Raw genomic sequence first — 122,703 nt, 5'->3', positions numbered from 1 at the left:
ATGACAATCACATTCAGGGACTGCCTTGAAAGACAGTGGGAAGCAAAGAAAAGCAAGGGGAAATCTTCCCAATGAGCAGAGCTGCAAACGGTACACCTGGTTATGGAAAGAGGGTTATATACAGGAGACTACATGTACATTCCTTAGCAGTGGCCAATGGTCTAGCTGGCTAGTCAGGGGACTGGAAGAAAAACATCAAGAAGACTGGAGACAAGAAGGTCTGGGGAATAGGCATGTGGCTGGACATTTAGGAGTAGGCACAAAGTATGAAGATTTTTGTATCACACGTCAGTACACACCAGAGAGTATCTACCACCAAAAAGAACAACTGAGTAGATTAAATGACTCAGCCACTTTGTCATTGGCCATCCTGGAACTGGCACAACAGGCATATGAATGGAGTTGGTTATAGTGGCAGAGATGGAGGTCACACATAGGCGCAACAGCACAGACTCCCACGTTCCAAAACTAATCTAGCTACTGCTGTCTCTGCATGTCCAATCTGTCAGCAAAAGAGACCAATGCTCAGCCCAGATACATCACTATTCCTTGAGGAAACCAGCCAGCCACTTGTTGGTAAATCAACTACATCAGGCCCCTTCCATTCTGGGAGGGCCAGCAGTTCCTCTTCACAGGGATAGAGATATATTCTGGGACTAGGTTTGCTTTTTCTGTCCATAGAATCTCAGCCAGCACCGATATCCAAAAGCTTAGAGAATACCTAATCCTCAGGTACGGAATTCCATCCAGCATAGCATCCGACCAGCATACTCATTAGACAGTAAAGGAAGTTAGGGAGTGGGCCATAGCATTAAGTCATATATACCATACAGGTCATATAATACACTGCACCATCCAGATTCTGTCAATCTCAAAGAGAGCTGGAAGGGCCTATTGAAGGCACAAGTGAAGCAGTGGCTTCGATCATCTGAGGCAATAATCTGTAAGAATGGGGTGCCATCTTTCAGAATCTAGTATTTGCATTATATCAGAGACTTTTATGTGGGGCTAAGTCCCTAAGGAAGAATACTCAAGTCTAGGAACCAAGAGGCAGAAAAAAGAGTGACCACACTTACCATTACTTCCGAGGACTCACTGAAGGACATTGTGTCTTGTATATCTGCAAGTTACATATAAGTTCTGCAAAGATGGAAGTACTGGTCCCCAGAGGAGTCACAATCTTGTCAGGGGACACAGAGCTACATTCTGTAGGTCCCAGTGCATTGAACCACAAGTGTCAGCTGCCACCATGGTACTTCGGACTTCTTGCAGCAGAAGACAAGAGTCACCATCTTGGCAGAAACCATTGGGTCTGAACAACAGGAGGTGGCAGGGCTGCCTTTATACATTGGGGATGGGTAAAATACATGTGAAACCCAGAGAAATTGCTTCATAAATAACTGATTTGAATCCTGGGACAGAAAATGTACAAGATGAGCCTAGGTCATCTTGAAATTTCAGAAAGCAACTGCCAAAGTCATGTCAACCAACTCAGAAGGCAATTTGAAGAGGCTCCCAACAGGCAAAACAGGACAATAAAGATAGTAAGTGCAATGGAATGAAACCCATGAAATACACTTAAGTCTGTGAGTTCACAACATTATTTTTAAAAATAGCCACCTTCTGGGGCACCTGGGTGGCTCAGTTAGTTAAGCATCTGACTTTGGCTCAGGTCATGATCTTGCAGTTCAGGAGTTCGAGCCCCACATGGGGCTCTGCACTGGTGGTGCAGAGCCTGCTTGGGATTCTCTCTCTCTCCCCTCTCTCTTCCTGCCCCTTCCCACTTGTGCTCTCTCTCTCAAAATAAATAAATAAACTTAAAAAAAAAAGTCACCTTCCAGGGTGCCTGGTGGCTCAGTCAGTGAAGCGCCCAACTCTTGATTTTAGCTCAGGTCATGATCTCATGGTTCATGGGATTGAGTCCTGTGTTGGGTGCTGCACTGACAGCATGGAGCCCGCTTGGGATTCTTTGTCTCTCTCCCTCTCTGCCCCTCCCCTGCTTGTTCTCTCTCTCTCAAAAGAAATAAACTTTTTTAAAAAACCCTAAAAAATAATAATTAAAAACATAGCCACCTTCTGATGATAGCAGGGGACCAATCCACTACATTATCTTAAAAGTTAATAAAAAGAAAGAATTAAGTAAGTAAGCACTTACCCCGCCTTTCCTATACACTCTACTGAGAAATCAAATACATGAAGGGCAGCATCTCCTTATAAAATTATTCCACCTAATAAATGAAACAAAATGATAGATTAGAATATCCCCATATTGCAACCCCCCAGGGAATTACTTACAGGATGACAACTGCTAATATCAAAAAAAGGGAACACTGGGGCACCTCGGTGGCTCAGTCAGTTGAGCATCTGATTCTTGATTTCAGCTCAGATCATGATCCCAAGGTAGTGGGATCGAGTCCAGGGCTCCACAGTGAGCATGGAGCCTGCTTAAGATCCTCTCTCTCCCCTTCTGCCCCTCTCCCTGGCTCATACCCTCATTCTTTCTCTCTAAAATAAAATAAGAAAATAAGAAGATATTTAAAAAGTGGACACCAGATATGACATGCTTTCTGATGAATGAGTATACCACCACCTATAGGGTCTCATCAAAGGGATCAAACCTGAGGCAAATCAGGTCCCTGGATCTAGCTGCTGATTCACAGGAAATGCAGAGAATGAAGGAGCACATTGAACTGCACCACCAGCATGAAATTAGCAAAATTCAAGCTGTGGGACTACATATCAAATAGCCCAGGTTCTTCCAGAGACAAACTGTAAGGAAAATAAAGGGGTAGAGGGGAGCCCTTCGATTAAAAGAGACTTTAAAGATGTATCAAGTTAAAAACCGGTATGACTGCTATAGCATGTAGGGGTGTACACTTGAGTTACACAACAATAAACTTGAGGAAGTGGTTATTATAAAGGTCAAGAAGTTGGAAGGAAGGAGTGAGCTGAGACTGGGAACAAGGAGGACTCCGGGAAGGCTGATAAAGCTCTATTCTTGACCTGGGTGGTGGTTACAAGGGTGCTCATTCTGCAATAATTCACTGAGCTCATTTGTGTGCTTGTTTATTTATCAGTCTCTAAAATCTTAGAATCTGAGAAGCATTGAATTAGAGCAGGTGCAAATGCCGAAGCAGGCAGCACTTGAACTGAATGCATTGATCTACCCAGAGCTACTGGAGAGGCAATTGACTCAAGCATCCTTGAAATACTGAGCTACTGAACACGTCTGCTCTCTTCAATCACACATCATTTCAAAAAGGATTTGCAGATTATAAAACAAAATGCAGTAGAAAGTGAGACATTCACAGCAGAATCAGCTGTTAGAAGGAATAGAGAGATAGATGGTCCCAGAAGAGTCTTGATTATAAAACATGATTCACACTCACTCTCTCAGCAATGACTGCTGGAAAAGGTGTTGCTCCTGCACTGTTTTGGCTGCCTGAGGCCACTAGCACCCTCCACTAAAGCACATATCCAAGTGCTGGGTGCTGTACAGCCACCATACAGAACCATGAATGACTGGATAGTTCTATAAGTTAGACTCATCCCCACATACAGTGTCATCTACCTTTGACTGGCATGAGCACCTAAAAGCTGGAAGACAAAGAAGTACTCCTAGGTTGCCTAAAAGAGACCCCCTCCCCTTATCCCCTAAGATGCAGGGACCTATTGTGGGTGAGTCTGTTGTGTGTTGTAATTTTTCAGGTCACACACTGCACCGGAGATACACAGTTGCCATGCCTCAACCCAGCAGTTGTGCTCTGACCACAGGTTTCCTCACGTCACACAGGAGGGCCCAAAGCGGCAGAAATATTCTTCACAGGTGGAAGTGTGCACTGGGAATGCCACATGCAGGTGACATGGCTCTGGTTTTTGGGTCGGCAGCATGTGGTCTTTCATTCAGCCCACATCTACTGAGCACAAGCAAAGTTCAAGGCTGTGGGATACCGTCAGCCTTTTCCTTGTCTCCTACTCTGTGGGTGTGGAGCCCCCAGATCTGCTCCCCTCCCCATCTCAGACTTGACTCTAGCACTAGACTTCCCCAAACTTCTTAATCGCCATGCCTTTGCTCACACTGTTCTGTCAATATTCAACATCCACTCCTTCTGACAATCCCCTACCCTGAGCACAACTCATCATGGTCAATACCCTCCCTGGTGTCATACTCCCCCACAGCACTTGCCTCTGAGTTCCTTTAGGACAGGGGGGCTGGGTCTCAGGAACGACAACAGGGTTTGATACAATAGGGTAGTAAGAACAACCAATATTCATCTAGCACTTACTACACATTTGACCCTGTTCCAGACATATGTATAGTCAACTAGTAACCACAACAACTCTAGTAGATGCAGGCACTATTATTATCATCATTCCCATTTTACAGATGGGAGTAAATGGAAGTTCAGGAATTAAGTAGCTTGTTCTAGGACACATTAGCAGTGCAGGGATTTAACTGAAGGACTTTTGGCTCCATAGTCTGTCATCTTAACCACAGATTTATTCCACAGATACTTACTGGGTACTTACTATGTGCCAGTTGCTACTTTGTGTCCTTCCCTCATAAAACTAACATTAGAATTAGCAAATAATTAGTACAATGATTGTAGGTGTTCACAAGGAAAATAAAGCAGAATAAGGGGATAAAAGTGACTGATGGGATCTGTTAGTATTTTAGAGTGGTCAGGATGGGTCTCTCTGAGGACATCTGAGCAGAGACCTGAATCAAGCAAAGTAGTTGTCAGTGGAAAAGCCACAAGCTTGGAGACATTTCTGGTAACTGCAAACTATTTATTGGATGTGTGGCCTTGGGCAAGTAAGTATACTTCTCTGACACTCAATTTCCTCACTTATAAACCAGCAATAATCTATACTTGCCTTACAGAGTTGTGAGGAAAAGGGGTAAGTCTGTGTGTAAAGCACCTAGCTTAAGGTCATCTCTGGCCTAGGCCCACAACAGACATACATTCAGTGAGTTCCATGCTGCCCCTCTTGTCCAGCCAGGAATCTCCCTTCCCACTCCAGAAATGCTGCCTACCTCCCCAACTTCCAAAACACTGGACTCCCATGGCCCGTTCACACCACCTGCTGGCAGGATATTGCACTGCAGCTGTCCTCAAAACCAGTCCCTTTCCTCATCTCTTTAAAGGCCTTAGGTAGGCACTCACCACCACCAGCCAGTCACCAGGGAGGGAGATGAAGGACAGACTTTCTCTGGCCCCTCCAGGAGCTCACAGCCTAGGGAGGTAGGCCCAACATGAAAGCAGCAATGATAATCCAGATAGGAGGTGCCAGCATCTAAGCAACTACAGGAACACAATGACGGAATGATTAACTGCACCCAGGGAAGATTAGGGAAGGCTTCAAAGTGGGTGACTCCTAAAGTGACCTTGAACAATGAACAGGAAGTAGGCACCACGGGAGGCATTCCAGGCAGAGAGAATAGTACAGGCAAAATCACGGAAGCATAAAAGAGGATATGAACTGGTTTGAGCCCGCTACCTACCTGACCATGCTACATTTCTGGAACTTCCTGCAAAAGCAGCTTGGTTGAAGAATAAAACTGAAGGAAGCTGGTTTCCAGGACCCTCATAAAGCTCCTACCACCTATCATCCTGGGAAAAACAAATCCTTCTCTCAAGAAAAACCTTTTTTTTCCCCCTGAGGGCAGATACGGTCTCATGTGCCTTATGTTTCCACCCCTGGTCTTCCTTACCCTTCAAGAAATACCCACTCTTGTCTCAGTCAAGTGACAACCTTTGAAACCTTGGCCAGGTCTTTCCCCCTCTGTGCCTCAGCCTCCTCCTCTGTGGAGTGGGAAAATAACCCTTATTTGCATCCTTCTCAAACAGCCATTTGAGTTGACAACTATGAAAGCTCATGGTGCTGCAGTGGGAAGGACCCAGACCCAGGAGACGCCAGGTCCTGAGGGGCACCCTGGGCAGCTGCAGAGGGAGGAGCTCGCACTGGTCCTCTCACACAGACCAAACCGTAGCCCCCCACCACCCATTGCTCACAAACCCCCATTAAAGTCAGGGATCCATGCAGTTTTGTTTCAGGTGTTTTATTAAGTGGGCCATACTGTAGCTGGTTTCTAGGTTGCAAAACAACATAAATTTAACAATAATAACATAGCCAGTTAGACTGTGACAAGCTTTTTCCTTCTTTAAAAAAAGAAAAAAGAAAAGGAAAAGAGACTTAAAACACACAATGGAGGGTTAAATAAATAATAGGAAAAAAAAGAAAAAGAAACCCTGTTAAGACATGCTTATGTTTACTTCTGTGCAGCTGTGTGCCAAGAGGAAGCATGATCTTCTGCATGATGGTGCATCCCGGCATGTCTCCGTTCCAAATAATACTGACAGAAACAGAAAAGATGTGGGACTGACTCATCAGTGCTTACAGAGGCACTACTAAAAATCCCTTTGATTGGAGCTTGGGGCTTCCCACCCAGCACACCTGTGTGTGGCCGGTGAAAGCCAAATATCCGTAACAATGTTAATCTAGAAAACATTAGTTTAAAAACAATGTGGAATGGCCTCATGACCAGCGCAGTGAGGAAGCAGAACTGCCTCGCCCGCGACGCAGGCTCAGTCTGGGGAGGCCGCAGGCTCCCAGCAGCGGCCACGGCGAGGGAGGGCACCAGCTTCAAAATAAGCGGCACCAACCTCGTCTCCCTCTCCCTATCACTCTTTCACATGAAAGTGTGTAAAAAGCAAATCAGCAAATAAACTCTAAAATAGATTATTTATTCCAAAAATCCTCTACTTTTCTTTTTACAGTGAGTGTACATCTCCTCTCCGTCTCCTGCTCAACTCGCTTAAATCCCTTTGGGTAGAAGGGTCAGAGCTGCAGGGTGAGTCTCTCTCAGTCCTACTGCTAGCTGGTGCTGGGAGGTCAGATGTCGATGCCCTTGACAAGGGACGTCTCCAGCGTGATGTTGAACTCCTGCAATGTCTGCAGCACGCGGATCAAGGAATTGACAAGTGTGTGGTCTTTGATGAGCGCCACATCTTCATACATGTGTGCGGTGATGGGACAGTCGGCCAGCAGGGCAATCCAGTGGTGTAGGAGGTGATCTCTGGCAGAGAAGGGTCAGTCCAGGTGGGTCAGAAGGGAAGTGGAAGGGAGACAGTTAGTACAAGACCAAGGAGGAAACTTGCTCCATCACTCCTTGAACAAAGTCTAAAGCTGGAGAAGTGGATAGCTTCCTCAACCCCCTTTCCCTCCCCTAATAGCTCTTGGCAAAGAGGCCTTACATCGCTTTAAAAGGCTCCTATTAGGGACTACTCAGTCCCAGGGACACCAACCCAATCTGAGCCAAATCAACCCAGTTACCTGCCACAAGGCCCACACCTCCTCTCCTGTCTCCCCCTGCCTCCCTAGACCAGCCCACCACCAACCAGACTCCAGGACCAATCAACACCACCTCCTCCATCTCAACAGCCCATCTGTCCCAGAGCACTACTCCTCCCCAGAGCTATCACCACCAGGAATAATCCTAAGAGCTCACATCCACATAGCATTTGGCATGTGCCAGACAATGTTTTAAGAGATTTAACCTTCATAACAACCCTGTGATATGAGGCAGGTGCTATTAGTGCTATTACTAGCCCCACTTTATAGATGAAGAAATTGACAAAGGTTAAGTAGCTTGTCCAAGATCATATGGCTAGGAAATGGCTGATCTGAGAATATGAACCTAGTGAATCTGGTTCCAGAGTCCGTTTTTAAGTACAACGCCAACTCCCTCTCTTCCCTGGCCCAAATAAACTACCGCCTTAAATTTATTTGGCTTTCACACCCTCATGTCACCCACTGGAATAGTCCCTCACAATCTTATCTACTCTGATGAATACCACCCATGGTATCAAATTCATATCATTTCAGTCGCCTGTTTAAACAACTCTGTTCTAATATGGAAGGGTTCCCTGTCCCAGCTCCCCAAGGCCCCCATCCTTTCAACTGTTTCCTACAACCGCCCTTCCCAAGTTTACCTATTATTTCCTAACCCCACACTCTTTGCTTCCTTTAGGGCCTCTCTGCTAGTTCTGTCTGCTTCAAACTCTCTCCCCACTTCTACCCTTCAATTAAGGCTCAACTCAAATACCACCTCCTCCCCTCTCTGATCTTTCTCCTCTACAGTTTCAGCATACCTTATGAATGCTCCTTTTGGGACTCTCACAACCTTCTGCCTTATACTGTACTTAATTAGGACAAGTAAGCTTCTAAATGGTAGGGACCATGTTTTATTCAGCTCATTCCCACTGTCTTCCATCAGGCCTGAAACATTTGAATGGTTGTTGGAAGGAATGACTAGATATACTCTACTTCAAATTTCACCAGTGGGATGGTTTTACTCCTTCCCATCAAAATGGGCCTCCACCCAGTTACACACACCCTCATTGCCACCCCTACACATCCCCACACATAGGCTTGGTACATGAAGGAAATTAAGGGTTTCCAAGGTCTCACCTGCTGGGCGGCATCTGGTCATTAGCCGCTCCCACCCCCTGCACCACACTAGGCTCCCAGCACCACCTCCAAGGTGGCGCCGTGCACTCTGGGCCATGAGGCTGCAGTACCTGGCTCCCAAGCACACCAGCATCTGAAACTTGCCGTCCTTGCCAATGTTCCGGGGAGTATTATTGATTGCAGTGACAAATCGGCAGAAGTTCCGGGCCCTTGTATGCCAGTTTTCCTCAGGGACAAGTTCGTTCTGCTCCAAAGTCTCATAATAGGTTTGTGCTTTTTCTGTGAAGAGCAGAAAAGTTTGCAAGTGACAAAGGCTCTCAAAACCAACCCATCCATGACTGCCCTGCAGGCCACTAGCCATGGGCCTCTCCATGTTGATGCTAGGTAACTTAATGTGAATAACATGAACATTTTGACATCATTGGTCACATTTCAAAATGTAAAGTCCCTGTTCTTAGGTTTTAAATTTCTTTATGTGGCCCTTGATAGAAAATGGTCCTTTCTCTACTCTGAAGATAAAAAAGGAAAAAAAAAGAAAAAAGAAACCCTTAAGGGAGAAACTTCTTGTATAAAAATTCTTCAAGTGGGTACAACACAGTGTTTGGGCTCCAAATGCTATCAACTGGCCTTTTGGACCTACAAGGAGAAAGTGTGAGGACTGAGTAACTTCAAGAAAAGTCAAGGCAAACAAACAACAGATCTAATTCGAGAGTCACCTGGTTGGACTTCTGCCTCTCAGATTCCAGTGTTCAGCACCCACATTATGTTGGTGAGTTCCCACGTCTCTGCATGCTTTCCCACCCTCAGACCCTGGTCCAACTCACCCAAGAAATCCCAAATGAAGACATTTTTGAAGAGCCGGGGGGATTTAAATCCATGTTGGAAAGCCTGTTCCAGGGCCGAGACAAGGCCACATTCTCCACAGAGCAACAGCGTCAGACTGCCTCGCTATGGAAGGAAACAGGAGAGAGTGCCAGGCTTGCCTCAGCCAAACTGCTTTCCCACCACTGCTTCCCCAAACCCATAGCCCACAGCTGGGAGGGCAGCAAAAGATAGGCTGGATCTTGTCTATTTCCCCAGTACCCGGCACAGTGAATGACACAGAGCAGCTGTCAGTGAATAGCTAATGAACAGATGATGGATCTGGGTCCTCAGAAGTGGGACAAAGTCAGAGTGACCTCCGTTCAGCGAGGCTCAGACAAATCCAGAAGAAGACAGGAACACACACTGTTCATTAGGGGCCCAGGGACTCTGTTGGGTCATCAGTGTATAGTGAAAACAGGGTAACCTAAGGCAGAGGCCCCTGAGGAAACAATCTGCTCAATGTCAAACTGAGACACACACTCTAGACTCCGCGTTGCCCATAGTACATGGCCCTGGAAAAAGATCATTCTCTGTTATTCAATATAAAGCCCAGGTTTGGAGGGCAGAAAGGCTCACCTCTTTCTCAGGCTTATGGAAGTGCTTCACAATTCCATTGACTGCCTCCCCGATGGACTCCTGGATCTGCCCAGTGTTCAGCTCTGATAAAAAGAAGACATCCCTAACCAATCTCAGAGGCTAATAGTGCTTAGCTGACTGAGCACAAGACTGAGGACATAGGAAGGGCTCATGGGAGAAGCAGGACACTGGGAAGCTGGACCCTGGAAACAGTGGCTCTTGCCTATACAACTTTGCTAAGCTAGCCCTTCCTAAAATCTTGGGGGGGAAGCAAAAGCTAATACCTTAGAGTTCCGTCTCTAAAAGATACAGGTAAAGTTTATTTCCCATTTCACCCTGGAATCTTTGGCAACCAAAAGAGGTCCACAACTTGGCTGCGAGGCCCAGGAATCATGAAGGACAAGGCCAGAAAGTAGATCCCTCTCCTTTCTAGAATCATAAACAAAATGGTACAGAGGACCAGGGCAGGCTGTATGAACTCTCCCTTCTCCTTCCAGACCTCTAAGGAGTGTGACACCCCCTCAGCCTGGCACACACACACTGATTCTTGAGAGGAAGGTGACAAATGCCTAAGGCTACTTTGCTAGAACAGCTGGTTCCTGAGGCAGCTGCATAGGCTGGGATCTGGACACCCATATTAGGGCTTCCAGAGATGTGCCCACATCCCCCACCTGGGTAGCACAAGGGCCCAGCCCTCCTCCCACTTACTGGGCTTGTTGTTGGGTGAGATGGTAACGAGCCTCCGGATGACACTAGGGGACTGCTGCAGGGGCGGGGTCCGGCACGGTCTCTCATCCACCTCAGGCTGGGACGTGAGCAGCTCCCCAACCAGGACCCGCTCCAGGCTCCCGTCGTCTATGCCCTTTCCCAACCACCGGCCACATGGGAACCTAAAGGTCAGGCAATGGCCTGTCAGAGCTGCCAGTTCCTCCAGTGTCCCTTCTCCTTGCTGCTCAGCAAAAGCCATCAAAAAGCCAAACCTTGGAGACAGGCTCTGAAACCAGGCCAGGGATCCCTCAAGACCCTGCCCATTCATCCCACTGTGCATCATCGAGAAGCCACCTGAATGATGGGTGGCCTGGAACCTGTGTACAGCAACACCATATATCTTTGCTTGGAAATCTCTCCTAATTCTTTTCAGGCACATAAGACAGGGCCAAACAGGAAGTTACCTCAGTCCACCACAACCTAAAGAGTCTTCTTGAGAACTCCACATACCCACAGATCAAACACAGCCCCTGGCACCTGGCAGTACACCTTGCCCCACTATCTTAGATATCTTAGCCGAGGGAACACTTACTTGTAGGTATGTCCTGTGATCTCATTCCTGACCATCACATATTCCACCAACCATTTGGCATACAGTCCAGAGTTGTCATGGCCTATCTGTACCGTAGTAAGCTTCCCCAAGTTCTGGCACTGTGAAAGAACAGTCAGATAAAGAAGGCGCGCAGATCAAGAAAATAAGAGAAAAGAAAGGCATTGCTCAGAGGCACAGATCTGACTGGTTGCCTGCAATCTGGCCCCTCAGCATCTGCAGAGGAAGAACTCATGGCTCCACCTACCACTAAGGCTGGTAGTACAGTACTGTCTCATGAGGGGGAAATGACTGAGAAAGAAGGTGCTACTACCTAGAGGAAGAATAGGGCCTAAGAGCAGAAGCAGTCTGAGATTCTGAGCTGTCTGTGACACAGGCTCAGCAGCTGAAAGAATTCTTGGGGATTTCTCAATACACCGTGGGCAGGGAGACACACAAGTCCAGATGAGTAAGTGCCTTCCAGCCAGAGACCACTTAGACAGGGTGGGCTCCCTCGTTCTTGGGCCAATCCTTGACTCCGGCCTCTGATCATCTCAGGACAGGTCAACTGTGTTGATGCATAATACTATAAGGGCAAGACCACCATAAAACCCTGCAGAAAACTTCTGTAGGCAGCTATTACAAACTCAGATCCCCACTGAGCCTAGGGTTGTGGTCCCTGGATAACACATACCTCAAAAGTCATCTCTAACACGTTCCTGGGAATCTGCAGGATCTGTGTTTCACCCAGTTCTCCAGAGATGCAGATCCATGGGTTGGCGGTGAACATGGAGCCCCCCAGCTTCTTGCTCGGTACAATCAGGATATGGTACGGGATCACTGTTTTGGGGAAGCCACAAAGGCATTGAGAAGGATCAGGAATCCCTCCCATACCTGAAAGGGCCCTGACCTGTCCGGGTGTGCTGGCATGACTGTGGCCCCTATTGTACTGGCCCCAGCAGAGCTGGGAGCAGCAGGTCCCAGGACCTAATCTCTGGCTGGCTTAGAATCTTAGCCAATCCTACCCTCAGTCTCACTCCTCTTAGGGTTACTACCCAAACATCAAAGATCCAAACCCATCTTCAGGCCCAGAGCTAAGTGAACTTGTTCCCTAAATAGTATCACCAACTCCATGTTGTACTGAATTGCTTTGGAGAGCACTTTTCAGTCTATAACCTCATGAACTCTAATAACAATCTCCAGAGAGGCCATACCGGTCTTACAATGCCTTTTCTGAGGTACCGAGAGGGAAATCGTTCCCCTGAATCTCCTAAGCTCCAGTACAGTGCTGTTTCTCCTGTAGCCTCTAAACCCTCATCTCTGAGAGGGAGGATGGGTGTCATGTAGAAACAAGATTCCACACTGCTGAAGCTGCGGAGTCACTGGCCACACAATGAGCCATGGGGCAAATTCAGAGACTACCTCCTACCGAACAGGGCATCCTGGCACCAAAGAAAGGTAAGGCTTCAAGGCCCTTCCTTAGACCATACTGAACCCTCTTCCTCACTCTGTAAACAGAGACTTAGGCCCACAGCAGAGATCGACTCTGCTCACAGAAATATAGTGAGTTAGGACACAGCAAGGCCTGGACCCAAATCTCCCACCACAACCTAGATTTTTTTTCTGCTACTTCAGGAAGAGTTGTCTTTCCCTGTGGGCTGGTCTGAAACCCAGGATGCTGAATGATTCCCTCAGCCCAAAACAAAAGGGAGATTTCTTTACAGGTGTACAAACAGGGCAGTGAACTTCACCAACCGCCCGACTCCACTCCACCTTCATTGCCTTAGGTCCCCAGAACAGTACTAGGACAACAGTAACAACACGATGGCCAAAAAGACTGAACTTCCCAGTTAAGAACAAGAATAAGAAGCTTTGGAGAAAAAACAACCTCCAAGGAGGGCTAATGCACCTCTCTGCCACAGAAGCAAAAGGTAAGTAGAAAGTGCAAGTGGCAATCTTCTTTCTTTAAAAAGGGGACAGCGAGTTAGCCTCCAGCAAGCTCATGAAGATTGGCATTGAGAAGGCTAGTTGGGGAACACAGGGTTACTCACGGATAGTTGTGAAGACATTGGTGAAGCAAAAGTAATCAACGGCATTGAAAGAGAGGAGGTGATAGAGGAACTGCTCCTTCTCGTCGTCACAGCGCAGGAAGGCATAGCGCTTGTACAACTTTCTGTCGGAGAGGAGGCAATACATCAGTCCCCCAGCCAAAAGGAGGGGAAAGAGACTAGAATTACTCAGTTCTGGAAGGAGACAGCTAAGGGAAGAGTAAGATGTCAAACTTCAAGTTCCTTAGAGCCACCTAAAAAATGGAACAAAGCCGGCTTCTCCATTGAAATGAGGGCTAGAGGGAAAGTGGCTGAAACTACAGCAGGAACAATAAAAACCAAACTCTACCTGTGTCTAAGGGTTGATGCTACTATGATGCGGTGTCAGAGGTCATGGGACCTCCTTTCCTAAACTGGGGGCTGGAACTATCACCCCTCAGGGATGACACAGGCCTTCTCAGGCTTAAAGCTAAGGCATCACTAGCTAGTGTGTGCTGTGGGAATAGCAATGGCAGAAGGTCTGTGACTGCCATTCATTACCAGAGCCAGCCTCACACCCTCAGCAGACCTAAGACCCCTGAGTCAGAAAACTGTTCTGAATGTGAATGTAAGCACAGGACAGTTTCAGAGCTAATAAAGGGAATGACCCAGGTCACAGGCAAGGAAGAGCTGCACACATCATGTCCTTCCCCTCTTTTCAAATTTTCTCCTATCCCCATCCCCATCCTCACTTATTTATCAAAGGCCAACTCCTTTGCCTGACATTGTAGACACTTTGCAACAGTAATGATACCTTCCCCAAATAGAGGGGACATAAATAGCCATGTGCACAGGCCTTCAGCACAGAGAAACACACAGAGAATCCAAGAAGGTAACCATCTTGGCTGCCAAGACTGCAATCACCATGGCCAAAGAGGTAGAGATTTAGTAAACCTGTGAGGTTCTATTTATAAGGCACACCCAAGAGATTAATTCACCAGCCAGGGCCTACTATATGCAGGTGCTGGAGACAGAAACACCTATCCTCAAATACAGTAATTAGGTAAAGGCCATGGTATAACACTGCCCATAATGAGGTGCAAATGAAAGGCTCTCTCTGGGAATTTAAAGAGCAATAAGCTTCAGTGGTCCTAGAAAAGGAGAGGCCTAAAGGACAGCATGAATTTAGACAGGTGTTGCAGAAGAAAGAGGACGGGGTGTGAAAACCAGTTTGGCTGGAGTTGAGGACCCAGGGAGGTGATAAGTTAGCAATGAGGCTGAAAGGTTAGGCCACAGTCAAATGAAGAAAGACTCTAAATATTCAGGCTAAAGAGTTTGCAACTTGCCCTACAAGTAGTCAGTTTTGGCAATTTACCTTAGAAGTAGAAAGCCACAACCAGTTTCAGATAATTTCATTTTAGTGTAGCTGAGGGGTGAAAGGGCATACGAGTAAAACTAAGACAGCAGCACCAGATAAGAAAACAGGTGGAGGCAGAAGTTAAGGACCTAAAATGTGCATGTGGAAGGTAAAGCAAAGCAAGGAGTCAAACTAGACCCCAAATTTCAAAGCAGATTCAGAGAGAAGAGTGGTGACATTAACAAAAAAAAATTTGAAAGGTGGTTATGGTGAAGACTCTGTGGAACTTGGTTTTGTTCTCTATGAGCTAAAGGTAAGATATCTGAATGGAAATAAATGCAGGACTGGAGCTCAGAAGAAAAGTCAAAGCTTGAGCTTCAGATGTGGAAGTCACTGGATAGGTAACAGAAGTCATGAGAATAGGTGAGATCACTAAGTGAGAGAAAAAGCGTGAAAAGAATGTGTGTGCATGCAGAGAACTGAGGAATGTGGAAGCCAACACCCTGGAAAGAGTAGGGGGAGAAAAAGAACAGGATGGTATAAGGTCACGGCAGTCATGCAAAGTGAGTGTCAAGGTAGAGCAGCTACCACACAGCATCACTGTAGGGAGGTCAAGGAGAAACCACGTGAGCTCACTGTATAGGAGCTAACTTTTCCCCCTAAACTATACAGCTCCCTTATCCTGCCTCAACCTTACCCCCTTCTCCAAGCTGCCAACAGTGTTGGAGGGTACCTGGAAATCGCAGAGTCAGGACCATTCTATCAAGATACACTCTCCAAGGCTACCTCCTCCTGTCTGTGCAGTTATGCACACATTTTATATGCCCAATTTAATACCTTCTAGGTACTAGGCAGCATGCTCATTCATGCCCTCAATGAAAGCAAACTGTAAGAAGCAGCAAGCAACTAGATAATAATACAGCCCATCAGTGGTGAAGCAGGTTTGAACAAATACTGTGACAAATGCTATGGGTGCCTGGAGGAAGAAGAGACCAAGTCTCTGGAGCATCTAGGCAAACTCTGGCAAAGAAAACTGACCAGGCCCTGAAAGGACTAAAGACATCCTGAGAAGGGTGAGTGGTATGATGTGGCTAAAACTTTAAGTCGACTGAAGAGAAAGATAAGAGAGAACAGGATAGGGAGAAGGAGTAAGCAGGTTTTGATGAAAGGCCCCTTTTTTCTCCCCATACCCCATCCAAAATACAATCTGTGGCAGCAAAACTCATTTTCCATTCACTGGAGCAGCACTGGGGCCAGGATATCAGATGGAAAGTTTCTAGGACTGAGTAACTTCTGAGCTTATTTCCTCTAATAGGGCTATGGTTTAAAGAAACCAAAATTTAAAAAAGAAAGAAAGAAAAAGAAGAGAAAAAGAGAAAAAGAGAAAAGAAGAGAAAAAGAGAAAAGAGAAAAGAAGAGAAAGAGAAAGAAAAATTAGCCTCCTGACCAAGGTCTGTGCCTTACTTGCTATTGCCTAGGCCTTTAAGATCAAACATACCCTAGACCTATACACTGCCCCAGATTTCACAAAGTTCTTATGCTTGACCCCCTCTCAGATGCCTCTCTGTCCTCCTGATGACAACGCCCACACTGGCCAGCAGGAAAGACTTGCTGCCCTGTCCTGCTACACTGATTATTTTCTTTTTTTTTTTAACCACGCACAATTGTCCCCAGAAGCTGGAATTCAAACACGTCCATTCCAAATTCCACACTTACATGTTCACTTGTTCTCTTTTAGTTGTTCTCCCAATCTCCAAATTTTATTCCTAAACCCTTATGTATCTATAGGCAATCAAATTTAAGTGCTTTAATGGGGCGCCTGGGTGGCTCAGTCAGTTAAGCGTCTGACTTCATCTCAGGTCATGATCTCATCGTTCCTGAGTTCAAGCCCCCGCATCAGGCACTATGCTGACAGCTCAGATCCAGGAGCCTGCTTTGGATTCTGTGTCTCCCCTCTCTCTCTGCCCTTCTTCTGCTTGTGTTCTGTCTCCTTCTCTCTCAAAAATAAACATTAAAAAATTTTTTCTTTAATTTTTAAGTTCTGTAAGAATTGCTGCTTTAAAACCTCTCAAGGTAAGCACTCTAACCTATCAAAGTTTTAAACCTAATTCTTGCTTGTTATTTATACACAATAAACAATCTAAAAAATTTTATTTTCACTTTGAACAAAAATAGATGCTGCAGGTTTAATCAACTGGCTACACTAAATTTCACCAAGGTCCACTCCTCTGCTTTATCATCCTTGGAGAAGTCAATAATAAAGGACACCATGAAAAGATGTCTACGGAAATGTTAAACAAAAGTGCCCAACAGGTTTGCCAATGAAGAAAGAGCCAAACATAGAAAAAGGTAGAGAGGTGGTAGTCCAAGAGGCAGAGAAGGACAGCCCTCCTTCCTGCTCCTCCGCTGGTAACTAGGGTACAGAAAGTATACAAGGAATATCAAATCCAGAGAAGGGAACTGTAGGCTAATGGCCCCTGCGAGTGTGAGTGTGATGGAATCTCTCCCCTTCCTCTTTCTAGGTGGAAAGCGTGGAGAGAGAGGGCCTAGGAAGGTTAACTGAAAGCCCTTTTGAGCTCTAGGGAGACTCAGACAGGGTAGAAAGAGAAAGAGCAAGGACTTGGGCTGGCCCTGAGCTCAGGAGAGAACAAAACAGATAAGGGGAGCTCTTAGAAGTTTTCTTTTCATTCTCTAATCCTTTCCTCCCTAGGACAGGAAAGAGACCAAAAAATGCCCTGTGCCTAAGAGGTATACAAATCACCTGGGTGCAGTAAGGAGAAGGGAGCCCCAAAACTCTCAAGTACCCAATAAGGACCCCATCCTTCTCATTATCTCTTTAAGAAAGCTATTTGGGGACATGCAGATTAAAACAGGTAGGAAGAACAAACATAGAATTTTTCCTCTATAGATAAAGAGGGAGAAGAGGAAAAGCTACAAAACCGTCATATGCAATTTGAGTTCAGCTGAATACAACAGAAATGATGTAGTGAATATTCTCTCTTCCCACACAAGAGTTTCCAATCTCTCCTCACCATTCCTGGGAGTTTGGTTCTAATCTAGGTGGAATGGCCTTACTTGGTGAGCTCATGGTCTGAGAGAAGCTGCTTCAGGTGTCTGGAAAGTAACTTTTTTTCCATTGACAATCGCACCCACGCTCTAGCCTTTCCCACATCAGTCTTGATTTCCCCGATGTTCTGGATGTGCCTGAAGGGAGAATAGAAAAAAGGAGATGGGGAGTGGGGTAGAAAATGAACTGACTACTAATACCTCCCCTGTAAAGTCAAGGAAGCCTGGTGAGAGCCCATCTCTCTTGTTCTCTAAATCCTCAGCTTCCATGTAGCTTTGCAGATAGGCTCACTACAATTTGGGGGGCTGAGGGGGAATAACACAGTTCTCAAAAAGCCAAGCTAACCCTGGAACCCTAAGGTCTTGTGATAACTCTGGTATAATTCGCCAAAACTGTCAGGAAACCCAACTGCTTGTATAGCTCTACAAAAGCATCATGAAGCACAAGACCAATAAGGAGGGCTTCCTGGTTAACAGAGAGGCTATAGAAGCCCAAGTCACTGAGACCCTGCTATTTAAAGTAGACACCTGGGGTGCCCGGGTGGCTCAGTCCGACTCCAGCTCAGGTCATGATCTCATTGTTCCTGAGTTTGAGCCCCACATCGGGCTCTGTGCTGACAGCTCAGAGCCTGGAGCCTGTTTTGGATTCTGTGTCTCCCTCTCTCTGTATTCTACCCCCACTCACACTCTGTCTCTCCCTCTCTCAAAAGTAAATAAAGATTTAAAAAAAATTTTTTAATTAAAAAAAATAAAGTAGACACCTAAGGAGTAACTGAAAACAGGCTTTTAGTGGCTTATTATATATGAACCCAGACTGACCTCATATCCTGAATGAGGGAGACTCGCAGGGGAGACATGACTGAGCTGGCATCAGACTTCCTCCGTTCTGAATCAAGAAGTATTCCTAGAACAAAAAAGTTGTTCATGTCTCAAGAGACAGGATTATCCAAAGAGCTGATTACCCAAATTTGTACAGGAAATGGTTACTTTGGTAACACTTAGCATTTCATGAATATTTATTAAGTACCTACTAGGTATCAGATGTTATACTCTTACCCGTATTATCTCATTTAACCCTCTAATGTTAGATAGCCAAGGAAAGTATCACAGAGAAGGGAACTGATTCAGAGAACACTGCTTTGCCTCAGTCACCAAGTGGCAAAATCAGGACTGGAGGGAACACAGATCTTCTAGCTCCTAATCCAGCATGTTCTCATCACTAACCTATGGAAGCACTATTTCCATTTGGAGCTACTACTCATGTACTTGGTCTTGCCTCAAAATGTGCTACAAAAGAGCCAAGCAAATGCATAAAGAACATGTTCCAGAATGCTTAGGATCCCTAGACACAAGCATACCTCATTCTATTATGCTTTGCTTTATTGTGCTTCACAGATACTGTGTTTTTTGCAAATTGAAGGTCTGTGGCAACGCTGTCTCAAGCAAGTCTACTGGCACCATTTTTATTATCATTATTGTTATTTAATGTTTTTATTTATTTTTAAAAGAGAAAGGGAGAGAGCGGGGGAGGGGCAGGAAGAGATGGGGACAGAGGATCCTAAGCGGGCTCTGTGCTGAGAGCAGAGTACCTGATGTGGGGCTCAAACTTGTGAACCATGAGATCATGACCTGAGCCAAAGTCGGGTGCTTAACCGACTGAGCCACCCAGGCACCCCTATTATTATTATTTTAGAGAGAGAGAGAGCACATGAGTGGGAAAGAGGGGCAGAGGGAGAGAGAGAATCCCAAGTAGGCTCCATGCTTAGTGCAGAGCCTGACACAGGGCTCAATCCCACAACCCTGGGATCATGACCTGAGCCAAAATCAAGAGACTCAAGACACTTAACCAACTGAGCCACCCAGGTGCCCTGGCACCATTTTTCTAACAGCATTTGCTCACTTCATGTCTTTGTGTCACACTCTGGTAATTCTCACAATGTGTCAAAAATTTTCATTGTCATTATATTTGTTATGGTGATCTGTGATCCATGACTATGACTTGCTGATAGCTCCAACTGATGGTTAGCATTGTTTTTAGCTATATTTTTAAATCAAGGTATATACATTTTTTAGACATAATGTTATTGCACACTTAACAGACTTCAGTGTAGCATTAATATAACTTTTATATGCAATGGGAAACCAAATAATTCACCTGACTCACTTCCTTATAATATTCAGTTTTTTTGTGGTAGTCTAGAACCAAACCCACGATATTTCTGAGGTATGCTTGTATATTTATATCCATATGTCTGGTCCAATACATAAAACATAGTATCTTCATCATTTAACTGTCGAGAATTTTTGGCTATATAGTCTATCCCTCAGCAGTAACTTCTATAGCCTTCCTGAGAAGAATTTTTGTTCTAACACCCAGAGAATAGATGAAAGAACTCCTCATCAAGCTGCTTAGGAAGCTCTTGTACCTGGTTTCCAGCCAACTATTCTCCCCACTTTCAGTGCTAGCTGAAGTCAATTAGCTCAAGAGGAAAGAAACCACGGAATTCAGGCCTATCTCTTTACTTCCACTTGAACTGATCTTTACCATTAGGATAAGAACACCCAAGAAAAGTAAACAAACTTCCTGGCAGAAAGAAGAAAATGAAGGATGATGCAAAGGGGAGATGCTGCCAAGAAGTAAAGGAAGGAGGAGTATTGTCTTGGAAGGGGCACTACAGAATGAACACCAGACCAGGAGACAAGAGGCCTGGCTCCTAATCTGGCCTCTTCCATGAATGCCCTGTGTGATCCTGAAAAAATTCAATTCCTCCTGGATCCCGGTTTCCTCCTCTTGTAAAATAAAGGGGCTGGACTAGATAATCTCTGGGGTCCCTGCCAACTCTAATATTGTTATTAAATTAGAAATGGAAAAAGAAGTGTTTAAGGGATCATTCACATCAGGCCTTGACTCTGAGGAACTCCAAGGTAGAACACATTGACAAACAGGCTCTCTTAACTGATAGATCATCTCAATGCCCATTTCAGAGAAATAAAACAAAAACCTATGAAGACAACCTATTCCAAACACAGGACACCAGTAACACACAAATTCACTGAAAACCTAAATTCATTTAAACACTTGGGCGCCTGGGTGGCTCAGTCGGTTAAGCGGCCAACTTCGACTCAGGTCATGATCTTGCAGTCCGTGAGTTCTAGCCCCGCGTCGGGCTCTGTGCTGACAGCTCAGAGCCTGAAGCCTGCTTCAGATTCTGTGTCTCCCTCTCTCTGACCCTCCCCTGTTCATGCTCTGTCTCTCCCTGTCTCAAAAATAAATAAACGTTAAAAAAGAAAATTTATAAACACTGGCCTTTTGCTGATATAAGTCACCTATCTCACTCATGAAAAGGGTATAGAGACAGGGACGCCTGGCTGGCTCAATCAGTAGAGCATGCGACTCTCAATCTTAGGGTCACAAGTTTAAGCATCATGTTCGGTGTAGAATTTACTCAAAAAAAAAAAAAAAAGTATAGAAACACATCATGAAAGCAAACCCCATTGCTTTGGCATACTCTGTGGTCAGAGAGCCAAGTTGCTTAATATTTAAAAAAGAAAACATTCCAGACAAAGGCTTCATTGACCTGGAATAGTCTACCGCAGATGATCACTCCAGTGGGAGATGGGAAAATGGATGAAGGGGGCTCTCCCCAATGCTACAGAGACCAACTTACCTGAGGTACTGAGGCTTCCTGATGTGAGTTTTCTCTGCCGGTTTTCCTGATAATGTAACAGGTGGGACCACAAGGCTGATTTCCCCTGGAACCAACACAAGGGAGAAGAAACTCCTGTCAGTTAAAAAAAATTTTCTCTAATATTTATTTATTTTTAAGAGAGAGAGAGAGAGAAAGACAGAGAGCGCATGAGCGGGCGAGGGGCAAAGAGAGGGAGACATAGAATCCAAAGCAGGCTCCAGGCTCTGAGCTCTCAGCACAGAGCCCACGTGGGGCTCGAACCCATGAACTGTGAGACCATGACCCGAACGAAGTTGGGTGCTGAACCGACTGAGCCACCCAGGTGCCCCGAAACTCCTGTCAGTTTAGATTTCAGAGACCAAGGCATCCAGTGAACAGAGTCATAGATAAAACATATAGATATGGGCTTTTAGTAAAAAATATCTGTACTATGTCTTATCTTGATGTACACCTAGTGCAACATATACAAATATATCCCCCTACTAAAATGCAGAGGAAATATAAAGAAGAATGGAAGGGAGAAAAGAGAAGTGGCCCACCACTTGAAACAGGAAGGAGGACATGGCCACACAGAATCTGTGAATGGGCCAGTTTATAAGAAAGAAAAAAGCAAATAACCTATCAACTTCTGAGTTGGTTAAAGGCCAGCTTGGGTAGAGCATGATGGCTTTTGTACATAGGAGCTAATACCCAGTCTATAGGATTCCATGACAACTCCTGAGTTTCCTTAAATATTTAAAGGCATTATTGTCTTTAGGCTGAGGAGAAGCTGTCACTAAGATGAAGATTTACTCTTGAAGGTAAAGTTGAAGAAGGCTGCAGGTACTTAACTACAGTCAGTGTAACAGAACCTTAGCATTTGGAAATGTAAAAGTTGCAGTTTAAACTAAGACATGTAGCAATTTGTCATTTTACCAAGGCAAAGATTTGATTAGCATTTGCAAGCCTGATGTGAGGGAGCAATTTGCCTAGGTGGTGAGTGAGCCCAGCTGGCCATCCAGTAACTGTTTTGTCTTTTTCTAGCCATCCTGCAGTACACAGTGACCCTTGTATGTGACTTAAAAAAAAACTTTATATCAGATTCATGGTAAATGTTTCTATATAGCTGACATAATATAAATGTAGTATTATGTTTGTTTTAGTAGTAGGATTTATTATAATAATTTTATAAATGACTTTAGTTCTGTATTTTAAAGAATAGTAATAATAATAGAAGTTACCATGTCTTGAGGCTTGCTATAAACTAAGTACTACATTAAATGTTCAAAATATATTTTATTCAATGCTCTCAACAATACTACAAGATAGGTAGCTCTATCCTCATTTTCTTTAGACAAGGTCAAATTGGGGATCAAAGATTAAGTAACATGTAAAAGATCACAGAGCTAGTAAGCAGAGTGTTGGGATTCAAGCTTCAATCTATCTAATATCAGAACCACTGCTATCAATAATGATGCTATACAGACTGTCTAAAAGAGATTTAACTTTTGAAGTTATACTTTCTGAAGAAAGTTTTATGCTCTCAAATGAATGCAAAGATTTTAAGGTCTCAAAATTTGTCCCTTGAGAATACTGAGTATTTATTTTGTTTCCATCCACCAACTTGATCTATCTTAGGAGAAAAAAGCAAGCATCTGAATGGAAGAAAAACCCTCATCTATAAATCACCAAGTTGGTGACATAAACTTGCTGTATGTTTGGATATCCTACAAGATTTAACCAGCTTTAAAAAAAAAGAAAAGAAAAAAGATTTAGACAGCTTAAAACAAAACCGAATAATCATCATGGCATTTTTTTAAAAAACACAAGTTAAAACTAGAAACGACTATTTTTTTATTCATCAAAAAAACAAATATTTGGGGGAAAAATAATGTTTAACAACATCAGTGAGACTTACAACCCCTATACACTAACTGGTATATTAATACAATAAATATGAAAGACAATGCAAGAGCTTAAAATACTCACACTCTTTGATTTAATAATTCAACTTCTAGAAATCCATCCACTTATCCACCAAAACCATTAAAGTAGGCTCCTGAAAGGGACTTTGGCTTGTCACTTGTATCTCAGAATCTAGGAAGACCAGGAAGGCAGCCTCCCTTAACAGAATTGTGCGAATGTGACACACACTAAATATAGCTGGTCACCAGAGAGGCAATGATACTGAAGAGCCAAAGGCTAGAGCAACACCAGGCTGCCATGCCAGGAGGATGCCCTGGCTCACAGTGATTTTACTCACGAGGAGGGAGAGCAAAGGCAGGAGTGAGAGAGCAGCAGCTGGGCTGACAGGTCTTTCTAGTTCAGGAGACATGGATTATTCTTTTTCCTCTTTTGAAGAGGCTGATTGAGACTGCAAGGTTCAATTTAGCCTAACTACCCATTTGGGGTAGTTATATAGAGATAGCAAGATCTAAGTAGCACCAGATTCTCCAGGGATGTCATATACATGGAAGGTACGAAACAACCCCTTCTCACTTACCCCAAGGGCAGCAGTTACAAAACCAGTGTGAAAAACCAAACCTCACCTCTTATTGTCAGAAGAATATACTAGAGAAGGATACACATCTCCTTGAAAAATGTCACTGAAAGCCAAAGAGAGCTGTGAAGATAACAGAGCTTAAGAGGACTTGCTGAAGGCAGCCCTGCGTGTAGACAGTTGTATGGCTAATAACAAAATTTAGAAAGCTAGCAGCAAAACCTGCTGTTTGGATTCTCTCTACTTTCTAAGTAGATAAAATAGGTAATTGATCAATAAGGTGCCCTCAGAAGGGGGCAGTAAAATCACCTTCTGAGAGTAAATTTGGTCACTGCATGATCATGCATAATCTGCATGATGGAGACCAGGTAACCAGGTTACAGCTTTTGGATTAGAACATAACCAAAGAATGTCTCAGCAGGAGAGAAACGCTCTACACACAAGCTAGCAAAGTAGAGGCCTAAGGAGGACATGCTGTAGAAACCCAACATAGATAGTCTTGGTCAATCCTCAGCTGAACATCCATGTGTCTTTGAGGGTATAAATGACCTGCCAAAAAAGCACATACCCTTGCTTCCCTCTGGTGACACTGTTAGTGCTTTACTTCTAGCACTCCAAATGCAGACTTCAGAACAAAATGGGACCTCAACTGAAAAGTCCCCATTATTTTGAACTAGTTTCTCACTAAACAAGTAGCCCCTATCCATCCAAACTGAGAAGGGAATCAAATTGGCTCCAAAAGATATTCCTTATACTATGGGAATTTTTGCAGAATATGGCTACAAAGCCTCAGAGGACAGGTTTAGAACATGGTATGGTTATTAGTTCTTAAACTGCAGGAGAAGTCTCACTAATGCTCTAGAAATTTTTATGGCAAATATTAAAAAGTTTTGGTGGCGTATGTTTTACCAAAAAGCTGAAGAGCTCAACTATAGTGCCAGGCTCGCTCAACTTCAAGGAAATTGATAAAATGATTATTTATATTCTATTCAGTTGTTATAAAGAAAAGTAAAGAAACAAATTCTTCATGTAGAACCTAGCATAAGAGCTTTCATATGTTATATACCTACCACACGCCAGGTTATTTGTATTATATCTAATTATCATAACCCTCAAAGGTAGACTTGATTAACTCTGTAGTATTGATAAAAAAAATGAAACTCAAAAATCACAAGTTACTGGAAGTCATCCAGTGGAGCTAAGATTCAAAAATCCCAGGCCTCCTGACTCCAAAGCCCATGGTGTTGCTATTATACTACAGGAATCTCAAAATTATAGGAATTTGGTGATGCACAATTTTTAGCATTTAAAAAATTTTATAATCACATTATTGTTTATAATATTTAAAAATCAGAAATAATCTAAATGGTAATAAAGGATTGATTCAAATATGGAAAATGTATACAGTGGATACGGTAACTAAAACTGAGATCTGAGAAGAGTAATGACCATAAACATTTACAAAGCACCTCCCACATTCCAGGCTCTGAGTTCAGTGCTTCACATGAACTATCTTAAATCCTCACAAGAATCCTATGGAGGTGGGTACTTTAAAAATTCCATCATATATAGGAAGAAACAGAAGCCTGGAAAAGCTACATATCTTGATCAGTCTTATAAAGTTATTAACTGGGAATCAAACCCATGTCTATCTGATTCCTAGTTTGAACTCTTAAACATTACAGTATCACCTAAAAATTAGATAAGGACACAGAAAAAATATTCTGAGGTTAAAAAAAGAAAAAGCAAGTTACAAAACATTATGTACAGTATGATCCCATCTAGATTTTTGTAAAAACAGTTTTACTGAGATATAATTCACGTTACCGTAAAGTTCACACGTATAAAGTTATACAATTTTCTGCAAAAAAAAAAAAAATCCAGTTTTTAGTACATTCACAGAGTTGTGCAACCATCACCACTACCTAATTTTAGAACATTGTCATCACCCAAAAAGAATTATCAGTCACTCCCTATTCCTCCTTCCCTCCTGCCTCTGACATCTCCTAATCTACTTTCTGACTACGAATTTGTCTATTCTGGACATTTTATATAAACAGGATCATACAATATGTGGTCTTTTGTGACTGACTTCTTTCACTTAGTATGTTGAACCATCTATCATCTTTCATTCCTTTTACTACTGAATTAAATTCCATTGTACAGACATACCACATTTAGTGTATCTATTCATCAACTGATGGACATTTGAATTGTTCTACTTCTGGTCTATTAGGAATAAGGCTGCTATGAACATTTGAGTACATGTTTTTATATAGACGTCATATTTCCATTTCTCTTGAGTACACAGCTAGAAGTGAACTTGCTGTATCATATGATAACACCATGTTTAACATTTTGAGGAACTGCCAGACTATGTTCCAAAGTGGCTGCACCATTCTACATTCCCACTAGCAATGTGTGAAGGTTCTAATTTTTCCACATCCTTACTAAACTTGTTTTGTCTGTCTTTTTTTAGTTATCCTAGCGGATGTGAAAAGGTATCTCACTGTAGTTGAATTTTTAAATATACACTGTATATGGGTATATGTGCGTAGAAAAATGTCTTGAAGAACAGATGTAGTAAACTGTCTCTATACCCATAACAATGACAACTCCAGAAGGGCAGAGATCTTGGTCTGTTTTGTTCACTTAGGTATCTCAAGTGCCTACAACAGTGCCGGACACTGTTGGCTCTCAAAAAAATAGTTGCAACATACTTACATATATTTTCTAATTTATCCATATTAAAACTGCTTTTGAAAAGATTTCAAGTTCTTTTCAAATTTAAAAATGTATAAAAATAAAAGTTGTCCATCTTAACCAAATACTCCTTGTAGAGTATTCTGAAATAAGGAAATTCTCTGGTATTCAGCAGTAAAAATCAAACTTAGTGTCATTCAGTCCTTTCTCAAATCTTTAGATAGTTAAGCTATCTGCATATAAAACAAATGTTAATGACAGACCTTTTTCCACTGGGAATGTACAGTGAAGGACCTTTAGAGGACATCTGGTACTTAGGAGCTCCAAGTTCTCTCTTTTGTGTTCCATTTCCAGACTAGGGCCAGATGCCAAAAAGGATCTATCAATTTGGCCTTCAGCTCTATTCACAAAAAGGAAGATGCCACTCTAAAAATGTCTTCACAAACACACAGGTTTATGAAGCAAATTAAAAAAAAAAATAGCTTGGATCATATTTATTTACTTATTAGTTTGTTTAGCTATTTCAAGTCTCACTCTACCATGCCATGTACCATTCTTCAAAGCCAGCCAGCTGGAGAAGTATGGGAAAGCTAGTCAGTGAAAACAGAAAGACAGTTTGCTCAGCAGGGAGAGTCTACACATTCCTTACCTGCTTTACTTGTAGCCCATGACTCCAGATCCTCTCTAGGAGGTCACAAAGGCTGGCAATCAAGGTGTTCTCCTCCACCCCTGTGATGTTCACCTCCCCGTGCCCTAGCTCCACAGCCTCTCGGCCCATTTTCTCCACCAGCATCCTCTTGGTCTACAAGGAATCAGTCAGCAGGATTAGATAACCCAGTGAGCAGGATCATGTGCAACTAGAGAGGGTTGTGGCCACCTGCACAGCACATCTGCTGGGCTGGGAAGGGCAAGATGAACAAGACCAAGAGACACAGTATATTTATTCTCCACCATGTACGTCAGGTTATGGTACATTCTTTAAAAGTTTAGTTATAGGGGCACCTGGGTAGCTCAGCTGGTTAAGCATCCAACTCCTAATTTTGACTCAGGTCATGATCTCACAGTTCAGGAGATCGAGCACCAGGTTGGGCTCTGCACTGACTGACAGCATAGATCTTGCATGGGATTCTCTCTTCCTCTCACAGTAAATAAATAAATATATTTTTTTTTAATTTTTTTTTTTAACGTTTATTTATTTTTGAGACAGAGAGAGGCAGAGCATGAATGGGGGAGGGTCAGAGAGAGAGGGAGACACAGAATTGGAAGCAGGCTCCAGGCTCTGGGCCATCATCAGCCCAGAGCCCGACGCGGGGCTCGAACTCACAGACCGTGAGATCGTGACCTGAGCTGAAGTCGGACGCTTAACCGACTGAGCCACCCAGGCGCCCTTATATTTTTAAAGTTTAGTTTCAAAGATAAGAAAACAGCAATCACTGTATGATCCTGGGCCTACTTCTTCTTTCTGTGATGTCCTCACTCTGGATTAAGTTTTTTCATTTATGAACTGAAAAAAGTTAAATAAAATTGGTCATGCTCACTTCTGAGATTCTCTGATTCTCATTGTTTAACTGATCTTACCAAACAAACCTTCAAGTATTTAATGCTAGAAATACATCTGAAGTACCTGTCAAAGGGATCAAAAATTAAAGACAAATGATTTACTTTTAAGTAAAATTTCCAAATGCTTATTATAAAAAAACCAAAAAACACACACTGTGTAATGATCATTGCAACCTTTATTACTGTGTACCAGGCACTGTATTAAGCACTACAACTCTATGAGTAAGTATTATTATTGTTCCCAATTTACTAATAAGGAAACTGAGGTCAGAGAACTTAAGGAACTTGCCAAAATCACACAGCAAAGAAAGAGAAGATCTGGCCTCTGAATCTAACTCCGCATGAATACTGAGTTCAAGTCCTTAACTAACACTTACTTAGTTATGTTATAAATTTGTGACATACAAAAATCTAAAGAACAGGAAGAAAATCACCCCTAATTCTGCCTTTCAGAAGCAACAATTCTTAATACTTTGGCATATTTCTTTCCGGTGTTGTTATTTTTAATACTTTTTCTGTAAAATATATCTCATATACCTGTATTATGTGTGTATGTATATGTATGCATGTGTATGTGTGTTATATATCACACACACTATTACAACCATCACCCAAATTAAGAAATGAAACACTGCCCATCCATATCTGAAGCGTTCCATGTGTCCTCTCTCATCACCTTCCCACTCTGGAAGTGCCTACTATCCTGACCTACACAACAGAACTATACAGAAAAGCAAAGAAATGCTTATCACCTATATTTGCATTGCTAAACAATGTAGTTTAGTTTTGCCTATATGTTTTCTTTTGTGATCTGCTTTTTCATTAAACTTTGTTTGTAAAATTCACACGCATTGATGGGTATAGCTGTTGTCCATTTCCATCACTGTATAGCATTCCAACATATGAATATACTCACAATTTATTTATTAATTCTCTTACTGATTAGCATTTGGATTGTTTCCTGTTTGGGGATACTACAAAGAATGTTGTAAACTACTTGTACATACCTCCTGGGTTACACTGTTCTCTAGGGAAAAGATCTAGGAGAAGAATACTAGATAATGTTACACCGTTTTCCAAAGTGGTCACACTAATTTATACGTCCAACAGTATGAGAACTCCTGTTGCTCCACATGCTAACCAACATTTGGCACTGCTAGATGAATTATGTACATTTTTCTCTGCATGTTAACATCTCTGAAATTGGGATGTATTTCATAGTCATTGTGGACCAGACAGTGGACATAAGAAAGGTGTCACTGGCTAGGCAGGCACCTCAAAACTTGGGAATAAATGTCCTCAATTTGGAAAACAAAACTCAGAGACAAGAGAAAAGGCTTCTTTCAAGAAAGGTGGCATCACCTATGCTCTTAATAGCAGAGAAGACAACATTGTATGGAAAATAATGGATACCAATGGCTCAGAGTGAGCTGATTGAAGCTGTTTTTTTAAATACCTGAATTCAAAATATCAGTACTGATACATCCATCTAATTTGTGACTGCAATAATGTCTTCTGTAAAAGAAAGTATATTTGATTTCATTCTATAAATGACCGCCATTAACAAACTGAAGATGCAGGAAAATCTTTTTTCTACTGATGAATAAACAAGATGTAGTAGAGACCAAGCTACTTGAATTGTCCTAAAAAGTATGGTACACCGACTTGGTTGAAAGTCTATTTTTATTAGAAACTACATTCATAACTAAAACATTAAAAACTAAGAATGATTATATTTTAATCCAACAATCCTTCTTCTGAGTATATATCCAAAAGAACTGAAATCAGAATCTCAAAGAGGTATCTGTACCTTATGATCATTGCCACATTATTCACAATAGCCAAGATATGGAAACAATTCAAGTGCTCAAGAACGAAATCCTGTCATTTGCAGTAACCTGGATGAACCAGGAGGACATTATGCTAAGTGAAACAGGCCAGTCACAAAAAGACAAATACTACATGATTCTACTTATATGAGGTATCTAAAATAGTCAAACTCACAGAAGCAAACAGAATGGTGGTTGCCAGAGGGGGAAAAGGGGGAAATAGGGAATTGTTGCTCTGTAGGTATAAAATTTCAGTATGTGAGATGAGTAAATTTTAGAGGTCTGCTGTACAACATAGCATCTATTTTTTTTTATTCCAGTATAGTTAACAGTATTATATTAATTTCAGGTGTGCAGTATAGTGATTCAACAATTCTACACATTACTCAGTGCTTGCTCATCATGGTAAGTATACTCTTAATTCACTTCACCTGTTTCACCTGTTCCCCCCACCCACCTTCCCTCTGGTAACCACCAGTTTGTTCTCCATAGTTATGAGTCTGTTTTTTGGTTTGTCTTTTTTCTTTGTTCGTTCCTTTCTTAAGTTCAACATATGAGTGAAATCATATGGTATTTGTCTTTCTCTGACTTCTTTCACTTAGCATTATACCCTCTAGATCCATTCATGTTATTGCAAATGGCAAGATTTCATTCTTTTTTATGGCTGAGTAATATTCTATTGTGTGTGTGTGTGTGTGTGTGTGTGTATACACATACATATATATATATATATATATATATATACACACATACACCATTTCCTTATCCATTCATCTATTAATGAACCTTTGGGTTGCTTCCATAATTTGGCTATTGTAAATAATGCAGCTATGAACATAGAGGTACATATATCTTTTTGAATGAGTATGTTTTGAGTAAATACCCAGTAGTACAATTGCTGGATTATAGGGTAATTCTATTTTTAATTTTTTGAGGAACTTCCGTACTGTTTTCCACAGTGGCTGCACCAGTTTGCATTCCCACCAAGAGGGCATGAGGGTTCCTTTTTTTCCACATCCTTGCCAACACTTGGGTGTTTCTTGAGTTTTTTATTTTAGCCATTCTAACAGGTATGAGGTGATATCTCATTGTGGTTTTGATTTGTATTTCCCTGATGATGAGTGATGTTGAGCATCTTTTCATATGTCTGTTGGCCATCTGTATGTTTTCTTTGGAAAAATGTCTGTTTATGCCTTCTGCCCATTTTTAATTGAATTATTTGTTTTATTGGTGTTGAGTTGTATATGTTCTTTACATATTTTAGCCCTGTATCAGATGTCATTTGCAAATTATCTTCTCCCATTCAGTATGTTGTTACCTTTCAGTTTTGTTAACTGTTTCCTTTATTGTACAGAAGATTTTTATTTTGATGTAGTCCCAATAGTATTTTTGCTTTTGTTTCCCTTGCTTCAAGAAATATATCTAGAAAGATGTTGCTATGGCCAATGCCAGAGAAATTTCTGCCTGTGCTCTCTTTCAGTTTTATGGGTTCAGGTTTCACATTTTGATACTTAATCCATTTTGAGTTTATTTTTGTGTATAGTGTAAGAAAGTAGTCTAGTTTCATTCTTTTGCATATAGCTGTCCAATTTTCCCAATAGCATTTGCTGAAGAGACTTTTTCCCATTCCATATTCATGCCTCCTTTGTCAAAGATTAGTTGACCATATAGTCATGAGTTTATTTCTGGGCTCTCAATTCTGTTCCATTTACCTATGTGTCTATTTTTTTTTAACACAGTACCTATTATTAACAATAGATTATTGGGCACTTCACAATATGTTAAGAGACAGATCTCATGTTAAGTATACTTACCCACAGAAACAAACAAAAACCAAAAAAATAACACAAGGAAATTTTTGGAAATGATAGGTAAGTTTAGCATCTTAACTGTGGTTGATATTATCATGGGTGTATACGTATGTCTAAACTTGTCAAAATGTATACATTAAAATATGTGTGTAATTTTTTTGTGTATCAAGTATACCTCAAAAAAACCTTTAAAAAATTACTGTCTGTAGAATTGAGAAAAATATCCCAACAACACACTTTGGCCTGGCACACAGTAGGCACTCAGTAAATTCTTGTATCTAAATAATGAGACCACTTCTATCAAATTAAAACAGAGAGGCAAAAACATTTTCATGTGTGTAAGACTAATCAGTTGAAGACAATTCAACTATAAGGGTTTTATATAAATAGTATAAGATGTCTAAAATTGAAAACTGTATCTATCTTTCAGTTTTAAAAAATACATGTTAATATCAAGCAAAGTGTGCTTGCTCTCTATTAATGGTATATTTATTTAAAGCAAATACACCTAATTCTAAGTTAACAGAATCTCAACATCAGTAGTATCCCATTATATTAACAATATTTTTAAAGCCAAGAAAGAGTGATCAGGGCCAAGATGTGTCTCCCCGTGGCTGCCAAGGGAAACAACACACACACACACACACACACACACACACACACACACACACACAACCATGGCTCACCTTGTTGCGGCACTCCTTCAGCAGGCCCTCTACAAACTTCCAGTTGGTTTGAGCAATCACTGACGGGGAGAGGTTGGACAATTTGGGCTGGCGGATGGTGCTGCCCATATTTCTGGCTTCCTGGATGTATTTCTACAGCAAACGGAAAAATCAAAAGCTCTTTGTGTTTACGCACACAAACCATGGGTGACCAGTACTAATGAGAGCCTGAAGAGGGCACTATTACCACCTGCACTTTCTTATTGTCTCTTTCCTATGCTCAAAGTTGGGAGTGGCAAGTTTAAAACACAACTCTTGCAGCAAAGAGAAAAACAGACAACATGAGTTCTGTTTTCTTTGATGTAAGGCATCCCATGAGTACTGTAATTACCTTTGCTTTAATGATAGAAGAGGTAAAAAAAAAAAAAACACGGTTAACACAGAGCTAACACATGGCTGCAACATGTATAGTTCAATGTACAAACCCACCCAAATTTCAGAGTACTACTGAGAAAATCATTTTCTCCAACAAGCTGAGAGGACTTTAACTCCTCTGCCCATTTCAAAGGTATCTACCCTTACTATCATAAAGTATAGCCTTGCTAAATTAGAGCCTAGAAAAGAAGACTGCACATTTAATAGAAGACTGCACATTTAAAATAATAACTGCATTTTCCACTTTTCTACAATGTGCTGGTGATTTTCCATATACTATTTTTTTAAGTTTATTTATTTATTTTGAGAGAGAGAGAACAGGGGACGGGCAGAGAGACAGAGGGAGAGAGAGAAAATCCCAAGCAGGCTCTGCGCTGCCAGTGCAGAGCCCAACACGGGGCTCAAACTCACAAATGATGAGATCATGACCTGAGCCGAAATCAAGAGTCCAATCTTAACCAACTGAGCCACCCAGAGGCCCCACTATTTGTTTTAACATAGAACCCCCTGACATCCTCTCAGTATCTCAAGTTCACAACCAATATTTTTACCCCAGACTTTATTCCAGTAGTACAATTGTGTCCATTCTACCTTCTGGTCCCTCAATCTGCTCCTACTACCAACCCCCAAGGTTAGGCTTCAATTCTCTCACCTGGACTACCTGCCTCCTAGTTTGTTACCTACCTCCTGTACCTCCTTACTCCAAAATATTCAGCCTACAGCCTCCATTACAAGACAAATACCAAGTGTTTGATCCTACATTTATTTCTTCCACTTGACTGCTCTTTGTCTCTCAAAACCCTATCATCCTCCCAGACTTAAAGAGATGATGGCTCTATCAGTCTTGTTGAATAATACCCCAGGTAGAACTGACCTCTGCTTTCTCTAATCAGTGATCAAACACTGACTTGCCTCTCATAGGACCCTTCCAAAAGACTATTCTACTAAAGTTATTTGTGTATCTGACTTTGTTCCCTAATAAACTGGTATCCCTGAGGACAAGTCTATCTCCTTCTCATCTTTATATTTCAAAGTGCTTATTACAACGATTGGACCAAGTAAACATGCTCAATAAACACTGTTGAAAGAATATGGAGGTGAGATGGAAGACCCAGGGGACACTTCTAAAATAACACCAATACTCAACACTTCATTTCCACCCTCACACAAACAAAAACTCTAAGCACAAGGATGCCTGCGTGGCTCAGTCGGTTGAGCACCTGACTCTTGATTTTGGCTCAGGTCATGATTTCACAGTTTGTGAGATCCAGCCCTGTGTTGGGCTCTGCACTGCCAGTGCAAAGCCTGCCTGGGTTTCTCTCTCTCCCTCCCCATCTTTTTCTGCCCCTCCCCCCACCCAAAAGAAACCAATAAACATTAAAAAAAAAAAAAACAATGCTAAGCACAATCATATCCTATAAATCAGCAGTTAAAAATTCATAGCCAGGGTTGCCTGGGTGACTCAGTCAGTTAAGCATCCAACACTTGATTTCAGTTCAAAACATAACCTCACAGTTCGTGAGTTCAAGCCCCACATAGGGCTCTGCACTGAGCACAGAGCCTGCTTGGGATTCTGTCTCCCACTCTCTGCCCTCCCCCAACCCCCTTTCTCTCAAAAATAAATAAGCCTTTTTTAAAACTTCATCGCCATACCTCGCAATTCTAATTTATTCCTTTAAAAAACAGCAAAGACAAAATAGTATTTATTTTCCAATTCACTGAGGTGTCAGACTAATATGAAAACAATATGCTTTAATAGGTTTTAAATGTATAAAATGCAAATTGCAGGTTCTTTTCTCAAAGAGAAGTTCCTGAAATAGGTTTCTGAAGGTGAAGCCCCATTTTTACAACTTCTCTGCAACTAAGGCAGGGTCTCCATCCTGAGGTTTAGAAGTAGAAACTTCACTGGGAACGAGTTACAGGAGAGCTGAGAAACTCAGCTGGTAAACTCAGGTCAATTCAGGAATCCCCAATCCCCAGGCACCTAATGATAACATTCTTCTCTTTTGCTTCTCTAAGAAAAAAAGTCAAGATTATTGGTTTTAGGTGTGCCTGGATGGCTCAGTCGGTTAAGCGACCAACTTTGGCTCAGGTCATGATCTTGGTCCGTGAGTTTGAGCCCCCTGTCGTGCTCTATGCTGACAGCTCAGAGCCTGTAGCCTGCTTCAGATTCTGTGCCTCTCTCTCTCTGCCCCCCTCATACGCTTGCTCTCTCTCTCAAAAAATGAATAAACATTTAAAAAAATTTTAAAGAAAAGATTATGTTTTAAATTAATATACACAAAAAATAGAAGAAAAGTCCCCCGTACCCGTTTCAGAAATTCACAGCATTAACCCAAGTTCAGCTTTTCTTCCTTCTCACTTTAATAGAATTAACTTTTTTCTACCATATTACACACACACACACACACAAAGTCTCACAAATTTTAAAAGAATTTCTTCCAAATCTCAGACTCTTATCTTCTGAGTTTTCCTGTCACACTCCCCAGGGAGCATATGCATGACTGAGTACTGAAAGGACAGTGAAAGCCTGGACATTACTCCTGATAGGGCTGCAAACAGGGCCTGGCTCAGGGAGAGGACCTACTAGCGGTCACTTGCAAAACATCATATATCCTAGATTTGTCATAACCAAGGCCCAGTATCAGGTATCGGGAACTAACCCTAGTATTAACCCATCTTTATGGGAGAGATCACTACTAAGACATTTGAATCAGATCAGAGGTCATGAAAATGGGAAAGAGAAGTAGAGTGTAGAATAGTCAAGAGCCACTGTTTGTCACCCTTAAGATGTCTTACCTCTCTCTGGTCATTATCTAAACGCAGGTGTTCTGTGTGCTGCTTCTGCCTATCTTTCCGCCTCCACTGAGCAGGGGCATTCCTTTTTGTCCACCTGACAGAATCCAAGCAGGCAATTATGAACATTGCACTAAGAAAGTAAGGTCAGGTTATGTCTAGGGAATAACGCTGGGCATGGGAAAAATACCTAACAGTCAATAGAGATAGCTCAGAGACCTTGAGGAAAAGTAGCTGAGAGCTCAGTGACTAGGCAAGAAAGAGAAAACTCCCCAGGAGAACATAGACATATCTCTCTTAAAACACATGTAAAAACTTCACATGCAAATCCAAAACTATACTCCTTCTCTGTCTGGGCTTGACACACTCATCTCCAAAAGTAACTAAAAAAGAGCAACCCCACTAAGGTATCTACTTTTGGTTCAGACTCCAATTATTTCAACCACCACTTATTAAAGACACAATGCTAGCTAGCTAGGTGTGGTATGGGATTTAGTTGAGAGATGACTGCAAGCTATCTGTAGTCTGGCTTTTTGTAGCTTCTGGGCATGTGGAGCTATCCCAATTTGCAGAGTAGAGACAGGAGCGAATTATACTTTGTCACCTGTATTCTTGTTCAAACAAAAATGAACAACCTGGATGGTCTGGGTCATCTTCATATTTACTTTACAAAATTCCAGGGATCTTCCACAAGCTCAGGCCCTGATATGGGAGAACCCTCATCACTGTGGTTAGGGAGCTGGATAAGAGAATCCCTGGGGTTGACTCACTTGTTGCTGGCTGGCCCAGTGGAAAGCACATCAGACTGCAACTTAGGGAAAAAGCCTGGCTCATATTTCCCTTGTCCAATCTTCATGTCAAGTAAATGGGGGTGAATCGCAGTATGGTCAATTTTTGCCAGACGCAGTTCAATTGCTTTCTCTGAATGAGAACAACAAAAAATAAGTCAAACATTTTCTAAAATATACCATATTCTGAACCATAAGTTTCGATACATTTAAGATAATTTGAATCATACAATTATGTCCTCTAACCACAATTATCAATAATAGCATCTTGAAACTAAATAGCATGCTTCTATATAACTCATGGGTTAAAAAAGAAACCAAAAGAGAAATAAAGTTTGAAACTGAAGAAATACGAAAACACAAAATATCAGAATACGTAATTAAAATATTACTTGAGAGGAGATTTACAGCAATAAATGTCTATTTTAGAAAAGAAAGTTCTCAAAACTACTGACCTCAGCTTCCACCTTAAGAAACCAGAAAAGGACATGGACATTAAATCCAGAGTAAATACAAGAAAGGAAACAATACATGCCAGAGTAAAGTCAATGAAAGAGAGAGAAAATTAATAAATCCAAACAATGGTTCTTTTAGAAGATCAGTAAAACTAATGTAAAATGTTGGACTAATTAGCATAAAAAGAAAAAGACACAAATTAACAGTGTCAGGAATGAGAGAGGTAACATTGTTACAGATCCTATAGATATTAACAACAGAATATTACAAATAATTTAATGTCAACAAATTTAACAATAGGTTAAATGGAGAAATTCCTAGAAAAACACAAACCACAAAAGCTCACTCAAGAAGAAATAGATAATCTGAATAGCCCTATATATGTTTTAAAAATTGAATTTGCTGCTGCTCGGGATTCTCTCTCTTCCTCTCTCTCTGCCCCTCCTTCTCTATCTCTCTCTCTCAAAATAAATAAATAAACATTTCTTAAAAATCTTGTGGCAACTGGGTGGCTCAATCAGTTGAGCATCCAACTCCTGATTTCAGCTCAGGTCTGATCTCACATTTTGTGAGATTGAGCCCCACACTGGGCTCTGTGCTGACAGTATGGAGCCTGCTTGGGATTCTCTTTCTCCCTCTTTCTGCCCCTCCCCTGCTTGTGCTCTCTCTCCCTGAATGAATAAACAATAAATAAACAAACAAACAAACAAACACAAACAAACAAACAAACAAATAGCTTTATAAAGCCTTCCCACAAAAAAACTCTGGGTCCAGATGACTTCAGTGATGAATTCTACCAAATCTCTAAAGAAGAAATAATCCAAGAAACTGAAGAGAAGAAAAATAATAGTTCCCAACTTATTCTTGGAAGCCAGCATTATCCTGATACAAAATCAGACCAAGACATGTACCAATAGCCCTCATGAACACAGATGCAAAAATTCTATAAACAAATTTTTGGTAAATCTAATCCAATAATATACAAAAAGGATAATATGTCATGACCAAATACAGTTTCTCTCAGGAATGTAAGTTGATTTACATATTCAAAAATCAATGCATATCACTCACCAAATTAAAAAACCAATTCTAATAACCATATAATTACCTCAATAGGTGCACAAAAAGCATCTGACAATATACAACATCCACTTCTGATAAAAACTCTCAGCAAACTAGTAACAGAAGCAAACACCAACCAATAAAAGATATCCCTTGAAAAACTTACAGCTAACATCATACTTAACGGCGAATACTTTCCCCCCAAATCAAGAATAGACAACACTGCCCATTATCACCATATCTGTCTCACACTATAGTAAAGGTTCTAGCCAGTGCAATAAGACAAGATAAACAAATAAAAGGCATCTGGATTGGAAAGGAAAAAGTAAAACTATCATTATTTGCAGGCAATATTATCTATGTATAAAATTGGCTAGATGTACAGAAAGCAATTAGAAAAAAGTATGGTATGGTTGCAAGGCACACATCAACATACAAAACTCTATTGTATTTCTATCTATTTGCAATGAACAATGAGAAATTAAAATTTTACAATACCATTTAAAATAACATCTCAAAAAATGATACACTTAAAAGATAAATCTGACAAAAGATATGCAAAACTTGCACACCGAAAACTATATAACACTCTTGAAAGAAACTAAAGGTCTAAATAAATGGAGAAGTATGCTGTGTTCATGGAACATAAGACTCAGTAATGTTAAGGCATCAATTCTCCCTAAATTCGTCTACAGATTCAAGGCAATTTCAATAGAAAGAAAGAAAGAGAAAGAAAGGAAGGAAGGAAGGAAGGAAGGAAGGAAGGAAGGAAGGAAGGAAGGAAGGAAGGAAGGAAGGAAGATGGAAAGAATGAATTTGGATCCTTAGCTTACACTATCTAAAAAAATTAACTTGAAGTAGATTATAGGGGTGGCTTGGGTGGACCAGTTGGTTAAGTGTTCAACTCTTGATTTTGGCTTGGGTCATGATCTCCCAGTTCATGTGATCAAGCCCCACACTGGGCTCCACGTTGAGAGCTTGGAGCCTGCTTGGGATCATCTCTCGATCTCGGTCTCTGCCCAACCCCTGCTCATGCTCTCTCTCTCAAAATAAATAAACTTAAAACAAAACAAGAAATGGATCATAGACCTAAATATAAAGCCTGAAAATATAAAACTTCTAGAAAGAAATACAGAGGGGGAAAAAAATCTGTGGGGCACCTGGGTAGCTCAGTCAGTTAAGCATCCGACTCTTGGTTTCCATTCAGATCATGATCTCACAGTTTGTGAGATGGAGCCCCGCCCTGGGCTCTGCACTGAGGTCATGAAGCCTGCTTGGGATTCTCTCTCCCTCCCTATTTGACTCTCCCATATGCACATGCGAACATGTACAATCTCTGTCTCTCTCTCAAAATAAACACTAAAAAAAAAAAAAAAAATCTGTGACCTTGGATAGGCAAAAATTTCTTACATATAACAGCAAAAGTATAATCCTTTTTTAAAATGTTTGTTTGAGAGTGAGAGAGAGTGTGTGAGTAGGGAAGGTCAGAGAGAGAGGAAAGAAAGAATCCCAAGCAGGCAACACATTGTCAGTGCAGAGCCCAATGTGAGCCTCGATCTCATGAATCATGAGATTATGACCTGAGCTAAAATCAACAGTTGGATACTTAACCAACTGAGCCACCCAGGGACCCCATTCTTTTTTTTAAGATTTCTCTTAAAGTTTATTTATTTATTTTGAGAGAGACAGAAAGAGTCCGAGTCAGGAAGGGGCAGAGAGAGAGGCAGAATCCCAAGCAGGTTCCATGTAGTCAGTGCACAGTGCCCAACTTAGGGCTTGAACTCATGGAACTATGAGATCATGACCTAAGCCAAAATCAAGAGTCAGAGGCTTAACTGAATGAGCCACCAAGGTGCCCCTAAGATTTTATTTTTAAGTATTCTCTACACACAAGGTGGGGCTTGAACTCATAACCCTGAGATCAAGAGTTACATGCTCTATCAACTGAGCCAACCAGGCATCTCATTTATTTTTTTAAAGATTTGATCCATTTTTTCTTAAAACGATAAATCAGACCTCATCAACATTTTAAAAGCACTGTTTTTCTTAAACACTGCTCTTCAGAAAACAGTTAAGAGAATGAAAAGACAAGCCACAGAGTAGGGGAAATATTTGCAAATTATGTATCTGATAAGGTACTTGTATGAAGAATGTATAAAAAACTTGGAAAATTCAACAATAAGAAAACAACCTCCAAAAAGGGGAGAAATATTTAAATAAGCATTTCACCAGAAAAGATGAATGAATGAATGCCAAATAAGCAGACCAAGAAATGTTCAACATCATTAATCATCAGGAAGACCCAAATCAACACATTCTAATAGGTTTGTAGTGATATCTCATTGTGACACCACAATGAGATATCACTACAAACCTATTAGAAGGGTTAAAATCAAAAAGACTGACCATAAAAAAATGTTAACAACAATGTAGAGGAACTATAATTCTTATGCACTGCTAGCAGGAATATAAAATGTGCTGTGAAAGACAATTTGTCAGTTTCTTTAAAAAAGTCAACATACAGGGGCACCTGGGTGACTCGGTTGAGCGTCCAACTTCAGCTCAGGTCATGATCTCACTGTTCGTGAGTTTGAGCCCCATGTCGGGCTCTGTGCTGACAGCTGCCCCTCCCCCACTGGCACCCTGTCATACATGATCTAGTCACTCCACTCATAGGTATTTATTCAAGGGAAAAGAAAACATGTAAAAAAAAAAAAAAACAAAAACAAAAAAACAAACAAAAAAAACTGTTCATAGCCCAAACGTCCACCAACAGGAAAAGAAATAAATTGCAGTAATATCCATATAATGTAATACTACTCAGCAATAAACAGAATATAAATGAACTTCAAAGTAATTATGCTGAGTAAAAGAAGCAAGACAAAAAAGAAAAGAAAGAAAGAAAACAATGTATGATTCCATTTATATAAAATTCCAGGGGCTCCTGGGTGGCTCAGTCAGTTAAGTGTCCGACTCTTGATTTTGGCTCAGGTCATGATCTCAGGGTTGTGTAGTATTTCAGGGTTGTAAGACCAAGCCCTGCATCAGGCTAAGTGATGGGCGTGGAGCCTGGTTAAGATTCTATCTCTCCCTATCTCTCACTGCCCCTCCCCATTTCTCTCTCAAAAAAAAAAAAAGTGCCAGGTGCTACTCTAGGCCCTGCAGATATAGTGGTGAATCAAAGGAATGTCTTTATCTATAAAATTAGTGGGTGAGTAGAATTGATTGCCATCAAGATCCCCCTATTTTAGTTATTTATTTAATTTAAATCTGACCTAGTTAACATATAGTATAATAATGACTTCAGGAATAGAATTTAGTGATTGATCACTTACATGTAACACCCAGTGCTATCCCAACAAGTGTCCACCTTAATGCCCCTTGCCCATTTAGCCCATCCCCCCACACAACACCCCTCCAGCAACCTTCAGTTTGTTCTCCATATGTAAGAATCTCTTATGGTTTATCTCCCTCTCTGTTTTTATATTATTTTTACTTCCTTTCCCTTATATTCATCTGTTTTATATCTCATATGTGGAATTTATATTATATGATATATATATGTCATATGATATTTGTCTTTCTCTAATTTCTCTTAGATTAATACTTTCTAGTTCCATCCACATTGTTGCAAATGGCAAGATTTCATTCTTTTCGATCGCCAAGTAATATTCCATTATATATATATATATATATATATATATATATATATATATATATATATAAACACACACCACATCTTCTTTATCCATTCATCAGTCAACGGACATGTGGGCTTTTTCCATACTTTGGCTACTGTCAATAGCACTGTTATAAACACTGGGGTGCATGGGCCCCTTCAAAAGAGCACTCTTGTATCCTCTGGATAAATACCTAGTAGTAAAATTGCTGGGTTGTAGGGTAGTTCTATTTTTAATTTTTTGAGGAACCTCCATACTGTTTTCCAGAGTGGCTGCTGCACCAGTTTGCATTCCCACCAGCACTGCAGAAGGGTTCCCCCTTCTCCACATCCTTGCCAACATCTGCCATTGCCTGAGTTGCTAATGTTAGCCATTCTGACAAGTATGGTATCCCATTGTGGTTTTGATATGTATTTCCCTGATGATCAGTGATGTTGAGCATTTTTTCATGTGTCTGTTAGCCATCTGGATATCTTCTTTGGAGAAGTGTCTATTCATGTCTTTTGCTCACTTCTTCACTGGGTCATTTGTTTTTTGGGTGCTGAGTTTGATAAGTTCTTTATAGATCTTGGATACTAACCCTTTACCCTATGTCATTTGCAAATATCTTCTCCTATTCCATCGGTTGCCTTTTAGTTTTGCTGATTGTTTCCTTTGCTGTGCAGAAGCTTTTTCTCTTGATGAGGTCCCAATAGTTCATTTTTGCTTTTGTTTCCCTTACCTCCAGAGACATGTCAAGTAAGAAGTTGCCGAGGCTAAGGTCAAAGAGGGTGTTTCCTGTCTTCTCCCCTAGGATTTTAATGGCTTCCTGTCTTACATTTAGATCTTTCATCCATTTTGAGTTTATTTTTGTGTATGGTGTAAGAAAGTGATCCAGGTTCATTCTTCTGCATGTTGCTGTCCAGTTTTCCCAACACAATTTTTTCCATTGGATATTTTTTCCCGCTTTGTCAAAAATTAGCTGACCGTGTAGTTATGGGATCATTTCTGGGTTCTCTATTCTGTTCCACTGATCGATGTGTCTGTTTTTGTGCCAGCAGCATACTGTCTTGATGATTACAGCTTTGTAATACAGCTTGAAGTCCAGAATTATGATGCCTCCAGCTTTGGTTTTCTTTTTCAGGACTGCTTTGGTTATTCGGGGTCTTTTCTGCTTCCATACAAATTTAGCATTCTTTGTTCTATCTCTGTGAAGAATGCTGGTATTCTGTGAAGAATGCTGGTATTATTTTGATAGAAATTGCATTGAATATGTAGATTGCTTTGGGTAGATTGACATTTTTACAATATTTGTTCTTCCTATTCAGGAGCATGGAATGTTTCTCCTTTTTTGTGTGTCTTCTTCAATTTCTTTCATAAGCTTTCTATAGTTTTCAGTGCATAGATTTTTCACCTTTTTGGTTAAGTTTATTCTATGTATTTTATGGGTTTTGAAGCAATTGTAAATGGACTTGATTCCTTGATTTCTCTTTCTGCTGCTTCATTAATGGTGTATAGAAATGCAACCAATTTCTGTACAGATTTTATTATGCTACAATGTTGCTGAATTCATGGATCAGTTCTAGCAGCTTTTTGGTGGAATCTTTTGGGTCTTCCATATAGAGTATCATGTCATCTGCAAAGAGTGAAAGTTTGACTTCCTCCCTGCCAATTTGGATGCCTTTCATTTCTTTGTGTTTTCTGATTGCTGAGGCTAGGACTTCCAATACTATGTTGAGTAACAGTGGAGAGAGTGGACATCCCTGTCATGTTCCTGACCTTAGGGGGAAAGCTCTCAGTTTTTCTCCAACAAGGATGATATTAATGGTGAGTCTTTTGTATATGGCTTTTATGATCGTGAGTTATGATCCTTCTATCCCTACTTTCTTGAGGGTTTTTATCAAGAAAGGATGCTGTATTTTGTCAAATGCTTTCTCTCCATGTACTAAGAGGATCACGTGGTTCTTATCCTTTCTTTTATTAATGTGATGTATCACATTGATTGATTTGCAAATACTGAACCAGCCCTACATCCCAAGAATAAACCTCACTGATCGCAGTGAACAATTCTTTTAATGCACTGTTGGATCTAATTTGCTAGTATCTGGTTGAGAATTTTTGCATCCATGTTCATCAAGGAAATTGGCTCTGTAGTTCTCCTTTTTAGTGGGGTTTTTGTCTGATCTTAGAATAAAGGTAATGTTGGCCTCGTAGAATGAGTATGGAAGCTTTCCTTCCATTTCTATTTTTTGGAACAGCTTCAAAAGAATAGGTGTTAACTCTTCTTTAAATGTTTGGTAAAATTCCCCTGGAAAACCTTCCGGCCCTGACTTTTGTTTGTTTGGAGATTTTTAATTACTGATTCAATTTCTTTACTGGTTATGGGTCTGTTCAAAATTTCTATTTACTCCTGTTTCAGTTTTGGTAGTATATGTTTCTAGGAATTCGTCCATTTCTTCCAGATTGCCCAATTTATTGGCATATAATTCCTCATAATATTCTCTCATTATTGTTTGTATTTCTGTGGTGTTGGTTATATCTCTCCTCTTTCGTTTGTAATTTTACTTATTTGGGTCCTTTCCTTTTTCTTTTTGACCAATCTGGATAGGGGTTCATCAATTCTGTTAATTCTTTCCAAGAATTAACAAGCTGCTGGTTTCATTGATGTGTTCTATCAGGGTTTTATTTTTTTAATTTCAATATCATTGATTTCTGCTCAAATCTTTATTTCCCTTCTTCTGGTTGTAGGCTTTATTTGCTGTTCTTTTTCTACCTCTTTTAGGTTTAAGGTTAGGTTGTGTATTTGAGACCTTTCTTCCCTCTTTAGGAAGGCCTGGATTGCTATATGCTTCCCTCTTATGACTGTCTTTGCTGCATCCCAGAGGTTTTGGGCTGTCATGTTTTCATTTTCATTGGTTTCCATGTACTTTTTAATTTCCTCTTTAATTTCTTGGTTAACCATTCATTTTTTATAAGGATGTTCTTTAATCTCCAAGTATTCAGGGTCTTTCCAAATTTTTTCCTGTGGTTGATTTTGAGTTTCATAGTGTTGTGGTCTGAAAATATGCAATGTATGATCTCTATCTTTTTGTACTTGTTGAGGGCTGATTTGTGTACCAGTACGTGATCTATTCTGGAGAATGTTCCAAGTGCACTCAAAAAGAATGTGTATTCTGTTGCTTTAGGATGAAATGTTCTGAAAGTGTCTTAAGTCCATCCAGTCCAGTATGTCATTCAAACCCATCGTTTCCTTGTTGATTTTCTGCTTAGATTATCTGTCCATTACTTTAAGTTCGGTGTTGAAGTCCTTACTATTATGGTATTATTATCAATGAGTTTCTTTATGTTTGTGATTAACTGACTTACATATTTGGGTGCTTCCACTTTGGGGGCATAAATGTTTACAATTGTTAAGCCTTCTTCATGGACAGACCCCTTAATTATAATGCCCTTCTTCATCCCTTGTCACAGGCTTTATTTTAAAATCTAGCTTGTCTTGGGGCGCCTGAGTGGCTCAGTCGGTTAAGCGTCCAACTTTGGCTCAGGTCATGATCTCATGGTTTGTGAGTTCAAGCCCTGCATCCGGCTCTGGGCTGACAGCTCAGAGCCTGAAGCCCACTTCAGATTCTGTGTCTCCCTCTGTCCGCCCCTCTGCTGTTTGCATTCTGTCTCTCGCATTGTCTCAAAAATAAATAAACATTAAAAAACATTTTTTTAATAAAAATAAAAAAATAAAATCTAGCTTGTCTGATATAAGTATGGCTACTCTGCCTTTCTTTTGGTGACCATTAGCATGATAGATGGTTTTACATCCCCTTACCTTTTTAAAAAAATTTTTTAATGTTTATTTATTTTTAAGAGAAAGAGAAGGCATGAATGCACAAGGGGCAGAGAGAGAGAGGAAGACCCCAAATCTGAAGCAGGCTCCAGGCTCCAAGCTGTCAGCACAGAGCCAAATGCGAGGCTCGAACTCAGGTATCATGAGATCATGACCTGAGCTGAAGTCGGACGCTTAACCGACTGAGCCACCCAGGCACCCCGTATCCCCTTACTTTCGATCTGCAGGTGCCTTTAAGTCTAAAATGGGTCTCTTGTAAGCAGCATATAGATGGGTTTGGTTTTCTTAACCATTCTGATACCCTATGTCTTTTGACTGGAGCATTTAGTACATTGACATTTAGAGTGAGTACTGAAAGATACAAATTCAGTGCCATTGTGTTGCCTGTAGAGTTGAAGTTTCTGGTGATGTTCTCTGGTCCTTCTAGTCTTTGTTGCTTTTTGGTCTTTTTGGGTTTTTTTGTCTTTTCTCCACTCAGAGAGTCCCCCTTAAAATTCCTTGCAGGGCTGGTTTCATCATCATGAACTCCTTTAGTTTTTGTTTGTCTGGGAAACTCTTTATCGCTCTATTTTGTTTTTTGGGTTTTTTTAAATTTTTTTTTAAATGTTTATTTATTTTTTAGAGAGAGAGACAGAGTGCAAGCCAGGGAGGAGCAGAGAGAGGAAGACACACAATCCGAAACAGGTTCCAGGCTCTGAGCTGTCAGCACAGAGCCTGACACAAGGCTCAAACCCACAGACTGGGAGATCATGACCTGAGCCAAAGTCATACACTCAACTGACTGAGCCACCCAGGCGCCCTTTTATCGCTCTATTTTGAATGACAGCATTGCTGGATAAAGAATTCTTGGCTGTATATTTTTCCAATTCCGCACGTTGAATATATCTTGCCACTCATTTCTGGCCTGCCAAGTTTCTGTGGATAGGTCTGCTGCGAACCTAATCTGTCTTCCCTTATAGGTTAAGGACTTTTGTTTTCCCTTGCTGCTTTCTTAAATTCTTTCCTTGTCTGTGTATTTTGTGAATTTGACTATATGCCTTGCTGATGGCAGGTTTTTGCTGAATCTAATGGGAGTTATCTGTGCTTCCTGGATTTTGACGTCTGTGTCCTTCCCCAGATTAAGAACATTTTCCACTATAATTTGCTCACATAACCTTCTGACCCTTTTTTTCTCTCTTCATCTTCTGGGACTCCTATGATTCAGATGTTATTCCTTTTTAATGTGTCACTGAGTTCTCTAAGTCTTGTATCATGCTCTTTTCCCTTTGTTTCCCTTTTTGTTTCATTATTCTCCATAATTTTGTCTTCTATATTGTTGATTTGCTACTCTGCTTTATCTATCCTTGGCATCATGGCATCCATTTGAGATTGCATCTCACTTATAGCATTTTTAATTTCGTCCTGATGATTTTATTTCTTTTATCTCTGCAGAAAGGGATTCTATGCTTTTTTTCAACCCCAAGTAGTATTCTTATTATCGTGGTTCTAAATTCTAGTTCAGATATATCTGTGTTGAGTAAGCCCCTGGCTGTTATTTCTTCCTGTTCTTTCTTTAGGGGTGAATTCCTTCATTTTATAATTTTAGAGGAAGAAAAAAAATTAAGAAAATTAAAATTAAAAAATTAAAAACAAAACAAAAAAAATCAAATAAAGGAAGCTAGATCCTAGGTGTATTTTGGGCTGCTTGTTGAAGGAAGCTTGACAGAATAGAGAAAAAAGGGAAAGAAACAAAAAAGGTAAGAAAAAATTTCAAAAGTAAATATATATATATATATATAAAATGAAATAGATTAAATGAAATAGAATTTAAAAAATTTAATTAAAAATGTAGTAAAAATTTTTAAATTTTCATTTTCAAAAAAGAAAATAAATTTTTTTCTTTTTCTAAGAAAAAAAAGAAAAATTTAAACAAAGACAGAAGCAAAGAAAAAAACAGCACAAATAAATGAACCAGCAAACTGAATGAAACCCGAATGAAGTTATATCCAGTTTCCTCTAAAACTCAAACTATGAAGCACTCTATAGTCCATACACTAAGCAGGCAGAGAGATTTGTGCTGGTCTTCTAGGGGATGTGCTTAGAGGGTGCAGTTGGGCAGGGCGTGGTGTAATGGCTCCATTCTCCAGTAGATAGCGCTGCTTAGCTTACTGGGATTGATCAGTGTGGCGCACATGCACTTGCATGCACCTGAGAGATGAAAATGGCTTCACCTAGCTCCCTAGTCTCTGGCACAGGAACTCTGCACTCTCACCAACCTGTGATCAAGCACCCTTCCTTTTTCTCAGGCCTCTGTCCACTCCCCACCTTTACCCTGTCCATGTCCAAGCCATCAGCCTGCTAGGCAGCACCTCCCTCCAGAGTTTTACCTCAGATGGGGATGCATTTCAAACCCCTCATTTCAGAGACCCCTACAACTTGGGGAGGGTCTCACTGAGCAATGGCTGGGTGCCAGCTTGCCCCAGAGAATGTTTGTGCAATCACACAGCAGCAAGGTTCAGAGATTATGGCAAATCACAACAAACAGCTGGCACCAGGTTTCACCACACGCTGGTGTCTTTGTCCCAATACCAGCAAATGTGACTGCTCTCCGGGGTCCACTGGGACCTTTGTCTGTGTGGAGGCTGTATGGAGTGAAAGCCAAATGCTCTACATATATGGGAACCGCTTCTTCCATTGTGGCAAATGGACCCCTCGGACCCCACTGCCTGCTCCTGGGGATTCGCCTGCTTCCTCACCAGAACACTGCCAGGCACTGAGCTCCAGAATTTCAGACTCTGTACTCCACTGTTTATAGAATCCTAATGGTATTGAAACCCTCTTCTTTCTCCCCGTCAATGGTTCTGGGGAACAGATTTCTTGTTCAGTCCCCTGCAAGTGCTTTCACTCTTTCTCTCTCTTTCTCTCCAACTACTTTCAGGGGAGTGCTTTTCTTGCATGATCCCAAATTGTCACACTCTCCCCATTGCTCTTTCTCTGCCCTCTCTCCGCAAAAACAGCTTCTTACCTTCCACAGCTTTTCTCTCCCCCAGTTCACCTCTCCACACTGGGAACTTGTTGAGTTCTGTGGCTCAAGTTATGCAGATTGTTGTGTTAATCCTCAGATCAATTTCCTAGGTGTGCAAAATGGTTTGGTGCGATCTAGCTGTGTTTTAGGGACAAGAAAACCTGAGTCTCCATGCTGCTCTGCCATCTTCCCATTTCCTCCCCTTTTAAAAATATTTATTTATTTTTGGGAGAGCAAAAGCAGGGGAGGGGCAAAGAGAGGGGGACAGATGATTCAAAGCAGGCTCCATGCTGACAGGCTGACAGCAGCAAGTCTGATGTGGGACTTGAACTCACAAACTGTGAGATCATGACCTGGGCCAAAGTCAGACGCTCAACCGAGTCACCCAGGTGCCCCAAGATCCCTTTTAAATGTAGCATTTTAAAGGATCTCCAGAAATATCCCCTTATTTATGTGTTTACCATTTTCCAATAAGCCTGCTTCAAGATGCTAAAGTGTAAGATGGAATGAGGTGACTGAACTAGTCCTCCAGGCTAGAGATCTGAGGCCAGTGGCAAGAACCCTGCTCTAGAATGTTTAGAGTACAGGGGCACCTGGGTGGCTCAGTCAGTTAAGCATCTGACTTCAGCTCAGGTCAGGATCTCATGGTCCATGAGTTCAAGCCCTGTGTTGGGCTCTGTGTTGACAGCTCAGAGCCTGGAACCTGCTTCAAGTTCTGTGTCTCCCTCTCTCTGCCTCTCACCTGCTCACGCCTATCTCTCTCTCTCTCTCTCTCTCTCTCTCAAAAGTAAATAAACATTAAAAAAAAGTTTAGACTATTTGGAGTACATAGAGTTGCCTAAGGATCTGTGACACCAATTTTGCTGAAATTAATCATATGAATGAGGGTTAGTTGACCCTCCTTCCATATTCCATGAGAACAGACACAAGTCCTGGTCACAACTGAGACCAGAGTAATTCAAATCAGCATGCTTCAGTGTTTGGTGTTCAACAAATGGATTAGAGATGGGCTGAGAACTGATTGCCTAGACACTTGTGACAGATGGGCAAGGCCTCAAGTGACTAGAGCTGCTAGCTCCATAGCCTCTATCTATAAGCAAACTTCTCCCTTTATTCCAGTGAGTCATATACAAATATTATCATTTTCAAAGGTAGCAAAATATGAAAAGATCAGGAAGTCCTGATTTAAGCTGATGGCCTGGGAGATGTTTCTCTAAATGTTTCCACATTCTTGTAAAAATCTGTCAAGCTTCCCAGGACCAAAACCTTAGGCAGGGTTCAGGAATATGAAGCCTGATGTGTTCCAGAAAGCAAGAATGATTGTGTTAGAGCAGTCCACTTGCATAGGCAACATGTCCTCATTAGCCAAGAGGACTGTCATCTTAATGAAAGGCTTAGAACAAGAGCTACAAGGTAAAGACAGAAGGCTAGAGAATGTAAGGTTGATGAAGGCAGGACTTTGTCCAAATTGTCACCAGTTTTATCTTCAAAACCTAGAAAAATGCCAGGCACATTCATTCACTCAGTAAATATTTGCTGAGCACTTACCATATGTTGAACGTGTAATAGGTATTATGCAATTTGTTAAGTGAATGAACAAAATACACAAAAAGGCTACAACAAGGACACTCAACAACCCACAAAGAAGTGAACACATGACTTAATCTGATACCTCAGATGAGACTATTTTCTACCTAAACTGATCTAGACAGGGACTCTGAACAAAAAGGTCTTTTCAATCATGCATGTAGCAAACAACTTTTAACATCTATATGTGCTAGCAGATTAGGGGCAAGAAAATGAGTAAATAGTCTCTGCTCTCAAACTGTTCCCATAATAGCTCAAATGAATAGAGATTATAGAGAAGAGGCAACAACAAAGCACCACAGGAGCACTGAGGAGGAATTCACTGACTCAGTCTGAGGTCATCAGAGAAGACTCCACAGAGGAAGAGACATTTCAGCTAAGTTTTTGTGGCAAACACCAACTAGTGCCTAATCACAACTCATTCACTGCTTCTTTCTCGCTAATACAGCCCCGATATCATTCAGGGTAATATTACACCCAGTTCAATACTCACTTTCACAGCCTCCCTTGCACTTAAGGATGGTCATAGAACATGGTTGTAGCCTATGAGACAACAGAAGTTGTTGGGAATTTCTGGGAAAGCTTTTGTTTTCTGATACAAGAGGGAAAATACCGCTGGCATCAACCTTCCCCTCTTCTTGCCCTGAATGTAAACATAGAAAGCCTCTTGTAACCATGAGGCAACAAGTATGAATATAAAAGTCAATATGCTATGGATAACTGAGTAAAAAGTAGAATCTCAGTTCTTGATTACATTGTTGAGCAACTGAGCTAACACCAAAAACCACCAATTCTGCACTCCTTGCTAATTTGAGAAAAATAACCCCCATCTGTCTAACCCAAAGTTGATTAGATTCTCTATTACAGCAGGACCCATTCCTAACTGACACAGTGTTAAAGGAGACGTTTGCCAGGCAAAACAAAAGGAAAGAGTATTTCAGGCAATGGGAATAATTTATGTAAAGCAGAAAAAGGGAAAGAAGTTGGCATATTTAGAAACAGGGACACTTTAGTGACATAATCCAAGAGGAGAGTACAGCAACAAGAAGGCCTCACCTGCTTCATCCACAGTGGTACACTTCTGGTACATGGATGTACGAAGAGTAGGTGTCCGAACATTCAATAGCCTGATTTTGTCTACTCGAGAATCAAATACACGGAGTACAGGGTCTTTATCATCATCATCATGACACATGATTTTGTTGTCAATGAAAGAAGCAAACATCTGGGTCTCTAGGAATCTTGAGAGGAAGGGCAGATATGGCTCAGGCTGGTCTGACAGAAAAGATGCCTGATTGGACCAAAAGGAAATACACAGTCATTGACAGCCTTGACCAGCAAAGGCAACACACCGAAGGGATCCGGTAGGTTAAATTTTCTCTCAAGTTTCCTAGGTCTTTATGAAAAGCAAACAGCAAAATCTCTTCATTTTTTTTAACACTCATATAATTTCAGATATCCTGAAATTTTGACACACTAGCCCAAACTTACTCAGGTAACCTACTGTGTGGCAACCAATCTTCCCAGAATCCTGACGTTCAACCTGCACGTGCACCTTAACCTAAGAGAGCTCTGTTTCCAGCATATATGTATAATGAAAGAAAAACTCATCTTCAGTTAAATCTTCAGGAGGGTCTGGCATATTCTTATTTCTCACCACCTCGCCAGTAGGATTACTCACTTTATCAAAGTTTTGCATCTGCTCCCTGTTGGTAAACCAGGACTCCTTATCCTGGCTGGGCTGAATAACAAACACCTCATAATCTGCAAACATCTGAGTGAAACGATTTGCAAAAACTTCCCGGATCTGAATGTTTAGCTGGTAAATCCTCAGTTCTTCTTCATCACATTGAACCTTCAGGTCCTTATTGCTGCTGGGGTCTTCACGTACTTCCAGCTACCAAAAATCAAACAACAGTTGAAAATATAAGCTTTTCCTTTATCCTCCCCAAAATGCAACTCATCCATTCCACCCCCACCCCCCTTCCAGTGGTCACTTACTTCACAGCAAATGGAGAAAAGAAACAAAAGAGAAAAACATCAGAAGGAAAAAAAGAAAGAGATTCTGACATGCAGAAGAGAAAAATGAGGGTGTTCCACTTGCAGGTACCCAGGAACTTAATGAAAATAGAGATTAAGATTACAGGCAGAGAGAGATTCAGCAATAGAAGAAAAGCTGCTACTTATCTCGAGGGTCAGAGAAAGAAGGGAATCTGGGAAGTCAATGAGAAAATGATAATGCAAAGCAACAGAGTAAGACTCTGGCTCTCCCTTCATCTCTTTGATTTTCTCCCCCACATCACTGTCCTTATCTTTCTCCCTAAGAATTTTTCCTTACTGTGTCCAACCTCTCTAAATATTTCCCTGCTCCTCTTTAGCCACAATTAAAAAAAAAACAAAAAAACAAAAAGTCTGCTCTACTACCTAAATAGAACAAGAAAATGAAATGTTTCACACTTCACTACAAAAAAAAAAAAAAAAGCCAAAGTGATTACATTGTCCCATTTGCTTATACATAATTTATAAAAATAATTTAACAGTGAGAATGGAGGAGGGTGAAGAGATGAGTAAAAAACTACAGAAAGCTGATAGTCTCATCAAAGTCAAGAAATGAAAAACTAACTTCATCCCCAAAAGAGCATAGGACTAACATTCAAGAGTGATGAGGGAGCTAGGGGCAGGCTGAGAGCAAAATGTACACTAACAGCATTCCCCACCCCCCAGGTGGGACATGTATATATAATATTTCTTGGACACTCCAAGCTACCCCAAAACAGGAAAGGACAAAAAACCCAAATGGTTAAACTGGTAAGAGTCTCCACCAGCTTACCAGAAAAAGGCAATCCCATAATAGCCTAAAGTCTAAGAACTCCCAACTGTCTTAATGTTAATGCTTTGCTAGAGGGAAAAACAACCTTAGCTTGACAATAGTAGGCCTCCAGTACGTCTTTAGCATGTGAAAGTCTCTTTGAAAACTCCTATCTCCTCCCCTCCCCCCTCCATAAACCGGTCAACCCCCCCACCACCACCACCACCCACACCCACACACACACACACTTATAGTACAGCTCTTTCTGCTCACAGGTCCTGTCCCCGTGCTTTAATAAAATCACTTTTTTGTACCAAAGACATCTTCAAGAATTCTATCCTGGCTGATGGCTCTAGACCACCCCACCATTACCCCAAAATTTAATCATAAGGCACCCAGTGTGTGGGGCGATGAGTCTTTTCATCTGGACTCTGAGTTTTGGTGTAAATTTGGTGAGCCCTTTCTCTTTTCCTCCTTTACTCTCATGGTCTTTTGGAACACTTTCATGTTGGCTGCAATCCTCTAGCCTGTGGCTACTCTATGGGGTAGCCTGCCTTCTGACTGTTAAGTTAGTACCCTGGCTGGAATGGTAATAAGACCCAGAAACTTGATGCCCTCTCTTTATTCCTGTCCTTATACAAAGTTGTCTCTCTTGGGCACAGGACAGCCACCTAAATCACCAAGATGGCTACCAATCTTAAGACTCCCGTGTGAGGTTCCCTCCTCAAGGTCTCTGGTCAAGCAGCTTCTGGCCTTGAGATCTCCACTGGCCAAAACCAGTACCCAAATGAATTAAAACCCTACCATTTCCTAAGGAAGTTGGCTATAAAGACTGTGTGTTGGAACCTTACTAAGATCATAATGGATTTCTATCTGTGCTGCTTTCCATCAATGTCCTCTATCAACTACTACTTAAATTACAAAATTGGGGAATTCCCCCTTGTAAAACTTTTCCAGTGTTTTCCATGGGTTACAAAATGGTGGTTTCTTGGCCTTCTCAGCAAGGCAAACTTGGTCCAAACGCCAGGCACCCATCTGTAGCCTAGGATGCAATGTGCAAGCAGGGGGATGCTAGCATCCCTCCTTCAGGAGCCCTTAATCGACTGATTGGTGGTCATAGTGGTTTCGTTCGAGGGACACTTGGGGTTGCTTTGACACCAGGAACCTCTGACATATCCTGCGCATGGGATACCACCCAGGAGTCAGGGGGATTCTCAGGGGTAATGGACCTTCTTTCTACTTTCTCTCTACTTTTCTGTCTAGGAACAGGGGAGCTTCTCCTCAGTCCCCAAGGACTCTCTCTTGGGATGCCTTTTAACCCAATAGAAATAATTTGGTTTGCAAAATGTAGAAAAGAACTGATCTCCTATAACACTGCATGGCCTTAGTAAACAGGGCAAATGGATGGAGGTACCCTAGGTCCAGGCCTTCATGGCTCTACCCGGACCCAAGAGCCTCTTGCACAATGTGTTTGGTCAGTAACCAGGCCAGTAAACTCCCTCCTGATATACTGGATGATAATTGTCTAAACGGGCCTCCTCCTGATAGTACCCAGGTTGCTGGAGGAAACACAGGCCATCCCTGACAAAGGGGATGCTCTTTCTCTTTTTATTTTTAATTGTTTTAATGTTTATTTATTTTTGAGAGAGAGACAGAGACAGAGACAGAGTACAAGCAGGGAGGGACAGAGAGAGAGTGAAACACAGAATCCAAGGCAGGTTCCAGGCTCCAAGCTGTCAGTATACAGCTGAACGCAAGGCTTGAACCCACGAACCGTGAGATCATGACCTGAGCCAAAGTCAGACTCTTAACTGACTAACCCACCCAGGCGCCCTGGGATGCTCTTTCTCTTAAGTGGACACATATGAAACAACTCAGCGTTTATTTAAACTAATTTAAGTGTGCTGGTTTAATTAAGATAGACATGTCTTCAGAGTTATCAGCATTAAATATGAAACTTGTATTCTACCAAGGTTTACTAAAGGTCAAATAAGCTCATGTTATCTCTGTTGCAATTTGTTAGCAAAAAGATGACTTAAAATGATGGTTAATTTTGTCTGTTTCAAAGTTTTCATGGGTAATTGTTAAGAGCTTTCAAAGTCTTTGGTAACCTGAAACTTTGAAGTTTTGCTTGCACAATAAACGAGATTAAATTCATTGGACATCTAGGTCTTTTCCAAATAGGATAGAGTGCTAAAACTTTGATTACTGAACATAGGTTTGTGCTTTTAACTCCTTATTGCAGAGAAACTAAGGCTATTTGGGTCTATTGGAAAACATGCTTTGTGCTTAACTGGTTCATGAATTTGCCCTCTAAAGAACTCTGGTGTAACGGTTTATGATTGGTTACTAAGTTTTCATTGGAGACTAAGGTTTCCAAGAGTTAAAATTCTGCTAAATGTACTTAAGACTGATGGAAATAAGAAAAGCAACTCCATATGTAGGAAAGTAGGAGATAATATAAGAAATATATAAGGAATGGAAATATATTTTTTGTTGAAGGTAAAAGAAAATAATTTTGTCCTAAATGAGATTGGTTGGAGAGAAATGGCTTGGGACAAAATCTGAAGGCAAAGGAAAGCTGTAGAAGGTTCATGAAGGAAAATCTTGAAAAGGAATTTATGTGTAGTCAGGATGGTCTAAGGTTGAGATTAATATAGTTTAAAAGTACACTGGGGGGCACCCTAGTGGCTCAATCAGTTGAGCGTCCAACTTCAGCTCAGGTCATAGTCTCACAGTTCATGGGTTTGAGCCCCGAGTTGGGCTCAGTGTTGACAGCTCAGAGCCTGGAGCCTGCTTCGGATTCATTCTGTCTCTCTCTCTCTCTCTCTCTCTCTCTCTCTCTGTCCCTTCCCCTACTCATGCTCTGTCTCTCTCTCAAAAATAAACATTAAAAAAAAATAAAAATTTTTTAAAAATTTAAACAGTACACTGGTATAAGGTTGAAATTCTGTTTTTCTCTCTTTTCAAAAGACAAAGTTTTCTTAGATTGTTGATCTGCTCTCATTAAGAAAATGTAAACAAAGGTTACATTAGGTGATATTACGTTTCATCTTTATCAGGTCTTTGATTACTTAAAATTGCTCAATATTAAAGGAGCTAGGTTTTGCTAACAACTGTATAATACTACCTATTTGCCTTTAGGATTTCTTATTGCCAGCTTGGGTAAAGAAATAAGATTTGTAATGATCTGTAATCCTATTTAGGATGTGCTTTATAACTTTCTAAATTTTAACAAACTTCCCAGGATTTAAAGGGTAAATGAAGTCTTTTTGACCAATTAGGACTTTTTATTTTATATGCTAAGTTACTTGGAAAAGCATTGTCAAATAATGGTTAACCTTAGGTTGTATTGCATGTGTAAATGCTATAACTGCTCAAATATATATGAAATTCCTAAAGTTTTAATGCTTTATCACTTGATATTCTGATTATTGAAATGTGTTACAGAAATAACCGAATTTCCTTGTCAACTGCATCATAATGAACTCTCATCAGATCTTTAACAATGTCCATTTCTGATATTTTGTCACTTATAATTGTTCTTATTCTCTCACAAAACTATTTCATCTTCAAGGAGATTCATAAAAGGGACTTTTAGGACAAATATTTGACATCTTTAAGATTAATACTAACATGGGTAAGAACTTCCAGAACTAAAAAACTGCATTCAAACTGAACAAGAATTAGGAACATGGGACTAAATAAACTAAAGAAGATTACAGTTTTTGTGACTCGTTCGAAATATTGCTGGTTCTCTAATGTTTGCTCTTCCAGATTAAGTAAACTTCCTCTTGAGATATGTATAACATACAGAGATGTCATAAAGTATTCATTTGTAAACTGAAGCATTTATCTTTTCTCTCTACCTAAACCCTCTGAAATTTAAAAACTCTCAGTATTCTTTCTTTCATGGCAATTACAATTGTTTGCATAAGTTCAATAGGAATCTGTTCATCTTGTAACAGGACACCACTGGAAATACTGGTTATTTTACCAAGGCTTTAACTAGAATGTCCTATTTGAATGACATGCATAGACTCAGATATGACCCTAAAGCTTTAAGGAACCAAGGTTGAACTTATGAAACAGAACGATAAAGCCCCTTGAAAATGTTGGCCTGTCACCTTGTTTACAGAGTTCCCAACAGCCTTACCACGTGAGTAAAGAATGTCACTTCCTGGCATGTGCAGGAACCTCAGGATATCTTGGGGACCTTGTGAAGAGGAATTCTCCCAAATCTACAGGTATTGCAGGCATGTCTGATGGCAAGTACTTCACTTGGCTCCTGGCCTAGAGAGGCAACTAAAAGTTCAATCTGGAGATTTCTTATAAAAAGGCTCCAGCAAAACAAACTTTAAAAGATCCTTATGATCAATTGCTATTCTTGCTGAGTTTATGTAAATAATTAGGCCAAGTTTGTTAAAACTGAACTTGTACTACAAACAAACTAAGTCTTGATTTGGTTGTTTCTGGAAATGAAGGTTTTTTGAGAGAAAAACGATGTTTCAAAAACGCACCGTTATGGATGTTAAATTCTAGTTCTGATGGTCTTTAAATGTTTGTTGTTTGCCTAAACTAGACAACTTGAGGTAAAATTCAGAAAAACTGTCACAATAGCACAGGTATAGACAATCTCCTTGCTTGTCATTCTGTGAGAAAAAAGACCCCACGGACATATTTAAACAACTGGAAAATGGGATGGATTCCCTCAACAACTACATATAAAAAGACTTTTCTCACTGTAAACCTATCAATAGATAAAGACTATAGTATTTTACTAAATTATTCACTTGAGGCCAGGTTAATTCATAAATCTCTAAATATTGCAAAACATATCCTTTCCAAACCCGATCTGACAGTTACTAGAAACCCACCCCATCTAAATCCAAAAGACCTGGTTTAGTTAAAGGATTAAAAGTCTAATACAGCAGGGGGCTTAACTCCAAAATGAAAAGGCCCCTATTGGGTCATATTATATACTCCCAATGCAGTAAAATTAGAGAGGCATTCTTCATAGGTTTCCATATCTAAATAAAATCTATACCCCCTTTACAGGGAATCAATAAGGAAACTAATGTGCCTTCTTATTCCTGCGAACCTGTGGAAAAGCTCAAATTTCTCTTATGATGGTTGTACCTTTCTTTTGCATTCTCCTTTCCCCAATTTCTACTAACAATTCCTTCTTACAATGAGCCGTTCAAAAGGATCACCACAGACATGTGAGTTACAAACCAGAAAGACCAATTGGATTCCTGCTGCCTGTTCCCACTCCCATCTGAGGATGGTTCAAGTCTCACATCTAAAAATCTCACTGGCAGCACTGGCAGACACAGGGTTTGTAATGTGCTCTAACCATTAACCTGTATTTTTCTTGTTTCTATAAAAGTACATCTTATTAATTACCTAACTGCTTACTAAACAAGAGTCTATAGGATGGCTGTTTACCACCTACTACACAGTTAAAGCCTTAAATGACTCTCAAAATAACATTATATTAAATACTAAAATAACTCAAATGCCTAAAACAGTTCTACAAAACAGAATGGCATTTAGATGTTTTAATTGCTGCACAAGGTAGAACTTATACTTTTATAAAAACAAAATGCTGGGGTGCTGGGTGGCTCAGTCAGTTAAGCATCCGACTTCGGCTCAGGTCATGATCTCACAGTTCGTGAGTTCAAGCCCCACATCGGGCTCTGTGCTGACAGCTCAGAGCCTGAAGCTTGCTTCTGATTCTGTGTCTCCCTCTCTCTCTGCCCCTCCCCTACTCGCATTCTGTCTCTCTCAAAAATGAATAAACATTAAAAAAATTAAAAACAAAACAAAATGCTGTGTATACATTCCAAATTACCACAAAAATATTTCTGGATTTCTAACTGACATGAATACTCAAATTGGTGCTTTAAACATCCTTCTCTTTCCTTTAATGATTGGTTAAACTCTTGGACTGGATGATTTCTGTCAGCTACCAAAGGACTTTCATTTGGGCCAATCTTTCTAGTTATTCTAATTATGTTTTGCTATTTTCTCCCATGCCTCTCTGCCTGGTGCCAAGACTCCATCACTGCAATAACTTCAAGCTAACAGATGATCCTTTCTACTCAAGGAGGTTCATACATGTTGCCCACGTTGGATTCAGCTGCCTCTATGTTTTTGTAACCCTCCCTACATGTTCCCCAAGTGACCAATATTGACCCATACAGGTAGGGACAACTCTACGCCCCTACTCAATAGGACGAAGCTACAGAAGATGAGGCCTTCCACCTTCAGCAACCTTAAAGATGTAATGGTCAAAATTGTTCAGGGGGGATATGATGACAGAGTGTCAGGCAAGCTGAGGGCAAAATACAGGCTGGTACCACCACCACCGCCCCCCTCCCCCGCCAAGGTGGAATATGTGTGATATTCCTCAGACACTCCTGGCTACCCAAGAACAAAGGAAAGGGTTTTAAGTGCTTGCCATGGTAATGTGGGAAATTAAGGCAAATGAAAAATTAAATTCCCTTACTGCCTACAGCCCATTGACAAGTCCTTGAGACTGGCATAGTGACCTCCCTCTAAGAACTCAGCTGCCTCAAGGATGACACTCTGCTAGGGTGTAAAAGACAACCTTGGCTTAATATTATCCCAATCTCAAGGATCCTGTAAGTCTACTTACTTTATCTCAACTGCCCCAAGATATATGCCAGCAATCATACTCCAAGCTTCTGACCCCTCAATATACATCTGAAGGGTCTCATGACTGAGGTTTTATTAAATGGTAACAAATGGTATTTCCCTCACAACAGCTAGGCCCTCAAGTTCCTGGAAACCTTGCTTCCAAAATTCCTTGGAGACTTACTCTATCCCTGACCCCCTTCCAACCTGATGATACATAATGAGTTACCCATCATGACCCCAGTGCAGCTCTTCCTGCCCACAAGTCCTGTCCCTGTGTTTTAATAAAATCACCATTTTGCACCAATGATGCCTTCAAGAATTCTTTCTTGGTTGTCAGCTCCAGACCCCATGAACCCCCCATCACCCTCAAAACTTCATCAAGAGGACCAGGATCTAGCCTCAGCGAAGCCACTTACCAGGCATTTAATCTTGGGCCACTCAGGCTCTCTAAGCCTTGGTTTCTTGAGCTATAAAGGAGTTAACAATATCTGCCCTGTATGCTATAGGTTGCCATGAAATTCACAGGGCAATGGATTTTAAAGAGGTCTGAACACAAAGATTACCACTGTCATCCCTCCAAGTCACTCTGCTGTCGTGTTCACAAAGAATGACAGTAGGCTCTCCTTGATGTCCAGGTGAGAAGCTACCCAAATTTAGATCTATATAGCATTTACTAAGATAATATATGCAAGAGCTAAATCCAGTCTCCCACACAAGAGCATTCTTTCACTGCTCGAAAATAAGCCTTGCCCTGAACTAGGTGCTTTCTCATCTCACACTTTATTTCAGCAGGACAGCCCCCTAGCACAGACCAAGCCTGTCACAAACTCATATACAGCATCTTACCTTTTCCAGACTCACACCAGTCCTCTTAACCAAGGCTTGCAGCCGGGCAATAGTTTCATTCTCCTTGAGGAGCTCGTAGGAATGCAAAGGGGAGCCTGCGATGTTCCCATTCCTCTTGTCAGAGACAAGCTCAGAGGCCCGAAGCCTCTTCAGCTTGGAGGCACTCTCACTGCAATGAAGATTTCCTTCAGGGGGAATGCCAAATGCCATGAGAATCTCAGAGACTTCCTGGACAAACTCCAATTTGTTGGGAAACTGAGGCAGGTCCTCTGGCAGCTCAATGAAGTGGTTGTCAATGTCCACAAAGCAGAGGTTAGCCTGGCAGTCAAAACAGGATGAGTGTGAACAACTCCAGAGCATTAAGAAGAAGCTTTAGAAAGGATAATGAACAGGAGAGGGAAGAGGAAATATTTGAAATAGGCATATATGAGATATGATATAAAGAAGGTGGGGCTCAGGAAGGAAATAGACCTAGGTTCCAATCTTCCCCTGCCACTTTCTAGGGAAAGTTACTTAATCTTCTGATTCTGTCTCCTCAGTTATGAATGTTATAAAGAGATAAAAACACTTATCTTAGAGAGGGGTAGGGATTCTGTGATGACACAGATGTTGAGCATCTAGTGCAAAATCCACACATACAGTAAATGCTCATAAAATGTTTGATGAATTCATGAATTCTTATAATAGTAAAAAGAACACCAGGAATGAGTCAAAAAGTCTAGGTTCCATATCTCACTCCATCACTATCTCCCTTTATGACCCTGAGCATAACATCATCCTTTTCTGAGCCTTAGTCCTAATTTGTAAGATTTGGTGGCTGCTCTTACTGATTTCTGTGATTCCTTCTGGTTTTAAGGTTGCTTTTGAGAGGACCTACAGAGACAGCACTCATACACTGCTAGTGAGGTAGGTAATCTAGATTAACATAGAACAGTTTGGTAATATCCATCTATCCTCATTTTATAGACAAAACTGACATAAAGAGGTTAAGTAACTTGTTCAAAGTCACACAGCTAGTAAGTAGCAGAACTGAGATCCAAACTCCTCTAGCCTGACTTCAGACATACACTCAAGCTCTTAACCATCCACCCTTCTCCTTAGAAGTCTTACGCATTTCTTATTCAATTTAACTTAAATATATTATAGTTCCTATTCCCGTTGGAATTTCTTTGTAGCAATACATTAGAAAAGGCTTTTTAAAAAATATTTGTCTCGGGATGCCTGGTGGGTTCAGTTGGTTGAGCGTCTGACTTCAGCTTAGGTCATGATCTTGCGGTTCCTGAGTTTGAGCCCCCCATCAGGCTCTCTGCTGTTAGCACAGAGCCCATTTTGAATTCTTTGTCCCCCTCTCCCTGCCCTTCACCTGCTGGTGCTCTCACACACTCTCTCTCTCAGAAATAAACGTTAAAAATATATATATATTTATCTTATAACCATGAACCTGTCTAGCTAACCAAGACAACTATTATTTCCTCCATTGCAGTGTTTAAATGCTTAAGAGTATTTCTGTTTTGTTCATAACAGAAATGATAATATTACCTATACCATAAATTTGAGGATTATGAGACAATAAATGTTGAGATTTATAGCTAGGCTCAAAGTACATAACAAATGCCAATTAACATTGTTATTATCACTGTGGAATAACTTCAATCAATGGATATCATAACAATATTACTAGGTAGGAAAATTCCATATTGAAAAGATGCTAATAATGGCCCTACTTATTTGTAAGTTTAATGTAATTTTTTTCAAAATCCCAGATTTTTGTTTTAAAAGGAGTGTCTGATGAACTGATTCTGAATTTTGCCTGAAAAAATAAAACAGCCAAGAAAATTTTAAGAAAACACTTGCCTTACTGGATTCTAATATAAACATAAAACAGTAATCTGTTGGAAAAAGAGAATCTTGGGGTACCTGGGTGGCTCAGTCAGTTAAGCGTCTGACTTCGGCTCAGGTCATGATCTCACAGTTTGTGAGTTCGAGCCCCGCGTCGGGTCCTGTGCTGACAGCTCAGAGCCTGGAGCCTGCTTCAGACTCTGTTTCCCTCTTTCTTTCTGCCCCTTCCCCACTCATGTTCTGTCTCTCTCCAAAATAAATAAACATTAAAAAAAAAAAGGAGAATCTTGAACAGACCCATTTATTGTGGATGGATTGTTGAATAAATGTTTCGGGGACAATGGCTGTACATTTAGAAATGTTAAAATAGAATACCATACTCAAAAATAAATTTAAGACTGAAGCTTTAAATATAAAAAACAGGGGCGCCTATGTGGCTCAGTTGGTTAAGCGTCCAACTTTGACCCAGGTCTTGCTCTCACAGTTTGTTTGAACCCTGTGTCAGGCTCTGTGCTGAGAGCTCAGAGCCTGGAGCCTGCTTCAGATTCTGTGTCTCCCTCTCTCTCTGCCCCTTTCCCACTCACGTTCTCTCTCTCTCAAAAATAAACATTTAAAAATAATTTTTAAAAAAAATCTACCTTATTTTCTTAAAAAGAGTATCTTTTAGAGATACAAACTAAATATATTTCAATAACATAATAATGCTGTGTGAGATCTGTTTCAAAATAATCAAGTAAGGTGAGTAGGGAGGAGGAGGGTAGAGAAAGAAAAGTGGCCATGAGTTGATGATTATCATAAAACAATGGATGCTAGTCCCTTTACTCTTACACGTGTTCAACATTTTCCATTAAAAAAGTTTTTGAAAAGTTAAATAAATCCACAAGGCGCGCCTGGGTGGCTTAGTCGGTTGAGTGTCCGACTTCGGCTCAGGTCATGATCTCGCAGTCCGTGAGTTTGGGCCCCACGTTGGGCTCTGTGCTGACAGCTCAGAGCCTGGAGCCTGCTTTAAATTCTGGGTCTCCCTCTCTCTCTGCCCCTCCCCCACTCATGCTCTGTCTCTGTGTCTCTCTCTCTCTCTCTCTCTCTGTCAAAAATAAATAAACATTAAAAAAAATTAAATAAACCCACAAAAGCATTAAAAGAAACTATAAAAAGTTACTATTCTATCTTAAGGTGGAATGGGCTTTCTAAACTTTATATAGAGCTAAAAACCATAAAGGTAAATACTGCCATAAGAAAATTAAAAGATAAGCAATCTAGGAAACAGTAATTGTTATGTATAACATGTAAAAGGTTAATAGCCAAAGAAATCATTAAGATAAAAATAAATTCACCCAACTGAAAAGTAGAAATTGGTTATGGAAGGCAAACACAGAAGAACTTTCTTTCACCTGATTAACATCAAATATATGAAAAGATGTTCAATTTTGCTAATAATCTAAGAAATAAAAACAAAATACTTTTCATCTACTGTGCTAACAAAGATTTACAAGATTTATAATGTCCAATGCCAGCCAAATAATAGGAAAACAAACATCTCAAACACTGTTATTAGGAACGTAAACTGGTGGCACCTGGGTGGCTCAATGAGTGAAGCATCCAACTTCGGCTCAGGTCATGATCTCGCAGTTCTTGAGTTCGAGCCCCACATCAGGCTCTGTGCTGACAGCTCAAGAGCCTGGAGCCTGCTTTGGATTCTGTGTCTCCCTCTCTCTCTCTGCCCCTGCCCTGCTCTCATTCTGTCTCTCTCTCAAAAATAAACATTAAAAAAACTTAAAAAACAAACCAAAAAAAAAGGAATGTAAACGGAAAACTTTCTGAGGACAATCTTAAAGACATTCTTTTCCTGCCCAATCCAAGAACTAGAACATTACCAGATACTTTATCTATCTAATCCTCCCCAATACCATCCCCAACCTATACATTCCCATTCCCCACGTAACCACTATCCAGAATTCTCTATTACCTTTTTGGCTTTTGTTTTATAATTTATATATGCCTTTAAGTTTTTGCTTATTTTTTAAATTTATGAAAAGATTACCACTCCTTAAGGAATGTTATGGTACTACTTTTCTTCACTCAACAGGAGGCTACTAAAATTCAGCCATTTTGTTGTATGTAGCTATGTTATTCATTTTCACTCTTATATAATATTCCACGCTATGTGGATATAACACAATTTATCAATTTTCCCAATGAAGGGCATTTAAGTTCTTTCCTGTTTACTGCTTTGACATTTTTACACGTTTTCTTGGACACGGATGCAAGATCTTCTCTTGGGTGTACCCTAGGAATGGAACTGCTGTGTGGTAAGCTATGCAAATGTTCAACTTTATAAGATAAGGCCTAGCTGTGTCCAAAGTGGTTATAACAGTTTATATTTTTACCAGCAATCTAAAGTGATCCTATTGATCCAAATCCTTCCAAAACTTGGTATCATCATATTTCCTAATTTTGCCACTGATTTGGGTGCATTTAATTTACACTTCTCTGGTTGCTAGTGAAAAAATGTGTATTTTTTGTGCAATACCTGTTCATGTCTTTAGCCCATTTTTCTACTAGGTTGCTTATTATTTTACTGGTTTGTACAAGTTCTTTACAATCTCCTAATGCTGACTTTTGTAGGTTATATATGTTACACATATCTTCCAGTTTTTATCATATCTTTTTAAGATGTCTTTCTCTTAATTTAAAAAATCAAATTTATCAATCTTTTTTTAATTTTTAATTTTTTATTTTTTGAGAGAGAGAGAGCGGGAGAGAGGGGAAGAAGTGGGGCGGGGGGGGGGGGAGAGAATCTCAAGCAGGGTCCACACTCAATGCAGAACCCAGTGACGGGCGCAATCTCACAACCCTTGGATCATGACCTGAGCTGAAATCAAGAGTCAGACACTCAACCAACTGAGCCACCTAGGCTCCCTTCAATCTTTTATTTTATGGATAGTGCTTTCTGTATCTTGTTTATAAAGTCCCTACTCAGAGGTTAGAAATACATTTATTAATATTATCTTTAGAAGATTTTAAACTTTTGCTTGTGACATTTATCACTTCTTAATCCATCTCAAGTTGATTTTTGTTACAGTGGAATGTGGGGATCCTTTTTTATTTTTTCTCCTTATGGACAAGCAATTTTTCCAGCTCCATTATTAAATAGTCCCTCCTTCAGGATGGCACCTCTATGTTATATCAAAGCGCCGATCCATTGATCCTTCTATTTTTCCCCATACCAATAAGTCTTGCATCCTAAAAGAAGAGGCAGGAGGGTAACATAAGTCTAGCTAAATACAACTATTCCACAAGCTCTCAATCTATTAAAACTGCATGTTTTAACATGTCCATGCATAAACATCTGCTGGGTGCATGAAACTATTCAATTTACCAATCTATAATCAAAAAGGAGAACTTTTGGGGTCCTTGAGTGGCTCAGTCAGTAAACGTCCAGACTCTTGGTTTCGACTCAGGTCATATCTCACAGTTAATGGATTCAAGCCTCATGTCTGGCTCCACACTAAAGCAGAGCCTGCTTGTGATTTTCCCTCCCTCTCTCAGCCCCTCCCCGCCTTGCTCTTTCTCTCTCTCAAAATAAATAAAGTTAAAAAAGAGAGAGGGAGAACTTTCTCTTATCTAAGATACAAAGATTAAAAGAAGAATCACTTTAAAATTCACTTTTTGTAATTCCTCCACTGAATAACAAGTTTGAGCCCTGCTTAGAAAAAGGGCCAGTAAGTGTTTAACACCTAAAAGTTGGCTTTTTGTTTTTCCTGTTAAGATTTTAAAATTATAGGGGTGACTGGGTGACTCAGTAGACTAAGCGTCTACTTCGGCTCAGGTCAGGATCTTGTGGTTTACCAGTTTGAGTCCCGTGTTGGGCTCTGTGCTGACAGCTCAGAGCCTGGAGCCTGCTTCACATTCCTTGCCTCCCTCTCTATCTGCCCCTCCCCGACACATGCTCTGTCTCTCTCTCTCAAAAAAAAATAACAAAACATTTTTTTAAAAAAGATTTATTTAAAATTATAAATGCTTTCACATCAAGCCATTAAAAAAGATAGTAAAACAATTAAATCTAGTCATGAAGATCACCTGCCTCATAAGCCCTGTCAGAATAAAGCTCTGTAACCCACCACAGGCAAACAATGCAATCATTTACCCCACTGGTTCTCCTCTTTTTATAGAAAAAAAGCATTTTGTCCAATTGGAAACACAGAAGCATCTAAAAATAACTGCATCCACTCAACAATGCTTGGTTGGCTTTTCTCCCACTGATGTGAGCCAAATACAGAATGTCTGTAAAGAATTTTATGAACTCCACATGCTATGTCCCTATATTATAGATACACTCCTGGTAGGAGGTAGCTAGAGGGGAGAATACAACTCAGGCACACTTTAGAGATGGGCTAGATTAGATAGGCACCTCTGAGTAGACACCAGTATAGCCATTCTTTGCAGTGTTGGGCTGAAGAAGGTAGGAATGAAAAGGTAAAGTGAAATAGGACGTCATTCAAATACTAAACTCATACATAGCCTCACACTGTTTCCTCACAGCACACTGAGGACTCTGGCAAACAGAAGTAATTTGCAAACCTACCTCAAACTCCTCATGCACCCCTTTCCTCAGCTAAGAGGACAAGTCCTACAAAACAGCTTGAGGGACAAGAAGCCTAAAAGAGGCACTGAACCCACATGATCAGTTTTCCTCAGTTAATTAACCTCCTGTGTTGTTTGGAAGAAGCCATGAGAAGACTTAGCTGCTCTGGGTAATAACCACATGGATCCCCCAAATCCCAGAAAGTCTCCCAAATCTTTTCCTGCAGGAGGTCACAATGCCCCTTCCCACCCTGAGTTCCCAACACCAAATCACAGCCAGCCTCACCTCTAGTCTATTCCCATGTTATTCACTGAGGGGGAGGAGCTCAACACACACACATTATTGGGAAAAAAGCTATTGAAGGAGTGTCCTGAGAAAGGAGAAAAACCATCAGGAAAGACAGAAAGACCCAAGACATAAAGAAGTTAACACACACACACCCTTTATTCTAATATCCTCTGCCTGCTTCCCCTGACATATGGACAACATGACTCCTTCCTGGACTCACACAATAGCACCCAAAAGAGAAGCACAGGACAAAGAATGCCTCACAAAGGCAGCTCAGCACTTTCCCTTGCTCAGGGACAACTGAACTCATGTGTTGGTATAAAAAGAAACAAAGGGTTTTTTCACAGACTTCTGATGCCCCAAGATGAGGCAGCGACTGATGAATTCTGATTTAGGGATCCAGGAAATGTACAGTCTCCATCCCTCTGGAGAAAGTCCCTTTTATAAATCAAGCTTGCTCCACTACCCTGATGATGCACCCTTGCACAGGCCCATTAGTTCTGCCTCAAAGTCCCTCCAGTAGTGTAAAGATACCTCAGGATGTCCACCAAAATGTTAAAAGTAGTTATCTCTGGGTGAAAAAATTCGAAGTAATTTTTACTTTATTCTTTTTTTAAAAGGAAGGTTTTTTCAGTGTTTATTTAGAGAGAGGGAGGGAGAGTAAGCTCACAAGTGTGAGCAGGGGAGGGGCAGAGAAAGAAGAGGAGAGAGAAATAATTCAAAGCAGGCTCCATGATCAGCAGGGATCTCATGACCACCAAAATCACAACCTAAGCCAATATCAAGAGTTGGATGCCTAACCGACTGAGCCACCCAATAAAGCCACCCTTTATTCTTCATAGGGGCACTGTTAGAATTTTTTACTATAAACATATCATTCAGGGTGCCTGGGTGGCTAAGTCGATTAAGCATCTAACTTCGGCTCAGGTCATGATCTCACAGTTCGTGAGTCTGAGCCCCACATCAGGCTCTGTGCTGACAGCTCAGAGCCTGGAGCCTGCTTCCGGTTCTGTGTCTCCCTCTCTCTGCCTCTCCCCTGTTCACACTCTCTCTCAAAAATAAACACTAAAAACATTTTTTTTTTAATATATCATTTATGGGGCACCTGGCTGTCTCAGTCCATAGAGCACGTGACTCTTAATCTCCAACTTTATAAGTCTGAGTCCCATGTTGGGTGTATGGACTACCTAAAAATAAAATCTTAAAAAAAAAACAAAAACAAAAACCCACCATATATCATTTGTGAGACATCCCCAAGTTGTCTTACTACAACCGTGTATCATTTGTGAGACATCCCAAAGTTGTCTTTCAGAGATATTATTTATTAGTCTTCATTCATTATGTATACCTTTCATGGTGCTTTACTCCATGAGAAAGTCAGTTCTCCCCAACTTAAAGTTCCCCATGGGGAACTATCCAGGCTCAGATATTCTAGAGGTTATCTGCTAAAAATCAAGGTAAATATCCAGCTATCAAACACCCCACACAAATATGTCACCCTCAGAGGGCCAGTCTGGATGAAGTGGGACTCTGAAATCCTAGAACTACTTATTAAGTATGCACAGGTATTCCACATGCCTCCCCTTCCCAAGCAGACCACAAGGAAAGGCAAAGGATGTAGCAATGATGGGGAATACTGCAAAAGTGGAAGCAGCAGCAACATCAGAACAGAGTGAACTTTTGGGTTTCTCAAACAACACTTGGTTTCTCAGTCTCACCGAATCCCCCAGTTAAGAAAATTGCTGGGCTCCTAGCAGCCTCTTCATATACCCATATACATGAGGCACCCAAAAAATGATGCTGAGGGATCCCACAGGGAACAGAACTTGCCCCAAACATATGTCAAGTTGATGCCAAAGATAAAAATAAAACTGAGAAAAGTGGCTTCTTGCCTAGAGTCTACTCATTAGACTGGTAGGTAGCACACCTCTTTAGGTTTCCCACCTTCTACCATTTTTTGTTCTTATTCTTATTTTGCCTTTACAAAATTATAATTAGGTTTACTATGAAGAGGTGTCAATTTAAATTATGCCTTTGTTTAAACCATCAAGAAGGAGCACCTGGGTGGCTCAGTTAAGCATCCTAACCAACTCTCAATTTCAGCTCAGGTCATGATCTCATGGTTCAGGGGTTCAAGCCCCACACTGGGCTCTCTGTTAACAGTGCAGAGCCTGCTCAGGTTTCTCTCTCTCTCTCTCTGTCTCTCTCTCTCTCTCTCTCTGCCTCTCCCCTACTGGAGAGCATGCTCTCTCTCTCAAAATAAATAAATAAACTTAAAAAAATAAAACAAAGCAAACAGAAACTTCCCAATCTCCAATCTTTGATAACTATTCTTCATGTGTATTTACCAGTAAAACAGACAAACATACATAAAAACCTAATACCCCAACTCAATGATTTTCTCTATCATTTAGATCTTTTCTTCCTTAATCAATCTTGTCCTACTCCAAACAACACAAAGCTCTATAAAACCAAAGAAGCAAAGGGGGTGGAAACAGAAGAAGCTACGAGGAAGACATTTTGATTGTAAAACCAAAGGAGAGAGAAAAAAAAGAGATGCATTTGACTATAATTTAAATATTACAGGTGTGATCTAATTATCAGGGTTTCATCAAGGATGCTGCCCACACATGCCCAACGACATGAATGAAGCTCAGAAACAAGTCCGTGCGACTGTTCTCTTCTTTGGAGGTCTCCTTACTAATACTAATATTACTCAATTATGCAAAAATCTCCCTCCAAAAACATTTTGATGAAGTGAGGAAATAAAGCCATGTTAACACCAGTGTATGTATCCTCCAAAGTCTTGTTCCCAGGCCTTTCTAATGACTGAGAAATTCAGTGTACGAAAGCCCTTTCCCCAAGTAGTTTCATACCAGCCACAAAATGACATAAAAAGGTAGACCAGTTCTATGGATAATTCCAGAAAAATAAGGGGCACCTGGGTGGCTCAGTCAGTTGAGCATCCGACTTCAGCTCAGGTCATGATCTCACAGTTTGTGAGTTCGAGCCCCACGTCGGGCTCTGTGCTTGACAGCTCAAAGCCTGCTTCAGATTCTGTGGCTCTCTCTCTCTCGCTCTCTCTGCCCCTCCTCTGCTCACATACACACACTCTCTCTTACATTAAAAAAAGAAAAATAAATTAAAAAAATAAAACAATCTTATTTTAATCATGCTTTAAATATATTTTGAATAAAGTAGAAAATAAACAAGTAAATACATATTTTTAATTAATTCTTTGGTATTTGAAACAATAGGAAAGAGGAGGAGACCATCCTCATAGAAAGAGAGGAAAAGCATTCTCTCAAGGTCTTCCTTATCTTGAAAGGAAAGTTTTCAAAGCTGGTTCAGCACCACAAGAATCACTATGATCAGGTCAACTATTACATATAAACTTGGCCTATAAAAGAAACTCACTGATTTATTAATACTTGGTGTAATGAAGTAATTATGAAATTATATTATGTGGGATTTCCTTAAAATAATAAAGGAATGAGAAGTATAGAATTAAAATGCAATTTAGGGGCACCTGGGTGGCTCAGTCGAGTGGCTGACTCATGATTTGGGCTCAGGTCACGATCCTGGCGTCATGGGATCAAGCCACACTCAGCATGGAGCCTGCTTAAGATTCTTTCTTTCTTTCTTTCTTTCTTTCTTTCTTTCTTTCTTTCTCTCTCTCTCTCTCTCTCTCTCTCTCTCCCTGCCCTTCTCCCCACTCAAGCTCTGTCTCTCTCTAAAATAAAAAATTTCTTAAATATAATTTAATATGTATAACTGCTGAAGCTAGGTGTTAAGAACACAAGAATTCATTATGCATTGTGTATATTTAAAAGTTTTACATAATAAAATGATTTTCTAATAAATGTCTTGAAAAGTATGTAAAATACTGGCTTGAAAAACTACATATGGAGTGCCTGGGTGGCCTGGTCGGTTAAACATCCGATTCTTGATTTTGGCTCAGGTCATGATCTCACAGTTTGTGAGATGGAGCCCTATGTCAGGCTCTGTGCCAACAGCATGGAGCCTGCTTAGGATTCTCTTTCTCCCTCTCGCTCTGCCCCTCCCCCACTGGTGCACACGTGCACTCTCTCTCAAAATAAAAATAAACTTAGGGGCACCTGGGTGGCTCAGACGGTTGAGCGGCCGACTTCGGCTCAGGTCATGATCTCATGATCCGTGAGTTCAAGCCCCGCGTCAGGCTCTGTGCTGACAGCTCAGAGCCTGGAGCCTGTTTCAGATTCTGTGTCTCCCTCTCTCTGACCCTCCCCCGTTCATGCTCTGTCTCTCTCTGTCTCAAAAATAAATAAACGTTAAAAAAAAAAAATTTTTTTTAAATAAATAAATAAACTTAAAAAAAAAAAGAAAAACTGCAAATGAAAAAGGCAATTCACGATAGTATAAACACAGGGATTACAATGTATGTATGCCATATAATAAAGATGACAAGTGTTTCTGGAACAACATAAACTAAGCTAAATGTTCATCATTTTTACTTATTTCCTGGAAAGTAATTTATGTTCCTCAAAATAAAATAAAATAAACTTGGAGACACCACCCTGGGCTCATCCCAAAGCCATCCTCCCTCCAATCCTGGATTGGGACCAAAGGCACCAGCACTCAAGCTCCGCATTCCTCTTACCTCTTGAGGCAGCTCCAGCTTTGACCGGTCATCCAAGCCATTGGAATGCAAGCCCATCAGGTATGGAACAGGAGCATCTAAAAAATGTAGGAGAGAAGCCGGGAGAATAGGGACATAGACATGCTGCCACTGGAAAGGAAACATGAGAGCTGTAATTGTCTCCGCCACAGTCATCAGTCTCTGGTAATCTAGGTAAAAACAAAAAACAAAAAACAAAAAACAAACCAGTCAAAAACAAAGCACCTGCTTGCCAAATAACAAGTTAAAAACTTCAATACAATTTCACATTTAGAAACAGTCAGGATAAACTTCAGCAAGGGTATGCTCAGAGTGTGATTCCCTTGTGGGTACCCAGAAAGACAACCCAGAGACCTCAGTGGACCACAAGCTGAAATTTAACCCTCACATACAGGTTCTCGCAAGTGATAAAATTTAGTGTGGAAATACAGTAGAAATCCTAAATACCACCTTGCTCCAAATACTAAACCAGAATGTTAAGTAGATTCTCTTAAGTAGAAAGGGGTTGGGGAACTGGAACAACAAAAAAAAAAGGGTCTTCATTCAGCATGGAAGCCAAAACAGGCTCTTTTACCACTCAGATATGTCTGCATCCTATAAGGAACTAATGTGAGCTCTGCCTTCAAGATCAAGACCAAAGAACCACACAGCATGCAGCAGCTGGTTTTCTACACTAGCCAAGTCTGTCTTTCACCTGGAACTTTTCCTCAATGGGAACAGCACAAATATGTTATTTTAACAGATCAATGAAAAGCTTCCCGAGGATATGAAAGACTCAAAACATTGACTTTCAGGCCTCAAAACTCTTAACTCTAGGTCAGGGATCTTAGTTTGGGAGGGAAGGCTTGTGTTCAAAGTTTTGCTTTCCTTTAGAACACAATTTCTGGACGTGTTTTACAAAACAATAAGTAATAAATACACTGGCAAAGCCAATAAAATGGACCAGTTACAAGTGAAATTTTAAAAATTATTTTTCACAGGGGCACCTGGGAGGCTCAGTCAGTTGGGCAGCCAACTTCGGCCCAGGTCATGATCCTGCGCTTCATTGGTTAGAGCCCCGCATTGGGCTCTGTGCTGACAGCTCGGAGTCTGCTTTGGATTCTGTGTCTCCCTCTCTCTCTGCCCTTCCCCCACTCGCACTCTGTCCCTATTTCTCTCAAAAATAAACAAACATTAAAAAAACGTTTTTTTAAATTACTCTTCACAAATGGTAAAACGGTTTCAGGCATTTAAGGACAAAGCAGGAACCTAAATTTTAAAATCATATGAGTAATATCCTTTGGAATGGTTGATTTCAAATGAGCTTTCATTAGGGTTAAAGTGGTTTCATATACTAAAAACCCACCCCATCATTTAAACAAATCACAGCTTGGTTCATAAGAGTTGTCAGTAACAAAAAGCTTTCCAAAAATGAGGAAGGTTGAGTAAAAATGAACAAAAGCTGATATGTACCAACTATGTAGAAGTTCAGTAAAGTACCCTACATTTGCTCACTAATAAAGCTTTGAAAACTGCCTATCACCTTACTCTCAGCTAAGCAAAAAAGAACATGACCTACAAATAGTCTTTTAACTAGTAATGCAAATAAATAGAGATTAATGACTAAAATTTCATTATCTTGAACATTTTAAAGGTACTACAGGAAAATGCCTCATATGCTTCTTTGGGGAAACTAAGGCACTTGACAAATGAGTGATATAACCAATCAGTGCATAAAAGTAAACTCAGAGATTTGATCATCAATTAAAAAAAAAAAACAGTTTAGCAGAAGGACAAAAGAACATGAGCTTCTCATATTCACTAAAGATCAGGGCAAACTAATAAGAGTTCAAGGAGAGAGTCTGTCTCATTTTTCATTGTGCCCACACAAAGCATGGTCATTCCTGTATTAAAAACTATTTAGTAAAACGGTGCCTAAGTGATTTAGTCGGTTAAGCATCCGACTTCGGCTCAGGTCATGATCTCACAGTTTGTGAGTTCAAGCCCCAGGCCAGGCTCTGTGCTAACAGCTCAGAGCCTGGAGACTGCTTCAAATTCTGTCTCCCTCGCTCTCTGCCCCTCCCCCACTTATGTTCTGTATCTCAAAAATAAATATTGAAAAAAAATTTTTCTAATATTTAGTAAATAAACTTTTTTTAAAAAAACTACTTTGTGAAGATTCCCCACCTCATTCAAGCAACAACAAAAACATTTCCCAAATTAAAAAAAAAGCAATCTTTGAAGAATTAAATTAGGTTTTATATAAATAATTTCAGAAAAAGTATTTAGTCCCACATGAAAGTAAACAAAAACTGAGTAACAAAATTTACACCATTGCAAGCTCTATCCTCAGTCTCTTCTTCACCTGATACCCCAAATCCATGGGACACCATACAACTTATTATTTTATCTTTCTGCTGAAATTCTTCTGCTCAATGACTACTCCAACAATCATTATTTTTTTAATGTTTATTTATCTTTGAGAGAAAGAACGTGAGCAGGAGAGGTGAAGTGAGAGAGGGGGATAGAGGATCCAAAGCAGGCTCCACCCTGTCAGCACAGAGCCCAATGTGGGGCTAGAACCCACAAACCACGAGACTGCAACCTGAGCCAAAGTCAGACTCAGCTCAACCAACTGAGACACCCAGGCGCCCCAATAATCGTTATTAAGACAAATTCTCATGATTCTCCAGATGAGACTTCAATTCCTATATTCTTCTACATGTGAATGTCTGTAAATAATCTACTCAAGAGCAACAATCTTGAGAATCTCAGACATCCTAAGAATTTATTTTAAAATTCAAAATTAAGATGAATCAAAAGAATGTAAAAGCGTGGGAGAAAACCTTCAAGTGGTATTTAAAGCTGGTTTAGTCTTACTACTATGTCTGAACACTGGCTCTCAAACACGTATTCTGAATAAATATTCACTGAAATATCCCACCCCCATTTTCAGTGTGTATACACACACACACACACACACACACACACACACACACACACTTCTGAATCTTAGGGGGTGGGGGTCAGAGGTACCAGAGGTCTTTTTAATCATGAGAAAACCAAACAACTTCCTCCTTCCTTTACCCAAAGTCAGTAAAGCAGGTGTTTTATGTGGCTGGCATTTCTGGCATGTCTGCTCAGGGACAGTAACATCTCACAGAAGGCCAACAGACAGTCTAAGTAAAGGAGTCCCAAAAATGCCTCTGTCATGAGACTTCCTGGCACTGGACTACTATGTATGGTTCCTAGCTGCAGGTCTGGGAACATCTGCTCTACAACCATAACACAGAGCATGCTAGAGTCTGAAGAAAGAGGCCTTCTCTGCTCCATCAAAGCAAGTTTTTCAGTATCACAGAAATCTAGTTCTGGTTTTTCCCTACTCTTCAGGATAAATGTAATCTAGCATCTAAAACTCAGACCACTTATTTTTGTAAAAGTGGATAACTTTATTTGCTTCAGATTGAAATCTCTGAAGAATTCCTTGTGATGCACTTGAAATTATGGGATTCTTAGAAACAAAACACTTTTTGAGGTCAGACATAATCTCCTCTCAAGACTAAGCTGCTTTCCATCTATGTGGCTTAACTTTATTGATACTAGAAACGTGGAATTGTATGGCCTTTCTGGTCTATGTGAGTTCTGAATTTCTTTTTCTCTCTATATTTATATTTTTAAAAAGCAACATCCCACCTGAAGGATGGCCTAGCAAACAATACCTCAGGGTTCCAGTAATCTGTGGTACCCACACTAGGATGCTGACCTCCAAGAGCTGTATGCAATAGCAAAAACCCGTTTGTGTACACAACACAAATGATCAAATCAGCACTTCCTTTGCCATTGCCTGTGTCTGTGCTCATCATTCCAAGAAGGCAAAACCAATAAATAGGATGCAGCTGAAGGTCATGTGCATCCAAACCATTTCAAACAATCAAATCAACTGGAAACACTTCAGCTCTAGACAACTGTGTTCTCTTATGGCTCCCCTAACATTAACTGAGCAATTACTTTTAACAAAAAGAGGTAATAATGCAAAGCATAGTGGGATTACAATGACCACTGCTTCGTGGTGAGGAAGGAGGGAGGAATCTGCTTGTCTTTATGACTTGTCTCTGTGCAGAGAAAGATAATAGCCTTGGGAACACTCTACAGATAAGTCCACTCCTAAACAATCTACAGGGCAAGTCCTGCACATTAGAAACCGAATCATAAACTGCCCTTGCATACTCACACTTCTGTGAAAACTGTATGAACAAGGATGTTTCTTGTGTATTCTTTGTTCTTAGGAAATAAACTAATCTCTATGTCCAATATCTCCAAGATCCATTATTAAAGAAAGTGCAAAACAATGATTAGCATGCTCCCATTTGTGTTGTTTCTAAAAAGCATATATGCATGATTATGTCTGGAAGGAAAGAGACAGTGGTAATCTCTCTAAAGGATAACCAGGGGTACACTTCATTATATAACCTTTAGCAATGTGTTAAAATTCCTATCACATAACTGAAAGGCTTTTTTCTAAGTTTTAATATACCATATTTAAAACATATACATATGTATATTAAATTTTAGCATCAATTTTTAATATACCATACATGTATCATAATGTATACGAATACTTTAAAGAACATTACAATTAATACATATGTACTCAACACTTAACATAAAAATAGTTAATTGCTTAAAAAAATCTGGGGGGGTGGAAGACACTAAGAAATTAAGAAGTCACTTCATAGAAATAGAATTCTAGGTGAAAAAGGGAAATTTTCAATGTTCTTTGCCTTGTTTGCCCATACATTATTTATTTGTTTTTTAAAAACTATTATTTATGGGGCACCTGGGTGGCTCAGTTGGTTAAACATATGATTCTTAATCTTGGCTCAGGTCATGATCTCAGTTTGTGAGATCGAACCCCGTGTCAGGCTCTGCGCTGGTGGCGCGGAGCCTGCTTGGGATTCTCTCTCTCTCTCTCTCTCTCTCTCTCTCTGCCCCTCCGCCGCTCTTTCTCACACACACACACACACGCACTCTCTCTGTCTCTCTAAATAAATAAATAAATAAACAAACAAACAAACAAACAAACAGACAGACATTTTTAAAAAATTATTATTTTCACTAGGGATATACAAGAAACTTGATCTCTTGCTAGCACCAGTGGGAGAGAGGAAAGGAGAGTTCATTGTATTCCCTTTGGAATTGTTTTGATTGTATGCCTTAAGCAGCATGCATTACTTTTGCAATAAAAACTAATGTATGCTTATCAAAAATCAGTTACATTTGTTACAAGACTTATCTGCGCTAGTTCAACTAGCGCACATAACATATCTGTGTACACAGATAAATTATATAATTTAACCAAATATTATGTAAATAAATAGTGAAATAAGGACAAAAAAAGAATTTTCTCTGAAAACAAAATTAAATGCTTTAAAAAGACTGAATAATGCAAAGTGGCTAAAAAATACTATAATTGAATTAGGCATATCATGAGGCAATTAAGCGCAAAAAACTAGGGAAAACTACAAAAATCTACAGGTAGTCTCCATTCCAGTTCTTTTGTAAAGTTCATTAAGTTCTCACTCCCCTTTAAAAAAAATGTATCTGGAAAACCTAGTTAATGAATTATAGGTGTGGTTTATGCAAGAAAAACAGTGCAGACATTAGATTAGTGGACCCATAATCCAAGGAAATAGCTAGACCCTTCATCAAAAGACTAGTGACTATACAATCATGTTTTACACTAAAATACAATGTTTAATGGATATATGTATCATTTTTAGGATTCTCAGACTGAAATGACTTTTCCAATTATCCAATCTACTACCCTACTAACTCAGATAAAAAAACTGCTCTATGTACAATTTTGCACCAACCAGTGAATAATATGCTATTAAAGGGGCACCTGGGTAGCTCAGTCAGTTAAGTGTCCAACTCTTGATTTTGGCTCAGGTCATGATCTTGCAGTTCGTGACATCAAGCTCCACGTCAGGCTTGGCAATGACAGCAGCATGGAGCCTGCTTGGGATTCGCTTTCCCCCTCTGTGTCTTCCCCTCCCCAGCTTGTGCTGTCTCCCTTTCTCTCAAAATAAATAAATAAACATTTAAATATTTTTTAAAAATAAGTTATTTTAAAAAGCTATACATGGACCAAAGAACAAATATCCAGGAGTAGGTAAAATGATCTGTACAAGTTAAAAATTCCTAAAAATGTCACTTCAGTCACCCAGTGGATTATATTTTGAGATTCTTACAATTTTGCCTGCATTCTTTTTCCTTAAGTAATGCTTATTTTCTATTCAGAAGGCAGGACAAGCAGTGGTCAAAACTAACTGAGTGGTGATGACATGTTTTTGGAAGTCCAGAGTGATTTTCATCTACCTAAGGCCTTTGAATCATAAATAAAAACTATTTCAAGAAATCCAACCTGAATTGTTTAAAGTACTCTATTAATACAGAACATAACCTACAGCCAATAGAAGGCCACTGCATTTTATGGTCAGCCATGCTCAACAATGTCCAGGAATTTTTTGGAAAAAGCTTTTTTCTTGACCTTACTGTAAACATGACTTTGGATCCTGAATTCCATTTGATTCTATACACAAATCTTCTCAACTGCCTTCAAACCTCTTTAAAATTCTTATTATGGATACAATAACCCATATTCTTGGAAAATAAGAAGAAACTCTGATGGAAAAATGTCACCTATCATATTTCTGGTTTTAATCCTCCTTTTTCCACCTCTATAACATTCGCACTTCATTACAGGTATCTACGCTACTGAATAAAATAAAAATCCAGGGCACCTGGGTGGTTCACTCAGTCAGTTAAGCATCCGACTTCAGCTCAGGTCATGATCTCGAGCTTTGTGCATTCAAGCCTCACATCAGGCTCTGTGCTGACAGTTCAGAGCCTGGAGCCTGCTTCAAATTCTCCGTCTCTCTCTCTGCCCCTCCCCTGCTTGTACTCTGTCTCTCTCAAAAATAAGTAAATAAACATTAAATATATATATATATATATATATGTAAAATAAGATAAAATAAAAATCTATGAGCCCATATAATAATAAACAAAGGAGAATGAATGTTATTCCCTGTAGTAAAATGCCAACCAATAAATATAGATGTAGCTAGAAAAATCACCATTTTGTAATCATCATGGTAATAACTAATTCAGACTAGAATCATTAATGGATGTTAAATCTACTGGGCAAACTTCAAAGTGGAGTAGTATGCTTACAGAGTTTCAAATTAACTCCCCACAAAGTACTTATTAATTACAAAGGGAAAAAGGATAACTTTCCAGTTAAGAAACTTGGCAGGGGCGCCCGGGTAGCTCAGTCAGTGAAGCGTCCAACTTCAGCTCAGGTCAGGATCTCATGGTTCGTGGGTTCTAGCCCTGTGTCGGGCTCTGTGCTGACAGCCCGGAGCCTGCTTTGGATTCTGTCGCCCTCTCTCTCTGCCCCTCCTCTCCACTTGTGCTATGTCCTCTGTCTCTCAAAAATAAATAAATGTTAAAAGGAAAAAAAAGAAAGAAAGAAAGAAAGAAAGAAAGAAAGAAAGAAAGAAAGAAAGAAAGAAAGAGAGAAAGAAACTTGGCAGACATAACCTTAACCAAGTGATCAAATTAACGTTACCAAAGATGGGCAAACTGACATCAAGTGCCTCCTGATGTAATGCACTGAGAAAATCACAACATCACTTTTGTGTATTACAGCCAAAAATTATATAACCTGAGTCTAATCATGAAGAAACATCAGACAAACCCAAATTGAGGGACATTCTACAGAATGCCTTGCTACACTCTTCAAAAATGTCCATGTCATGAAAGACATGAAGAAATAACAAGTAAAAGCAATGCATGTTACTCAACTAGATCCTGGATCAGGAATTTAAAAAAAAGAAAAAATTATCAAAGCAGACATTATTGGACAATGGTAGAACCTGAATAACAATATTGTAACAATGTTATGTTTCCTAAATGTGATAATCAGACTATGGTTATGTAAGAAAATGTTCCTGTTCTTATGAAATGAAAGCCGAAGCATTTAGGAGTCAAGGGCCATGGTGTCTGCAATGATTCTCAATGGTTCAGTTATGTGCACACATATACAGAGAGAGAATGATAAAACAAATGTGGCCAACAAAAGTTAACAATTGGTGAATTGTGGGAGAGCATACAAGAGTTCTTTGAACACTTCTTGCAACTCTTCCATAGCTGGAAACTACTTCAAAATAAAAAGTCAAAAAACTTAAAACCTACAATGACTATGCATCTCAGAGTAACAAAGTCCTTATGAGACCATAAAATCTAGGGGCACCTGGGTGGCTCAGTCGGTTGGGTGTCCGACTTCAGCTCAGGTCATGATCTTACAGCTCGTGAGTTTGAGCCCCACGTCAGGCTCTGTGCTGACAGCTCAGAGCCTGGATGGAGCCTGCTTCGGATTCTGTGTCTCCCTCTCTCTCTCTCCCCTCCTCTGCTCATGCTCTGTCTCTCTCTGTCTCAAAAATAAACATTAAAAAAATTTTAAAAAAATATCTAGGCTGCTGTTAAGTCTCTAACATCTGCTCCTATATCCCTGCTCTCTTACTCCATTCCATCCACCCATTTTTCTCACTGTTCTTGAACATAACAAGCACATTCTTGTCTCAAAACCTTTATATGTCCTATGCCCTTTGCTTAGAATATTTTTCTTACAGATATGACATGGGTCACTCGGAGAAGGCTTGAACTAATCACTCTGTTAAAATTGGAACTTCCCTTCTCCAAATACCATCCTCTTTCCTGTTTTACTTTTCTCCACAGACCTTATTAACACCTTACACACTATAAGCTTTATGTATTTATATAATCACCTCTCCTTCCCCACTAAAATATCAGTTCCATTATAGGAAGGGTTTTTATCTGTTTTGTCCATCACTGTGTCTCTAGACCCTGAAACAATGCCTGGCACACACTAGGCTCTCAATAAATAAGTACTGAATGAATATATTTTATGTTACTTTTTTGGTTCATTTAATAAACATCTGTTTCCTTCTGATCTACTTTACTATTTTGTCCAAATCTGCTGCTCACATTCAGTTCACTTCTCATTTATAAAAAACAATTCAGTTATAACAAACAACAGAAAGAAGAAGCAACACATCCTCCTTTTATCAAATATATTTTTTTCCAATATATGAAGGATCATTGTTTGTGAATCCTCAGTTTTACTGTCAGGCTGTGGAAGGGGCAGAAATAACTCTGCAGAATGTTGGAAAGTGAGCTTCCCAGAACCATCACCTCCTACCCCTCTTTTCAGCATCAACTAGAAGGGATGTCAGGAAGCAGGAATCCCCTCCTAGACTGAAGTGTCCAGCAAAAGGCCATGGTGATGATAGCCAAGTAAAAACTGTGACCCTCTTGTGTTCTATCAGTTTTCCATCTACCACCTACCTGCAAAAGATCTGAGTTTTGCTCAAATTTTAACAGCCCTGGACCTTTACCATCAGCGCCACTGCATTTGATACGGAAAGAAGGGAGGCCCTGTGCAGGGAGAGAACTCTAGTAAGCACTGACTTACGCTGTGAGTAGAGCAGGATTTGAAACTCCAGAAGAGCACAAGTAAAAAGCTGAAACACATTTTCCACCCCAAGCAGTTCAAAGACCTCTCTGACAGGAAAGTCAAATAAGGGAAGCTCATTAGTACTTGGTCTCTGGCAGATTATTGGCCCATAAACTCCAGAAAATTTCAAGGACCGGCCAGGAGGTGGAAGTGGCACCTCGTAGAGTACATTGTATATGTAGCTCTCAAGGGGCAGTGGAGGGGGCTGAGGTGAAGTGACTGCCTGGTGAAGTTGTTCCAGCACACTCCGGCATGCTTTCATGAAGGACATGGGTGTTATGAGGCAAATGCACTTAGAGACGTAGAGCGTGTCCCGGCTAATGTCATAAGAGTTGAAGCGCTGAAGCTTAGTCCCAGGAGTGCCTTCACCATCGTCCATGCCACTGTCATCTTGGCCATCAGCAGACGGAGAATGTAGGATATCATACTCAGCATTATGCATGTGGTAGAGGGTCTGCATTGCACTGCAGATCTGTTTGCTAGTCACCTCCTCATAAAACGTGAGGGCAAACCCAAATGTCCGAGAGCCATCCTCCCTTGTGATGATAAAGGCATGGAACTGGGGCTCCCTGGGATCAGCCTGGGTCTTGAATGCCAGCCCTTTGGGCATGCATAGCTGCAAAAGACAACAAGGAAACAAGTGGTGAGAACTCACTGTTGGTCCTCTTCAGAACACCATCGCTGTTGATTTACTCACAGAGTACCTATTATGCTAGGTGTTTGAGAGATCAAGATCAATACAGGAAAAGATCTGTCCTCAAGATCGTCAATTCTAAGACGTGCAAGTAAATAAAATTACAATGCAGTTATCAGGGCTATCCAGAAACAAAGTGCTAGGGTAACACAGAATGGACAACCCAACCCAAAAACATCAGAAAAGCCTTGCTGATGAGGTTATGTTAGAATTCATGAGGTAGACAAGGGAGAGAAGGGTATTTCAGGGACAGGGAGAAAATGCCCAAAGATAAGGAGGTAAGAGAAAGCTTGGAGAATTTAAGTAGGTGGTTAAGCATGACAGCATTTATTGGGAAAGGATGCTAGAAATATACCTAAAAACTAGACAGATAAAATTTTGCACCTAAAAATAAACATAAAGTTTTAGATTCTTATCAGCTCACAAAATTCTGCCATCAAGAGAACCTTCTCTTTTCACAGAAAAAAGGGAGCATTGCACATAAAAGAGATGACATAATCAGGATAAAGATGCAGTTTTTTTCACTTTAACTCAGATGGGTTATATAAAGAAACTTGGATAGCTAATCAAACTGACCTACATCAATTGGTCCCCATTTTCCAGGCTTACAAAAACCAGGCTATACAAATGATCTACCAGCAGCCTGGATTAACAAATAAAAGGATATAACATATTACCTTATGGTATATCCATTACCTTTGGACTTGACTTCCCAAAACCTAGATGTTTCCAGAATACAGCATGTCAAAAATAAAATAAGCACTGAACCAGGAGTCAAAAAACTTGAGGTTAATACTCAGTTTCCTCATCTGTGAAATGAAGATAATACAGTCTACTCTGCCTACTTCACAGGGTTATTATGTGCATCAAACAAGATCATCCTCTAAAAAAGTACAGAAAGCTATTAAGAATTAATACAGGCAGTACAAAGATGTGATGAAAAGCATAGCACTGGAACCAGACTATGGCAAAGTGATCAAATTGTAGCTCAACTGCTTCTTAGTCATGTGACTTTAAACACATCACTCTTTGGATCTTAGTTTCTTCATGTATAAATGTGTGTGTGTGTGTGTGTGTGTGTGTGTGTGTGTGTGTATTTAATATCATCTACGTAAGGGGTATTATGAAGATTACGTGAGTTAATTCATGTAAAATGCTTATCACACTGCCTAGCACAAGGTGAATACTCAATAAAAGTTAGATTATTCACAGTAGTATTCTTCTACATGAGATTTAAAATGTTGTCCTATCTAAAATTATGATGAAACAAAATACCCATTTCTGCAGTATCAGTCAGACATATATACAACCCAGATTGAGAGAAAACTGCTTTAAATCGGACTCACTGTGCAATCTCAATGCTATAAGCAACCAGTAGCTCAGTACCACAAAGCTCAATGACCCAGTACTATGTATTTGTCTGACAAAACAGAAACACACTGTGACTTTTCAGTGTATTTCATACATCCTGAATATCTGATTTGTTGATCAAAATGTACAATCATAAATAATAATCATATAACCCCTTCTTCAAAAGTTCCTGGTAGTTAGTGGAATCACTGCTACCACACCCTGGACTCACAATTCCACTATAAATTACTTTGTAAATTACTTCATACTTGTAGCTAACAAATACTAACCATTCCCACTGCATCTTGGTCAAAGGGATTCCATTCTACATTCTCAGGGTATCGGGCAAGGACCTTGGACTTGAATGTTCGTCTCAGTGGTGTCTGCTCAAAATTTTCTCCTGCAAGAAAAAGAATGAAGCAAATCATCTCTACAAAGTCCCTTGAAATCACAATGTTATGAATGTCTGAGCTTGGTAGTCCAGCAAGGTACAGAAGTAAAGGCAAAGGGGTTAGGTTAGTATGCCAACCATTTAAGAACAGGAAAGGTATTAAAGTCATTAGGTAAGCAAGAAGCTGAAAAGGTTTAGCATGGTTAATACTGGACACAACTATCTTTTCTTTTCTTGAAAATGAATTATTACTACAAACCCAATGGTTAACCTTCCTGGGAGAGTGGAGAAAGTGCAAGGAATGATAAAGGATTATATCCATCCTTTTTCCCCCCCAAAAAACCACAATTTAGTGTGCTTTAAGTCAACTGATAACATAGAAGCATAAATGATTTTAAATTCAGAATCAAGTATGCATTTCTATGATCTCAGAAAAAAACACAAAGGGACTAAAAGATTCAAGAACATTAAGAAAGCAGATTTCAGGGTAAATCTAATGAGCCATTTGTCAATTCAGAATCATTTGAAATTCTGAAATTCTCCTTTGTTCCTCCTTTCCCCCTAAAAACAGAGTATACTGAAATAAAGAACATTAAAGTGAAAAAAGGAAGAACCAAAGAACCTACCACCTAGAGGGACACAAATATGAAAAACCTACTGGTCAAAAAAGGCACAAGAAAGTTAGAAGGTCAAAGGGTACAAAATGCCACTGTAGAGACATATGTAAGAGCCACCAGAAAGCTTCGGGTGTTTTCAATTTTGTTTTGTTTTTACCTTCAGTCGTACTGGAAATGAAAGGGCTGGCACCATCCCTGGCTTTAGAAGCCTGTATGTACTGGCATAATGCTATATGATAAATGAAATAACAGAGTATTACAATAAAGCAATGTTATTCAAACTTTTTTGACCATGACTCCAGTATGAAACAAGCTTCACATCATGGAGCAATAAATACATACAGGATGCGTGCATATAAATTTGTCTAAAACAAATTTCGCAAAATAATACTTACCTTACTTTGTGGGATGCCCTCTCATAATTTCTACTCTATATCATTAAAACCAAATATACTAATTGCAGACCTACTAACACAATTCATGGTTTGAAAAAACATTACAATACAGCATAATAAGATGAAGCGCTCAACAGATATAAAATTACTATAAAGTCACTGGTACTTTATCCAAAAGTATCCTGTCCCAAATACTGCTTTTCCAAAGGAGTTAAGGAGTAGGGGGCAAATTAAATGCACCTAAATATTTCAAATAAATAAATTTAGTAGGAATCATGGAAAAATATGTGGAAAACATGATCAAAAACAATTCAACTGAATTCTATACCTGTTTATTGAGTAATTATGTCATACAAGGGCCCGAGGTACTGTGGGAGATAGCAATGAACCAAATCAAGTACCCATCCTCAGGACCTTATACTCTTAACTGTATAGGAAAAAGAACATACACAAATAACCACTTCACAGAGAGGTTACTGTCTGGCAGCCTCCAGATTTTTAGTCTATGTGGTCCAACCATTCAGAGCACGCTTGTAGAGGACCCTGTTTACATGTTCTAGTTGATAATATAAATTCTATTCCAACTACAGTTTTTCTAAGTTGGTTTGGAACACAAAGGACCTGGTGATTAAGGAAGACATATTGTCCACAAACACAGGGCTGGGATAAATGTAAAGTCAGATAGTCCTTCATTCTAAATCATCCCAGAGGCATCTCAAGTTTCTAAAGAATTTATAACAATTCTGAAGTGCCTGTTCCAGAAATTAATAATGATTCCAGTCAGAAAGTTATCACTTTTATAACTAAAACCTTCACTTCCACTTCCTCTCAGGTTTTGTCCATCATCAGAAGTCCACTTATTCATAATTTTCAACTTCTGACAAGACTCAACCTTCCTTCTATTAATAAAGCCAGCAGAGCAATTTCAATACTTCCCATTTCCTGATCCTTCTTCCAAACTTAGTTTTCTGAAGCTCTTCTCCAGCAAATTTCATCTCTCAAAATACATCTGGTAATCTTCACTAAAGAAGAGTGGCAAAATCAGCAGGCAGCTGGTAACAGTGGTAGTAACAAAGCCCTATAGCTATATACAGCTAATCTCAAGCTTTCGGTAATACCTGCGAAGAGCCCACCATGGCAAGCCTGCACTTACTGTACAAAAAAATTAAACAGCAAGCAGCTGACATAATGATCTTGTCTACAGTCTGAGAGTCTCAGAATGTTTATTTAAACTATATTCCGTTCTAAGAAGATAACTATGTCTTTCTTCCAAGCTTCATTACTTTTAGTTGTCAGTTTGCTCATTTCTTCCTTACTAGGCCAGAAAATCCCCTCACTAAAAACCACAAAATATTTGAACATAAACAGGAATCAGGGCAGTTACCACTGTCCCTAATGAAAGCCTTTAGAGAAAGATATTTTTCTAAGATGGCTGTGCCCCTTAAGACATGATGAACATTCAAAAGATGGAACAGGGGACTATTTTAAACAGCAGAGAGATGAAACCAGAGGTAAAAATGATGAGCTGACCTGGAGTACAAAGAGGAGGAAGAAGCTAAGAATCACAAGGAGAAATGGTCTTCAGATCCTCTGTCCCCATCACCTCTCTACCTCCTGCCCCTTCTTCAAACAAGCTAAGTAAAAATTTCTTGTTAAAGAGTCAGGTTCTGAGTAAAGGCACCAAAGAGAGTGCCAATCTTAGACATAAGTCTTTCTGTGTATTAGACTGGACCAGTATCAGGAACCTAGTGTTTTCACTGCAGGGGGAAAGGGGATGTATAAAGAGGTATGAGAGCCCTGAGATCAAATTATGTTTATTAAAGAATCCTATGAAGAGCATTAGAAAAGTCGCAGGGTAAAAGGATTCACAAACCTAAGATATTTTTATTAAAACAATTCAGTCTTTCATAATATAGTGAGGGATGAGTTTTGAGAATAAGTGGCAGGGACTTAATGCCACAGAAACACCTACATACCCCACCTCCTGAGACCTGTACATATGTCACAGGTCCCTTAAATCCTCAATTATTCAGACCTTTGGAAATTCAAACAATATTAGGAATAAGATATCACAACCACAACTGTCCTATTGTCCTGAAACCGTAACTACTTATTTGCCCAACACATACAGAGTCCACAAATGTCAGCAATTCTGGATACCAAGAACTAAGGCCCATTTCTAACAGCAACTTAAAAATTAGTCAACTAGGTATAGATCTATCTTTGTGAATCTGTCCCTGGGGAAGTACAATTCAAATAAATCATAACAGATTTTTTTTTTAAGACTGCACGCCTTACAAGGACTTCTATTAGGTTCTTTGTTTACTTGTTCTGCTTTGACCAAGTCAGAAACAAACTGACATTTGTATTGCTATTAGCCTGTTGGTACTAGGTTGATTTGAATAACCCTAAATGTAGGATGCTTACAAATGAGAAGCTTCAAAGGAGCCCCTAAACTCTGAAATTATTTACAGAATTTTGTATGAAAATATGTGCATTCTTCTCAAGAGAAAACACAATTTTCATCAGATTCTCAAAGGGTTCTATGACCCAAAAAAATCAGAAACCACAGCTCCAAGTGTTTCTATTTTGGGCAGGAAACATTTGACCACTTACAGATTAACCTAAATGGGTAGGTTTACATACAGTCTAAAATAAAATATATTCACTACTAAATAACTGCTTTCTGGGTTGATGTTGACTCAAAACAGGACATTATTTTCTCCTTTTTTATCATAAGAAGACTATGGATGCAAATTTCTCTCTTTAAATATACACATATATGTGAACAAGTTAAAAAAATATTATCCTCAAAACTTCTGTCTGAAGTCATCTGAAAAATCATCAGAAAATGTCCACCAAGTTTCAATCTGTGGGGAAAGCAACAGTTTTGAAATGGTAGAGCAGATATAAAAAGGCATGTCCCAAACAACAACGTGAGAAAGACCCAATACAGTCAAATCTCCATCTGGTTTATGTTAAATTACACAAAACTTCTCCAGAACACAGTGTCAGCTTAAATTCAAGCAAAACAAAAGTAACCATCAGTTCCTAGGAAAGTGTCTACAGGACACATTTGTTATACCTACATCTTGGATTATATATACCAAATAAAAGGAGTATTTCAATTTCTAAACCTAACAGTAATCAGAGTTGACATACACTTAAGAAACTTTCCATAAAATTTGAAGTCTGAAAAAAAAAAGAGAAAACAGAGCAAGAGCTAAGGGCATTTTTGTATCTCATCCCTTAAAAGAGATGGGAAGGATAATACAAATATCTGTGAAACTACAACTGAAAAAAAGATGACTCTGTCAACAGAATAATTAATATCTAGCATGATGGAGGTTCTGCTTCCAGTCATAGAAGAGTAGCTCCTATGAGACCAAATCTCTTGCAGATAACTATGAATTCTAGACAGAAAATAAAAAAAACAACTACTTGAAGATACTAGGGAACAAAAGGCAGGCAGATCATGAGGGAAAGAGAGGGTCAAAATTTGGAAGAAGGTAATGACACCAAGTGTCCCTTCTTATAGCTTTTGGCTGGGCAGGTCCCAGTCTGTGCCATGAAAGATGGCTAAAATTCAGATAAAAATTCACAGTCTTACTAGCTTCACAAACCAGAAGACAAACTGTAAGGCAACCAACACAGATAAGTGAGGGAGGGAAATTCCAAAGAGAACCCGAAGAAGGTGCCTCAAACTCTGTGTATAAATTCTGCTGAAATCTCTGGCTAATCCCTGAACTATGCATGCATGGAACAGACCTCAGGCAAGTTAGGGCTAAAAGAACTGAACTGAGATTTAAACTGCCATTCACTGCAGGGGACAAAACAAACAAAATTCAGTGTTCTTTGGAGGAAGGTAATGGAATCCAGACTGTCTACAACATAACAAGGACAAAACCCAACAAAACTATTCAGCATATAAAGAAATAGAAAAAAAAAAAAAAAAAAAAAAAGAAAGAAAGAAAGAAAGAAAGAAGAAAAATTGACCCATTCTCAAAAGAAGAGTCAGTCAACAGGAACTGATCCTGACTTGATCCAAATACTGGGATTAACAGACAAGGATTTGAAAACAGCTATGATCATAATGAATGAACAAATAGTAGATCTCAACAGCAAAAATAGACTATAATTCAGAAGATGGGCTTAACAATCTGCTGATTGGGGATGCAGAAGAGTTAGTGAACTTAAAAAGAGCAAAAAAAGTATCTAATCTGAAAAACAAAGAGAAAAAAAGATTAAGGAGAAAAGGAGAGTGGGGGAGAGGACCCCAGAGATCTCTGGGGCAACAAGCCTGATATACATAGAATTGAAGCCCCGGGAAAAAAGGAGAGCAAATGAGGTTTTAAAAGAAGTTTTTTTAATTGAAGAAATAATAATAAAAAAATTCCCAAATTGGGTAAAAGACACAGACTTACAGATTCAAAAAGCTCAATGGATTCCAAGCAGGATACATACCAAGAAAATAAAAACTGTACATCACAAACTTTAAAAGAAACAAAGAAAGAAAGAAAGAAAGAAAGAAAGAAAGAAAGAAAGAAAGAAAGAAAGAAAGAAAGGAGAAAACTATTAAGGAGAAAATCTTGAAAGGAGACAGAGAAAAATGATACATTAAGGAAAAGAAATGATTGAAATTACCATGGCTTTCTTACCAGAAACAATAGAGATCAGAAGACCTGGAACACCATCATACAAGTACTGAAACAAACAAATGAAAACCTGTCAACCCAGAATTCTATTAGCAGAAAAAAATCTTTCAAAAATGAAGGAAAAATCAAAACATTTTCAAGTAAAACAAAACTAAGAGAATTCACTGCTACCATGCAGTGTACTGCTACAAGAAAAGCCCATCCCAGTAAGTTATATACTATATGATTCCACATACATAACATTTTGAAATTACATTTTAGAAATGAAGAACACATTGGTGATTGCCAAAGGTCAGAAATGGGGAGTAGGGGGTGTCTATAAAAGGGCAACCCACAAGAATCCTTGTGGTGATGGAATTATTCTGTGTCTTGAGTACAGTAATGTCAATATCCTGGTTGTGAGAGCATCCAATAGCATTGCAAGATGTTACTACTTGGTAGAGGGTAGAGAGTCGTCTCTGTATTATTTCTTACAACTGCATATGAATCTAAAATTACCTCAAAAAAAAGTTTAATGTCTTTAAAAACTACATTCTTTAATTTAAAAAAAAATTTTTAGGGGTGCCTGGGAGGCTTAGTCAGTTAAGCGTCCGACTTCGGCTCAGGTCATGATCTCCTGATTCGTGGGTTCGGGCCCCATGTTGGTCTCTGTGCTGACAGCTCTGAGCCTAGAGCCTGCTTCAGATTCTGTCTCCCTCTCTTTCTGCCCCTCCCCTGATGGCACTCTGTCTCTGTCTTTCAACAAGAAATAAATGTTAAAAAAAATTTCAAAAAAAAAATTCTCTTAGGGACGCTTGAGTGGCTGAGTTGGTTAAACACCCGACTTCAGCTCAGGTCACGATCTCATGGTTTGTGGGTTCAAGCCCCACGTCAGGCTCTGTGCTGACAGTTGGGAGTCTTGAGCCTACTTCGGTCTGTCTGTCTCTGTCTCCGTCTCTCTCTCTGCCCTCCCCCGCTTGCGCTCCCTCTCTCTCTCTCTCTCATAAAATAAAAAAACTTTTAATGATTTTAACAACCTGTCAAGGTTTTAAAGCAGAGGCTTCAAGCAATACAATTCAAGCATTCAAAGCTATACCTTGGACTGAGCTCTTCAAAGACAGCTGAACTCTATCTTTCCCTTCAGGCCCAAAACAGAAGTGTCACATGGGCTGCCTCATCTCACCACATCCACACCAATCCTATAAGGTCTAATTCACATTATCTACAGCAAGAGTAGTAGAATATTTTTCCTCTGGGAATGGATACAACCAGGTTATTATGCCTTCATTTGCATACTGGCATTCTGGGATGTCCTAAAACTGATCATTTTGGTGACAATGGTGACCAATTCAGGGCCACTCGTGCTATAAAGTTTACTTCCTGCACTAAAAGATGTCACTATATTTTTCCTGTTAGAAACATTTCTAAAACAGACTGCCCATGAAAATTGTATTACTACCAACCTACTCTTGGTTTTTCGCGCATGCTGAAAAACCAGCTTGTGTTTCACCTTTAATTCACTTGCTGCCTCAGCATTCTCCTTATCTTCCAGATAATTTTCTGAACCCCTGTAAATCAGAAATCGTTTCCTGCCATCTTTGACTGATGGGACACAGTGCAGTAAGAGAAGGGAATGCAAATTTCTACCTAAACAAAAATTAACATTGCTATTCCTTTAGATGGCCATTTCATTACTATCAGCACTTTTTAAATGGAGATAGCTTAAAAAACACAGTAAGGGGGCGCCTGGGTGGCTCAGTCTGTTAAGCATCTGACTTTTGATTTTGGCTCAGGTCATGATCTCACGATTTGGGAGATTGAGCTCTGTGCTGAGCATGGAGCCTGCTTGGGATTATCTCTCTCCCCTTCTCTCTTTGCCCCTCCTCTGCTCACCTGCATGCGTTCTTTTTCTCTCTCAAAATAAATAAATCAACATTTTTAAAAAACACAGTAAGACTAGGTATGTTTTGGTAGCTACAGAAAACCATTTAACACTATACTCATCGCTCTCCCTCACGTCTTCTACATATGAAATTGAGGCAAATTTACAGCTTCTGCAGCAGAAAGAGGGTAACTGCTCCTTGAAGAGACAGGCTGTACCCTGGCCCACATGACCAGGTGACTTGTGCTCAAGAGTCAGACATTTACAAATACCCAAAATGCAGGGAGTGAGCTGCCCCCCGACTTTGGACACACCACAAGGCCTCTTCTAAGGCAATAACCCAGAAAAGCTGCTCACCAGACTTTTCAATAAAAGCAACAGAAACCATCTGTTACCCCTTTGTGTTCCCCTTGGGGTACATTTGTTCACTTTCTTTCTCAACATATTTTCTTTGTCAGATAACTTTCGATTTAGGTATACAGCCATTACTTTTTTTGATGCTTTACCTCCTGCTTGACATCTTCCAGGCACCATACCTAGTCCAACTCCTGCATCTAATATTTCTAAAATGGCTGAACTTCTCAGGTACCCAGTTTTTTTTTTTAAGTTTATTTCTTTATTTTGAGAGAAAATGAGAGAGAGAGAGAGAGAGAGAGAGAGAACAGGGGAGGGGCAGAGAGACAGGGAAACACAGAATCCCAAGCAGGATCCCAAGCAGGCTCCATGCTCAGCACAGAGCCCAAAGCAGGGCTTGAACTGTGAGATTATGACGAGCCAAAATCAAGAGTCAGTTACCCAACCAACTGAGCCACCTAGGAGCCCCTGATGTACCCAGTTTTAACAAGAATCTGAGGTTTAAAAAACAAAAAACAAAAAAAACAAGAGTCAGAGGTTTGAGAACCAATCCAGACAGGACTGCTCCAAACAACAGGTAGGACAAAACTTTGGTAACAAGGTGTCAAGTATAGGCATTGCCTCCCTTTTAGCCCAGCCAAAAACCCTACAGGGCACACATCCATTGGGCTAACATCTGTAACTTAGATAATCTGTTCTGTTTTGTATGGGAAGCAACAAGCTATCAAATTCATGGTCTTTCAGAGCAGTCTAACCAACCCCTCTTGTGAGCTGGATATACATATACTGTACTGAATTACATACAGTACATACTATACTGAATTACTAAAATAGAGTAAGAACTCCCAGAGGCTATACATATGCTATAGGCACTTTCCTCTAAAAGCTAGCCCCTCCAGTAAAACAGGCTTAGGCAAACCCAGTAAACTGGGATCTCTAAGTAAGAAATGGCAAAGGACAAATATGAGCAATCTTCATGCTCTCCTTAACACCAAATTGTAAACTAATCAGCCTAAATTAACTGTAAGCAACAACCCAGAACGCAGGAGACAGAGTTAAGATCCCACCTTGGCTACTCACTAGTTGTGTGACCTAAACAATTTACCGAGTCTTGTGGGTCTCACTTTCCTCACCTAAAAGATAAAGAAGTAGAGGACGATCTATAAAGGTTTTTCTAGCTTCATCATTTCATGACTTAATGACTGTTGGGCCTCAAGTCTGACCCAGCATGGAAATTGTCCCCTCTGAATTATGAGAAGGCATGCTTTAGTTCTCCCTCTGCTGCCTCTCTCCCCAAAACCCCATGAGAACAACATAAGGGTAGGGGTCAGGGTGGCATAGCCACAGAATGAAAATGAAGGTGAGAGCAGCAAAATTTTAGAAGCTGAAAAGGAGATGGATGAGTGGTTCCTAACAACAGACTAGAGAAAGCTAAGATATAATACAACCTCCAAAAAGCTCAGGAACTTGTAGCATCAGGCACTTATGGAAGTAGGGATAAAAATGGAACTAAAAACAGAAGGACTGGTTGAAAGTCTATTGAAGATGGCATCAGCTCATGAAGATATAAATTGTTTTAGAACTGTAAAATGGAACATTATTCAGCCATTAAAAAGAATGAAGTACTGTTAGATGCTACAATACAAATGAACCTTGAAAACATTATGCTAAGTGAAAGAAGCCAGACACAAAATGCTACATATTGTATTACTCTATTTATATGAAATATTCAGAATAGCCATACATAGAAACAGAAAGTGGCTGCCAGGGGACTAATTGCTAATAGGTGTGCAGTTTGTTTGGGATGACAGAAATGTTCTAGAACTAGATAGTGGTGATGGCTGCAAAACACAGTGAGTAAACTAAAAACCATTGAAGTGTACATTTTAAGATGGTTTATTTATGTTACATGAATTATATCTCAATTTTTTAAAATAAAAGAACTAGACCCCACCTTACTCCCATACTACTCCCACAAGGGATAAATGAAATGAGTGAGGTCTCAGTCAAAATGGGTGATGGTGGTCACAGGTACAGACTTCCAGTCATGAAATAAATAAGTCCTGGGGCCGTAGTGTACAGCATGGTCACTATAGTTAACAATACGATATTGTATATTTGAAAGTTGCTAAGAGTAGACCTTACAAGTTCTTATCACAAGAAAAAAAAAATGTAACTATGTGGTGACAGATGTTAACCAAACTTACTGTGATAATCATTTGCCATATATGTACATATATCAAAAATCGTTATGTTGTACACCTAAAACTAATACAATATTATATGTCAATTATATATCAATTGAAAAATAAAAACAAATTTTAAAGAATGGGTATCTATACTTGGGATTATAGTCGAGGCATTAAGCATCAACATCTGGGAAACCACGGGCACAGCTGAGAGCAAGGGTATCATTCTAAAAACAGAAAAATAAGAAAAATCTTACATACTGAACGTTGAGACTTCCCAGTGCTCTTCCACTATTTGGCTCTCACAAAGTTGACGACTAGAATTACTCCCTTGAGGCAGAGATTTAGAGGAACGTTTTATGTGAATCTGACGAGCCCAAGAAAAAAGACCAAGAGATACTCATACTACAGGGAAGAAACTATGCAGCCAGATCATTCTATAGTGAACCTCAGTAACCAATGCCCCACTATTATAAACATCAAGCTTCCAATTAGCTTCTTGGTGCATTATTCTTAAGTGTAAATGGATAGCCAGAGAATCATGAGACATATGGGGAAAGGCTCTAAGATTAAAGAAAGACACCTCTTGCCAATCAATCAATGCAACTTTGAGAAAATAGAAAATTATGCAGAAAAAAAAAGCTTCAAAAATTACTATCTGGGGCACGTGGGTGGCTCAATCTGTTATGCGTCCAACTTCAGCTCAGGTCATGATCTAAAGGCTCATGGGTTCAAGCTCTGCATTGGGCTCTGTGCCGACAGCTCAGAGCCTGGAGCCTGCTTTGGATTCTGTGTCTCCATCTATCTCTGCCCCTCCACTGCTCTAGCGCTCTATCTCTCTCAAAAAAACAAAATAAACATTAAAAAAAAAAAAAAAAAAAGGACTATCTTCGGGCCTAGAAGCAACAACTCCCGAGTGACAAGCACAGCTAGCACCCAGATCTTGGTTTCTAATACTATTCACCAATAAAAAGAACCAGGATTGCTTAAAGAAATGGTTCGTTCTTTAACTGGAGCAGGAAATACATGGGAGGAGCCTAGAGTATTTTGGAGTGCCAAAAAGCAAGGAAGTACTCAAAAAAACCCATGGTGATGAGGACACATCAAAGAGCCAACTAAAAGATTCCCACTGGCCAAATCTAGGATAATCTGACCAAAACAAACACACTGAATTATAACCCAAAGTATAAAATAAATATCCATGAATCCATACTAATATCAATAAATGATTAAATAAGTAAATAGAGGGACAATAGACAAATTTCCTATACAGAAGAATACCAAATAATTTACATAGATACTCTGATCTCAAAGAGGTGGAAAATAACTCCCTTAAGTATGGGCTGCTCATAGGAAAAAAAGAGTAACTTTATATGGGAGAAACCTGACAAACACTACCAGATGATCAAGATTAAAATCAACAGCGATGTTGGGGGCACCTGGGTGGCTCAGTCAGTTAAGCATCCAACTTCGGCTCAGGTCATGATCTCACGATTGGTGAGTTTGAGTCCAGCATCAGGCTCTGTGCTGACAGCTAGGAGCCTGGAACCTGCTTCAGATTCCGTGTCTCCCACTCTCTCTGCCCCTCCCCGGCTCATGCGCGCTCTCTCTCTCTCTCTCTCTCTCAAAAATACATAAACATTAAAAAAAAAATTAAACATTAACAGTGATGTCATGTTGCTAATATGCATGTATTCTTGATGTAATATGATGAGAATGGCACTTTACCTCTGTAGTCTTCATCTCAAAAAAACCATAGCCTCAATCTAATCATGAGAAAAACATCACACATATCCTGATCGACATTCTACAAATCTGCTAACCAATATTCTTCAAAATTGCCAAAGTCATCAAAAAGAAGGAAAGTCTAAGAAAGTGTACTACTAAAGGAGTGTAAGGAGGCATAACAACTCATCACAATGCGGTATCTTGAATGGAATCCTGGAACAGAAAGAAAGAGTATTATGCAAAAAACTAAGAAAATCTGAATAAAGTATGTATGGAGTCAGTCCAAGAAGTCTACTATCCAAATAGGACTACTCCATAAAGAGAAAAGAGAGAAAATAAAAGGGAAGATATTATCAATAATTCAACAAAACTTCTCCAGAAATAAAGGGCATGAATTCCCAAAATGAAAGTGGTCTCCAAAGATCTAACACAGTAAATGAAAACAGACTCACACTTCAGTAAGTAATAACAATAATAATAATAATGTATCAAAAGTGGTTCATTATTTGTGACAAATGTACCATCTACTGTAAGATGTGATTACTAGGGGAAACTGGGTGTGGGAGTGTATGGGAACACCCTGTACTATCTTCACAACTTTTCTGTAAAACTGAAACCATTCTAAAATTAAAATGTTACTGAAAAGGTTTTAAAAATTATATCCCATATAAACAAAATGTCCAGAATAAGCAAATCCATAGAGACAGAAGGTAGAGTTGTAGTTGCCTGCAATGGGGGGCTATGGAGTAACTTTATGGTATGTAAACTATATCTCAATAAAATTGTGTAAAATAAAAAGACAACAATAAGTTTATGGAAATTAAAGAGGTGCTCTGCCAAAACTAGAATCAACCAGGGAAGATGTACATACAGGATGCAGGAAGCTGGATCTATCACAAGAGAGTGGCAAAGGATAACTCCAAGATAAAGTAAAGGAACATCCCAAGCTGTTCACTGTGCAACAGGCCTAGAGAGCCAATATATCAAACAACCCAGGTTGATGGAGCTAGGGCAAGAATCCATAGCTTGTATCAGATTCTCAAAGAGATTTTTGAACCAAAACTTCCATAAACCACTGCTTTAAAGGTATCCATAATAAGTCCCACCCAAAGGACAAACTACAAGACTCCTATTTTCTTTCTTTTTTTAAAAAAAATTTTTATTTGGGGGGGGCGGGGGAGGGGGAGGCAGAGAGAGAGAGGAAGGACAGAGGATCCAAAGCAGGCAGAGAGCCGGATGCAGGGCTCAAACTCACAAACCACAAGATCATGACCTGAGCCAAGGTCAGATGCTTAACCGACTGAGCCACCCAGGCACCCCAAGACTCCTATTAAAAAAACAACAAACAAAGAAAAAAACAAGAATCTTTCAGATACTGCAAATCTCAAAGAGAAGAAATGTAGAGAGTAATGAAGCAGATCAACACAGTTTTCCTGATTGCATATCATCAGGTAGGAACTTTAAAAAAGAAAGGAAATAGAGGCACAGTTAAAGCCTAGTGAATATGACTCCAGATGAAACGTGATACCTTATTCTACAGTGCTTATAAAATCCTGAAGTGAGAGGTGGTTTTTTTTTATAATTTATGTCCTACCTACCTCAAAAAATAAGACATATAAGAAAAACTATACAAAAAATTTTAAATAACATTTTTAAAGCAAAGAAACATGTTCGTAAGCCCCTATGGCATAACTTAAAAATTGCAAATGACAGCTTTCTTGAAATATATATTTTTAAGAAATTCAACACAGAAAAAATTATACAAATGAATACACAAAATATTAAATGTTGTTACATGACTTCTGAAAAGTAGAAGTATGTGTGACTGCTATTTTTTCCTTATACTTTTCTGTATTTTCTGAACTTCCTACTATGAACATGTATAATCTCTATGACAAAGAGATGACACTAAAAAATATAAATAATTTTTTTTTTTATGAGAGACAGAGTGAGCAGGGGAAGGGCAGAGAGAGAATCCTAAGCAGGATCCATGCCCAGCACAGAGCCTGATTTCACAACTATGAGATCACGACATGACCTGAGCCAAAATTAGAGTCAGACGCCCATATATATATATATAGGTATATACATGTATATATATAAATATATAGAAACCACTTTCACAAATATTATTTCATTAAGATTCATTACAACCCTAAAAGAGATTTTACAGATAAGTAAACTGGCTCAGAGATAATAAATCACCCAACAAGTAGGACACAAAATGGGATTAGAAACCTCTCCAGACACCCTTGTCTAAATACTCTTTTCACCTACTACTCTAATATTCTTTTCACCTACTACACCAGAGTGGATATCTCTTAGAACTTTAGAATTTAAAGGAGTTAAGAAGTACAGTTTTGGTGTAAGGAATACTCTAAGAGTATAGATGACGTAATCTTCATCAAGAAGTCTAAAAACCATAAAATCACAAATTCTCTACTGTAATACAGAGTAGTATACTCAACCCACAGGTCATGAGAGGCTTCCTCCCTAACTAAAATCAACCCAAAATCTCCTGGATCCTTTCACTGCACCAAGCAATATCAATCTCTAAGCTGCCCTACTCTGGCAGTTAGGACCCTCTAGCAGATGGCCCCTCAGAGCCTTTCCTTGCTCCTGGAATGGCAGAGATCCAGGAAGAGTAACAAATGAGGCTAAAATGGTAGGAGGTGGAGAGTGGAGAATGGGGGAGGAGACAACCTGCCAGTAAGAGAGCTTACTGAAACAACAACAAAAAAAAAAAAAAAAAAAGAGAGAGAGAGAGAGAGCGCTTACTGAGAGGAAAACACAGACATGAGGCTAGAGCCTTCTATCAGTCCTTGGAAGAAAACTAAGACTAAAAGCCACCACTGTTGTCAAAGCTTTAGGTGAAAAGCCACCACAGCTTCTTAGAAAGAGTCTGAAGAGCAAACTATGTCAATTCTTTCTCTCCACCTTCTCAATGTCCAGCATCTTCTCTCTCACGGTCTCTTGTCTGTACAAACTCTGAAAATGAATCAGTTCCACTTAGATCAACAACTGTACAAACACAGAACCCCCTTTTTCTGGAAAATCAGTAGGTCTACTAAATGCTAAGCTGAGGATCCTAGCAGAATGACTAACAGAGTAGCAATTTTCCTGCAACTGAGTTATTAATTAGGCAACAGAGACAGCAAATAGTCTTCAAGCTCTTGAAGCTATTTCAGTCAAATACCATCATCTCTCCATTTCCCCCCACTATTCTTTTTTCATACTATCTATCTGATACATCCTTGTTGGCTTTATTTATTCACTCTAGCCTCCATTATTATCCTCTGAATGGCATATTTCTAGCCAAACAGGATGACTCCATAGTGCCTAAACATGCCCAGCAGTTCCTTGTTCATCTACCTTTTACCCATCTCCATTCATATCCTACCCATATCCTCTAGGTCTAAGTCCTTCCTATCCTTCAAAACTGTATTCAAATGTCACCTTTATTATGCAGCTTTCCCTGATCACTGCCAACATATGCAACTGTTCTCCCTATTTAAATGGCAGTACTGTACCAAACTATGAATTCACTAAAGGCAAGATTACAGTTAATTCATTTCCATCCTTCAACTGGTTTCCAATGAAAGCTCAATTCTTTTGGACAGAACAAATTATTCTTTTTTTCCAGCCTGTTAATATGCCTTAAAACTTTGGTATGGGAGTCAGAGAATCAAACATTGAAAAAGGTTCAAACCAACAAAACGACACTTTTGACAGAAGCTCAACCAAACTAGCATGACATCATAAAAGCTTAAAAAAAAAAAAATCCATGCCCTTTAATCTGCTGCTATATCCCACCAAAAAGGAACCAGAAAAAAAACTAGCACCCACTAACGTAGCACCCCAATAACACTTTTTTAAAAAAGCAATTTCTCAGGGCACCTGGGTGGCTCAGTTGGTTAAGAGTCAGACTCTTGGTTTCTGCTCAGATCATGAACTCACGGTTCCATGAGTTCAAGCCCTGCATCGGGCTCTGTGCTGACAGCTAGAAGCCTGCTTGAGATTTCTCTCTCTCTCTCTCTCTCTCTCTCTCTCTCTCTGCCCCTCCACCACTCGTGCTGTCTCTCTCTCAAAATAAATAAGTAAACTTTTAAAAAAACTTTTGAAAAAGCAATTTCTCATAGTAGAGCTATTTACAAGAAAAAGAAGAGCAAATGTATAACAAGAGCAAAGTGTAATACATCAACACCATGGAATACAATCCAACCATTAAAACAATCCACAGAGTAAAAGAAAGAAAATGAAAAACATTTATTAATTACAGCTGAGTTAAGAAATCTGGCTACAGGGGCACCTGGGTGGTTCAGTCAGTTGAGCATCTGACTCTTGATTTCAGCTTGGGTCATGATCCCAGGGTCATGGTATCGAGCCCACTTCGGGCTCCGTGCTGAGTGTAAAGCCTACCTGGCATTCTCTCTCTCTTCCCCTGCCCCTCCCCCTCTTGCACTCTTTCTCTCTCTCTAAAAAGAAGAAAAAAAAATCTAAATATAAACAAGGTTGATCAAAAATTTTAAAGCCAATGGCTCCCACCTAGAGGTCCAAAAGGAAATAGTAAGGATGGGGGGGTATCATTTTTAATATTTCAAAAAGCTGTATTGGAATATATGTGAAAATATTACATAAACTAACTAAAAGGTCAAATTTATTTGCCTTTGGCTAGAAGTATATTAATCCCAAGTTGTACTTCAGTACAGTGTGGGCACCAACCAATGAGAACAAACGCTAGCCATACACATATGGTATATAGTCTAGGTATCAACCCTAGATAGAGCCCTGACTAAAGAACGAGAAGAGAAGCCTGAAGAACGTGTTTCCCATACTGAAATTCAACCCTACCTGCAGTGGAACAATAAGCTACAACCACATCAGTCACAACCTAAATTATCCCAAGGTCTTGATAAATACATCTTCTTGGCACAGCTATTAACTGCTGGATCACTATAGATGCAACTATTTATCCTTGAATCTATCATTTAAACTAGGCAAAGAAAGAATTCTCTTAAGCAAATAGCATGGTAAAGTGGAAAAAGGTCTTGATTCTAGCATAACCTAGACCATCGGCTGCCTGTCTCTAAAAGTTAAAACCATAATATCTGGCAATGATAACTAGGAATGTTAATACATTTCAATCTACTGCTTGTAGGTCACAGCTTTTCTGATAAGTTCTTTTAGCTTGCTAAAGAATGTAAAAGATAGTCCTGTGTGCTTATTTAGAATCCTTTTATACACACGGGGTATCCCATGACCATTTTAAAGTAAACCTAAAACAACATACTTGAAGGAAGGGAATGAGAGAGCTACTGAAGGGAAGTAAGAAAGAAAGCCTGGAATTCATCCTGGTTCAATACCATCAATTGAGCCTTATGCAAATCTCTTCCTAGGCTCCAATTTCTCCACCTTCCATAAGGCACCTCCTGCCAACTTTCCAGTCTTACCTCCTACCTACCCCCTCTTTCCCTCTATAGATATTATCCACACCAACTCACTTGTAGTTCCTAAAATTTGGCATGCTTTATCATGTCTTCATTCTTTTGTAGATGCTGTTCTCTGCCTAGAATAACCTTCAAACCCTTCTTTGCCTGACTGGCCAATCTACATTTATTCAAGTGACTGCTATCAAAATCTAAGGTATTCCAACAATGTTGCCAATTCTGCAGCTCCAAGTTCTTCTGAAACTTCTCTGTGGGAGCTATTGTCAGAGCCATTTTACTGGTCATAAACAAATCTCCTTTGAATGTAACATGGTTTTCAGTTCCCTCACTACCCTAGCTCCTAGAACTAGAATCTAGGTGTGTGGTCTAACGGATGTCATTTAAAACGGGACTATCCATTTTCTCTTTTTTGACAATCTCTCTCCATTAACACAGGCTAAAATCACAACTTTTGCCATAAATCAAAGTTGCAGCCAACCAAAAGCCTTACATTTTAGTGTTGCTATTGTAAGGGTTAAATTGTAGTGTAGGGCTAACCTGTAGCCTTAAGAAATAACAACTTTGTTTTAACACTGTAGATTAAGAGATAACAGCCTTGCCCTATCAATCAAGGGAACACAAGTTCAAGGAAAATCATCTGGATTAGTATTTGATTGGATTGGGGCAAGGGTATGTTTTAACTGTTTCCACCCCCATCTAGGAACTATTTCTTTGTTCTGTTCCCAGGTGATGATAAGACGCTGTGGTCGGCTATAAAAACTCTGTACCCCGGCTGTTCGAGACCGCACTCTGGTCAAGAGTGTAGGTCCCAATCGGTTGGCGTTGCCTCTCATTGCAATAAATTTTGTTGTGACTGTCACTGGTGCCCGTATCATTCTGTTTCAGGAGTCTTGTGGATGTAACAGCTATTAAGTCACATTTTTTTTTTTTTTAGAAAATCTTTTTATACTGCTACTTTTGTTATCACCTGCTTCATCATACAGCTCAAATCTCTCTCCTACTCCATGTATATCCTAATCATTCCCATCAAAACATCCCTGAATCCAGGTCATGATCTCACAGTTCGTGGGAATGAGCCCCACATCAGGCTCTGTGCTGACAGCATGGAGCCTGCTTGGGATTCTTTCTCTCCCTCTCTCTCTCAAAATAAAAATCTCTCACAGCCCCTCCCCTGTGCACGTGCGCTCTCTCTCAAAGTAAAAATAAACTTAAAAAAATTTTTTTATAAATCCCTGAATCCAAAAATGGTGGTGAAATATTCCCCACTTCTACCAGTCTACTCCCTTAAAGAAAATGTGATTGATCTGACCTAACATGTTCCTAGGGGCCCCTTAAGGGTTTCCTGGGGCAGCTGGGTGGTTCAACTGGTTAATCGACCAACTCCTGATTTCGGCTCAGATCATGATTTCATGGTTCGTTGAGTTCGAGCCCCACTGTCAGTGCAGAGCCTGCTTGGGATTCATTCTCTCTCTCTCTCTCTCTCTCCCTCCCTCCCTCCCTCCCTCCCTCCATACCCAACCCCCCACCCCCTCCTGTGCTCTGCTCTCTCTCCTGCTCCCTCTTAAAATAAGTAAAATAAACTTAAAAAAAAATAATCATCAGTTTCCTTTTCTAAATTCACATACTACATCCTTAATAAGCCATTCTAGATTTTGACTAGAAATGTCAAGCTCTTACCTTCTGAGTCTTGAAAATATGTCCTTTTGTGGTAATTCCATATTCCTTAGATGTTACTGACAGCAACTAAATGATCTCATCCCAAAACTCTTTCCGAACTCTGGGGTATAATTCGTTTGGGTCTAGAGACTTGAATTCATTCACAGGAATTAAATGCTCCAATATAAATGTTTAATGATCTCAGGTTTCAGTCTCCTCTCAGTAACTCAGTTCTATCCTTTCCAATCTATAGATAATTTACCATGACAATGCAGGGAGGAGCTTTTGGGACCATTTCATTTCAGTCCTGGGATTTTTGGTTTTTTCAAATGTGGTTATCTGGGATTTCACATTTAGAGTACTACCTAGCATAAAATACCCTTCTTGAAGAAATACTTAGCACAATGAACATTTCTTTCTGTTTGTTTCTTTTTAGGTTCTTCAAAACAAATCCATAAAACTGTGAGAGGAAGCAGAGATGCTAATTATAACAGTTCTTTTTACCACAGCAGCAAAAACTGAACTAGCCAATCTATTACAAAATAAGGCTAAAGAAGAATTCTAAAAATGAATACACCTCTGCTACCACAGAGACAAGAAAATGTGTAGCCAAAAATTTAAATTCTTCCTCAAGGTGGAAAATATCTCCATAACTCATCAATATTATCAACCTACAAATATTTACTGAATGTGCAAGACATTTAAAACAATTCACCCAAAACCTCCCATCTTATACCCTCCCACCAAATTCAAGCTATAAATATAAGCACAGAGTGATGTTTTCTCCATTCAACCACCATGGGATAGAGAATTGTCTACCCCACACTCAGCCGTTCTACTACGTTACTACATTATTCCATGCTCGAACAATTTATTAATCTTGACTGAGTTCCTACTATGTACGCAGCTCTAAGCTAAATGCTATAGAAACATAAAAATTTATCATTAAAAACCAACACCTCCTGGAATTCATGAAGACATGTGAACAAATCTGTATCTCCTTCTCTGGGTAGACAGGACTTACAAATCTACAGAAGCCTCTCTTCCAGATGAAGCTAGGAAGGTACTACAGTATATCCTGTGATATAAACACTATGATTGGTAAAGGAAACAAGACTTTAAACACAGGCAAATCTAGATTCAAATACTAGTTGCATACCCTGATGAATTTTAAGTAACCTTCCCAAGCTCTTTCTTCAATAAATCTGTTTCCTCATCTTTAGCACAGGGATAATAATACCTTGATAGGCCCATTAAGGGACTAAGTGAGTTAACATATGTAAAGGGACATACTTGTAAAGAGCACAAGAGCTACCCAACAAATATTAGCTCCTTTCCTCCCAAAAGGACAGCCATACATGCAAGAGTCACCTCTCAATCTTTAACCATGAAAATGACACAGAAATGCCTTAGAAATTCCCAAATTCTTCCCAAGAAGGAAGCCTCTTCTGCATAAAAGTGACAACATATATCGTGTATCTGCCCAAAGCAGAGTTCAGAGCAGCAAACATGGCTGTACCAAGAACACTAACATATCCCTAAATCCAAATTCCAACCCACAGTTTATAATAAAGGACCACCTCCTCACTTCCTCTAGAGTGTACAAGGAGATTTAAGAATCTCCTGTCAGGTTACCCTCAATAACAAAAGTGAGTTCTCTTTACCCTTCAGACCTCTACCTCTTATAGTAATATTCGTTTTTCTTTTTTTTTTTTTCTTTTTTTTTTTTTTCAGTTTCCTAAGCACTAAAATTTTACCAGCTGGTACTAAATCAAAGCACAAAGACACGCATTTGTTTTACTAAACTGCTATTAAAAGCACTGTATTGGTCATATCAAAGCCTTGTTGTACCACAGGCCCAGCTGTGAGAGCAATGGAAATGTTTCTCTTCATTGTGCAGAATATTGAAAAGTGGTGTATATGCGCATGCGCACATGAGCAGGGTAAGAGCGTTTTTCAGGCAGTACAGAGTAGTGTCACAGCATAGTGATTAAGAGGGTTAGCTCTGAGACTGCAAATCTAAATGTGAAAGAGAGAACAATAAAGCTTTTAGTAGGAAACACAGAACATCTTTGTGACTTTGCAACAGCAAAAATATCTTAAACAGAATATAAAATGCAATAAACATAAAGAGAGAAAACTGATAAATCGGATTATATTATAACTAAAAACTTTTGTTCCTCAAAAGCCACCATTAAGAGAATGAAAATGAAACACAGAGATTAGAAGGAGATATTTTCAGAGGCGCCTGGGTGGCTCAGTTGGTTGAGTGTCAGACTCCTGATTTTGGTTCAGGTCATATCTCAGGGTCATGGAATCAAGCAAAGCGTGGAGCCTGCTGGAGAAGCTCTCCCCCACCCCAACCCCTACCTCTTCCCCTGCTCTAGCTCTCTCTCTCTCTAAAAAAGTAAAAATATTTTTAAAAGGAAATATTTTCAGTACATGTAACTAACAAAAGACTCTTATCTAAAACATATAGGGGACCCTGGGTGGCTCTCTCAGTTGAGCATCTGACTTCGGCCAGAGTCATGTTCTTGCAGTTTGTGAGTTCAAGCCTGACATCAGCTCTCTGCTGTCACTGCACAGCCTGCTTCAGATCCTCTCTCTGTCTCTCCCCTACTTGTGCATGCACTCTCAAAAATAAATAAACATTTAAAAAAATAATAAAACATATAAAGAATTGATCCATTAGATCAATAAGGGAAAAAAAAAGACCACCTGAAAGAAAAATGGCCAAAGATGGATACTTCTAAAAAGAGGGAATACAAATAAATGTCTGATAGGGCACCTGCCTGGTTCAGTCAGTAGAACACAAGACTCTTGATCTCAGGATTGTGAGTTCAAGCCCCACAATGGGCATGAAGCCTACTTTAAAAAAACAAAAAACAAATGTCTGATAAACTTTTGAGAGGTGCTCAGCTTTAATAGTCATCCAGGAAATGCAAATTTAAGTAATGCAATACCACTACACAACCACCAGAATGGCTAAAATAAAAAGGAAGGAAAATACCAAGTATTGATGAGAACAGGGAGCAACTTACTGCACTGCAGGAGAGATTGTAAAGTGGTACAACCACTGTGGAAAACAATATGGCAGTACATGTACTTACTAAAGCTGAACATATACCTATGACCCAACAATTTCACTCCTAGGTAAACATGCAAAAGAACAAAGGGAATGTTCACAAAAAAGCCACATACAGCAATGTTCATAATATAACACTATTGTAATACTCAAAATCTAGAAACTACCCACAGTGTCATCAACAGTAGAACTGAGAGATAAAGTGTGATACAGGTACATAATGGAAAACTATACAGCAGTAAGAATCTAAAACTACTTATAACAATATGAATGAATCTCTCAAACATAATGTGCAAAAGAATCCAAACACAAAATAGCACAGCTTTTGATTACATTTATATAAATTACAGACAGGCAAAACTAATCAATCCTGTTAGAAGTCAGGTTACCCTTGGTAGGTGAAAGAGCAAATACTGACTGACAAGGGCACAGGAAGGATTTTGGGGTACTGGAAACACAGGTATGATCTGTTTGTGAAAATACACCACAGTGTGCACTTTGATATGTGCACTTTACCACGTTATATATTGATTTCAATAAAGTATTTTACTCTTAAAAAAACTAAACTCCACATTCTGACAGATTTGAGTTTGAATCCCAGTCTTTCCATCTGTTAGCTGAATAGTCTTACGTAAGTTATTTAACCATATTGTGCATCAGTGTCCTCACATATAAAATGGGAATAACAGGGGCGCCTGGGTGGCTCAGTCGGTCAAGCGTCCAACTTCGGCTCAGGTCATGATCTCACAGTAGGTTCGAGCCCTGCATTGGGCTCTGCACTGACAGCTCAGAGCCTGGAGCCTACTTCCGATTCTGTGTCTCCCTCTCTCTCTGCCCCTCCCCCGCTCGCACTCTGTCTCTGTCTCTTGAAAATAAATAAATGTTTAAAAAAAATTTTTAATGGGAATAACAGAACTTACCACATGTGGTTGCTAATAGGCCCAAATGAGATAATGTATGTAGTACTATTACCCTATCTCCACTTTGCATCCATGTCAAAATTATATAGAAAGTTAAATGATGCAAGGGTGCCTGGGTGACTCAGTTAGTGTCCAACTCTTTCTCGATTTCACCTCAGGTCATGATCTCACAAGTTCATGGGATCTCACAGTTTACGGGATTGAGCATACTGGGCTCAGTGCTGACAGCACAGAACCTGCTTGGGATTCTCTCTCACCCTCTCTCTCTGCCCCTCTCTCATTCACGCTCTCTCCCTCTCTCTCAAAATAAATACATAAACTTTTTTTTAAAAAAAGAGCAGTAAGATACTCAAGATTTGTATAAAGTAATACAGTGTAAAATTATTTATAAAAAGTATAAATCACCCAAGTGCCAAATAATCATTAAAAATTCTACAGTTTATAGAGTGTATTACGCTAAGCAAAATAAGTCAGTCAGAGAAAGACAAATACATGATTTCACTCATATGTGGAATTTAAGAAACAAAACTGATGAACTGAGGGGGAAAGGTAAGAAAAATAAGATAAAAACAGGGAGACAAGCCACAAGAGACTCTTAAATACAGAGAACAAACTGAGTGTTGCTGGTCGGGTGTTGGGTGGGGGTAAGGGCTAAATGGGAGATGGCACTAAGGAGGGCACTTGTTGGAATGAGCACTGGGTGTTATGTGTAAATGACGAATTACTAAATTATATTCCCAAAATCATTATTATACTATTTTAACTAACTTGGATTTAAATTAAAAACAAATTCTACAGTTCACCCGTACTTTGGAATTAAATAACATTTAAAATCGTATATACGAAGAATATTTAATGGCATGAGAATATTTTTAATTAAGACATTTTTAATCACCATGGGAAAATTATGGACATATAACTCAAAAGGCAGTATATACACAATTGCACTTCTCTTATGACCCCAATTTATAAATACATACTAGTGTACATATATATTTTTCACTGCAAGCATTTTTCAAGTTTTGATTTATTTCCTGACAAAATATTCCTAATACACAGTTTCCACAAATGAATGAAAAAAAGATAATCAACACAATGGAAACATGAACAAAAGACCTGAACAGGTAATTCCTAGAATATACAAAGGTACATGAAATATATGAAAAGATACTCAGCCTCACAAATAATTACATTCAGATTAAAACAAGATGTTTTCCTCCTAGCAGAATGGAAACATTTTAGAAAAACCAGAACATTTTATTACAGATGTAGAGAAACTGGAATCTTAAAAAGTGGTGGTAAGAGATCGCGAGTGGGGAAAGGGCAGAGAGAGAAGAGACAGAGAATCCCAAGCAGGCTCCACTCACTGTAAGCACAGAGCCCGATGTGGGGCTGGATCTAACTGTGAGATCATGATCTGAGCCGAAACCAAGTGTCAGATCCTTAACTGACTCCAGGTGAGCCCTGCTTCTCTCTCTCTCTCCCTCCCTCTCTCCCTCTCTCTCTCTCTGCCCCTCATAGGGTTCTCTTTCTCTCTGCCCCTTGCTCACTTGTGCCCTCTCTCTCAAAAATAATTAATTAATTAAATTTGAAATATTCCATAGATTTATATATTGATGTAGGAAATTCCCCAACGCAGGGCTTGAACTCACAACCCAGAGATCAAGGTCTGAGCTGAGATCAAGAGTCAGAGGCTTAACCAACTGAACCACCCAGATGTTCCTGACGTGGGATATTCTTTTAAGATGTTATTTATAAATACATTACATGTTATAATTTGAAATAAATACCCTTTTTACTTCAGTTTGTCTGAATGAGTTTCTGCTCCTTAGAATTAACTCTTCACTGGGATCAATAAAATTTCAAGAGAATACTTCATATTGAGAAATAACTTATGACAACATTAATTGAAAAAAATCAAAACACAAAATTTTACATTTCACTTTATCACAATATGTAAAAGTATATACACATACACCCACACATAGTAAAAACTAGAAAGAATTGATCTGGGTGATGGTTATACACATGCATACACATATAAAAATATATCAAGCTATATACTTAGGATCTGTGTTTAAGTTATACTGCAATAAAAATGTTTAAAACTAGAAGGAACTACATAAAGACATCAAAATACTAACAGCTTAAATCTGGATAGAAGAATTATGAGTCACTTATTTCTATACCTTCCTAAAATTTTTAAATTCCCTATAAGAAATACGTATTTTATAACTGTTTTATTTTTAGATAGACAAAAATACCATGATCTTCAAACATGTTTTTTCTAACCCTCAGATTCTATAATTTATGTACAGGTCCACAAGTGTTTTTGCACAAATGAATAAATCAGAGACCATGTTTTTTTTCAGGGTCACACCAGAGCTAAGCCTTCCGTAGTAAATTTTGCAAGATATAAACGACAAAGCTAGAGAACAGAACTTGTTCACTCTCCAGAGCCCCAAGGACACACCACAATCTGCTTCTCTCTTAAGGAACTGACCTTTTCTGCAGTTAAGTGGTTTACATTCCTGACTCCTCAGAAGACTATTAGCTCAAAGACAGCAATTGTATCTCACAGCTATGCAAACAAGTGTCCCATCACTAAGTTGGTCTTTCAGTAAGAGAAAGGTTTGTGGTAGCGGACTTTGGAGACAGGGAAAACAGGCTTCCAATTCTTGCTATATAATTCTTGCACATGATTTAAATTCTCTGCACTTTACGTCCCAAATCTATAAAATGGGGATAATGCCCTCTCACACCTGGCATTGAAGTGTACTCAATAAACAATAGATACTTATTAATTTAATTATCATCTATTATAACAAGGATGAAATGCTACTCTAACCTCACTTTCTTCCTGTGTTCCCTATGACCTACAGTGTCCTTGTCAGTGGGATGGCAGGCTAAGACTAGCACAAACGTAGATAGAACAAAGCTAACTGGTCCTTATGGAAACTGACTCAATGACCTTGGCCTCATTAAATGCACTACACTCATAACCAACTGAGCTAAGCAGCCCACAGAACTGGATCAGCAGACCAACAATCCTTCACAAAACACTAAATACCTTCCTAAAAGATAAAACTGTAAGTGCTTAAATACTACTTTCCACACAATAGAAATGCTGGGGAAAGAATGTGTTTCATATAGATGTTGTGAAAAAATTGGGCTAGGAGGGGCGCCTAGGTGGCTGTTATTTAAGTGTCTGATTTCGGCTCAGGTCACGATCTTATGATTCTTGGGTTCGAGCCCCACACGGGGCTCTGTACTGACAGTTTGGAGCCTGCTTGGGGTTCTCTCTCTCTCTCCCTCTCTCTCTCTCTCTCTCTCTCTCTGCCCCTCTCCCACTCATGCTTTTTTCTCTCTCTCAAAATAAATAAGTAAACTTTAAAAAAATGGCCTAGGAGAAGAATATTAAACAACTCTAGCAATGAAAGGGATTAAATACTATTTGGACATATAGAACTTCAGAGTTAGCAAATTTAATGGATGTTAGTTTAGCAGTTGATATTTCTAGATATTTGTTTTGGTTTTCCCCAACAAGAGATTGTGATCCTAAGTCAAAAGAACTGGTTAGACAAATTAAAACCAGATTCATTAAAAAAAAAAAAAAATCAGGTTCATCTTAACTATTATAAAATTTAGCTTAAGAAATTTTTTTTAATGTTTATTTACTTTTTGAGAGAGAGACAGTGCGAGCAGAGAAAGGGCAGAGAGAGGAAGACACAGAATCAAAAGCAAGTTCCAGGCTCTAAGCTGTCAACGCAGACTCTGACATGGGGCTCGAACCACAAACCATGAGATCATGACCTAAGCTGAAGTCAGACACTTAACCAACTGAGCCACCCAAGTGCCCCTAAAATTCAGCTTTATAAATTAAAATTTATAAAACAATTGGAATGCAGTACAAAATGTCTCTTCCATCACCATCTTACAGCTACACCTGACTCTGGCCCTGGACTTTTTGAGTATGGGAAAACAATCAATACTATTCCTCTCTTCTACTGACCTCCACATTTCTTCACTTACTCAGCACTTAGAAAAGTTGTGGAAGCTTGGCTTGAATGCTAAAAGTTAAGCCCTATGCTTTATATCAGGAAAAAAGTGGAGAGGTGGCACCTGGTGGTTCAGTCAGTTAAGCATCTGACTTCTACTCAGGTCACAATCTCACGGTTTGTGGGTTCGAGCCCAGCATCAGGCTCTGTGCTGACAGCTCAGAGCCTGAAGCCTGCTTCAGATTCTGTGTCTCCCTCTCTCTCTGCCCCTTCCCTGCTCATGATCACTCTCTCGCTCTCAAAAATCAATAAACATTAAAAAAAAACTGAATAGGCATCCTCTATCAGTTCATAATTAATAGAGCAAATCTTTATCAAGCAACTATTATGTATAAGCACTGTCTTCTAAGAAATTTGTCTAGCTGACTCTCAGACAAAAGGAATTTGTAACATAGCTCTGTAATATTTTGTTTTGTTTATTTGTTTTGTTTATTTTTTTTAATTTCTATTTATTTATTTTGAGAGACAGAGAGAACACAAGCAGGGGAAGGACAGAGAGAGAAAGGAAGAATCCCAAGCAGGATCCACACCATCAGTGCAGAGTCTGACATGGGGCTTGAACTCACAAACTATAAGATTATGACCTGAGCCAAAAGCAAAAGTCTGACGCTTAACCAATTGAGACACCCCAGTGCCCCAATATAACATTGCTCTGTAATGTTTTAATTTTTATAATGACCTATAGTTTTTAGAATCAACAAAAAAAATAAGAAGAAATTTTTTTTTTAATTTTTTTTTTCAACGTTTATTTATTTTTGGGACAGAGAGAGACAGAGCATGAACGGGGGAGGGGCAGAGAGCGAGAGGGAGGCACAGAATCGGAAACAGGCTCCAGGCTCTGAACCATCAGCCCAGAGCCTGACGCAGGGCTAGAACTGACAGACCGCGAGATCGTGACCTGGCTGAAGTCGGACGCTTAACCGACTGCACCACCCAGGCACCCCATAAAATAAGAAGAAATTTTTTAATGGTCATTGCCAAATAAAGACTTTGGGAAAAACAAGAAGAGACACCTAACTCACCTAAAATAAAATCTCTAGTTTCCTTCAACAATCTAACAATAATATCTATCTTCACAACTAGGCTAAAACAGGGTTGGGGGGCCATTATTTTAAAAGTACAAAAGCAAAAAGAGGAAAAGGGCATCAGAGACATCACAATGGGGAAAAGAACCAAATCCTTTGACATTCCTGGAAAGTAATTCTAAAGTATGATAATAAAAATGCATGTAATTTGTTATAAATTGGTTTTATTCACTTATGTTATAAATCATGGCTTATGATTATTTCTAAATCATCTCCTCACCTCTTCCTGCCTTTAAGAATTCTGAAACTTTCTTTGTTGTATCCCATCATACTCTTTCATTATACAGAATATGATAAACCGGGGCATGTGGGTGGCTCAGTTGGTTAAGTGTCCAAGTCTTGGTTTTAGCTCAAGTCATGATCTCATGGTTCATGGGTTTGAGTCCCACATCGGGCTATGCCCTGGCAGCACGGAGCCTGCTTAGGATTCTCTCTCTCCCTCTCTCTCTGCCCCTCCTCCACCCATGCTGTGTCTGTTTCTCTCAAAATAAATAAACTTAAAAAAAAGCAGGGTGGGGGGGCACTTGGGTGGCTCAGTCAGTTAAACATCAGACTTTGGCTTAGGTCATGATGTCACAGTTCATGGGTTTGAGCCTGGCATCAGGCTCTGTGCTGACAGCTCAGAGCCTGGAGCCTGCTTCAGATTCTGTGTCTCCCTCTCTCTGCCTTTCCCGTGCTCTTTCTCTCTCTCTCTCTCTCTCAAAAACAAAATAAACAATATAAATAAATAAATAATGAATGAATGTATGAATGAATGTGGTAAACCAAAAGTCACAGCCAGCACACAAACTACAACCACAAAATATACAAACTGCAGCCTATACTGAGGGATTTCTGTGGCTAACAGATGCAAACCTTTTTTTTTTTTTTTCAAAGAAAAGAAACCTCAGACAAAGAAGCATTAAACATCCTGAAATAGCCACACGAAAAAAGGGAGCTTCTTAGAAACAAAGCCTTGGTAACTACTTGATCTATGAAAAACATTTTCGGAACTGATTAAGAGTGGGGTAGACTTGAAAAAATATATATATAACAACCAGCCTTAACTACAATTCAGAAAATGAGTGACCTGATTCTTCTTCTGACAGAGCTCCTCTACTGCAATGTGGGCTGGGGACTGAATTAAAGAGGTCACATCATATAAAACTCTTGCTATTCAATGATTAAGCCATTGCTTCAGTTTTCCCAAATCTATGACTCAAAACAATAATCTCATCAATGGTGTGACAGGAGACAGAAGACCTGGATTCTAATAGTTCTTTCCAACTTGTTGGGTAACAATGGACCAAAATTTTTTTTTCAAGTGGTGCTGAAAAAATTAAAAAACTATTTAAAAGTACACTGCAAAACTATCAAGTCACTTGCAAATATTAATCATTACCATCTGCCACAAGTGGTGGCTAGACTATCTCTGATTTCTAGCTCTGACTTTTTAAATTCTATGACCAATATTAATGAATGCATGCTCATTTTTTAGTGTGTTGTGCCAACTAGAAATAGTTTAGAAGTCAAGGAATCCCACACTCACAGAGGAATGAAGCTTAACAAGAGGAACCTCCAAAGACCTTCTCCCTCTTGAGGCCTCTCAGCACCCCATGAAACTCTATTTTAGACTAACTCAGCTAGCAGTCCCTGGTGGCTCAGTTGGTTAAGCATCCAACTCTTGGTTTTGGCTCAGGTCAAAATGTCAGTTCATGAACTCAAGCCCTATATCAGGCTCTGCACTGGTGGTGTGGAACCTGCTTGGGATTCTCTCCCTCTCCTTCTCCCTCTCCCCCTCCCCTGCTTGCTCTATCTCTCTCAAAATAAATAAATAAACTTAAAAAAAAAAATAGACTAACCCAGTTAGTTCAGCCCATACAGTAGATAACAGATGGCCTAGCAAAAGTCTGACCCGACTTACCCATCACACTAATGAACAAAAAAATATTACTAACCTGGCTCTCTTTAATAGGAAACTATGACAGATTCCATGGATCACCATCAAGCAAATATCCTAAGTATAATATCTGAGAAACCTGATAATCTAAACTATACCTATACCTGTTTCCATCTTACTTCATGGAGTCATATCTGAACCTCTGGGAGCATACTGAAAATGGCTTGAGAGCTGGCATATGCTCTCATTTTCTACCATAAGACTCTGTCACTCCTAAATTTACAGTTCAGGACTCCATATACTCCAAACTAAAATCAGTCATCACAGAACATCTGGAACACAGACATATGTTCAATATCTGCCTCACTTAATAACTTTTGAGAACTAGGGGCACCTGGGTGTCTCAGTCAGTTGAGCATCCAACTTCAGCTGAAGTCATGATCTCACAGTTCGTGGGTTTGAGCCCAAGTCAGTCTCTGTGCTGACAACTTGGAGCCTGGAGCCTGCTGCACATTCTGTGTCTCCCTCTCTCTGTCCCTTCCCCACTCATGCTGTCTCTCTCTCAAAAATAAACAAACATTAAAAAAAATTTTTTAGTTAACTTTTGAGAACTACATCTTAAAATCTAACAATAAAAGCCTATGTGTAAGCACTAAATTCCCTAAGAAGTTACCACCTTCTAAAAAGTAAGTCTTTCTCTCTTTTGCTGGATCCTATGCCATATCCAGCAGGTTCCCTCATGTGTACCTAGGTTTCTGAGAGACTTCTAAGACCTCTTGACAGTAATTCATATCCAGGGATAGCAACAGGGAATTAAGGAGCCAAGTCCAAGAATTCCTGTCTGCCAGAGTCAGCCAGAAAACAAGCTTACAAAAGACATAAAACTGGAAATGGGTGTTGCCAAAGGACGCCTTAGGCAAAGAAAACTATTTCTAATCTAGGAAGGAAGAAAGGACCAAGCAGAGTCTAAGAGAATCTGGTTTAAGCACCAAACACTGTGACTCAGGATTTCCTTCTAAGAACAGAAGAGCAAGGCTCCAGTGTCATTCAAGCAAAATCCACTTACTTTCAGTGTGATCCTCCATACCTGAGGGAGTGCAAAGTGAGGTTCTGTTTAAAAATATACAGTCTTGGGGCACCTGGGTGGCTCAGTCAGTTGAGCCTCCGACTCTGGCTCAGGTCATGATCTCGCGGTTTGTTGAGTTCGAGCCCCGCGTCGGGCTCTGTGCTGACAGCTCAGAGCCTGGAGCCTGTTTCAGATTCTGTGTCTCCCTCTCTCTCTGACCCTCCCCTGCTCATGCTCTGTCTCTCTCTCTCTGTCAAAGATAAATGAACATTAAAAAAAAATTAAAAGAAAAATATACAGTCTCTACAACTAAATTTAGCATGTAATTTTAAACTGCCTTGGACTGCTCTGCTTTCTGTGTGTTGGTCTCTTCTCTTGACCTCTCCTTTATTCTACTTTAGAAAAGGAAATACATGACTAACTTAGGAAATCTCTTGTTATAGCAACCTTGACCTCTGTAAGTTATCAAAGATGCCTAAGGTAAGCTATCAGGATTTGAGTTTTGCTTCAGTTAGGAGTCTGGGATTCAGAGTAGAGAACCCTTTATACAATGACCATAAGAGAATCTGCACAGAATTGACAGACTGGTAGACGAAAATAAAAATAAAATAAAAATTAGTTTGAGGCACCTGGGTGGCTCAATCGGTTAGGCTTCTGACTTCGGCTCAGGTCATGATCTCATGGTTCGTGAGTCCCACAATGGGCTCTGTGCTGACAGCTCAGAGCCTAGAACCTGCTTTGGATTCTATGTCTCCCTCTCTTTCTGCCTCTCCCCTGCTCACGCTCTGTCTCTCTTTCCTTCAAAAATAAATAAACCTTAAAAAAAAAAACCTCGGGGGTGCCTGGGTGGCTCAGTCGGTTGAGCATCTGACTTCGGCTCAGGTCATGATCTCACAGCTCGTGAGTTCAAGCCCCGTGTCGGGCTCTGTGCTGACAGTTCAGAGCCTGGAGCCTGCTTCAGATTCTGTGTCTCCCTCTCTGTCTGCTCCCGACCCACTCATATTCTGTCTCTGTCTCTCTCAAAAATAAATAAACATTAAAAATAAATAAATAAATAAATAAACAAACAAATACCTCTGGGTGGTTTTTAAATAAATAAATAAATGAATTAATGAATGAATGAATGAATGAATAAATAAATAAATAAATAAATAAATAAAATTTAAAAAATAAAAAATAAATAACTCGTATTGGCTCTCTGTTTGAACCTAGCTCATCAAACTTTTTACAGCCACTTCATCTCTGGAAAGAAATAGCCCTTTTTTTTTTTTTTTTTTAAATATAAGATATCCTTCTTAGCCAGCATGCATATGTAAATCAAAACTACAATGAGGTATCTTCACACCCACCAGGATGCCCATAATCAAAAATAAAGATAATAAGTGTTGGTAAAGACATGGAGAAAGTAGAATCTTCATACACTGCTAGTGGGAATGTAAACTGGTATAGTTGGTCTGGAAAACAGTCTGGCAACTTCTCAAAAGGTTAAACAGATGCCGTATGACCCAACAATTCCACTCCCAGGTATATACCCAAGAGAAATGCAAATATATGTCCACACAAAAACATGTACACAAAAAATGTGGGGCACTTGGCTGGCTTAGTTGGCAGAGCATATAACTCTTGATCTCAGAGTTGTGAGTTCAAGCCCCACATTGGGTGTGGGCCCTACTGAAATTAATTAATTAAAAAAAAATTTATACAAATGTTCACAGCAGCATTATTCATAGTGATCAAAAACTATAAACAACTCAAATGTCCATCAACTGATGGATAAATAGAACATGGTATATTCATACAGCAGGATATTATTCAGCCATAAAAAGAAATAACATACCAATACATGCTACAACATGGATTAACCTTAAAAATGTACTAAATGAAAAAAGCCAGTCACAGAAGACCATATATGACTTCATTTATATGAAATGTCCAGAATAGGCAAATCTATAGATACCAAAAGTAGATTAGTGGTTGGCTAGGGCTGAGAGAGAGTTGGAAGGAAATGGGGAGTGACTGTTAATGGGTGTGGGTCTTGGGGGGGGGAGGAGCACCAGTGATAAATAACTGACTACACTCATGATTGAGCAACTCTGTGAATATACTAAAAAATTACTCAATTATATATATATATATATATATATATATTTTTTTTTTTTAAGTTTAAGTAATCTCTACATCCAACATGAAGCTCAAACTCCCGACCCAGAGATGAAGAGCTGCATGCACTTCCAACTGAGCCAGCCAGGGATCCCTGAGTTGTACACTTTAAATAAGTGAATTATATGGTAGATGAATTATATCTCAATGAAGTTGTTTATATATATGTTAAGGAGAGAGAACATACGCATACAAGTGATAAAACAAAACAAATGGAGCAAAATGTTAATCAGTGAATCTGGAAAAAGGATATGTTGAAGATCTTTCTACTATTCATGTGAATGTTCAGTGTGAAATTATATGAAAAGAAAAAGCCAAAAAAAAATAAGATATCTCTCATGAGAATCACACACAGTATTCTTTCTTAACATAAAACAGAAACCAGGGCACCTGGGTGGCTCAGTCGGTTGAGCGTCTGACTTCAGCTCAGGTCATGATCTCGTGGTCTGTGAGTTCGAGCCCCACATTGGGCTCTGTGCTGACAGCTCAGAGCCTGGAGCCTGCTTCGGATTCTGTGTCTCCCTCTCTCTCTGCCCCTACCCCACTCATGCTCTGTCTCTCTCTCTCTGTCAAAAATAAATAAACATTAAAAAAAAAAATGAAACAGAAACCTGTACTAGAAAAACTGACATAATGTCTGCTCCTGCCCCTGCCAAACAAATATTTTACTTGTCTTTTTATTTGTCCCCTCTACTCAATGGACTGCTTCAAAGCATCACTCAAGTAGCAGAAAAGAAGAATGAAATGTGGCAAGGGAGAAAAATATTCTCTTTCTCAGGTCCTCAGTTTCTTCACCTGTAAAATCATAAGGTTATATAATCTCTTGAAGAGTGCTTCCATGTTTGACATGCCATGATTCTTAATGTTCTAAATTCATTGCTCAATATGGTTAAGGAGGAGTATGATCTCACCAGGCCTCTGACCTTCTTAGTCAGTAAACATTTTTTCCTCTCTTCAAACGGTGACATTAAGAGATGATTTCAGTGTATTCTCAGTGTTCTAAATAGGCTCATACAGGATACTGGCCAGTCTCATTTCTATATTCCCAAGCCCTTCTCCTCAATTCTTGGCAGGATACTGGCCAGTCTCATTTCTATATTTCCAAGCCCTTCTCCTCAATTCTTGGCAAAGTCCTTTGCTCAGAGCCTGGGACAACTGGAGTAGTGGATGCAAGAACCAAGAAAACTCACATCTCAACGCTGGGCACAGGTAGTTCAGAGGAACTTTAAAAAGGTAAAAAACAGGTCGCAAGTATTCTGGAATCTTAATTCTCACTCAGAAACAGGGAAAGTAAACTCAGGAATCCTACCTCATGGTAAGCCTTCTGCAGTCAGTGGTGGTGACCATAAGAAGAAAAGGGAGAAACAAAGATGCCCAGGACACCCATCCATCAAAGGATAAGAGTGGGAATGGACTCTACTGCCATCTGCCTCCCCACTCAGGCTGAGCCAACAGTAATGAAAACGTAGATTGAAAGCAATTCTTACAGATTTGCTTATCTATCCGACAAGCTCAAAAAGCCAACAAGCAGATACTATTTCCTAAAGTTGGCTAGACTTAGGATTCATTCATTGATTACCTTCCTCTCTTCACAACCCAAAATACTTCCTCAACTAACCAGAAAGAAAACAATTTTCTTACCTTCCTCAGTTCCCTGCACAACAAGTAACTAAATGACTTGCCTAAATACTTAAATCTGCAAAAAAGGGGAAGAGGTGACAGGGAGAGACTCCTATAAAATCCAGTGATTTGAGTTTATATTCAACGCAGCAAGCTCTATGGTTATCGTTGCAACCAGAGATTGAATCTAAGCTCTCTGCTTATTGTCGCAACAAGAGAATGAATCTTAATCCTTCTCCACAAGACTAAGGAACACTGAATGTCTTTGATTTGCTTGTTCAGGATTCACTTTTTTAAAAGCATAGAAGCTATGTGAGGTATAGAACTTAATTTGCCTGGAGAGAACATAGACTCCTCATACCTCCCTAAAGAACCTGGGTACAGTTCACAATTTACTATAGTTTCACTTACTATGACATCATCAGTTTGGGAGCTATAAGGCTCGCTAAGGAGAGAAAATACACCCTGGAGAGTCTCAATACTGACCTGCATAGAGCTATTTGTATTCTGTTTTATTTTATTCAGATTCTCTCTGGGTCGTCCAGATTCCCCTACCAACTCACCAGAAATGAAATGAAGGAAAAAAGAAATCCTTCAATCAGTGCCTATTCAAACAAAGGCCACCTACTGAATAAATGGTCTTGGCATTCCACCACTGCAAGCACATTTAAAAATACAAAAAAATACCCTTCCTTCACACATTTTATACAATTGATCGCCTTTTCTTTATTCTCCCAAGCTTTCACAGGGATATAATTTTAGCTTGCTGAAAAAACAGATAATTAACAGATATTCGCTAAAAGAAAAGTAACGTTTTTGAGGGTCTACTTGATGAGATGCTTTTTATTTACTTTACCTGTTTTATACATGAAGATGCCAGCAGTTACCTAAATTGCCGCTAGTCACCAAGATAGCCAATGTATTGCAGAGGGGGAATGATTAACCGCAAAATCCATGCTCTAACAAATCACTTCCCGGCTTCATTCTTATGCTTTATCATTTGCAAACCATTCTCTTTATTTTCTAAAATCAAGTTTCTATATAATTTAATAGACACTCAAAAGCACAGTATAAAAATAACACTTGTTTACTCCACCACTTTAAAGTTTCTTTCACTGGGGACAACTTTGTTATTTTTATTCTTTGTCAACATGTTTGCGTTTTCTCAAGACCCAGCCAGGCAGAGATGCAGCTTAGTGTAAGGAGCAATGAACCAAAAGTCAGCCAATTAAGTAACAGGATGTAGGCTCTACTGTCCTTCCTGGGGTTCATTTTCCTCTCTGAGGTCCCTCCCAACTCCAACATCATGAACTGAATTCCAACAACTACATCATAAAGTCAAAAATTTAATAAATATGAAACAGAGATGAAAAATTAGCATCTTTATTATAAGAATTTAAAGACCTAAAAGAGTGAACTTGAAACACTAAAGCAACCCCAACAAAAGGCCTAGTATTAACGGCATTACTGCTTCATGATATTCTTTTCCATCTGCTATAAATTTGAGAAAATAATATCTGTTTTGACCTTGATAAAAGTCATCAATTTATCATGTTTTTTAAAAGATGATCTATTTTTGTCACTTGAAGTATGCACCTAATATTTTTTTTTTCATAAGAAACATGGAAATTTTTCTGGTGACAAAAATAAACAAACGGGTGCCTGGGTGGCTAAGTCAGTTGAGCCTCCAACGTTGGCTCAGGTCATGATCTCACTGTTGGTGAGTTCGAGCCCCTCATCAGGCTCTGTGCTTACAGCTCAGAACCTGGAGCCTGCTTCAGAATCTGTGTCTTCCTCTCTCTCTGCCCCTCCCCCGCTCGCGTTCTGTCTCTCTCAAAAATAAATAACATAAAAAAAATTTTTTTAATTAAAAAAAATTAAAAAATAAACCAACAACCTTGTCCCATTATCTCTGAAACAAAGTAAAATTAGTCAACAGCATAATCACTTTCAGGAAACTTAAGTGAATACATCATGACAGAGCACTGGAAAGGGGTATCCCCTCTCAAGTCAGGATGACAACAACAAACCTCCACTCACATGACACCTACAAACTGGACACTCCAGACAAAAACTTTTTCAAAACTGTTGCAATTCAAAGGCTCCAATGACAGTGCAGTGGAATTCATGGGGATTTTACAATTATGACATTCTTCTGCAATTCTTTCCAAATCTGATCTGGGCCCCATCTTCTCTCCCCTACCACTTCCTCTTTGAAAGATGACTTGAGAAGCCTAACGACCCAACCCAGACTCTCCCACTAGGTTGCTGCGCTTTTATTCACAAATGACACTGATCTCATAAAAGGCCACCAATTACTTTTCATAAAAAGAGGCACAGCCTCGGGGTACAGGACCTTCTAGAACTAAGAGAGTTCTTACCCTTCTTCGTGTGGCTCAACTTCACTTCATGGCTCAACTTTACTTCATGTCCTATCAAACAGGGGGCCCATCCCAGGGCTGGTTTTGAGGAACTGGCTTCTTGGGAAGGGGCCAGAAAAACTCACCAAGTTTCTGTTTTGCTCTCCTTGGTTTTTTTTAAAAGTCTGGGTAGAACTTACTTGCACTAATCGTGAAATAACCTTCTTCCCTCACCTAACGGGTGTTCGAGAACAAGCTTACCTTTATCTTGTACTAAGTCACTCTACCTTCACCAGACAGATCACACAACGCTTCCCTCTCCTCCTCGTCCCCTACTACAGGACAACGCGCAGAGAAGCATTGGGGCCGTTCGGACAGCTCGCGGCTCAGAGCCTCTAACCTCGCTTCCCCACCTCCAGCCCGATGCCCCCTTCCTCCGCGCCAGCCGTGGGTCCTGCGGATCGGCCCTCGCCCAGATCCCGGGACAAAGCGGGGAGGTTTCCTCGAGGGTCCCGGGCCGCAGTGGGCGCAGGGAGGCAGCACCGGGCTCCGCGCGCACTCACCCGACAGCTCGTCCGGCTCCAGCCCGGTCTCGGTGTCCAGCCCGCAGATGACAAAGTAGTCGGCGAAACGACTGGGCGCCGAGCCCCCTCCGCCGCCGACGCCGCCGCTCATGGCGCCGGGGCCGAGCCGGGCCGGGCCGTGCGGAGTGCGGAGCCCCCGCACCAGGGCGCCCGCCCGTCCGCCCTCAGGCTGCCCCTCCCGCCGCCGCCGCTACCGCGGCTCGGGCCGCCGCCCCCGGCCCTGGCCCGGTCCCCGCGGCCGCCGCGGCTGCCGTGACGGGTCAGGGGGGCACCGGGCCGCCCCGCGCCGCATCCTGGACGCCTTCCTCTCTGCGCCGCCGCCGCTGCCGCCCGCCGAGAGCGCCGCGACCCGAGCGAGCTTGGAGAAGGGCGGAAAGCGCTGAGGAGAGAGCCCCCACCGCGACCCCCTCCCGCCGCGCCTGCGCAGGCGCCGTCGGGGAGGGGGGCGGGAGCCTGGCGGAAAGGATGACGTGATGCTCTTCGGGCCCGAAGGGCGGCAGCTTCCCAGGCGGCAGCCGCAGCGCCGCCGGCCACTGCCGGGTCGCCGGCAACCGCTACCTTCTACAGGCTGCGACTCCTTTTGAGAGGATAAGGAGGTGAGGGATGAGTGGGCGCATCCTGCAGAGCCGAGAGCCTGGCCCACGTTCTGTCCCCCCACCTTTTCCTCCTACTTGGCGGTCCAGACGTGTTCTCCTTAACCGGCCCTGTCACAGGAATGGGGTCGCAAGACTGAGCTCAACACCCCACCTGGTCCCATCTCCAGATTAGACCTAGACCCCAGAGAGCGTCTTCTCCCTGCCCCTGCTCCCTGGCTTCCGTGCCCTGCCCTTTCCTCGGGCAGGAGAGCTGAAGATGCCGCCTCTTTTGGTGGAGATGGATCGGCCAGTCCTGTATTTACCCTTGTTTTACAAATGGGGAAAACTAAGGCTCAGAAAGAAGCAGAGACTTCCCCCCAACTTTATATAGAGTCTAAGAGACAAAACCCGGACTAGAATCCTGGGCTCGCTGCCAGCTCCCAACTCCCTCACCCACCACCTCAGCCAGGCCTTTTCCCATGCACCAGGCTGTCCTCATCTCTCTCCTAGGGCCTCCAGAGGCCCCAGCCACTTAGGAGCTCCCTTTCTACTTATGAGAAATCTCAGATCCGTCTCTGAGCTGGTCCTCCTGAGAACAAGTGGGGGATGAGGAGGAGAGAAACTTGCTTCTTGCTCCTTGTCTTGGGACCCTCTGATTTGGTTCCCGTAGAAGGTAGGCAGGAA

At 40.0% G+C, this 122,703-nt stretch overlaps 1 protein-coding gene across 5 annotated transcripts; it reads right to left on the bottom strand.

Annotated features, from left to right (window-relative positions):
• Positions 1–6,048: 6,048 nt before the first annotated feature.
• On the bottom strand, positions 6,049–121,675 carry DENND5A (DENN domain containing 5A). Of its 5 annotated transcripts, none has more exons than XM_027073179.2 (24): positions 121,424–121,675; positions 84,500–84,571; positions 83,625–83,734; positions 81,249–81,906; positions 71,693–71,880; positions 60,342–60,659; positions 51,705–51,920; positions 51,080–51,314; positions 50,517–50,666; positions 36,400–36,550; positions 35,633–35,726; positions 32,420–32,551; positions 27,183–27,335; positions 21,331–21,415; positions 18,482–18,566; positions 17,672–17,800; positions 13,264–13,385; positions 11,907–12,052; positions 11,216–11,334; positions 10,624–10,805; positions 9,916–9,998; positions 9,300–9,423; positions 8,586–8,754; positions 6,049–7,081 (listed from the first exon to the last, which is right to left on the bottom strand). In XM_027073179.2, the coding sequence occupies exons 1-24, from the start codon at positions 121,533–121,535 to the stop codon at positions 6,898–6,900; spliced, it is 4,017 nt and encodes a 1,338-aa protein (XP_026928980.1). In that variant the 5' UTR covers positions 121,536–121,675; the 3' UTR covers positions 6,049–6,897. The 5 variants fall into 5 exon arrangements, with proteins under 5 accessions (XP_026928980.1, XP_026928981.1, XP_026928982.1 ...); XM_027073180.2 differs by having other exon boundaries at positions 50,517–50,615; XM_027073181.2 differs by lacking the exon at positions 84,500–84,571.
• Between the last annotated feature and the right edge of the window lie 1,028 nt (positions 121,676–122,703).

The sequence above is a fragment of the Acinonyx jubatus genome, chromosome D1 (genome assembly GCF_027475565.1).
Source record: "Acinonyx jubatus isolate Ajub_Pintada_27869175 chromosome D1, VMU_Ajub_asm_v1.0, whole genome shotgun sequence".
NCBI classification, from domain to species: domain Eukaryota; kingdom Metazoa; phylum Chordata; class Mammalia; order Carnivora; family Felidae; genus Acinonyx; species Acinonyx jubatus.
This window is presented reverse-complemented; position numbering and strand designations above follow the sequence as displayed.

What these genes read in the sequence shown, in the direction of transcription:
- DENND5A (XM_027073179.2), bottom strand. Translation starts at nt 121,535, where the DNA reads ATGAGCGGCGGCGTCGGCGGCGGAGGGGGCTCGGCGCCCAGTCGTTTC. An exon ending in TACCACTGTGGATGAAGCAG is followed by an intron (nt 50,667 to 51,079) that starts GTGAGGCCTTCT and finishes GTTTACATTCAG; the next exon opens with GGCAAGAAGAGGGGAAGGTT. An exon ending in CAATGTCTTCACAACTATCC is followed by an intron (nt 12,053 to 13,263) that starts GTGAGTAACCCT and finishes TCCCCAAAACAG; the next exon opens with TGATCCCGTACCATATCCTG.